The 137438-nt window shown below is 39.1% G+C and overlaps 4 protein-coding genes and 6 non-coding genes across 12 annotated transcripts; 2 read left to right on the top strand and 8 right to left on the bottom strand.

Annotated features, from left to right (window-relative positions):
- Positions 1-62674: 62674 nt before the first annotated feature.
- RPL39L (ribosomal protein L39 like) lies at positions 62675-62828 on the bottom strand. Its single transcript, XM_054585260.1, is given in 2 exon segments — positions 62675-62777; positions 62779-62828. Coding segments are annotated over 2 exon segments (153 nt in total).
- An 11411-nt stretch (positions 62829-74239) lies between these two features.
- On the bottom strand, positions 74240-85727 carry ADIPOQ (adiponectin, C1Q and collagen domain containing). Its single transcript, XM_054585092.1, has 3 exons — positions 85655-85727; positions 77340-77561; positions 74240-76406 (listed from the first exon to the last, which is right to left on the bottom strand). The coding sequence occupies exons 2-3, from the start codon at positions 77551-77553 to the stop codon at positions 75886-75888; spliced, it is 735 nt and encodes a 244-aa protein (XP_054441067.1). The 5' UTR covers positions 77554-77561; positions 85655-85727; the 3' UTR covers positions 74240-75885.
- Positions 81377-81511, top strand: LOC129080059 (small nucleolar RNA SNORA20). The gene has a single exon (XR_008530145.1). It is a non-coding gene; the product is annotated as a small nucleolar RNA SNORA20 (small nucleolar RNA).
- A 15584-nt stretch (positions 85728-101311) lies between the features above and the next one.
- On the top strand, positions 101312-116323 carry RFC4 (replication factor C subunit 4). The gene is made up of 11 exons (XM_054585091.1): positions 101312-101564; positions 102788-102933; positions 104953-105031; positions 109714-109793; positions 111593-111712; positions 113437-113580; positions 113754-113874; positions 114559-114684; positions 115696-115776; positions 115854-115970; positions 116050-116323. Exons 2-11 carry the CDS (start codon positions 102803-102805, stop codon positions 116143-116145), a joined length of 1095 nt encoding a protein of 364 aa, XP_054441066.1. The 5' UTR covers positions 101312-101564; positions 102788-102802; the 3' UTR covers positions 116146-116323.
- An 18-nt stretch (positions 116324-116341) lies between these two features.
- EIF4A2 (eukaryotic translation initiation factor 4A2) lies at positions 116342-122650 on the bottom strand. Of its 3 annotated transcripts, none has more exons than XR_008530112.1 (12): positions 122561-122650; positions 121693-121738; positions 121474-121606; positions 121047-121186; positions 120110-120278; positions 119893-120002; positions 119501-119644; positions 119053-119190; positions 118723-118812; positions 118425-118504; positions 117856-117966; positions 116990-117126 (listed from the first exon to the last, which is right to left on the bottom strand). XR_008530112.1 is itself a non-coding variant. In XM_054585090.1 (11 exons), the coding sequence occupies exons 1-11, from the start codon at positions 122587-122589 to the stop codon at positions 116982-116984; spliced, it is 1224 nt and encodes a 407-aa protein (XP_054441065.1). In that variant the 5' UTR covers positions 122590-122650; the 3' UTR covers positions 116342-116981. The 3 variants fall into 3 exon arrangements, 1 of the variants encoding a protein (XP_054441065.1); XR_008530111.1 differs by having other exon boundaries at positions 117007-117126; positions 117860-117966; XM_054585090.1 differs by lacking the exon at positions 117856-117966 and having other exon boundaries at positions 116342-117126.
- LOC129080057 (small nucleolar RNA SNORA4) lies at positions 118560-118693 on the bottom strand. Its single transcript, XR_008530143.1, has one exon. It is a non-coding gene; the product is annotated as a small nucleolar RNA SNORA4 (small nucleolar RNA).
- On the bottom strand, positions 118875-119006 carry LOC129080053 (small nucleolar RNA SNORA63). Its single transcript, XR_008530139.1, has one exon. It is a non-coding gene; the product is annotated as a small nucleolar RNA SNORA63 (small nucleolar RNA).
- Positions 119279-119456, bottom strand: LOC129080066 (small nucleolar RNA SNORA81). The gene has a single exon (XR_008530151.1). It is a non-coding gene; the product is annotated as a small nucleolar RNA SNORA81 (small nucleolar RNA).
- LOC129080054 (small nucleolar RNA SNORA63) lies at positions 119717-119843 on the bottom strand. The gene has a single exon (XR_008530140.1). It is a non-coding gene; the product is annotated as a small nucleolar RNA SNORA63 (small nucleolar RNA).
- LOC129080067 (small nucleolar RNA SNORD2) lies at positions 121288-121356 on the bottom strand. Its single transcript, XR_008530153.1, has one exon. It is a non-coding gene; the product is annotated as a small nucleolar RNA SNORD2 (small nucleolar RNA).
- Positions 122651-137438: the final 14788 nt, after the last annotated feature.

Raw genomic sequence — 137438 nt, 5'->3', positions numbered from 1 at the left:
GGAGACAGGGGATGCGAGGTGGAGGGAACGGGGGAAGGAGGAGAGAGAAGTGTGGTGGAGGGGCGGGGAAGCAAGCGGTCTCCTCTATGCAAATTGTCGGGAAGATTGAGTGGGCTCCCCGCCACAGGGAGCCCCAAAACCAGTCTGGCCCTGCGGAGGTCGCTAGCAAGCAGGCTCCGGGATTAGGGGTGCCTACTTAAGGTGCCGAGGGACGCTGGGACCCTGCCTCCCCGGAGGAGGGCAGACCTGAACAAGGGGCAGTGACGACGCAACAGGGCAACGACCCCCAAATGCTGGCTCCATCTCCAGGTCCCAGGGTTGAAACCACAAATCTCCCGTTTTTCCTCCTAATAAGGGGGAACTGAGCAGAGCTACCGACTGACTGCGTGAATCTGAGCAAGTGACTAACCTCTCTGAGCCTGTAATTCTTCTTAGGTAGAATATGAAACAACAAAGTCTATTTTTTAGGGTTAAGCAAGAACCTCCCAACATCCGGCGTCGCACGTACTCTGTTCTCAAAAGCGGTAGACAGAGAAAAGAAAGCGTCGACGGACGCCTGTGCGCAGAGAGACTTCCTCCCCTAGGTGACTGCAGGCTGGTGGGCCAGGAGCCTCAGGTAGGGCGGTCAGCGAGGAAGGGAGCGCGTTCCTTCCCTTCGCTGCGGCTGCTTGAAGAAAGCGAAAGGAAACTGCAGGTTGAACAAGCGCAACGGGTCCCATTACGGCTCTCCCCGGTGGACCCGGCGGCCTCCCTAAAACAGAAAACCGCCCTACGGGAGGGACAAAAGCGGCTTAAGCAACCGCTCGGATAGAAAGGGTGTGGCTACCTGAGGCAATAAGCATCTCCCAAATGCTTCTAGGCGGCCCTCTTGGCCCCTGACTGTGAACTTGGAGGGAAGGGGTGTGGCAAGAAGGACAGGAAAGTAAAAGGTAGTGGAGGTCTTCTGGGCATACGAGGTGGGATACACATTCTGCGAGTGCTGGAAGCTCAGGCCCAGTACTCTCCAAATCGAGGTGGCCCTCTCCCCATCGCCAATCTGGGAAAGGGGAGGTAGCATCCTCATCTCATCCCCAATACCCTTCTCCCATACATTGCTTCATCCCCCTCTCCCAGATCCTGACCCCTACATTTGTCTCTGCTGGCCCTCCCCGGCTGCAGGGGAAGCGATATTGCTCGGCACAAAGAGCTCCAGTTGGAGAGGACGCCATGAAGAATGAATTCAAATTTCTGTGACCAACTTAGCTGTGTGTTGCTGTGAGTTCCTCAGCCTCTCTGAGCCTCTCTTTCCTCTTCTGTGTCATGGAGATATTAATGACCGTGCTGTTTCCAGGAGTGTGTGAAATCAGCTCTGTGAAGCACTTAGCTTAGTATCGGGTAAACAGAAGGTACTTAAAACAGTAAAATGTGTGTGACTGAGGGGAAGCAAACAAACTCATAAGACTTTCTGGAAGATTTTAGACTTTATTCTGAGAAAATGGGAAGCTCTTAAAGTATCTTGTGCAGGGACATGACATGCATCGTTGCGTTTTACGCTACGTTCTCCTGCGGCTTAGCAAAAAATAAATGGCAGGAGCAGAGATTGCGAGCATGGAGTGCAGAGACCCCCTTGGAAACTGCTGTCAGTGAAGGTAAAACTGGAGCTATGGCAAGGGGGTATCCAAATAGTACCTACCATTTGGGGAAGCACAAGCACTCTGCTAAATAGTGTATACTGTCTCTCCTCATCATAAGATAGGTGGTGGCCTTAGCCCCCGTGTGTAGTTGAAGAAACCAAAGTCACCTCGGAAATGAGAGGGCGAGAATTCGAACTCTCTTCCACATTCATTGGGAACCTTAATCATTTCCTTTTTGGGTATCACTTTTGTGTCAACACTACTTAGGAACCAAGAACGAGAAACAGGAAAAAAGGAGAGGCTTTTTTTTAGAATATTGTTGAGTCCCCACTCCACAGTCGTCCTTACCAGGACTCTAACCAAGTTATGGGGAAAACAAAGGAAAAGTCTCCCTCTGGATTCTTGACTTGCAGAATTGAGATGATCACAGAGGACATAATAAGCTCAGGAAGTCCCTGGGGTGCTGAGGCAGAAGAGCAGGCAAGTAGGGGTGCCCCTGGCAAGCTTCCAGGATGGGAGCAGCTTTGGAGCCCAGTCCATGCTACTCTCTCAAGGTTGCCGTCTCGTTAGTTGGGCCTGTTTGATCTACAAGTGAGAGGCAGGAAGCTGAACCATTAGCTGGGGGACAGCCCTGTTCTTCTTGGCCTGTTTATGAGACATCCACATCCTTTATCTCTGGGGCCCCTGCCTGGACAGTTTTTTTCCTTAAGAAGTACAGATACCTACTGTCCCCCAGCCCCTCATGACCTCAGTCTTTGCCCATGAATAATATTTTAGATAATGCATTTCTCCATCATCATTTTAGGCGATTTACTGGCTAATACAAGTATTGCCCTACTTTATAATATAAATTTACAACAATCTATTCACAAACATTTTCATGGCACTCTTGTATGGGGTGAGGTATTATTAAAGTCTTGTGAGGAAAAAAGGAAGGTGCAGGCAGTTAAAGTGTCCTCTCAAACTCTTCTTCCTCACTCCACTATAAATGCTCACCAAGGCCCTTAGGTAGCATTTCCAGTTCTCCTCTGCACACTTTCAGCACCTAGGATCTAACATGAGGATATGCTCTGGGTTACAGGAACTGCTCTGTGTCTGTTTGCACCCTACCTTGAGCCTCAGTGCTGCCAGCTTCAAGGTTAAAGATACCTAGAGACAGCTAAGTCTATAGAGCCTAAGTCAAAAAATAGGAATAGAGTAACAGCATTTCTAATGTAAGCCCCCATGACTGCTCCTGCTGTCCCTGCACAGATGGGCCAATGAAGCATGGAATGGGAGCAGAAAGGATGCTAGAAGGCAGAGGCTTAACACCAGACACAGGCCTCATGGGAGGACCACAGTCACAGGTAGGGGAAATGGCAGCAACAGAGCCCCTAGTACAGCAAGCAGTGGCCTGGCGGCTCCAAGACCTCAGAGTAGGGTATGAGCCCAATGTGATAAGGAGAGGTCAGAGAAATGGACAGATTATGTGGACACAGATGTGGTTGGACTGCCCTGACCTAGGAGATACATGGAAAAACCAAGTCACCATTATCAAATCATTTATGTTGTAGCAAAATATCTCCTTATTTACAATAATAATAATCGCCATGTACTGAACATCTACTGTATGCATGGCAGTCTATGTGCATGTTATTCAATCCTCACTCGAGGGAGGAGGTATCATTCTTGAACCTTAGTACACTTAAGTCATCTTGAGCTCTCCTGTCCTTGCCTTAAGGCCAATCTTAGCAGGAGATTAATGCATGGGGGAAAAGGAGTGACTACAAACCTCACTCAAAGAACGTGAAAAAGTAAGAGAAGTCTTTACTGAAGGTTCCTTAAGGAGACAAAATGGTATAACACCAAACATCATGAGCAGGGCTTATAGCATCGCTTTCTGCAAAGTTCTGCTCCTGAGAGTTACCTTCTCAAATTCCTACACCTCCCTCCTCGACATCCCTCAGTTTCCCATCATATTCCTCCAACTCCTGTCCATCGAGATTCTTTCCTCTAGACAGGCTCCTTCATTTTAATGTTAATTAATTTAATTCCAATTAATTTTAACTAGCCTCTCTCAGTGACTCCAAAGGGTGTGAGAAAGTGGGAAGCTACAAATAAATCAACACAATTCACATGACTATAAATCTTTACATTAATGAATCATTTGCATTATTTCATTTGAGTCCTCTTCAGACTTACAATAACCTGCGAGATAGGTAAGGTTCTCTATCATCCTTGTTGACAGATGAGAACCCCTTGAGGCTCACAGGTAAAGTGAGTTGCTCTAAGTCCATTAGTGAGTGTTGGGCTGTGTGTTAACCATTGAGTTGCATTCTTACCAATTAGAATAAATTTGACCCTAAAAATCTAAAAAGGAAGAAATTAGTTTCCTTTGTAACACTGTTTGGCCCCAGTATAAATTAGGAGATGAAGAAATATGGCCTGCAAATGGGAGCAGGAATTGTAATACTATCTTGCAGTTAGATGTGTTCTGCCAGAGGGAAGGAAAATGGTCCGAAATTCCTTACATGCAGGCATTTAAGGCTCTGTACCGAGATCCCTCCTTTTGCCCCAGCCCCACCCTGGCAGAACCTAAGGGCCCAAGAGTTGGTCAATGAGAAGATAGCCTCCTCAGTTCCCAACCTGTCTCTCATGAGAGATGGAGGGGATCCAAGAGTTCAGGACCCTCTGCCCCTACCTTAGAGGGATCAACCTCTCCACCGCCCTATGCTGTGAATAACCTAAAATCCCAGCTGAGGAAAAACTCAGCCCAGCAGGACAGATTAGGAGTGGGCTTCTTATCTCCCTACCATGCCCACACTCTTGACCTTGAGGGAGGTAGCAGGCCCCAAGGGCGCTGTAAGAATACAATCGCCCTTCTCTATCACTGACTTACAACAATGTAAAGACAGCCTAGGGAGTTTTTCAGAGGACCCTTCGCTTTTCTTTCCGAGGACCCTTTGCATTTTACTAGTAATTTCCAGACTCTTACTTTAGCCTTTAGTATGTCATGGAGGGATTTGTACATAATTCTGAGCACCTGCTGCTCCCTACGTGAGAAACAGCAGATCTGGGAGGAGGCCTGTAGACATGCAGATCAGCTGCATACCCAGAACCCTGGCACTAACCAGCCTGTGGCCCAAGCTGTCCCAGACCAGGATCCCGATGGGGATACAATACTCAGGAAGGTATCTGGAGTAGGGACGCAATGATAGATTGCCTACTGGCAGGAATGAGAAACTGCATCAAGAAACCTGTAAATTATGAAGATTAGAGAAATCAGGCAGGGCAAGGAGGAGAACCCAGCTCTCTTCAGAAACAGACTAGCAGAAGCCCTCCAGAAATATACAAACTTGGATCCGTCCTCCATGGAGGGTCGAATCTTGATAGAACAGCATGTTATAAGTCAGTCTGCTCCTGATATTTGCAGGAAGCTTCAGAAGTTACAACTGGGCCCACAGAACCCCCTAGACCAGCTCATGGGTACGGCCTTCTCAGTCTTTAACAATAGGGATTTGGAGGAAAGAAAACAGGGAAAGAAGGAAAGGGAAAAGCAAGCTGAGCTCCTTGCACTAGCCTTTAGCAGTACTATTGGCAGTACCAGCCCCATCAGGAGAGCTCGGGAGGCCTCAAAAGAATCAGGGGTGAAAGGATCAGACCTGTTATAAGTGCAAGCACCCTGGACACTGGACAAAGAACTGCGCTCGAGCATCTCTGGAACCCTGTCTTCTATGCAAGAATATCAGCTCTGACCCCTGGCACTGGAAATGGAAAGGGGTCATCACCCAAGGCCATGGTTTTTCTCTCTGGAGGGGGGCTTTTTTTTTGCATAGTTACAAGTCCTACTCTTGAGGACTGAGGGTGCACGGGGAACATGTTGGCCCCAGGGAATACTCATAGTTCCATCTTTACCGAGGAGCCCCGGATAACTCTAGATGAGGCAGGTAAGAAACTCAACTTTCTTGTTGACACTGGGGCCACTTGCTCTGTCCTTAACTCTTGCTCTGGAGCTCTTTCCTCCAAATCAACTAAGGTAATGGGAGTCGAAGGAAACTTTAAGGCCTATTTCTATACACTCCCTATTACTTGCCAATTTGAGAGTCAAATATTCAAACACTCCTTTTTGATTGTTCCTCAGTGCCCTATCCCTCTGTTAGGCCGGGACCTTTTAGCCCAAATGGGAACCATCTTGTTGTTCCCTGAAGAGCCACTTAAGTTAAGCAAGGTCATGATAAGCAGTAGCAGCCGAAACCAGGAGGAAATCCCAAGTTCAGTTCTGGATGCACTAAACCCACTAGTTTGAAAGTCAGGGATCCCGGGAAGAGCAAAGACTGCATTACCAGTTAAAGTTCAGTTAAAGCCAGGTCAGGTTATCCTGACAGGAAGCAGTATCCTATTAAATGAGAGGTTTTAGAGGGGTGACAGCCTATCATAACTAAATTTATTCAACATGGGCTCATAGTTCCTTGTCAATCTCCTTGCAACACTCCCATCTTACTGGTGATAAAACCCACCAGAGAGTTTAGGCCTAGTGCGAGATCTAAAGTTAGTCAATGAAGCAGTAGTTCCTTTACATCCCATAGTAGCTAACCCTTGCTCTCACAGGTACCTGACAATGCTCAGTGGTATTCAATGTTAGATTTGAAAGATGCCTTCTTCTCTGTCCCTTTGCATCCTGACTCTCAGTATTTGTTTGCTCTTGAGTGGACTGACAATGATACATCAGCAATAACTTGGACTGTCTTGCCGCAAGGGTTCAGGGACAGTCCCCACCTCTTTGCTAGGGTATTAGAAAAGATCTTAGAGAGCTACGGTTACAAGGAGAAAACCCTAAAAGATAAGTAATGTTTGATTACAATATACTGAAATCATCGTTGTTCTGGATGGTTACCTTTCTTGGGACCTTTCTATTAGTACTGGTCTTCTGCGTGAAGGCTTAATTATTTCCTTCTGGGTGGAATCATATCTATAATTGCCCAAAATGAAAATCTCTTTGTTGTTTCTATTAACTCTTCTCTACTCACCTACACCTTGTATTGATGAATGGGATGAAAACTTTTTAGTAAACTCTTCTCACTCCTAAGCAGCAGGAGGAAATCTGGCCCAATGTTGGATATGTCATCATAACCCAGAAACTCCTTCCAGATATAACACTCATAAAAGCCTACCCAATAGTTCATGAATCCTTAATCAATGCTTTGAATTCTTCTGGTAATTATACATGTTTCTCTTTTTCTTTAAGAATCAGATGGAAACGCAACCCTCCTTTGTGTTTCCGTATGACCCCACTAGAATTAAAGCCAATTAATGACCCCAGTACCTCTCATAAATGTGACAGAACTATAGGATGCACCCCATGTTACCATACCAGGGCCATTAACCCATTTGAAGCCCTGCGCTCTTTTTCAAGTTCCAGACTTCTAGGGAATCTTTCTGAGGAAGAAATTTTTTAATCTTTGAATTGGTCGCATATAATATGATTCTAACTGCATTCCTAATAGTACCCATTGCTGCTTTGACAAAAGTTACAATGCAGATACCAGTGATACTTCAAAATGTGTTAGTTGGAAATTGAACCAACCCCTTCAAGGGGTATTAGCAAAATTCCTACCACCCCTGCAGGAGGGGAAGATCAGAGATATAATTTAGGCCCCCTTAAGCATGGCCTTTCCCCCTTGCCATACGTCCTCCTTAACAAATAGAACTCGGCCAAAGCCACAGTCATTGCAGCACCCCCGGGCCTTGTCTGGCTCTGTGGGACTCCCAGTAACTGGCTAACAGATCATTCAGAACTCCAAGAAGCTATTGCTTACACACACCTCAGCAACTCTAAACATGGAGGTGACTGTACCTTAGGCACCCTGGCACCTCAAGAACTTACTGTTATAAACATAACCCAGGGTCCTGGAAGTCTGTCTCTTGGGAGGAAAAAAATAAAACAAGCTTTTGGCTTAGTAGTGGCTGGAGCTGTTGCCACTATAGCTGCTGCAGCTCCCTGGGAAGGCTTTGCCCACCATGAGGCCACCCTAAGGAAACTCACTAAGATTACAGAAGAGTCTCCAAAGATACTGCCGATGGTCTAGCTGAACTATCAAGATCAGTAGACTCACTGGCAAATGTCGTCATGGATAACCACCTCTCCCTTGACTATCTTCTAGCAGAAAAATTTGTGGTATGTGCTGTTATCCATAAAATCTTCTGCACCCATGTAAATAATTCTGGAATGGTTGAAACTAACATAAGGAAAATTTATGAGCAGGCAGAGTAGCTACAGAAATATAATCAACAGGGCCAAGGAATTAGGGACACCCTGACCTCCTGGCTCCCTAGCTTGATGTGGCTACTACCACTCCTAGGTCCCTTAATAACATTGCTGATCTTATTACTTTTAGGACCTTGCTTGTTTAATTTACTTATTAAATTTGTATCTTCTAGACTTAAGCAGTTCCACATCAAATTGATGATGCTGCAGGGTTTCCAACCACTCCCTGAGAATGACGTTGAAGCAGGTCAACGTACAGCATCCATGATGGTCTCAGGAGTTCCTCTTCAACCTATAGATAGAATAGGGCAAGAGTTTCGTGGTTCTCAATAGGCAGGGACTACTGCCCCACATAAACTGGAAGAAGTTATAGAAGAATGACCTTCACCCTTCAACAACCCCAAAAAGATTTTTGAGAACCATGTCTCTCAAGGGGGAAGTTGAGGCAGGAGATAGTTAGGAAGGAGGAAACTCCAGAGGTGCCCCAGGGCTAAGACAAAGAACATGGATAAAGGGCAGAGACCATGTTCTAAGACTGGTAGTTCCTTCTTTCTGGAAAAGCATTGAATCCTAGTGAATCAGGAATGCATCTGTGCAGAAGATGCTACCTGAGCCCTGCTTCATTATAATAACATTATAATAAATTAGCATTGTGGGACCCCCTTCCCAGTAGCCAATCAAGGAAATCATGGGAGACTCACTCTAGAGGAAAAAAAGTCCTAGCCTCTGAGTTCAGGGCGGCTGCTGCTGCTGCTGCTTGCTTCTGTTAGGCTATGCTCTGCTCTTCTCTGCTCCGCTCTGCTCAGAGTTGGCCTGCTCCCATATTCTGTGTGGCTTAATAAATATGCTTTTTCTCGCTTTCTGCTATAAACTCTGTGTGTTTGGTTCAATTTTTTGTCCGTGATCACCAAGAACCTGGTTACCTGTGCCTACCTGTGCCCCCCTGTGTCATAATGGTCAGGCTTTGTGCAAGAGAGGGTATTGATCAATGAAACTTCTTTGAAATTAAAAAATGCTTTTTGAATAAAAACATAACAACCAGTATCTGATACCAGTTGGTGATTTGTCCTAAGCCTACTTCTGTACATTCTCATGTTTTTAAAAATCAGTTTTTAATAGTTTCTCCCTGATTTTACTGATAAAGTTTGCTTTAGGAAATCTAGAAGTCGGACTAGTATAAAGAAGCAAGGTAAAAAAAATTGGCCACAGAGTTCACCTTTGGGTGATTTTCTTTGTTTTCTGTATATTTTTCTAGAAGTTTCCATAGTTGAGATCATAATGTATATATGTGATATCCTGCTTTTCTCCTCCATTTAGAGTATATTCTAAGCATTTTCAATATATATTTATTCATTCATTTCAGCCCTTATTAGATGCAAGGGAAATGCTCTTAGGCAAGTTACTAGTGTGTATAGTACACCATTTGTCTGCTCTCTGGAAGACAGTTTAGTTTAGTGGTTGAGAGAACTGACTGTAAAGTCAAGCTAGGTTTGAATCCTGACTGTGTTGCCTTCTAGCTGCATGACCTTGGATAAATTAACTAATTTCTCTGGCTCTTTTTTCTTACCTACAAAATGAGAATAGTAGCATCTACCTCGTAAGTGGTTCTAAAGATTAAATGAGTTAATTACACAAAAACTGCTTTGAACAATACATGGCATGCTGCGATAGCTATTAGCGATATAGAAGTGCATCATAAATTATTCAATCATTCTCCTGCAGCTAGATGGTAAGGCTGTTTTTGATTTTTCCACTAGTGTAAACAGTCCTTCAACAAACCATCCACTGAACAGGAGGAAAGGAAAAGTTGATTGAAAAATGTGTGAAGGGATCTAAATGCCAAGATAAGGCATTATGAATTAAGAAATTCAGGATGAATGTCCCCAGAGGAAAATGGTCCTTGGGAGAAGGCATCTGATCAACTTGAAAAGATGATCTTTAATTCTATTTGACAAACATTAACTGAACATTGTGGGTCAAGCAAGTATCTATGCTATGTCAGGGAACACCAGCATGAACAGAAGGCAGCACGAGGCACAAGGCAAAGGCTTTATTTACTCTCAAAGAGCTTCAGTAAGATCTCCAAAAATTTCACAGACTTTACCTCCAGGAGGATAATTTCACCATGACATATTTGTACATATCATCTATGTGAGCAGAGGTTACAAAATGCCTAATTTCAAATGACTGATAGAGCAGAAGGTATGAGCTCAGTGAGTCTTCCTTCTCTCCTCATCAGGAAGGCTTGATCAAGAATGCCTGCCTCACAGAAGTGTGTGAACATTAGAGGTGGCATCTATTAAGCTCTTCGGATAGCATCTGGCACATAGTAAATGCTCAATAAATGATAGCTAACAGTTACTGAACACTTGTCTTGTGCCAGGTACTACATGAGACACTTCCTGCATATTTTGTCATTGGTCCCTTGCAATGACTCAATTAGGTAAATACTATTAATTTTATTATTCGTATTTTATAGACAAGGAAACTAAAAGGTAAGTAACTTAACCTGGGTCACACAAGTCACAAATAGTAAGTGGTGAAGCTATATTCTTAATCAAGGCATTTGATTAATTACAGAAAGCTAATAGCCAGTGTTAGATTCTGGTGACTTATATATTCAAAGTATCATGCCACTGTTTCTTGTGCTTCACTCACACGTATTTTACACATCTCTCCCCAAAGAGAGCTGATGTTTTATGAGAGAAGCCACACAATACACAGTGCACTAATCTAGGAATCAATAGGCCTGAATTCTACTCCCAACTTTCATTGTCAAGCTTGCAGACCTCGGCCAAGGCCGTTTCCCCTTTACTACTCCATGACATAAGGTCAGTTGGACTAAATAAATTGTTTCCGAATCTGGCTCACCTTTGGGATCACCTGCAGAAATTATTTAAAATACAAATTCTATTCCCCCACTCCCAGCCCTTATGGTTCCAGGGTCTACCTGGCTACCTTGACTTGTTAACACACTCCCCAGGCAATGTTGATGATCCTCAGGAATTGCAGACAAATCACTAGGTTACCTTTAAGGATAGTCCAGAGAAGTTTCTCTACAGGGTAAAAGTAAAAAATCCACTAACCATGCCTGAACATAGGGTAGTTTACCAGGAGAGCCTTCTCTCCTGGTACTGCCCCTAGTGAGGAACCCTTTGCCAAAGAATATGAGTTGTAGATAGTTAAGACATAGCTGCAGCCTCAGGCACTTTCTTGTTAGCTACCATCACCAATAGTTAATTGACCACAGACAGCAGCTGGGCAATAGCATTTGAAAAAAGCCACCTTTCCCCAACACTGGGGCAGTTTCTGAAGTTCAAATATTTCCTGGGAAGCTACTTCAGTTTTCCAATCCCTCTTTGGATAAGGGACAATGCAAAACCTTGGTTCCCATGAGAAACCTGAATATACAGCTACAGCATTTTCCTATCAGGAGCTGGTGAGCAGATTAGTGATGTGAGTTAACCAGTCACCAGCTCTGCTAAGATCAAAGTACGAGGGCAATCAGACTGGCATTTGGGGAGCACTGACAAGGTTCAGTGCAGTGCATAGGCCCTGAATATTGGGGCATTATCCACTACAGCCTTCCTTGGTAATCATCATAGAGCATTCAAACATCCAGTTTAATTAAGCAAACAAGTGGCTTATAATAACAGCCTGCACCCTCTCTAACCTAAGTGGCTCAGACCACCAAAAGACCTCAGAATGACTCCATCCAGAAGGCAGGAACACCGGAGCAGGCCCACTGAGGCACAAGATTCATGTGAGGGTTAGAGGATGGAGAGTATAGGCACTTATAGGAAATATATGTCATTGAACAGAAAGGGTTGCCTCAAATCACCTTGGGGTCCCATTCCAGGGAGCAACAAATATCATCTATCATATCTCTTTGGCCAGTTCCTCTGAGAGGCCTTTCTCAAACTTACAGGAAGGGTGTATAGTAGGAAACTCATTTCCTTGACAAAAATAGGTACAAAAGTCATATATTCCCATTCAGAGTGAACTTCACAGGAGGGATTTGTTTTTGCAGAACCTGGGACTCGTCAAATGATTGGGTTAAGAAAAGGTCACAGTGTATCTGCTTGACTTTAACCTATCCACTTTAATCTTCTAAATGTCACTCATTTAGAAGATTTCCAAGGCACTTTCCTATGCAACCCTCAACTGATCTTTTTTTAACAGATAAATCAACTGAGGCCTAAAGACTCAAATACTCTGACAAAGATCACCTTGATAATAAGTGGCAGAGTTTGGAGTAGGGCCCACATCTTCTGACTCAGTTGTAAAGCTAATAAAGGGACCACAGAGCAGCCAGAAAATATAAAGAGAGCTGAAGACTTGAGAAAAAAATAGAAACTGCTGTGGACCAGCCTCACGTAATCACCATCTGAGAGGAATTGGGACCTGCTTATTATTTTCTGACTTTTCATAGTGTTCAGAGATTATTAGGCTCAGTTTTCAGCCTGTCTCTTCAAAGGGATGCAGAAAAATATATAAAGCAATAAATGGAGATTGTAGAGAATGACCAGCAGCCTGTGGAATGCTATTGTTGTTGCTGTAAAAAAGGAAGTCACCCGTCTGAGAGGGCTTTGTGTGAAGCAGGACCTCTGATAAGGCATTTCCTTCATCCTAGTGTTTTTGGCACAGAAGGTGAGGTGTAGCCTTACTGCTTCTTAGATCTCACGAGCTAGATGAAATCATAATTCTCAGTTCTTGATTACCATGGTAAAATAGAGCAAGATTAGCATCTGGATGTTCAAGAATGATATCATAGATGACTTCCTCAAATTACGGAACCTGGAACTGAAAACTCTGGGTTAGTTAATCCCCACAGAGACCCTGTGCAGTGTGCACCATTAACCACATTTGGAAATGAGATAACTGAGGCTTAAGAAGTTTAAATAACTGGCCAAAGGCTGGGTGCCTGGTAATTGGCAGAGCTGGGGAGTAAACTAACGCGGGTATGATTTCAAAGCCACTCTTTAACCACTATGTTCATCAGTTTTTCCTTGGAGACAAAGTAACGTATGGATCACCTGACTCATCTCCTCATTATTTCTGCCATTAGAACATGCTTCTACTTTTTTATTCTTCTGCAATGCCCTCCTTCCTCTCACTCTGCCTCCATGAACATACTTCCCCTCTAAGGACTCGTTCAACCCTAAGCTTCTTTGGAAGCCGTAAGTCCAAAATGATCTCTTCCATCTCTGAAGTCTTAAGGACGCTTGCAGAATTTCCTTGGACCTTAATTTTTTTTTTCATTCATTAAATGTATAACTAAATGGGATTTGGTTTTTATAATCTTTCAAGTAAGTATATTGGGTATTTTATAGAAACACTTTTTGTTTTATATCAATAAATCCAGAAATGAGGACAAAGTTGAGAGATGTGAATTGAATCAGTTCAGAATCTTTTCACCTCACTTAGCCATTCCCCAAATTTGGACCCAGGATCACAGGTGAAAGGAAGTGTGGGTCCCCACTGGCTCATTCATGACCTGGAAATAGATTTACTCCTGTTAGTTGATATTTTCCTCTCTGGTCCCTTCCAAGGTCTTTAATAAAACCGCAAGGAGGCCATATCTCTGTGATGGGCCTCTCCATATCCTAAGTGACTAATGTTAACCACACAGTAGCTAATCCTGTGTGGTAGGGGTGCTTCAGCAGGTTTGGGGGCAAAGCAAAACAGAGTTTGATCACAGCCTTCCTTTTTACTAGCCAGGTAGCTTGAGCAAGGCTCTTAACTCCTCTGAGTTTATGAAATGGGGTTACTGTAGTGCTTGAAGGATGTCAGTAAAGATCAGCTATAATTCTATTATGTGCAGTGCCAGGTATCAGATAGGTACTGAAATTGTCACCGAAAAGGGACAGGACCGAGGCAGGCCTGTGCAAGCATGGTTTGGAATGTGCAATTTCTGAACCCATGCAAGAAACATTTCAAGACAGGAATCCAGGTGAAAGTGAGAGTTAGTTTATTAACATTTGGAACAGCGAGGAAAAGGAAGGGCTTAGGAGAGAGGGAGCAAAATCACAGAAACAGCATTGAGCCAAGGCAGAGCTGCTCTGGCTCCGGAGAGTGAGGCAAAAGGAGGGCCCTTGGAGACAGGATTTGGGGGTTAGCCTGGGACTAGCTGCCACTGTTAACTGCTCCCCTGGTTGCAAATCTCCTCAGAATCCTCAGGGCTTAAGGGAAAGAAAGAGAAAGTACACGCCTAAGGAAATGGGGTCATGAGCATGCTCAAGAGAGAGCACGTGCTGGCGTCCTTCATCTTGAGGGTTTTTATGTTTTCTATAAGCAAGAATTTTAGGTGAGGTCCCAACAGGATATTCATCAGCTTTGGAGGTGTGTCTTAATATGCTGATGCATTGAAATCAGTACAGTGGGGTCAGGGATCATTCTCTGGTCAGTTTTACCTCTATCTTGGATTTCCCTGACTCTGAGTTTTTTGTTATCTTGTACTCAGACTTCATCCCTTCTTGGGTTAGTCTGGCACTAATTGGGTCTCTGTTACCTAGTCTCCTGATTAGGGGATATCTTTGGTTGGGTAGGATAGATTTAAACCATCTGTTCCTTGGTGCCCATGGTTAGGGAAGATAAGGTCTTGTGAATTCATTAGCTCGCTGCTAATTGCTCAGTCATTTGTACAACTAGTGTCTCAGTTTTCTCATTACAGTTGTTAGGGAATTTTCCTAGCTTCTTACTAACCTGCCTCAAAACGATGATGGCAATTATAACTATCAGGTGTGAACCTCATCAAAAGTTGATGGACAACTAACATTTCAAACCCTAGGACCAATTCAGAAAAAAAAACACAAATGCTTATGACATTGCTTAAGAAGCCTCCTTCTCTTCCTTCTTGTCCTCTCATTCTTCTTTTAATCCCACTAAAAAGGTAAACATTGTAACTGTGATCACCCACTATTATAGATTAAATTTTTTGTCCCCGTCGCCAGTATTTATATGATGCAAACCTAATGCCGAAGGCAATAGTATTAGGAGGTGGAGTGTTTGGGACGTGACTAGGTCTTGAGAGTAGAGCTAATCACGAGCAGGATTAGTGCTCTTATGAAAGCTGCCTGAGAAAGCTTCCCTGCTCCTTTAAGTACCACATGAGAAAAGAGCGAAAAGACATCCTCCTATGAACCAAGAAGCAGGCCCTCACCAGGCATTGAATTTGTTGGTGCCTTGATTATGGACTTCCCAGCCTCCAGACTGCTATAACTCAATTTCTGTTCTTTATAAGCCACTCAATGTATGGCATTTTGTTATAGCAGCCTGAACTAAGACACCTAATTTATGAAACAGGCACGTATCCATGAGAACATTAGTACTGCTTTTTAGCTTCTAAACGATTTCCTGCTTACATCTGGGCATATTGAAATAAAAAAGGAAAATGAAAACAACTTTCTCATGTTTAATCATGAAATTACAGGCCTTGGACTCACTCAGAGAGCTAGGGGCCACGGGAGGGTCTTGTACTAGTGGTTGCTCATTACCATGTGAGAAAAACCTAAAGTATTACTGGGAGATCTTACTATACTCATAGGATGTCAAAGATTATCTCATTTACCTCATGAGGAAACAAACACCAGGCTGGTAGAGGGACCTCCCCTGTGCTGCACATCGAGAAAGCCCAAAGTAAAACCTGATCTCCAGGTGCTCCGATAGCTCTCTGCTGCCTCCCATCTATCAGTTTAAAGCCATTACGGATTAACCTTGTGCACTAGCTGTGTGCTTTTCGACAGTGCAAGGCAGAATGAGACAGGGCTCCTGACCTGCGGGAGTTCACAGGATGGAGAAGCAAGAGTTGCCCACATACAGCCATGAGGAAACCACTGAAGACCGGTGAGATCCAGGGCTAAGTGGAGCACCCGGGCTCTAAGTAAGCTCCATAGGCCGGGAGGTACACTTGCTTTGTTCAATGATGCGTCTCCAGGCAGTTTAGCTGAAGCAGCATGTATAATTGCTAAGGCAATTAATGGACTCGGGAGCCACAGTGACTACAGTTGAATCTCAGATCACCTAAGGAATAGCTGAGCAACCTTGTGGGCAAGTTACTTAATCTCTCTGTGCCTCAGCTTTCCCATAGGTGAAGCACAGATAGCGTTGTAATGATGAAATGAAATAATCTATGTAAAGTAGTTTAAAAAGTGCCAGCACAGAGTAAGTACTCAATGGACATTAGCCATAATTATTATATAATTAATCACATCATTAGAGAAGAAATTAATATTTGATGAACATATACATAGACATACTTGATAAACCATCAATTGATACTTGATAAACAAATGAATGAACAAACGAATGCAGTTGGAGTCAGAGAAGCAAGAGATTTTTGCAGGCTGATGTGCTCAGGGAAGGTTTTCAAGCAGAGGCTACACCTGAGCCAGGCATTTAAGGAAGCTTAGGATCTGAGTAGGATGAAAGAGGAAGAAGAGAAAAATGTTTACACTTTCATAAGATCTCTTACACAAAGGTTTTTATTTAAAGATGTGTATTGAAGTGTTATTTTTTTCCTGTAAAATATTGGAAATATTTTGCCTAAATAGCTGCTGAAACAATGAAATACAATTTGATGAACCCAGAAAATGAAATACTTTGAATCCATGAAAATGATATTTTCAAACAATACTTAAAGACAGACATGCTCAGATCATAATAAATTACAACCCCCTGCCACATTATAGACAGTGTAATCTCAACTAAGTAAAAAATCCACTTATGTATAAACAGACAGAAAAGAAATACCAAAATTGTTAGGAGAGAATATAGATAATTCTGTTCCTGTAAATCTTTCTTAATATTTCAAATTGCCTACAATGGGCATGTATTACCTTCTTAGTTTTGTTTTTAATTGTGGTAACATTTGCTACTTTAACTATTGTTAGGTGTACAGTTTAATTAATAATGTTTTTAAAAGTCTTCTTGTATTTTCCCAAGCGAAGAAGAGCTCCAGGCCTAGGTCCTGGTCCACACTGCCGTCCTCTCAGCAAGGCTGGCAGGCACTGTGAGCAGAAGTGCAGCCACTGCTGGAGCCTGAACCTCTGACCCTTTGCCCTGGTAAACACCGTTAGGATTTTGGAGCATGTAACTGCATGTTGAGGATCGGCACTTTGGCCCTCTGGTAAAGGAATAATTCCTCCCTAAAGTCAAGGCATTAACATGCTTGTCATGTCTGGACAATGAGGGGCCTCCCCATCTCCAAGCCTCTTCTTTTGACGTCTGATACTGCTCCAAACAAATGCAGTTTTCAGGCATTTCCTCTAATGCTCACAATTCAGGCAAGTTACCCTCAGGCATCAGAATCCCCCAAAATTCCCTGTGCTTCCTGAAAAATGTAAAAACGAGGATGGGGGAACTCTTCACCTGGTTCTGAAGTCCAGGACTCAAGCTGCAGCATGTTTATATAATGAATCACCACACCAGTTAGAGGAACACCTTGTGCAATAGAAGCCTGCCTAGAGGGAAGAGCTGCCTGGCCACAGGCCTGTGTTTTTGCGATGAGCCCAGGTCCAGGGGAACTGCCAACCTTGATGTACCTCCTTGTTTTTCCTGTAATTCCATCATTTTTTACGTCCATTCTCCTCCTGCTCTATTTTCATTCATGTAATTCATTTATTCAACAATCATTATTTACCTCCCACTATATACCAAGCTCTGTGTTAGGAACGAGATACTGACACTAAAGATAATGGTAATAATCCCATTAACTGCCAAGCACTGTGCTAAGTTTTATCTGCACGATCGCATTTAACTCTTACTGAGAACCCCACAAAGGAGGGAGTTCTTTGCCCCGTTTTACAGATTATAAATCTGAGGCTCAAAAAGGATAAGACACTTGCATAAGATAACTTCTCAGTAAAGACGGCAAAATAACACTAGATTTACAGGAAGTCTCTCCACCAACATTTTACACAATGAACAGCAAAAGGAAAAACAACAAAACAGTAAAAAAAAATAATAATTTATCAGCAATTTCCACTTTGGGTACAGACAAATAAGCACCTACCAACTTATCTGCTCTCCCACAGACAGCAGCTATAACTCTAGACAAAAATACAAAAAACAACACCCTGAAGGCACAAGGAAGTAAATAGAAAGAGGGAGACTCTGGAGAGAACCAAATATCGGAAGAATGTAATGGCAAGGGATCAGTTACCTATTTTTCTAGTTTTTTGCCTGGGGACAGGCTGAGATCAGCGCATTGTGAGGAAGCTCAAACTTTGATAAAAAGTTCATAGTCCTCTGGCCTAAAGAACAAGAGGACAGAGTACACTGGAAAATAAGGGGGGAGGAGAAATATTAGAAAAGAATGATCCAAAGAGAGAAAGAGGTTCAAATTCTGTGTATTAACTCTGATCAAGCTTCTGTCAAACCCTGAACCACACAGCATAAAGGCAGACTCAAAGAAGCCAAGCTAAAATAGGAGAACTGAGCTGAGGTTTGAGCTATTCCCCAAAGGGCAGAATTTTGCAGCTGGGATCCACCCAAGTTTATTTGCTTACAAAAACAAAATATTAATACTCTCAGAGGACTATAATAGGACCTAGAATCTCCATGACATCAGATTCATAATGTCTAAAATATAATGCAAAATTACACAACATGCAAAGAACTGGAGAAAATAATCCAGGGTTAAGAGAAAAGACAACCAACTGAGACTGTCCCCAGCATGATCCAGATGTGGGAACCAGAGGATAAAGATTGCCAAGCAGCTATCATAATTATGCTCAATAAAGTCAAGGGAAATATACTTTCAATGAATACAAGGCAGGAAATTTTAAATGAGGAATAGAAACTCTATTTTAGAAGAACCAATGGAAATTCTAGAACTTAAAAATACAATATTTGAAATTTAAATTACTCTGGAAGGCCTTGACCAAAACAGAATCAAAGAACTTAAAAACAGATCAATAGAAATTTTCCAATCTGAAGATTAAAAAAATTAAAAAATATAGTCTCTGCGACCTGTAGAACTATATAAGAATGTCTACATGCATATAATTTGAATTCTTAAAGTGGAAACAAGAGAAAATAAGACCATAAAAATATTTGAAGAAATGATGGCTTAAATTTTCTCAATTTGTTGAAAGACAAAAATGTATTGATTTAAGAAGTTCAGTGAACCCCAAACAGCATAAGCATAAATAAAGACACAAATAGGCTTATCATATTAGAACTATTGGAAACTGTAATAAGTTTTTGAAAGCAGCCAGAAGGAAAAAATGGTCTGTCCTATAGTAAAAGAGCCATTGAAATCATTGCTGAATTCTGATTAGAAACTACAGAGACCAGAAGACAGTGGAACATCTTTAAAGTGCTGCAGGGAAGAGACAGGAAACACCTAGCAATCAAGAATTCTATATTAATTGAAAATATCCTTCTAAAATGAAGACAAACTAAAGGCATTTTTAGAAATCCATTGACAGTAACAAGAAAAGTGGTTTAACTTTATACCATGAATGGTGAAAAGAAGTTGTCTGAGGAAGGGGCAGTGAATTCTGCTCCTTTCATAATCCCATACTTACCTTCCCTAGAAACCGTATGGAGGAAAATGAGGGAGCCGTGAGAGCAGGGTCAAAGCTGAAGATAAGGGAGGAACAAATACCAAGAAAAACGTATCAGGGTGCAGCCCCCATGCAGCTGGGCCAGAGTCGACAAGAATGAGGAGGAGGCATAGGGCAACGGTTGAGCCTTGCCTCAGATAAACATGCTGACCAGAGAAAGACAGAAGAGGGGGTCCCAGTAACAACCTTGAACCCAATCAGCAGAAAAGAAGCTGCCTAAAGTAGCCTATCGCTAACTGCCACTTCTCGCCCTTGTATCCTGCTTGCTTGCTCCGCTTATGTATAAAAACCCTAGTGCCTTAGCAGCGGCGCGCCCTTCGTAGGTGGAGGGTCTGCCCCTGCGCAGGTTCATTTGGCCAACTCATAAAGCGCTTGCGGAAAGTCCTGTGTCCTGGAGTAATTCGAACAGCGGGGAACGTAACAGAAAACAGATGAAATGGAAAAGCCCTGATATTTTAATAAATTGCTCCACCCTTGTTCCAATTTGGAGAGACTATGACTGAGCCAGTGAAAAAGCAGCTTGAAGAAAAATCAAGAGAAAACACTTGGGAGCAGCAGCACCTACCCGCGACCACAAGACCGTGAAGTATTGTTTCCAGATCACTGTGCTAGGTTGAGGCAAGCCCACAGGAGCGGCATTCGCACCCAGCTGGGTGGCATGGGTCCTGGAACTGAACATTTTAATGGGATCTCAGAAAAGCAAAGCTGCCAGGTCTGCCAGCAAGAGCTACTCCACTTCCCATCCCCTGCAAACTACAGAAAAGGAAACTGGAGCAACTCACAGCCCTCACATGATAGCTCCGGTAGGAAGGCAGCCGAATTGTAGATAAGATAGAAAGAGTTTCAAGGGGAAGTCACCACATTCTGCATCAAAACCAACAATCCATGTTAATTACAGGGTAAATAAAAAAAGGAACAGAGTAGAAGCTATGAAAGCACTCTATACAGAAAGAAAAAAAATTCGTCTGGATGAAAACAGACCAAATCAAGGCCTAGAAGAATATTCACTATGAATTCATCACTCTGCAAACATAAAGGATATAATAAAGGATATAACTTTGTTATATCTTAATAAAGGATATAACTTTAATAAATAAGAAAACAAAGGCAAAAGGATAAAAAAACAGCATATAAATTTTTTTAAAGAAAAACGGAGATTAAAGTGCTAAAGAAAAAAGTGCTTAGCAAAGTTTATCTTCAGATTTAACAAATGACTTAGAAAAATAAACAACTAACAACAGATGCAGCTGAACATCAAATTGTTTCTATGGATGGAAGACTTAAAATGATCTTAGTGAATATTGAGGGAAAGGACTTGAAATTTAAAACAATTAAAAAATAGATGACAAAGACACTCTTATAAAAATTATTGATGTCCCAGAAATGAAGAACTACAAAAAGTAGAGAAAATATGTAGAAATGTAAAAGAGGAATATTCCTCCAAAATGTAAGAATTCAAACTTTTAATCAAAACAATGCAGTGTTTTTTCAATAATATCAGTAGTAAAAGGAGATATTTGTATATATGCTCATTAACATAAGTTGAAGGATTAAAAAAATTAAAAATCAGGTTTTCCATTGCACTGTTTAGGGGCAGAGGATGTAGAGTAATGCCTACTAAGTTCTAAGGGAAAGAAAAAGTGTCCCCAAAATATTGCATTCCATTAAAATGTCATTCAAGTATAAAGGCAAAAGACAGACATTCTCAAATATGCAAGAACCCAAGAAATGCAGCCCATATGCATGAGCCCTTCTTGAAAAAACAAGCTCTACCTGACCAAAAGCTGAATCAGAATAAAAAACTCAGAAATGCTGAGGTGGAAGGGAAAACCAGTGGTGCCCATCAGACCAATGTAAATATCTAAGCAAAGTTAAATAACAGGGAAGCAATGGGAGCATAATGGGTTGTAACCACCATAATCTTTACAAAGAAATAATACTGACCAACAACAACTACAAAATGGTAGGAGGGGAGAAGGAACCAGGGAAAAATAATTTTACTTCTGAATGGATTGAAAGCCATTTATTGCTTTCATCCTTGTACTTTTCTGAATAATATCTATCACTTTAGTAAAAAAAAAAAAAAGAAAAAAGAAAAGAAAAAAAGATTTTGGAGAAACGAAAATGAGAAACTTGTTTAAGGTCACATAGAGTGAAGCTGAGATGTAAACTCCTATCTCCTACACTTCCAGAAGTGTACACTTAACCAATTTTTGTCTTACCTACTGCACCCTGGTGTTGAAGAAGGTGAAGTCTTAATGTAAATAATAGAAATTAATGTATGATAGAAATTATGGTGCATTTAATGTACTTGACACCATGTCCAGCAAATAATAAGTAGTAAACAAATGTGGTTTGTGGTTATAATAATGGTAATTATTTTTATTCATTGTTACTATGGTACATTATTAGAAATGCAATGATGGAATAAGTATATGAAAGCATGAGAACATAGAGGAAAAAAACCTGCTAGTCCAAAAAGGTAGTCAAGGAAGGCTTTCTGGAAGAGGTGACAGATGCTGACTTTTAAATAGTCAAACTTAACCAGGTAAGAGGAGAGGATGGCAGGGCATTGCAGGCAGGGGAACAGTGTGATGGATTAAAATAACTGGTGTGGCTGGAAAATGGCATGTGGAAATGTAGCTCAAGAAGAGATGGGAAAAGTAAGTCATTGTTAGATCAAGGATTACCTCCCATGCCATCGCCAAGCCATGCCATGCTCAGGAGTTTGGGCTTTAGACTGAATGGAAAGCCACTGAAGTGTTTAAAGAAGAGGAGTGTCCCAGTGACGCTTGTCTTTCTCCCATCCAAGTACTAACCCTGCTTAGCTTCTGGGACCAGATGAGATTGGGCACATTCAGGGCAGTATGGCTGTAGACGATACATGCCTTTCTGAGAGCTCACTGGCTGCTGTGTGAAAGACTGGTTGGAAGAGATGACTTTATAGACAGAGAACTGGTTATGGTCATTGCATTAAGTTCTCCTAAAACTAGATGGGCCCTAAGGCAAAGGCTTTCCAGGACTGTGGTTCTCAAAGTGTGGTCCACAGACCACCAGGGGTCCCTAAAGCTCTTTCAAGGGGGCTGTGAAGTTAAAACTATTTTCACAATAAAATTAAGTCAGTAATATTAAAGTGACACCAAAACTATTTTCATAATAATATTAAGGTTTTTTCACTGTGATGTACTTGAACTAATAACGCAAAAGTAGTGATGGGTAAAACTGCTGGTATTTTAGCACTACCATCCACTAATAAATAGTCCTGCCTTCACTACCATACACTCATAGAAAAACATACATCAATTTTTCTTTAAAATATTCTTGATAAAGCAATAAAAATTACTATTCTCATTAAATATTGACCTCTGAGTACACTCATTTTTCATGCTCTGTATGATGCAATGAAATCAGTATGGTGGCAGGAGGAGAGGGGAGGGGTCCTAGGAGGAGGTCGCCCAAGGCAACAGTAAAGAAGCTGGCATGGCAGGTGACAGATCTCCCTAGCCCTGGGTGGAGACGTGGCAAGAGGAAACTCCACGGAGCCTACACAAGGATGACCACAGGGATTGACAGAGGGAAAAAACCTCCTACTCCCTTCCAGAACATGGTGGTAGCGGAAGGTACAGAGCTGCCAGTCTAGCCTGAAAAATGATGGATTGGCTGGGAAGCTGGACACTTCAGAAGCACTTGAAATTATGGGCTGGGAGATTTAAACGGAGGGAAAGCAGAGACTGACTTCTCTTCCTTGGGGATTGGCTTAGATGACTGTGCAGTGGCTGCCTGTGGTTTCCCAAAGGAGGGTGTTTTCAAAATGGGAGAAGGAACTCCAGGCACAGCCTTGAACTGGTCTGGCTGAGGGTAGAGGGCTTTTTCTCTGGTTGTTCTAGAGGGGATGGGCTCTGAAGCAGAAGCCTGCCATTTTTCCAAAATTGTGTAGCTTTTGAATAAAAGACCCTTTTTCACCAAACCTCTGCCTCTGGAATTTGCTTATGGGTGGTGGGCAGCAGGACCCCATCTCTGTTCAGTTACAGCAAGAGGAAGGACACATAAAGCACTTTTCTTATACAGAGAAATACAACAGTCTCAAAAAAAAGTACTTTTTTCATGGAACTCCATTTTTACCTAAAAAAAATGACCAATAAACTAAGGTTGTTCATACTTGTATCTTTGGGATATATTTTCTTAAAAATTAACAAAGTGAACCTTCCACTTCAAGGAAAACAATTGTTCTTTGTTTTTGTTATTTATTGCATTTGTTGCCAATGATTAAATTTGAGTTTTCAGGAAAATATTCAAATTTTGGAAACTTGTTTCCCCCACTATGAATGCTAACAGCTTCCCATTTCTTAAATACTTTTCTGAGGAGTTGGTTGCTATGGGTTAAATTGTGTCCCTCCAAAAAAACAAAGTTCTAATTCTTGGTACCAATGAATGTGACCTTATTTTAAAATTGGGACTTTGCAGATATAATCAAGTTAAGAGGAGTTCATACTCCTTACATAAAAAGAAATTTGAGTAAACATACACAGGCACACACATGAAAGGAAGCCATGTGCAGTTAGAGGTAGAGATTGAAGCAATGAAGCTACAAACTAAGAAATGTCAAGGATTGATGGTAACTTCCAAAAGCTGGGAAGCAGGCATGGAACACATTCTCCCTCAGTGCCTCAGGAGGGAATGAACCCTGCCAACACTTTCATTCCAGACATCAAGCCTCCAAAAAGGTGAGAATAAATTTCTGTTTATTTTAAGCCATCTACTTTGTGCTGCTTTGCTACAGCGGCCTATCAAATGTGATTATCTTATTGTGGAAGGAAATGCGTCAACATTTGAAAAGTATGCATAACTCAGTAAACCAATATTTCCAAAAGTCCTGTGTATAATATTGCAAAATAATACAGGGGTAAAAGATCCATTGAAATTGTAAAATAAACTAAAAGATTTTAATAAGAGAGCATAAAATGTTCACTATAAGATTTCAGTTGCCTCTAAACTTTAGGAAACTAATATTTGTGTCCTATGGAGTAGTAGCAAAGAAAACAATATATAATTATATGAAAAGGCTGTCAAAAAAAAAAACCCCTCCCTTATCTATCAGTGTGAAGCTGGATTTTTCCCAAATACTTCAACCAAAATAGCATATTGGAAAAGATTGAATGCAGAGGCAGATATGGTTGTCCAACTGTCTTCTATTAAGCCAGACATTAAAGAGATTTGTGAAATGTAAAACAATGCAATTCTTCTCATTAATTTTTTTGTTTTAAAAAATGGAGTTATTTTCATAAAAATATTTATGTTCATATGTGATGGGCCTACTATTATTTTAAGTAAATATTTCAAAACTGTTTTAATTTCTAATAAGTAAATACTTCTAACTACACATAGCTACAGTAATTGAAGGCCCAGGAAAGAACTGTATTATTCCAAAGGGAGAGAACTGCCGGGAGAAGAGCGCTCAGAATGAAGACCAGGGTTACACCAGCACTAAGGTGTAGCAAGAAAACCAGTTAGAAACCAATCGATGAGTTAGTGTCCAGGAAAAAGAGAAACTTCACAGAGAGGGATGACTCAGAAACAAAGCAAGGCAGAATTATCAAGACGGAAAGTGTCAATAGCAGCAAATACTATAAAGCTATCAACTGAGTCATTACTGACTAGCTGAAAGTAATCTAGAGAAAGAGTGGGCAAGGAGGCAGCACGCATGAGCTACTCCAAAGTAACCAGCCTGTGGTCCGGCAGAAGTGAGAAGAGGCAAACTTACATAATGGGTGGGAAGAAGGCCAGAGAAGAGCGGAAATTCAAAATTCAGAAGGGAGAGGTATAAACAATAGAGCAAGACCCTCCAAGAAGGCCAGAGGATCAGAGGATAGGGTTTTCAAGTGCTCAGGAGACAGTGGGGAGTAAGAAGGCAAGCCCAGAGTGGTTTTGGAACTAAACTATCTGAGTCAAGTTTTGCTGTTACCATTTGGTAAGTGCTTGGGGTTGAAGGTTTGTATCCTCTTAGTATTCATATGTTAAAACTCTAATCCTCTATTATCCCCAGTGTGATCATATTCAGAGGCAGGGCTTTAGGGAGATACCGTATTTTGCTGTCTATAATTCACACCCATGTTTTTGACACAAACTTTCAGAAAAAAATCTTTCATTTTAATTTTTTAATTCCACTTTTTGTTTATTTGTATTTAGATACTTTTTTGTATTATAAAGGAATTCTAGCATTTATTGCAGGGTATTATTTTGTATACCAGTATCATTACTGCTTTCTGTAGTTATACTTTTAATGCATGAGCATTAATAAAAGAATTAAAAACATTTATATAGATACAGAATTAGTACTACCCATGTATAATGTGCATCCTTATTTTTCCCTCAAAAATTTGGGCAAAAAAAGTGCAATTATACAGGGCAAAATACAGGGTAATTAGATTATGAATGAGGGTGGAACCCTAATGGGATTAGCACCCTTTTAAGAGAAAATGAACTTCTCTCCCTCCCAGTCCCCCCTTCCCTGACCCTCCTCCTCCCTCTGTCCCTGTCCCTCTCCCTCCTTTTCTGGTTTATTCAAAGGTAGTTTTAAACTTTAAACTCATATATTCAGCTGGGTTTCTGGTGATGAGCACTTCCAGTGGTGGGGGGGGGCAGGGGGGGCGGGGTGGCCAGGAGGGTGGGAGAGAGGGGAGAATGTCACTCTCCCTACCCAGCCCTTGTGTGATCCTTTCTGCCCTCACTGCTGCCTCTCTGACTAATGTTGGTTGGCCCTCTTGTCCCGTGTGGTAGGTGTCCAGGTGGTGAGCGGGCGGTGGGCTCATCTGAGAACTGTTCTGAGGGCCCCCAGATGAGAGAGACAGCCTGGCGCAGCTCCCGCACCCTGCCACTGCTTGCATCCAGGCAGCCTGCCCCTCTGCTGGGGGAGAGGGCACAGTGCACAGCCTTCAAAAGGGGAGCCTCACTGGCCCGACCTTCTGCTGTTTGCCTTTGACCATCCCCCGTCCAGTCTTGGGAAGGGGAGAGGAGTCGCCGCCGTGGCTGCTGTGGGCAGCAGGGCTGGTTCTACCACTTCTTAGTAAGCCCCAGAATGGCGGCAATACCTAAATTGGCAGCTGTCTTCATAAGGGAAGGGAGCAGTACTACTGCCTGTTGTTTTCAACTGCGGGCACTGGTGTCTAAAGCAACAAAAAGGAAAAGCCCTCCCCAGGCTATTACTCAGCTTGTGGGAAGGAGGCAAGGTGTTGGCTGAGTTCTGAGCTGCAAGAGATGAGATTAGAGAATCATACCTTGCCAGACCTCAAGTCACTGATGAAGTAATTTAGCCTGATCTTGAATTTCTAGTGTTTTTGAGGGTTTTACTTGAAAAGAATAACACTATCAGATAAGGCTTTCAGGAAATCAGTCTGGTGAGAGGTCAGGAGACTAGAAAATGATTCAGGAGAGATAATAAGGGTCTGCACCAGGAGCGACGGTGAAGAGTCCTGCTCTGGATCGGCCTTCTTGGGCTCAAGGCACTGCTGGCACATCTGTGCGCTATTGCTGTGCTCCACCTACCACTTAGAAGAGCCCATACTCAAGCCCTAGAGCAAAATGTGGGCTAACCTTGGTCCCAGGGATCCCTTTCTGTCTGTATCTGCAGCAGGGCCTGCTCCTCATGTCCTGCCCCATTGTCTCAGCTTGGATATTCCAAGAAGCAGACCCTGAAATGGAGTTTGGGGTGCACTATGTTTATTAGGGATGAACATCTTTAAAAGGAAGGGGTGAGAAGCAGGATGAGGCCCAGGAACAGGTTGAACTGTGATGCAGGCCTGACAAATCATGAATCTGACGGGGGGCTCTGGAGCAAGGGCTGTCTGTCAGAGTCTCAGATTGGGCAGAGATCGAGGGCTTTGAACCCCCACTGCACTCTGTTCTAGGATGCAGGCTGTCCCAGAAACATGTGGCCACCTGTGAGGCCACCCTGCAGCTGAGACGGAGCCTGACAGACCTGACCACTGGAGCCTGTCTGCAGACCAGTCCCACAGCTGGGCAGCAAGCTTCCCTCGGAGGGGGCCTAGGCAACACATCTCCAGGGCTGCCATCCTGCGCTGCCCTCCGGCTTCAGGTCTTCATGGTCAGACCGGCTTCTTCCAGCCTGACTCACCCACCTCTGCAGGATCTGACAACCCAGGAAACAGAAGAAACTTTGGACTCCCAGAAATGCTCTTCATCTGTCATTGTAGCCCCAGGCATTATAATTAGAAAGATGAATTTACCTCTAAAGAAATCACATAACAGCATTCCTGGTAAGAGACAGAGGGGGATTTTCCTCTGTGTCTGCATCTGTGTCTGTTATCTGTATCAGACTTTCACCCCCATCTGCAATCACCTAAAACTAAAAGCACTGACCATTAAGAAGATGGGGCCTTCTTGAGCCTTGGTCATCCTCTTTTTCACCCAGATTTGGGGCTAACACTGACCAGTGTGGACGAAAAGGGCCACATACCAAACCTGACAAATTCAGGCGAGGCCTGCACGACAGTCTTACAAACTTAGAGACCTACAGTAACCACATAGGAGGGTATGAAATTGAAAACTTTCTAACTAAAAGCAGGTCATGGCAGGCAGTCATGTCCTAGGCTAGAGTCTTCCTTGACAAAAGTCAATCTTTATCTTCATTGAGCTTTTCTATTGTCTTGTTGCATCTATAATAACATACTTTTGGAATGTCAAATTTCCTTTTTCTGGACCCCTCAAAGCAGAGACACTTTAACACAGGGAGACCACAAATCGCCTCATTGTTATTGTTATTATGTAATTGTTTACTGTTACTTATCCCATACCTACCATTGTAAAAGAAGTATGTCTATCATTTTACTTTTTATCCAATCCCAGAGGTTCCTCCCCTTTGCTTTCTCTCCCTCCCTACTTTATCACCAATGATTTCATATTACCCACTTTCGTCTCTTTTGACTGTAATGTATAAAATAAGGTGCAAAATTGCCATTTCTCAATCCCTCGATGTTTTGCTTCCTGGCAATTGTCAGTTTGGCACAAATAAACTAAAAAAAAAAATTTTGTTTATGTTTTTTATCCTTACTTGAGGACATTCTTCATTGCTTTTAGAGAAAGAAGAAGGGGGAGAGAGAGAGAAAGAGAGAGAAAAACATCAGTGTGAGAGAAACATCGATTGGTTGCCTCCTGTATGCACCTGAACTAAGGATCCTACATGTCTGGACCAGGGATTGAACCCACAATCTAAGTATGTGCTCTGACCAGGAATCAAACCCACAGCCTTTTGGTTATGGGATGATGCTCCAACCAACTGAGCCATATTGGCTAGGGCAACTCATAAATATTCTCACATGTGTGGGTTTCTTATGTGGATACCAGTTTTGCCCTTGCCCAGGTGAACTTGAATTAAATGAGTGGGGTTTGAGGAGTAACCTTTATGCTTATCTATAAATCTCCTGAGGACCTTAAGAATCCAGAGACCAACATATTGCCAGAGGCCCCCCAGAAGCTCCGTAAATATTTGCTGAATGAAACTTCTGCAAGTATGTGAGTTTATGATGAAATTTTTCTGAGATGAGCATAGCTTTCATTTAACCACCCCACTCTTACTTATAGAATTCCTATTCAAAGGCGAAGCAGATTTTATTTTTAGGAAGGTGATGGACAGGTAGTTAGTTACTGAGAAATAAGATGAGGAAAGGACAGAGACACTTTCAGAAAAGTCTCAGTTTATGAGCAAAAAGTCTGTGTAAACCCCTGGGACTCATGCGTAATTGGTAACCCTGAGCTGGCTACTTATTATTTATAAGCTTTACTGGTAAAATGAGCATATTTTTAATACACAAATCACAAGGCATAATAAGGATTAATGAGACAACAGGTCAAGTGCCTAGCAGGAGGCCTGACACTTGAGGTGAGGTTACCCTAGTAGTCGTTCATCATAATAAATACAGGCTTGTGTTTGACTGCAGAGGGGCAGAGCAGGAGAGAAGGGGCCATGAAGCTGACCACACAGAGGTTCTTTTCTCAGGCAGGAAGAAAGGTACACTGTTACACGTTATTTATTCATTCATTCAAGATATTTATTGAGTACCTACTATGTGCCAGGTATGATGTAACTAAGACAGGCAAAAATTCTTGCCTTCAAGGAGCTTACATTCTAGTGGAGAAGACAGACAATAAAAATATACAGTATATAAGAAGGTGATGAATGCTACAGAAAAATAACATAAAATCTGAGCATTAAGAGGAATCAGGACTGAGGGAATAAGTGGGATGGAGAGAGGGAGGCATGTTGCAAATGTAAATAGAATGGCCAAGATTAGATGTCCTTAAGGAAGTGACATGTAGTAAAATCTTAAAGGTAAAGATGCCTGGACATCTAGGGGCCAGTAGTCCCATAGCTACAATAGAGCCTTCAGGCAGGAGCCTCAGGCTGTCTGGGCCAGCGAGCAAGGGGCCAGGCACGCAGGGAGGCCACATTAAACAAGGGGCAGATCACACTGGCTTTGTAGCTTTGTGACTCTGTGGCTTTGTAGCCAGACTTTGCTTTTGCTCTGAGTGAAACAGAAGCTTTTGCAGGGTTTTGAACAGAGAAGTGATATAATGTGACTTTAAAGGGCTTATATTGTCTAACATGGGGGATCCAAAAGAGGAATTTCTACCACCTTTCTATATGGTGGATGTAGAGAAATCTGTTCAAAAATAGATTACACATTTTATGGTGGACAAGTCTCAACAGGTTGTTGCTGGGGACTGCACAAAACAAATGCTTTCTTTGGGTTAGAGGAACAAAAAAGGACACTGTGTCGTGACTGTTCAGGGCGGGACAGGTTCATGGGATTCGTGCATATGGAAGAATATTCACAGAGCTGTTGGGATGCTTGACATGCCTTCATCTGAGGGTGGACGATCCATGCATGCTGCAAGCTGTGTGTCACACTGCATGTTACCTGCTCCCCCTGCATAGCACTCAGGGTGGGCCCTTGCATTCCCCCTGCATGTCTATGTCTGTGCCCCCAGTAAGAAGCCCCTACCTTCTGAGGTACTGCAAGAACAAAGCCAGATACAGGCCAGATTGTTAGGTAACATAGCATGAGCTGCACATGCAAGCCAACTTCATGCTATGGGAACCATTTATTGGACACAGACTCAAGGCTGTGGGACCCAGTCTCAAGACTATGAGAACACTACTTTATCAGACCCCTTCAAGGTTGTGAGAAACTGCTTCCCTTAGTTACCCAGACACCTGGGTGAGGAAGCCAGGCTGCTTCCATTTACCCTACGAATGCAGATCCAGACCTTTCAGGCTCTTTATGCATAAACCATTCATCTTCTGCAAAGAGAAGTAAGAATGTTTAAAATGCACACTAAAAGGAAAGGTCGTGAGACTCCAATTTTTCCCTTGTTTTTACTTAATAAGTTTTTTAAAAGACTAAAAAAAAATTATTTTTAGAGAGAGGGGAAGGGAAGGAGAAAGACAGGGAGAGAAACGTAAACTGGCTGCCTCTCACACACACCCCACCAGAGGGACCAAACCCACCACCCAGGCATACGCCCTGACCAGGAATCAATCAGCAACCCCTCACTTTGCAGAACAACACCCCACCAACTGAGCCACACTGGTCAGGGCCCTAATTAAAATTTTAAATAGGAACTACCTGCATAGGATACTTTAAAAGGTACAAAAGGATGCAAAGTATGTCTTTCCCCTTACCTCTTTCTAGGTCCAGCAGTCCTCACCCCCCAACCCAGGCCCCATAGAAGCAACGATGGTCACTATTGGTTGTATAGCCTTCTAGAGGCATAAAAAATAGTATATTTTAGAATCATATAATAGTATATGTTGTGGACTGAATTGTGTCATCCCTCCCCCCGCCACACAATATTTATATGTTCAAGCCCTAACCCCAAGTATATCAGAATGTGATTGCATTTGGAGATAAGATCTTTCAGGGTAATTAGGTTAAATAGGGTCATTAGGTTGGGCCCTAATCCAATAGGACTGGTGTCCTGATAAAAAGGGGAGTTTGGGATACAGACAGACAGAGGAGAGGCCAGGCGAAGACATTGAGAGAAGTTGGTCATCTGCAAACCAAGAAGAGTGGCCCCAAAATAAACCAACCCTGTGACAGCTTGATCTCAGAATTCCGCTTCCAAAACTGAGAAATAAATTTCTGTTGCTTAAGGCCCTAAGTCTGATACTCTAGTAGGATAGCCCTAGCAAACTAATACACTTTTGTATATCTTTGAGTGAAATATACTTAGATTGAACTGAATTCTGTGTCTCCCCCCAAAATTTACATGTTGAAATCTAATCCACAAGGCGATTATATTGGAAGTGAAGGGTAATTAAGTCATGAATGAGGGTGGAGCCCTCATGAATGACATTAGTGCCCTTACAAAAGAGGCCAGCAAAAGGTGCAAGATGGTGGAGGAGTGAATGGAAGGCACACTAACCTCCTCCCAGGACCAATCTGGAATTACAGCTAAATTCTGGAGAAACTACCTGGAACAAACAACTGAATACTATTGAGAGAGAGGCCTTATAACCTCAGACAGGGAGAAGAATCAGCTTTGGCACAACCTGACTGGTAAACGAGTATGATGGAGACTCAAGAAGCTGGCTGGGTGCCCACAGAGGGCAGCACTGGAGGGATAATTAAGCAACTGGTTGGATCCCCCTGAAAAATGTGGGGTCTAAATCCTGAGCTGGGATCCTCAAAAGTACACAGAGCACCAGAGCCCAAAAGCACACAGATAACAACCAGAGGCAAAAACCAGCAGGGTTGCTCTCTGCCAGAGACAGATGGCTGGAGATGCAATGAGCTGTTTAAAGGGCCAATGCACAAATTTTCATTTGCAGCCACTTACCTTGGGCAGGGGTAGAGTAGGCTAGAGACACCTGAGGAAAGACTGGGGAAGGAGGCTTTGGGGAGAGAACTGAGAGAGTGGCCACCAGGATCCCAGTGTTGCGTCGTCCCCCACAGGGCAGCAGCCATCCTGCTCAGGCAGCCTGAGGGGAAACAACAGTCTCAACCCCAGAAGGGATTCTGCCCCATCCTGTGGTGATTAAGCCTGACTGCTGAGTGCAGAGTGACTAGGTTAACAACTGGAGGAGACAGCCACAACAGTAGATCCCTGGAAGTCTTGAAGAGACTGCCTAAGGTTAGACAAGGCAACATCTGGCATCACCAGAGGTGGATCCTGAAAGAAAACACAGTGGTAAATACTACAGGCTGCCGAGACAAAATCCACTGTGCTCTTTTCCATGATTTTGTTATATGTTATTTCCTGTATAGCTTTTTAACATTCATTTCTTGTCCATCAAGTTTGTGCATATTAAGTCACTAGATTTTATACTATAGTTTATTTCAATTCACATATTTTGCCCCTCCCTTTTCTTACCCCATTTTACCTTCTTCTTTCCTCTCATTATTTTCATTTTAAATTTTGTTTTCACTTTTGCCACAACTTGTTTCCATTCCGCATTCTTACGATTTCTCCCCTGTCCAGCCTCACAAAACCAGTTTTCTTGTCAATGGCCATATCACATTCTTTATCCTGCTCTTAAAATACTCATGTTTTCTCTCCACCTTTAGCAATCTTTGCTATTTGGTTAAGGATAGGGTAGTTGTCGCATACTTTCAATTTTATCTCTAGATCTTCACTAATTTTGTATTTCAAATCTCAAAATTTACCAGTCCCCTCTCCTGTTCTTTTTTTCATATCAAACTTTTTATTTTGCCCTGTCTTAGATTGCTGTTTTCTTTGTTTTTCTTTCTACTTTTTCTCTTTCATCCTGCCCTTTTATTTTTCTTTATTCTCCTTTTTCCTTTTTCTTTTCACCTCAAATTTTAATTTTTCCCTATCTCACCCTGATGTTTGTTCCTCACTCTTAGTATTCCCTCTCCCTCTATCATTTCAAAATCACCTCCCATTTCTCTAAACATCTCTTAAGCTTTCCTTTTGTTATTTTTTCCCACTTATTCCTGTCCCACCTATATTAACTTCAGTTTATTTGTTGTTGATAGTGCTGTGGTGGACCTTTCACTCCAATTTGGCTCCTATGTTTTTATAATTTATTTACTTTTTCCCTTCCTTTTTCCTTCTCACTCTCAATTTATTTTAATTTCTGTTTAAGCCTAAATTATACACTTCCCTTCTCATACTCCATTCCACCTTCTTCATTCACTTTTTTATTTATAATGTAAATTTTACTCTCTCTTTGCATTGCTCCACCTCCCAACTCTTATTAGTGTTCCTCCCTCCACCTTCTCAAAATCATTTTTCTTTCAGTAGATCATCTCATATTCACTCTCCTTTCCTATAATAGTCTTAATCTCTTTGCATCTTTATTAATACTGGTTCATTTGCTGTTGATAGTGGGATCGTGAGCAGGGGGCATTTTTTGCAGGTTTGTTTCCTGGGCTTTGCGGTTTTGTTCTGGCAGTACCTGTACAACAGCATACAAGACATGGTGGGCAGAGAGACTCTCAGTCAACCAGCTGGAGGGAAGGACCCATCAAAGAATGACCCAACAACAATCAAAACCCAATTACATCCAGAGAGCTAACATAAATGGCATAAAGAGCATCCCAAGAGCATCAAGTTCAGGAGATCAAGGAGAATGCATCACTGAATCTCACAGGTCTCCTACCACAGAAGTTCACACCACAAAGTCAGACAGTCAAGACAGATCAATTTAAGAAACAAGAGCAAACAAGAAGAGTCTCACAAATAATGAGAAGGCAAAGAAACAACCCCCAATCAAAAGGAAAGGAAGGTCCCTCAGAAAGAATGCTAAATGAAACAGAGGCAAGTAAACTATCAGATATTCAATTCAAAACAATGGTTATAAGGAAGCTCAATTAGCTCAATGAGAATTGCCAAAAAACTACAGGGAAACTATGAGGAACTTACTGCAAACTGTATCAACATGAAAAAGGATATTGAAACCACCAACAAGAGCCAAGAGGAAATGAAGAATACAATTTCTGAATTGAAGAACATAGTAGAAGGAATCAAAAGCAGGCTAGGTGAAGCAGAGAACTGAATCCATGAGCTGAGGGACAAGGTAGGAAAAAACTCTCAGAAAGAGCAAGGAAATGAAAAAAGAATCAAAAAGAAAGAAAAGGGGTTAAGGCAACTGCAGGACAACATGAAATGTAATATCTATGTGATAGGGATAACAGAAGGAGAAGAGGAGCAACGGATAGAAAACCTGTTTGAAAAAGTAATGATGAAAAACTTCCCTAATTTGAGGAGAGAAAAAGTCACACAAGTCCAGTAAACACAGACGGTCCCAATCAAGAGGAACTCAAAGAGGTCCACTCCAAGACACATCATAATTAAAATGGCAAAATTCAAAGATAAAGAGAGAATCTTAAAAGCAGCAAGGGAGAAACAGGAAGTAACATATAAGGGAGCCCTGATAACGCTAGCAGCTGACTTCTCAACAGAAGCACTACAAGCCAGAAGAGAATGGCAAGAAATATTCCCAGTAATGAAAAGCCAGGGCCTGCAACCAAGACCACTCTGCCCAGCAAGGCTCTCAATTAAAATGAAAGGTGAAATATGGAGTTTCCCAGACAAAAGAAGGCTGAAAGAATACACCTCCACCAAACCAGCACTGCAAGATATGCTAAAGGGACTGCTTTAAGAAGATGAAGGGAAAGATTGAGAGAGAGGAACACAGGTACAAAAGGGGTAAAATGGCAATGGATAAGTGCCTATCAATAATAACCTTAAATTTAAATGGATTAAATGCCCCATCCAAAAGACATAGGGTAGCTGAATGGATAAGAAAATAGAACCTGCACTTATGCTGCCTACAAGAGACCCACCTTATAACAAAAGACCTATACAGACTGAAAGTAAAGGGTTGGAAAAAAACTATTCCAAGCAGACAGAAAGAAAGCCAAGGTAGCAATACTTATTTCAGACAAAATAGACTTCAACACAAAGGCCATAAAGAGAGACACAGAAGGACACTTCATAATACTCAAAGGAAGAATCCATCAAGAAAACATTAATATTATAAACATATATGCACCCAACATAGGAGCACCCAAATATATAAGGAAAATCTTGGAGGGCTTCAAGAAAGATATGGACAGCAACACAATTATAGTAGGGGATTTTTAACACCCCACTGTCAATAGTGGGTAGATCTCCCAAACAAAATATCAACAAGGATATTGTGGAACTGAATGACACATTAGATCAAATGGACTTAACTGATGTATATATAGAACCTTTCCTCCCAAAGAAGCAAAATACACATTCTTTTCAAATGCACATGGAACATTTTCAAAGATAGAACACATGATAGGACACAAAACAAGTCTCAACAAATTTAAGAAAATTGAAATCATATTGAGCATTTTCTCACACCACAAGGGCTTGAAACTAGAAACCACCCTCAAGGGAGAAAACTCAATAACATTCAAACTGAGACTGAATTGCATGCTGCTAAACAATGAATTGGGTTAATAATGAGATCAAGGAAGAAATAAAAGTTTCTGTAAACCAAAATGAACACAGAATAGTCCAGAACCTATGGGACACAATGAAGGCAGTCCTGAGAGGGAAGTTCACAGCAATATAGGTCTACCTAAAAAAGATAGAAACATTTCAAATAAACAACCTATCTCTACATCTACAAAAAGTGGAGGAAAAACAACAAACAAAGCCCGGAGCAAGTAGAAGGAAGTAAATAATCAAGATCAGAGAAGAATTAAATGACATAGAGACTAAAAGAACAATTAAAAGGATCAATAAATCCAGGAGTGATTCTTTGAAAAGATAAACAAAATTGACAAGGCTTTAAGCAGACTCATCAAGAGAAAAAGGGAGAAGACCCAAATAAATAAAATCAGAATTGAAAGAAGAGAAATTACAACTGATACCACAGAAATACAAAAGATTGTAAGAAATTACTATGAACAAGCAGATGTCAAGACATTTGAAAACCTGGGTGAAATGGACAAATTTCTAGAAACATATAATCTTCCAAAACGGAATCAAGATGAAGCAGAAGCCTGAACAGACTGATAACAGCTGGTGAAGTCGAAGCAGTAATCAAAAATACTCCAGGCACACAAAAACCCTGGACTGGACAGTTTCACAGGGAATTTAGAAAACATTTAAGGAAGAGCTAAGCCCTACCCTTCTCAGATTATTCAAAGAAACCCAAGAAGTGGGAAGACTCCCAAACTCTTTTTATGAGGCCAGCATCATCCTGATCCCAAAACTAAATATAGAAATAACAAAGAAAGAAAACTACAAGCCAATATTGCCAATGAACATAGACGCTAAAATCCTCAACAAAATATCAGAAAACCGCATCCAACAATACATTAAAAAGATCACATACCATGATCAAGTGACATTCATTCCAGGGATGCAAGGATGGCTCAATATTCTCGAATCAATAAATGTAATACATCACATAAATAAAAGGAAAAACAAAAATCACATGATCATATCAATAGATGTGGAAAAATCATTTGATAAGTTTCAGCACCCATTTACGATAAAAAACACTCAGCAAAGAGGGAGTAGAGGGAGCACACCTCAACACAATAAAGGCCATATGCAAGAAACCTACAATCAACATCATACTCATTGGGCAAAAATTAAAAGCTTTCCCACTAAGATCAGGAACAAGTCAAGGATGTCCACTTCCACCATTTTTATTCAACATAGTACTAGAAGTCCTAGCCTCAGTGATCAGACAAGAAAAAGAAATAAAAAGCATCCAAATTGGAAAGAAGAAAGTAAAACTGTCACTGTTTGCAAATGACACGATAGTGTACATAGAAAACCCTATAGGCTCCACCAAAAAACTATCTGACCTCATAAGTGACTTTGGCAAAACAGCAGATATAAAGTCAATATTCAGAAATTGAAGGCATTTTTTTTTTTACAGTGACAATAAAATATCAGAATCAGAAATCAGGAAAAAATCCCATTTGCTATAGCAACAAGAAAAATAAAGTACCTAAGAATAAACTTAACCAAGGAGGTAAAAGATCTGTACTCAGAAAACTACACAACACTAAAGAAAGAAATTAAGGAAGACACAAATAAATGGAAGCATATACCATGTTCATCGACTGGAAAAATTAACATCATCAAAATGTGCATACTACCCAAAGCACCCAAAGCAATTTATAGAGTCAACAAAATCCCTATTAAAATAACAATGACATATTTCAGTGATATAGAATAAACATTTCAAAAATTTATATGAAATCATAAATGACCCCAAATATCCACAGCGATTTTGAGAATGAAGAACAAAGAATGAGAGATCACAATACCTGTTATCAAGCTATATTACAAGGCCAATGTAATCAAAACAGCCTGGTATTGGCATAAGAACAGACACATAGATCAATGGAACAGAATAGAGAGCCCAGAAATAAACCCATGTGTCTATGGTCAATTAATGTTTGACAAAGGGGGAAGAAGCATAAAATGGAGTAAAAATAGCCTCTTCAACAAATGGTGTTGGGAGAGCTGGTCAGCAACATGCAAAAAAATAAAATTCGACCATGGCTATCTGCATGACTAAAGAAAACGTCAGCAAAATGAAAAGGGAACCATTATTTTTTTTTCTTTGCCAATGATACCTCAGGCACTGGTTTGATCACCAAAATATGTAAAGAACTCACATGACTCTACACGAGGAAGATAAACAATCCAATTAAGAAATGGTCAAAGGACCTGAACAGACAGACACTTTTCCAAGGAGGACATACACAGGGTCCAGTGACATATGAAAGGATGCTCAGCATCACTAGCCACCAGAGAAATGCAAATTAAAACCACAATGAGATACCACTTCACACCAGTCAGAATGGCCATCATAAAGAAATCAACAAACAACAAGTGCTGGCGAGCTTATGGAGAAAATGGAACCCTAGTACACTATTGCTAAGAATGCAGGCTGGTGCAGCCACTGTGGAAAACAGTATGGATTCCTCAAAAAGCTAAAAATGGAACTTCTTTTTTTTTGACCCAGCAATTCCACTGCTGGGATAATACCCTAAGAATCCTGAAACACCAGTTGAAAAGATCCTATGCACCCCAATATTGATAGCATCTCAATTTACAATAGCCAAGTGCTAGAAACAGCCTAAATGCTTATCAATAAATGAGTGGATCAAAACACTGATACACTTACACAATAGAATACTATCCAGCAGAAAGAAAGAAGGAATGCCTACCTTTCGTGACAGCATGGATGGAGCTGGAGAGCATTATGCTAAGTGAAGGAAGCCAGGCTGTGAAGGACAAATACCATATAATCTCACCTATAAGCGGGACAAAACCAACAAAACAAACAAGCAAACAAAATAGAATCAGAGACATGGAAATAAAGAACAAACTGACAGTGACCAGAGGGGAGGGGAAAGAGGGTAACAGAGGAAAGGTCATCAAGGTACATGTATAAAGGACCCATGGACAAAGACAATGGGACAGGGAAAGGATTGAATGTGGGAGGTCGGGGTGGGTAAGGTGAAGGAAAGTAATGGGGGGATAATGGGGACGAGTGTAATTGAACAACAATAGAAAAAGAAAGGAAAATTGGGAAAAAAATGAAAAAAAAAGAAGAGGCCAGAATAAAAACAGACACATAGATCAATGGAGCAAAATAGAGAACCCAGAAATAAACCCATGCCTATGTGATCAATTAATATATGACAAAGGAGGCAAAATATACAATGGGGTAAACAGTCGATTCAGTCAATTGTGTTGACAAAACTGGATAGATACATACAAAAAAATTAAATTAGACCATCTTCTTATACCATATATAAAAATAAACTCAATATGGGTTAAAGGCCTAGATGTAAGACCTATAACCATAAAAATTCTAGAAGAAAACATAGACAGTAAACTCTCTGACATTGCTCTTTAGTCCTATTTTTTTCTGATATATTGCCTCAGGCAAGGGAAACAAAAGAAAAAATAAATGAATGGGACTACATTAAACTAAAATGTTTTTGCACAACAAAGGAAACCACCAACACAGCCCAAAGACAACCTACCAATTGGGACAAGATATTCGCTAATGATACATCCAGTCATCAGAGAATTGCAAATTAAAACTACAATGAGATATCACCTCACACCTGTCAGAATGGCCATCATCAATAAATTAACAAGAAAAGAGTGCTGGTGAGGATGTAAAGAAAAGGGAACCCTAGTGCACTACTGGTGGGATTGCAAATTGGTGCAGCCACTATGGAAAACAATATGGAGAGTTCTCAAAAAATTAAAAGTAGAATTATGCTATGACCTAGCAATTCCACGTCTGTGTATTTATATGAAGAAATTCAAAACACTAATTTAAAAAGATATATATGCACCTCTATGTTCATTGCAGCATTGTTCATAGTAGTCAAGATATGGAAGCAACTTAAGTACTCATCAATAGACAATTGGATAAAGGAGAAGTGGTACATATATATAATTGAATATTACTTGGCCATAAAAAAGAATGAAATCTTACTATTTGCAAAAACACGGATGGACCTGGAGGGTATTATGGTAAGTGAAATAAGTCAGTCAAAGAAAGACAAATACCCTATGATTTTATTGATATGTGACATCTAAAGGACAAAATAAATGAACAAACAAAACAGAAAGACTTATAGCTACAGAGAACAAACTGAGGGTTGCACAATGGGAGGGGAGTTGCAGGGCTGGCTAAAAAAGGTGACAGGATTAAGAAGTACAAATTGGTAGTTACAAAATAGTCATAGGGATTTAAAGTACAGCATGGGAATATAGTAAATAATATTGTAATAACTATGTATGATGCCAGCTGGGTACTAAACTTATCAGGGGATAGCTTCATAAATTATATAAAAGTATAACCATTATGCTATACACCTGAAACTAATATAAAAAAATATTTAATGTGAAAAAATTTTTAAATGAAAATAAATTATATATATATATATATATATATATATATTTTTTTTTTTTTTTTTTTTTTTAAAGGAAGAGGCCGGAGAGCTAGCTCACTTTTTCTGCCATGTGAGAACACAATGAGAAGTCAGCAGTCTGTAACCTGAAAGAGAGTCTTCAGCAGAACCTAACCATACTGGCACCCTGATCTCAGACTTCCAGCCTCCAGGACTATGAGGAATAAATTTCTGTTGTTGTAGAAGACCAAATTAACTAAGACTATATATAATACATATCTTTTATATTGACTATATACATTTTTATTGACTAAGACTGTATACATATAATCTTTTTATTCACAATTTTAATGGGTTAAATATACTACTATGTACTTTGATTTTTTCATTTTAAATGTAAAACTTAAATCATAAGGGTCTGCTACTCTACGTAACTTGCTGCAGTGTGTATATTGAAGTTGCTGTGTTGTATTGTAGATTTATGTCATTGGAGAAGGTAATACTGAATGTGTCATCTAGTCACCAAGAATGTCAAGTCTTCCATGTTATCAGTACTTAGCATTTTGCTGTGTTCCAAGATTTACCCTGTTAGCTCCTACTACAAGTCCCTGTAAGTCACTACTGCAGTCTGAGCCTCAACATCTTCCTTTGTAAAATAAGGTTAGGCAAGGAGATTTCTGAAGTTTCTACTTCAGTGAAGGGTATAATGGTGAATAGACTAAGCCGAATGAATGAATAAACATATTACTTGAGGACAATCTTCTTATGATTTATTTGAAAATCACAGCTATAAACTGGTGAGACATTCAATAACTTATTACCTCAATAACAGCTCAGAACCACAGTGAGAGTCCCAAAGATATCTTGAGTAATTACAACAATAAGCACAGTCGAAGGCAGTTGTGACAAGATAGACATGGAAGAGGTCGATGGTGGCAAGGGGAGAGAGTCCTCAACCTATTTACAAAGAAGGAATTTTAGCCCTGACTGGTGTGGCTGTTAGTTGGGCGTCATCCCACAAAGTGAAAGTTTATCAGTTCGATTTCCCGTCAGGGCACACGCCTAGGTTGCGGGTTTGGTCCCCAGTCAGCGGTGCGTACAATTGATCAATGTTTCTCTCCTTCCCCCTCCCTTTCCCTCTCTCTAAAAAATAAATAAATAAACAAACAAACAAACATTTTTTAAAAAAGAAGAAATTTTACTCTGAACCCAATCTCTAGTTACATTTGCAAGATTTCAGTTTCCCTAGACTCTTTTCTTCAGTTTTCTGTCACCAGATTATCCTGTCCATATTTAAATTGTCAGTTTCTCTCCACCCTTCCCTATTCAATGCACTGTCCCCCATGATTGGTTCAGAAATCACATTCTTATACCTTGAAGGTATAAATAGAAATATTAACAGTTCCAGAGAGGAACCTGGCAATACCAGTGCCTAAAGGAAGAGGTAAAAGTCTGATAGGGGAGACTGTAGGCACTGGCACAGTCCTGTTGGGGAGACAGCAATGCAGTGGGTGTGTAAATTGATGCTACTGTACTTTGTAGGAAAAAACAAAAATATTGTCAGCAATGAAGGTCAGGAAAAAAAGAGCTTAGGAAGAAAATTAATTACCAAAGGGTATGGAATTCTCATTCACATGACATCTAAATTCTTAAGAATTCTGATCCTCAAGGTTTTATATGTATCATTATTTTCAAAGTGTCAGCCACGTCAACAGATGCTATAAGAGCCAGCCTGAATTACAAGAAACGAAGGTTCATTTCTGCCAGATTTTGATTCCCTGCCCCCCTGACTCTTTCATTCACTTTCACTCCCTGCCTCTCCCATTGGACCTGGTGGTCTCTGTTGGATTTGCACCTAGTCCCACCCTGGAACTGTGGCTGTCACTGTTAGGTTGTATCAAGTCCCTGACAAGACTAAGGTTATTCAAGTTAGCTAATGTTCTATAACACCCCACCCCAAAACTTAGTAACATAAAACTTTTTTTTGTGAGGGTTACATGGGAGTATACCCTTCACTAAACTCGTTCCATTATAACTTACAAAGTGTGCATTTTTGTGTGTAAATTATACCTCAATAAATTTGATTCAAAACAAATGAGGTACATAACACTGTGAATGCATTTAATATTACTTAACTGTATACTTAAAAATGGTTAAAATTGTCCATTTTATGTTATGCCTATTTTACCACAATAAAAAAAATGCAATGAGGTACATTTTCTCCAAAATTGTGATATTTAATTAAAATTTTTAAAAAATAGGCAAAAAATGGAAAGAATATTATAATTACTCTCTCTGTAGCCTCCATGAATTACCTAGATTTAACCATTTACCATATCATTTAACATATTTTATAGTTTCAACATGGAGATTTGAAACAGTTTGATATTACTACACATTATATTTTTAAAATATTGTGATTTAAGTTTTAACTTTCTAGATTACTAACAAGAATAACCATATTTTCATATATTAGTGACCAATTATGTATTTTTTCATACTTTAAATTTTTATAGGACTATTTTGTAGTTCTTCATATTTTCTGAATACTAATTCTTTATCATCAGTAATACGTGGTGCAAATAATTCTTTCAATTTGTGGCTCGTCCCCTTTACTTTCTCTGGGGTTATTTTCTGATTAATAGAAGTCTTAATGTTACTATAATAAGACATTTTTTTCCTTTACTGTTTATGCCTTTTGAGTCTTAAAAAACCTTTTAAAAGTCTTGTAACACTTATTCTTATCATCTCTTCTAAAGTTTTTAAGTTTTCCATCTCATATTTAAATCTTTAACTTTCTTGGAATTAACCTATGTGAATGGTGCAAAGAAAATATTTAATGTCATGGCTTTTTTTCTTTTACTTGCAGTGTTATTTATTTTTATTCTTATTATATTTTATTGATTATGCTATTACAGTTGTCCTGATTTTTTCCCCTTTGCCACCCTTTACCCAGCACCCCCATTCCCTCAGGCATCCCCCCACCATTGTTCATGCCCATGGGTCATGTGTGTAAGTTATTTGGCTACTCCATTTCCTATACTGTATTTTACATCCCCATGGCTATTCTGTAACTACCTATTTGTACTTCTTAATCCCTTCACCTCTTCACCCATTTCCCCACACCTGTCTCCCATCTGGCAACCATCAAAACACTCTCTGTATCCATGATTCTGTCTCTGTTCTTCTTATATGCTTAGTTTGACTTTTAGATTCAATTGTTGGTAGATATGCATTTATTGCCATTTTATTGTTCATAGTTTTGATCTTCTTTTTTCTTAAATAAGTCCCTTTAGCACTTCTTACAATAATGGTTTGGTGATGATGAACTCCTTTAGTTTTTTCTTGTCTGGAAAGCTCTTCATCTGGCCTTCGATTCTAAATGATAGCTTTGCTGGGTAAAACAATCTTGGCTGTAGGTCTTTGCTTTTCATGACTTTGAACATCTTGCCAATCCCTTCTAGCCTGCAAGTTTCTTTTGAGAAATCAGCTGACAGTCTTATGGGTACTCCACTGTAGGTAACTGATTCCATTTCTCTTGCTGCTTTTAAGATCCTCTCTTTATCTTTAACCTTTGGCATTTTGATTATGATGTGTCTGGGAGTGGGCCTCTTTGCATCCATCTTGTTCAGGACTCCCTGTGCTTCCTGAATTTGCACGTCTATTTTCTTCACCAAATCAGGGAAGTTTTCTTTCATTATTCTTTCAATTAGATTTCCAATTTCTTGCTCATTCTCTTCTCCTCCTGGCACTCTCATTATGCAAATATTGGAATGCTTGAAGTTGTCCCAGAAGCTGCTTATACTATCCTCATTTTTTTTATTTCTTTTTTTTCTTATTGTTCTTTTTGGTTGTTTTTCGTTTCCTTATGTTCCAAATCATTGATCTGATTCTTGGCTTCATCCACTCTACTGTCATTCCCCTGTAAATTGTTCTTTATTTCAATTAATGTATCCTTCATTTCTAACTGGATCTTTTCTATGTTGTTGAGGTCCTTACTGAGTTCCTTGAGCATCCTTATAAGCAGTGTTTTGAACTGTGCATCTGATAGATTGCTTACCTCCATTTCATTTAGCTCTTTTCCTGGAATTTTGATGTCTTCTTTCATTTGAGCCATGTTTCTTTGTCTCCTCATTTTGGCAGCCTCTCTGTGTTTGTTTCTATGTATTAGGTAGAGCTGCTTTGACTCCATGTCTTGGTAGTGCAGCCTAATGTAGTATGTGCCCTATAGGTCTCATGGCACAGCCTCTTCAATTACCCAGGTGGGTTCTCAAGGTGTGCCCTTTGTGTGTGCTAAGTATACCCTTCTCCCGTAGTTGAGCCTTGATTGTTGTTGACAGATCACTGGGAGGGATTTACCCGGGCCAGTCAGCTGCAAGGATTGGCTTTAACCACCGATCACACTCTGTTCTTTCTGTGGAGAACTTGCTGTGCAGGGGCAGAGTGATGGTGCTCTGATGTGGTCTGTAGCTGCCTTCTGGGTGTGCAAGCTCTGAGGTTTCCTGGGTGGTGTAGGCCAAGGTCAGCTTGGGCCTGTGTTTTGCGCTGGGCCATTCTGCCTGTGCTGTAAAGCAATCTGAGACAGCTGCTACTTGTGCAGATCTTGGCTATTCCCAGGTGAAACCAAGCTGTGAATCTAGGCTAGCTACTGCTAGTGTCAGGCCTGGAGCTCATTGAGGCCAGCTGTTGAGTGTTTGAGAGGATTTAGGAGGTTCTGAAGCATGAGCTAAGACCAGCCATTCTATGGAAAAGAAGCTTGGGCAGCCAGTAAATTGGGATGGAGTCTCCGGGGATCTCCAGGGCGGGGCAAACAGTATTAGCCAGGTTGATGGATTCTCAGATATGGCACCAGCTTGCTGGCTCTATGGGGGGAGGGTTAAGAAAAGGGACACATTTTCTCTGTTCACATTTATGCCAGACACTTCAGTTCCCTCCCTTTATGCCACTGGTGCCTTTCAAACTGCTTCCCTACTGCTAGAGTTCAGAGGGAGTTAGTCTGGGTAGGTGAGTCCCTGTGTGGGTTCTTCAAGAGGAACTTCTTGGGGCTCCAGAAGTTTCTTCCACTGACTCAATCCCTGCTGGATTTTGCAACCAGAAGTTGTGGGGACTCGTCTTCCTGGCACTGGAATGCTGGGCTTGGGGGTCTGGTGTGGGGCTGGGATTCCTTGCTCCCAAGATATCCTTCTTGAATTTTACCCACCATATGTGGGTGAAGGACCAGCCCATTCCATGTCTGTGCTCCTAGTTGTCAGGCTTTCATTCAACTTGATTTCTGACAGTTCTGAGTGATGGTTTCTATATTTTGTCTGTAATTTTGATGTGGTTATGGGAGGAGGTAAGCCATGTGTGCCTACGCCACCATCTTGACTAGGAGTCTAATGCCATGGCTTTTTAAATCTATATAACCAATTATTACATTATTCATTAAACTATTTATTATTTTCCACTAATCTGTGAGGTAGCTTTCATTGCGAATAAAATGTTCACATATTCATAGGTTCATATACGATTCTACATATTGTTTTGTCTCTTCCTGAACTAAACCACATTGTCTTAATTCTTATTGCTTTATAATAAGTCTCATTATCTGGAAGGATAAATTCTCCTACTATGTTCTTATCCCAGAGAATCTTGGCTCTCTTCAGCCCTTTACTCTTCCATATAGTTGTCCAAATCAGCCTGCCAAGTTCCATGAAAACCTTGTTGGGAATTGCCTGGAATAACATTGACTCTGTAGATCAATTTAGGAAGAACTGACCTAATTAAAACACTGATACTTTCTGTCCATGAACCATGTCTTATTTTCAGTCTCATCTTTTGATCTCCATCAAGCAACCCAATGTCAGACCCAGAGGAAAAACTCAATGTAATCTCTTCAAATTGTGGATTGATTAATTAATGAGTGTGGTAAACCTACTGAAAGTCTTGGGAGCTCATCACCTCTGTATTGCTACCAGGTCATCTTGTTTGCACTGAAACATCTTCAAGATATCCTAACAAAGGGATAGTAATTCAAAAAACTGAAGGAAAGGCAAAGGGAAGAAGGGTTTCCAGATGATGTCCACAGAAGTTTCTTACAACACAGCATCTATGTTGCCTATTCCCTCCTGACTCTTTGTATTACCTGTGTAGCACAATCTGTCTCAACAAGCATACCCAGCTCAGTCATTGTATGTTTAATATAGTAGAGGAAATGATGATTTGAAGGGCTGTCAAAACCAATTTAAACAAAACAAAGGTTTTCCATTGTGTTTAATATTTGGGAAAACTGCCAGAATTACTTTTGTTTATACAGCTATAAGGTGACCAAAGTATCATGTTTATCTTAACCTCATGACAAATTGAGCTTTTAACAGGCTTTAATACAATGTGGCTTTAAGAAACGATTAGTAAACGTGCTATTTAACATTTTACATCAACAAATAGTTTGAATTCATCATGAGTTTTCCTGTTAGACACTGACAAATTACACTAAGATGAACAATGTAACAAAGCATTCAAAAAAAAATCTTACTCTGCATATCAGGAACATAAGCTATCAAATTTATGATCACTTAGGAAAAGGCTCTTCCCCTAATAAAATTGTTAGTGGTACAGGAAAAATTACAATGGTGTCCCAGCTGGTGTGGCTCAGTGGATTGAGTGCCAGCCTGCAAACCAAAGGGTCACTGGTTTGATTCCCAGTCAGGTCACATGCCTGGGTTGTGGGCCAGGTCCCCAGTAGGGGGCGCATGAGAGGCAACCACACATTGATGTTTCTCTCCCTCTTTTTCTCCCTTACTTCCTCTCTATCTAAAAATAAATTTAAAAAATATTTTTAAAAAATTATAGTGGCATAAAGGGGGCAACATAAATGTATTCTTCTGAAGCAATTTTTAGCCTTCAATCTGGAAGACATTCACTATGCTAATTAGAAGCTGCCTGACATTCTTAAATGAGAAATGTTTATTTCTAATTGTAATCCTTTTCTACTTAAGAGAGACTCGAATGCTGTTTTTCTGCAGGGCTATATGTAGAAACTTTCACGGAGCGTTTCTGGTCCCTCAGTGTCTGCCATAAGCACAGACAGTGGAGAGAGAATGAAGAGCAGGCTGAGGGCCCCAGACATTTCTCCTTCTCCTAATTTTTGAACTTCCGGTAACTCAGACATACTCCAGAACTTCAAATTCACTCATCATCACAGTCCTTACTAATTTATCCTGCTTGATTTCATGTTTGAACTCAGGAAGACTTTGCTAAGAAACAGGAAATCATTAGGAAAGTGCTGACTTTCAGGGAAAAGAGGGATAAGAAAAGGATGTTTACCTCTAATGGAAGGGGAAACTAGGCTCAATGCTAAACTATCAAAGGGAACTGGTGCCTCTGGTTAACTAGGTCAACTGACTCTAAGACAAACTCTTCCTGCTCCTTTCTGAGAAGCCATAATTGACTGGAAAATTTACTTGGCTAGAAAGAAAAGTGAATTAGAAATCTCATTATAATTGAGGAACCAGGCTCTTATCAACTGTAATTAACTCCTGAAAGCTCTACATGAACAGGCACTCATCAGCCTTAGAAGACATTTTTAAAGGTTTTTAATAACGTAAATCCCAAATACTTCACCCCTGTAACTGCTCATAACATCATTCCTCAACAAACAGATACCCCTGTGTTAAAGTAACTCAGAGTACACTGGAAGTTTAAGCTGACAAAGTAAATGCATTAAAAGGCAATAACTCGCAATACAGAGGTAACATTGAAAGAGTCCCTTGAATGAAACAGATTTCCTAGAAGGAAGTAACCTTCTTGTAACTTCAAGTGTTCAAATGTTAGGTTGGTTACAGAGGATTTTCCTGAACGAGCTGGTATATACATCACTTTGTCAAGAGTGCTGCCTGCCTCTGTAGGACAGAGGTGGTGCCAGAGATAATGTCAAACCCTATGTCTGTTTATTCTCTGTGTGTAGAGGCTGAGACAAATGCCTGTACCTAATATATACTCATATTTCTTCTTTCACCCGGCTCATAAGAACACTTCAATTAAATTAAACAGAAAAAATTCATCTATCAGTGTATCTTATCTTTCTAATTCCAATATAGAAATATCTCTAGGACTGACCTTCCTCTTCAACTCAGTTACTACTGCTTTTGTCTTCATTTGCTGGGACCCATAAGAAGTACCCTCCAATTTGGTCTTTCAAAATCAATAAAGCCAGCAAATGACCTTAGTACAAAGCCAGTCTGATTGCATCATGCTCCTTCTTTAAAAAAACAAACAAACAAACAACTTTTTTGGCTTTCCATCACCAAAAGATTAAGTTCAAACCCTCTACCCTCCAGTTTCTTCTTTGGCTGCTCTTAACACACTCAACCTCACCTATGGTCTTTTACATATTCCTTCTCTTAGTCACATTAAACTACTTACCTTGCCTTATCAGCCTATTCATGCTTTAAAAAAAATAATTTAATGTAACATTTTTAATTTTTTTAGATTTTTAACTTTGGCTGGTGCGACTCAGTGGATTGAGTGCCAGTCTGCAAACCAAAGGGTCACTGGTTCAATTCCCAGTCTAGGGCACATGCCTAGGGCAAGCCAGGTCCCCAGGAGGCGGCACATGCAAGGTAACCACACATTGATGTTTCTCTCCCTCTCTTTCTTCCTCCCTTCCCCTCTCAAAAAATAAGTAAATAAAATCTTTTAAAAATAAATAATTTTTTTGGATTAAAAAAAAATCCTCACCCAAGGGCATGTTTTACTGATTTTGGAGAGAGAGGAAGGGTGAGAGAGAGAAACATCAGTTGGTTGCCTCCCACATGTGCCCTGACCAGGGATCGAACCTACAACCTAGGTATGCCTCCAGACCAGGGATTGAATCCACAAACCTCAGGTGCAGGGGACATACTCCAACCAACTGAGCCACGCAGCCAGGTCTATTTATGCTTTTTAAATCTTATATCTGCTTTTCACTCTTATCAAAATGTCCTCCCTTGCACCTTAGGTTAGCAAATTCCTTTTTATATTTTAATTCCAAGTTCAAATGTGATCCCCAATACACAGACTTCCTGATCTCTCTGGCAGCCTAAAGCATCTCCCTATCGTAACCATATTTTATTAGTTTTTATGGAAATGATTATTAAGTTATAGGAAAATTATGAGTTTATATGTCAATCTTCCTTCTAAAGTGCAGTTCAGTAGAACTTTCTAGATCATGGTAAATGTTTTTGTGTGTTGTCCAATAAGGTATTTACATGTTGCTATTGAGCACTTGAAATGTGGTTAGTGTAACTAAAGACATGAATTTTTTTATTTACATAAATTTAAAATTTAATTTTAAAAACCACATGTAGCTATCGTCTAGGAAATTGTACAGCCCAGTTTTATTCTGTACCCAGCACAGATCCTGCCTAAATGTGGCCAATGCCTTTTTTGTTTAATAGATAGGTGAATGAATGGAAACAATACCACTATTTCAGCTTTCGAAAACATCTAGTTATTACGTGTGGCTCTAGTGCTAAGAAGAATACAAGGTTTCTCAAATATATCTAGGAGGCACCTGAAAGTCATAATACTCATTTCAAAACACAATTAAATTGATATATTTATTTAATTATATAAATAAAAATGAAAAATGTTATATATTATATTCCCTATATAACACATGAGGTATTTTAAAGACCACTTTTTAGCAGGATAAATCCTCTTACCAATTTTATGAAAATGTTGAAAGTAATAATTTGAACAAAAAACTTGATACCAGTATATTCTTTGACAATTAAATATTTCTCTCCCTACTGTATCCAGGAACTTGCTGTCCATTGTTTTGAGGAATCATGAATGAAGTAGTGAGTTTATGTAAAAGTTCACAGTAGAGATGGGAAGTTGGGTTCTAAAGGAATAAGAAATACTAGCAGCAGTAATAAACGACCCCAACTTTTTTTGTAACACAATAAATTATAACAAAATAAAAGTTTATTTCTTGCTCATGTCATAGTCTGATGTAATTTGGGAAGCTCTCTAAGGAGAGCCTGTATCCCGAGCCAACCTCAAAAAGTTGGCTCGGGATACAGACTCCTTTCACCCAATAACGGTACCATCTTCCATCATTAACATTTAGCCTCTACTGTCACTATGGTAGGACTATACAGTGTGAGAAATCACATCAAACACTTAATTACTTCAGCTTGGAGATGACACCCATTACTATTTACGTCCCATTGACCAGACCTACCTACAGGGCAAGGAAATATAGAGAAACGCAAATATCAGTGAGTTCCAATGCTCAAGGCACTAGCCAAATCCATTAAAATTACCTTTGAAAAATTAGTTTTAAGAATTTTGAGTCTACATAAAGTAGTTGGCTGACATCAGTGGCTATATTAGATGAAAAATATACACCTTTATATAATAGCCAGGTGAGAAGCTCATATCCAAGAAACATAACTAAAGAGCAGTAAAGAAAACAATAGAATCACATCTCAATTCTCATGTTGACTGTGAGAGCTGTAATTCCTTCTACATTTTAAAGACGGCTCTCTCTCAAAATTTATTTTTTATGGGACTGCATCACAAGAAGAAAAGATGGGGTGTAAAGGTAGCTCCTTTTGTTATATCTAGGAAATCATGGCATATTTTATCTCACACTTGATCAGGTTACAGCTTGGAAATATCTTTAATCTGTGTTACACCTGAGTTGCACTCAGCACTCCTGTTTATTCCTGGAGACAGGGAGTATGCTATTGCACGAACTGTGTCACAGTTTCCAGTTTTCAGAGAAAACACTTACTTGTGAAAGGACTTTGGCTTGCAGACACTTAGAGCATTGTATCATTCCTCACAGAATCATCGTCATGAAATCATTCTCTGACAGAAAGTTTTCCAGGGTGGGAAACCAACTCAATAGAACTTCTTCATTTGAATACCAGAATTCATGCTTTCTTTTTTTGTGGCTATAATTTTGTCGTGAGTAAGGAAGTAGTAAGGCCTTTGTCTTTAGGACTCACATTTAATGTATTTATATTTACTAGAATAAATGTGTCTGATGAGTAAGCAAGACTATGAACCAGATAATATCTTGCTCCCAGTAAGTTGTAAGGATGGTATGAATCTGAGAAAGAGCTGCTATTTCAACTCTTTACTGAACACTGGCTCACCCTTTGCCAGACTTCAGCCAGTGAACAGCTGTCTGTGTGCACCAGTGGAATATTAAGGAAGTTTTCTACAAGCTCAGATGACAGAAAACAGTTAAGCTTTCATAAGCCTGGATTTCATAAATTTCACTTTGTTAATAACATTATTCAAAACACATCCATGTGTCTGTGAGACATTTTCCTCATTTCAATTCTTTGGCTATAATTCATAATGAGCCAATTAGCTCAGAGTGGAAATTTCCAAATTTTTTTGGCTCTTAACATTATTCTCCAAAATAATCAGGCAATTTGCCCCATTTATCTACACATCTGCCAACATGTGTCATTTCTAGGTATAAGCATTATCCAGGTAAGTCTCTGTGATATCCTGCTATAGACTGAATATTTGTGTCCCCCCAAAATTCATACACTGAAGCTCAATATGAAGTGTTTGGAGGTGGAGCCTTTGAAAGGTAATTAGGTCATGAGGGTAGAGACCTCATGAGTGGGATTTGTGCCCTTATAAAAAGAGACACAAGAGAGATCTTTTCTCTCTCTCTCTCTCTCTCTCTCTCTCTCTCTCTTCCTCCCTCCTTCCCTCTACAATGTGAGGATCCAGCAAGAAGACAGCCAACTGCAAAAGGACAGCCATTTCAAGAAAATGGCCTTTCTCAGACCTTAACATGATGGCACCCTGATCTCAGATTTCTCAGCCCCCAGAATCTTGAGAAATCAATTTCTATTGTTTTTGTCACCTAGCCTACAGTATTCTGTTACAGCAGCCCAGGCTGACTGAGAAACATCTGTACACAGAACATTATGCATCCCTACAAAAATCACACAAACTAAATTGTATGACATAGAAAAACATTCAAGTTATTTGGAAAGGCAGGGTAAACACTGAATATTCTGTATGGTCCCAATTTTTAACCAAATATATTGTGTAACCAAAGTTTTCTATTCTTCATGTCCCTTTTAAATTGTCTATTTACTCTAGAAAAGTATACTGGGAAAGCAAACGTTGTGTCTTAGGTCACTTCAGGTGGCCCTCTTGTGAGTGGAGTGACTCTTCTGCTTTGCCCAGTTTTGCCACGAACCACATCTTCCCTGTCAAACACTTCTGAACCCAATACCCACAAGTTACTGTTTCCTCTCCACGGACACTAGAGATTAATATAAGACAAGCCTTACTTTATTTGATTGTCCTGTCCCTTTTTGTTCATAATACCACTGCTAAAAACTGTACTAACTGGCTGAGGAAATTTAAGGAAATTAGATGTGGGAAGAACAAAGCGAAAGAAATGCTCAAAATATGTTTTTTGCCAAAGTCCAGAAGAGAGATCCCAAAAAGCTAACCCCAGCATAAGAATCCTCTTGTAAGAATAATCCCATTCTTTTAAATTTTTTTAATTGATTTTAGAGAGAGTAAGGAGGGGTTAGAGAGAGAGAGAAACATCAATTTGTTGTTCTACTTTAAAAAAAAATACATTCATTGGTTGATTCTTATTTGTGCCCAGACCAAAGATCGAACCCACAACCTTACACATTGGGAGGATGCTCTAACCAACTGAGCTAACCAGCCAGGGCAAAATAATTTCATTCTTAATTTGACTCCCGTGTGCTATAAGGTTCTTCCTTCATTCAAACACCTCTTTTCTTGCTGTAAAACTTACACATTTTATAAAATGCCACCCCTAAACATTTCACTCTAAGATCCACTTACTGAAAACTATATGAAAGCAAAGTCATGGAACTCAGATTTCTCAAACTGTAAAACAGAATGAAAAATAGTTAAATAATTAGTATATTAGTTAACAATGCTTTTGTAAAAAATGCATACATATTTAAAAATGCATACTTTTTTTTTAAAAAGAGTGCTTTTATATGTACTGTTAGGCACTGACTTGTTTAGTAAGTCCTTCATGAGTGCTGTCAAAATTTCCAGAATTCAACAGAATGTCATAAATTCAAAAATACTGAGAACCCAAACCTATGTTGTTTTGTTTTTTATTGTAATGCACATTTATTTTCTTGTTAGAGATGGTCACTTTCTATTTATAGGGATGGGATTAGAATAAAAAGAATCACCTATCTTTTCATCACACTTGGTCAGACTTATTAAGAACAAAGAAACTTCACAATCCTTTCAGTTTTTGAGCAAGTAAACCAATGAAGACTCAACTTGTACTGTGACAAGATTTATCAATCCCCATACTACAGCAAAAACTGCATTCATTCTTCTAATACTATTTTTTAATTGAGTTATAATTGACATGACATTATATTAGTTTCAGGTGTACAACACAATGATTTGACATATGCATATATCGTATAGGTTGTTTAAATGCACTGAACTAAATTATTTTATTTACAAATGTGTTCTAAAGCATTCTGACAATTTTTTGTTTAAATTATAGTTTGAGAACCATCCGTGATGCTCTACGTTGTCCCCCACTACTATCGCTTATGATATCACTATCAATTTATATGTACACACAAAAAGAACTAATGGAAATAAACCAAAATGTTCACTATAATAATCCCTAAGAACTGGAATTACGACTGAATTTTTAAAAACTGGCCTGTATTCTCCATTTTTCTGTAGTGAAAATGCATTATCTTTGTAATCAGAAAAAATTGAAAAAATACTGTTAAATGTTTTTGCCACAAATAAATGGCCAACACCTTATACAAAAGCAAGTGCCTTTAGATTTCGTTAACAAAGAAATACCAAATATACAATAACAACACTATTAACCTTTTAAAATCTGCTTATTCATAGAACTGAAGGCAAAAAGAATCAGAAATTTGTAAGCTGTAACTGTAACTGAATAATTCTCCAATATTATTGAAACTCTGTGGTTGCTTTTCCAGCTATGACAGAGTAATGGAGTCTGGAATTATCCTTTCACCATAAGCAACTAGAAAACTGGAGGAAATAGAGGAAACATAATTTTCAGATATCGGACATGTAGTACAGGCTTATGAGCCCTGACAGAAGGGAAACAAATGAGGTGAGCCCTGCAATTGCCCGGGCCTCCTGCTCAGAGGCAATATACAGATTGTGGCACGGGGAGGGGAAACCCAAACTGAGCTGAGGAGACAGAGACTATGCTCAAAAGGGCTGATGGGGCTGAATTTGCAGGGCATAATTCCTGCAACAGGAGAACAATATAGAGAAAGAATTCCAAAAATCCGAATAGGGATTCTTATTAATATTTGACTATTATTGGTATATAGATACCAATCCATACATGGTAAGGGGACATCCCACAACATCTATCAAAAAATGACTTACAAAGGTTCAAGATGATGACAGCATAGGAGGACATTGAACTCAACTCTTCCCATGGCCCTAATAAACACACACACACACACACACACACACACACACACACACACATATATATATATAAAATAAGTACATATATATGTAGCAATTACCCCCGTGAGCAACTGATTGCTGAATAAACAGCTTCTGACAACAAACGAGAGGAGACAATAGAGAAGGCTAGGAAGCCAAGGGAGCCCAGCAGGAGCTACAGAAACTCTACCAGCCAGAGGAGTCAGTACATGCCATTGTTTAGATAGATGGCAGCACTATTTTGGTGCTTTGGCTTACCTGCAAGGTTACCTCAGTGCAGAGTGTTCACAGTTATTACCTGGAGCCTTTTGCCTCCGAAAAAAAGGAATAAGCAAGAACAACAATGCATCCCCACATCCACCTGACCTCCCTGCCCAGAGCTATACTGGCCTGGCAGGCCAGTGACCCAGGTGCCATAAATGCCTGCTGGGCTGCAAGCGGCTTCCAAAAACTACTCAGTACATAAAGCCTACCCACAGGTCTCTTTTACATGGGACCATTTTTGGTACAACAAACAAGAGAGACGCTCTACAAAAAAGATTGGAGAGCTGTATGAGCTCTCCAGGGACTCCAGGAATTCTCTGGAGATAAGAAGAGCTGAAGAGTGCCATTGTTTATGTCTCTCTTCACATTTAGAGAATGGGCAGGGGCTTTATCCAGGTGCTGTGGCCTGCCTGCAAGTTTGCTGCAGTGTGTTCCTAGACATATCACCCACCACATTGTGGCCAAAACACAAGGAGCAAGAGGAGTCAATAGGGCACTACAACACACCTGACACCCCATTCAGCACTGCTCTGGCTTTATAGCCCAGTGCCCTTAATACCTTAGGCGTCTGCTCAGCTTTTACTGGCTTCCCCAAACCACCTGGTACAGACAGTCTACACAGAACACACTTCTAAGTAAATCCACTTTCCCAAGACTCAGAGAGACAACTATTTTGTCCAACTCATATAAACAAACATAGAAAGTCAAGCAAAATATAAACAAACATAGAAAGTTAAGAATAACTTTTCAATGAAGAAACAAGAAAGAGTTCTAGAAAGAAAAAAAAACCCCTAAGGAAATGAAAATAAGTCATTTGCTTGATAAAAAATTCAAAGAAATGGTTATAAAGACACTCACTAAACATGAGAGTGGAATAGAAGAACTTGAGTAAAACTTCAATGAAGAGCTAGAAAGTTTTTAAGAAAGAACCAAGCAGACTTGAAGAATACAGTAACTGAAATGAAAAACAATAACTGAAATGAAAATGAAATGGAGAAGGAATCAATATCAGATTAGCTAACACAGAAGAATGAATCAGTGATCTGGAAAAGAGACTGGTGGAAATCAACCAATCAGGAAAGCAGAAATAAAAAAGAATTTTTAAAAATTGAGGTAGTTTAAGGGACCCCTAGGATAACATCAACACTCAACCATTCACATTATAGGGATCCCAGAAGGAGAAGAAGAAAAACAGCAGAAACTTTATCTAAAGAAATAAAAGCTGAAAACTTTCCTAACCTAGGAAAGGTAACAGACATCCAGGTCCTGGAAGCACAGAGAGCTGTAAACAAGATGAGCCCAAATAGACCCACACCAAGACATATTATAGTTAAAATGGCAAAAGCTAAAGATAAAGGGACAATCTTGAAGGAAGCAAGTGAAAAATGACTTACATACAAAAGCTATCAGCTGATTTCTCATCAGGAACTTTATAATCCAGAAAAAAAAAAAATGGCAGAACATCTTCAAAAGCTAAAGGAAAGACATCTACAACCTAGAATAATTTACCCAGCAAAGTTATCATTCATAATTGAAGAAGAAATAATGAGTTTTCTGGACAAGCAAAAACTAAACGACTTCACCATTCAACCAGCTATACATGAAATATTGAAGGGTCTTCTTTAAGTAGAAAAGGAAAAGCCATAAGCAGCAATAAGAAAATATGAGAGACCTCACAAATAAAACCAAATATTTAATAAATACAACAAAATAGATACTTAAGAAGCTACTATGAAAGTTAAAAAAGAAAAGATATCAAACTCAACTCTAAAGTATAATAAGTAGTTGTGAGACACAACACAAAATATGTAAAATATAGCATCATAATGTAAATCATGGAAGGGGTAGTAAAAATGTAGACCTTATAGAATATAGCTGATCTTGAACATCTATAGCTTAAAATAGACTGCTATAGATAAATAATGATATACATAAACCTAATGGGAACCACAATCAAAAACCTAAAAAAGATACACAAAGAACAAAAAGAAAACACTACACTAAACAAACACATTAAAGAAACTGCCAACCAGAAGGGAAGCCATCAAAAGAAGAAGGGAACAGAGAACAACTATAAAAACCACATAACAACAATTAACAAAATGACAATAAGCACATACTTATCTATAATTAATGTAAGTGGATTAAATGCTCCAATTAAAAGACAAGGGCTGGCTGAAAGGATTAAAAATCAGGACCCATCTCTATGTTGCTTCCAAGAGACTTACTGAATTGAAAGACACATACAGACTGAAAGTGAAGGGATGGAAAAAGATATTCTATGGAAATAGAAATGGAAAAAAAGAGGTAGCTTAGCAACATTCATAGGCATAAAATAGACTTTAAAACAAAAAATGTAAAAAATAAAAATGGGAGATTACATAATTATAAAGAAGTTTATCCAAGAAGAGGATATAACAATTGTACATATTTATGCACCCAACATAGAAGTGCCTAAATATGTAAAGCAATTATTAATGGCCATAAAGGAAGAAATCAGTAATAATACAATAACAGTAGGGGATTTTAATAACCTAGTCACATCAATGGATAAACCATCTCTACAGAAAATTAATAAAATAATGGGCTTAAGTGTCATATCAGATGAGACTGACTTAATAGACAGTTATAGAATATTTTATCTAGAAACTGCAGAATACACATTTTTTTCAAATGCATGTGGAATATTCTCCAGGATAAATCACATATTAGGCCAAATACAAGCCTTAATAAATTCGAGAAAGTTGAACTCATATCAAGCATCTTTTCTAACCACGATGGCATGAAACAAGAAAGCAACTATAGAAAGAAAACAAAACAAAACAAAACACACAAACACACACAAGTACATGAAGACTAAACAACAGGGTACTAAACAACCAATGGTTCAAAGAGGAAATCAAACAGGAGATCAGAAACTATCTTAATACGAATGAAAATGAAAACACAACTTTTCAAAATTTATGGAATGCAGTAGAAGCAGTTTTAAGACTGAAGTTCATGACTGTACAAGCTTATCTCAAGAAACAAGAAAAATCAAAATAAATAATCTAACTCTACATCTATAGAAACTAGAAAAAGAACAACAAACAAAACCAAGGTAAACAGGGGGAATAAAATAGTTAAGATCAGAGTGAAAACAAAATAAAAATTAAAAAAAACAATAGAAATGATCAATAAAACTTTTAGCCAAACTCCTCAAGAGAAAATGAAAAGCTCAAATAAATAAAATTATAAATGAAATAGAATTTGTAACCAACACCACAAAAATACAACCATTAAAGAATACTATGAACAATAATATGCGAACAAATTGAACAATAGAAAAGAAATGGATAAAGTTCTAAAAGTATATAATCTTCCAAGACTGCACCAGGAAGAAATGCAAAAGCTAACCAGATGAATTACTAGCAATGAAATTGAAGTAGTAATAAAAAAACTCCCCAAAAATAAAAGTCTAGGACCAGATAGCTTCACAGGTAAATTCTACCAAGTATTTGAAGAAGAATTAATACTTATTTTTCTTAAACTATTTCAAAAAATTAAAGAGAAAGGATGGTTCCAAACTCACTTTATGAAGCCAGCATTACACTGATGCCAAAACCAGATAACAATATTACAAAAAACATTATAGGCCAACATCCTTGATGAACATAAATGCAAAATTTCTCAAAACAAAAACATTAAGATTAATATAAAATTAAAATTTATATTAGGATATAAAATATTAATATTAATGTAAGATTGAACAATAATACATTAAAAAGGATTAGCACCATAAGCAAGTGACATTCATCCCAGGGATGCAAAAAATGGTTCAACATCTATAAATCAATCAATGTGGTGCATCACATTAGCAAAAAAGTATAAAAAATATATAATAATCTCAATAGATACAGAGAAAGCATTTGACAAAATTCAACATTCTTTTATGATAAAGACTCTCCACAAAATTGGTGTAGAAGGAGCTTACCTCAACATAATAAAGGCCATATCTGACAAACTCACAACTAATATATTCAAAGGTGAAAAGCTGAAAGCCTTTTCTCTAAGATCAGGAAAAAGACAAAAATGCCCACTATTACCACTTCTATTCAACATAGCATTAGAAGTCTTAGACACAGAAATCAGAAAAGATAAAGAAATAAACATCATTCAAATTGTAAAGGCAAAAATTAATTATTTGCAAAAATGACATGATACTATATAGAGAAAACCCTAAAAACTTCACACACAAAAAAAAACTATGAGAACTAATAAACAACTTAAGTAAAGTTGCAGGATATAGAATCAATATGTAGAAATCTCTTGCATTTCTATACACCAATAATGAGTGATCAGAAGAAAATAATAATCCCATTATGATTGCATCAGAAAGTATGAAATTTCTAGAAAAAAAAATTAACCAAAGAAGTAAAAGGCCTGTACTCTAAAAGATCTGTGCAATGAAGAAAGAAATTGAACAAGATACAAGTAAATAAGAAGATATACTTTATTCATGGATTGGAAGGACTAATATCATTGAAATGCCTTTACTACCTATAGTAATATCCAGATTCAATGCAATCCCTGTTAAAATTTTGGCTTGGCCAAAAAGTCTATTTAGGTCTTTTCATAAAATAAAACACATTTTTCATTTTCACCAATAACTTTATTGATTTGGATACTTGGAGTATCTCAGCTATTTCTTACATGGTAGAATGTTAATTGTTTTCAATTAATGTCTCAATTTGATCGCTATCAACTTCAGCTGGTCTACCCAACCATGGAGCATTGTCCAGTGAGAACCCTTCAGCCAAAACTTCACAAACCACTTTTGACATGTTCAATCAGTCACAACTCCTTTTCCATACTCTGTACAAATCTTTTTTTGCATTTCAGTTGCATTTTTACCTTTCTTGAAATTATAAAGCATAATATTCTGAAAATGTGTATTTATTTCCTTCTTCAATATTAAAATGGCTACACAAAAATTCATCAATTTTGATTTTTTTAAATGCATCCTGATATGACAGCTGTCACAATACAGTCTAACAAAATTGTTTCAAATGAAGTTAAAGACAACTAAGTGCTACTAGAGCTATCTTATGAAAAAAACAAAACAAAAAAAACAAAAAAACTTTTTAGCCAACCCATTACCAATGGTATTCTTCTTGAAATTAAAACAACTAATCCTTTTCAAGCATTTCTTTCTTTCTTTATTTTTTTAAATACATTTGTCTCTGCCATTTTATTATTTATAAAATTTTATTTTTATAAACATTTATAAAAATGTTTATAAAAAATAACATTTTATTATGTATTAAAAAATAAAGAAAGAAATGCTTGAAAAGGAAAAAAACAAAAAAAAGAAACATACATCAAAACCAAAAAAACAAAAACAAACAAAAAAACAACTAATCCTAAAATTTATATGGTACCATGAAAGACCCTGAATAGCCAAAGAAATCTTTGAAAAGAACACAATGAGATATCATACACCCTGTCATCAAACTACACTACAAAGCTACAATGAATCAAAAGAGTATAGTACTGGCATAAAAGCAAGTACACAGATCAATGGAATAGAATAGAGAGCCCATTAACAAATCCTCACTTATGTGGTCAATTAATCTAAGGAAAAAATGGCAACAATATACAGTAGAGGAAAGACAGCTTCTTCAATAAATGGTGTTGGCAAAATTGGAAAGACACATGTAAAAAAATTGGACCACTTTCTTATACCATATACAAAAATAAATTCAAAATGGATTGAAGTCTTAAATATTAGATATAAAACTATAAAACTCCTAAGCAAAAAACTCTTTTGCATTGCTCTTAGCAATACATTTTTGGACATATCTCCTTGAACAAGAGAGATATGTCCAAAAGCCAAAATAAACAAATGGGACTACATCAAACTAAAAAGTTTTACACAGCAAAGAAAACCACCAACAAAACATAAAGACAATCTACTGAATAGAAGAAGATATTTGCCCATGATACATCTGGTAAGGACTTAATATCAAAAATAATTAAAGAACCCATAAAACTTAACATAAAAAAAATACAATCTAATTTAAAATGGGCAGAGAACCTGAATCGACATTTCTCCGAAGAGAACATACATTTTTAAATTTAACAGTCTAAGGGAAAATAAGCCAGTGTCCCTGACTAAGTAGTAGGATATTGCATGTCTTAAAAATTCGTGCTGCATACCAGTGTGCCTCCTGTGCTTGGTGGCTTAGCGCATTGATTATTAGACATTTTTAGTTTCTGTTGTAAAGATTTAATGGTATAAATTTTCCTCTAATCTAAGTATGACTTTTTTAAAAATCGATATATGAGAGAAACATTGCTCTGTTATGGCTCACACACCCCCAGCTGGGGACTTGGCCTGTAACCCAGGCATGTGCCCTGACAGTGAATCAAACCAGCAACATTTCGACTCATATGCCGGTGCTAAATCCACTGAACCACACCAGCCACTGTCCTCTAAGCGTGACTTTAACTGTATCTTACAAATCTGGATATAAAAGTTTTAGTTTAGTTTTAGTCAATTCAAATTATTATCTAATTTATCTATAGTCTCCTTTTTAATTTATAGTTAATTTAGAAGTATACTACTTAATTTCCAAACATTTGGGTTGCTTCCAAATCTTGCTACTGTAAATAATGTTGCAAAGAACATAGGGGTGCATATAGTCTTACAAATTAGTGTTTTAGGTTTCTTTGGATAAATTCCTGGAAGTGGAATTGCTGGGTTTTAAAGCAGTTCCATTTTTAGTTCTTTGAGGTAGCTCCATACTGCTTTCTATAGTGGCTGCACCAATCTACATTCCCACCAACAGTGCAGAAGGGTTCCCCTTTCTCCTTAGCCTCACCAACATTTGTTGTTTGTTGATTTATTGATGATAGCCATTCTGACAGGTGTAAGGTGATACATCATTGTGATTTTAATTTGCATTTCTCTGATGATTAGTGACATTGAGCATTTTTCTGCATGTCAGCCATCTGTGTGTCCTCTTTGAAGAAGTGTTTATTGAAGTCCTTTGTCCATTTTTTTAAACTCAGCACCAAAACAAACAAACAAACAAAAACAACAATTAATCCAATTATATTTCTTTTTTTTAAGGTCAAAGAATCTGTAGTGTTATCAATTGTAATACTGGCAATTTGTGTGTGTGTGCTTTTCTGTGGGTCTTTTTTTTTTCTTTTGGTTGTTGCTGATCAGTCTGGCTATAGGTTTGTCAGTTTTATTTATTTATTTTTAACAAAGGCACTTTTGGTCTAATTCATTTTTCTATATTGTTTATCCATTTTCTATTTTGTTAATAATTCACTGTTATTTTTATTATTTCCTTCCTCATAATGACTTTGTATCCAACTTGCCTTTTTGTTCTATCTTCTTTTATTTAAAAAAAAAGTCTCACATATTTATTACTGAACCAATCTACTAGTGCAGAAAAAATGGCAAAGAGAAAAATCATTCTAATAATTTCTCAATCAAAATGCCCAACTGCCAGACAGTAGTGAATATTTCAGTGATTTCATAGCATGGGGGTAACCTGGATACAGCATAAATGTGAGCCATCTCTTATGTGCAATTCTTTATAGACCCACTTTGGTTCTTTTCCAATGTCTCCTCTTAGAGTCATATTTTATTTTATTGCCAGCTTTCACCCAAATCCATTGGGGAATGGGCCAATTCTGCCTGTTTCTTGGCCAGGAAGCTTTTGATCTTGAAAGTGTTGTGAGAAGACATGGTGAAGAAGAGTCAACTTCTTCAGGAGGCACCATGATGGCAAAGAAAGCAAGCTTGTCCTATTTTCTTAAAGAAAAAGCTTAGATCAGGATCTCCAACCTTTTTCATCTCATGGCACTCATAAACTAATTACTAAAATTCTGAACCACACTAAAAAAAATCTTATATTCTAAAATTAGATTGTGGTGATGGTTGCACAACCCTGTGAATACTAAAATATTATTGAATTGTAAATGATAAATCAGTGAATTGTGTTGTATGTAAATCATATCTCAATTAGGCTATTAAAAATAGAAAACAGGAGAGTTTTTTCAACATGGGTGTAAGCAAAGATTTCTTAAAATAATAAAAAATGTATACATAAACTGTGAAACTATAAACATAAAAGAAAAAATAATAAATTGAATTCTGTCAAAATTTAAAGTTTTTCTCTTCAAAGGACACCACTGAGGAAACAAAATGGGAAACTAGAGATCAGGAGAAAATACTCATGATGCATATATCTGATAAATGACTTGCATTTGTAATACATAAAGAACTCTTACAACTCAATAATAAGACAAAAGTCCTAATTTTTAAAAAGTCAGCCAAAACACACAGATGTTCATAGCAGCTTTATTTATTTATTTTCTAAAACTTGGAAGCAATCAAGATGTCCTTTAGTAAGTGGACAAACAAATAAACTGTGTTGCATCCAGACAGTGGAAAATTATACAGCAATAAAAAGAAATTAACCCCAGAAATAAACCCATGTATCTATGGTAAATTAATATCAAACAAAGTGGGCAGAAGCATAAAATGGAGTAAAAATCGTCTCTTCACAAATGGTATTGGGAGATCTGGACAGCTTCATGCAAAAAAATGAAACTCGACCACCAAATTACACCACACAAAAAAATAAACTCAAGATGGATAAAAGACTTAAATATAAGCTGCAACACCATCAAAGTCCTAGAGGAGAAGATAGGTAGGAAACTCAGATATTCCCCACAGCAATGTTTTCATTGATATGTCCCCTAGAGCAAGGGATGTAAAGAACAGAATAAACAAATGGACTTCATCAAAATAAGAATCTTCTGCATGGCTAAAGAAAACATCAGCAAAATGAAAAGGGAACAAACTGTATGGAAAAATATATTTGCCAATGATACCTCAGACAATCGTTTGATCTCCAAAATATATAAAGAATTCACATGACTCCACACCAGGAAGACAAACAATCCAATTAAGAAATGGGCAAAGGACCTGAACAGACACTTCTTCACAGAGGACATACAGAGGCCCCAGAGACATATGAAAGGATGCTCAACATCACTAACCATCAGGTGCAGATTAAAACCACAATGAGATACCACTTGTTACTAGTCAGAATGGCTATCATAAACAAATCAATAAACAAGTGCTGTTGAGGTTATGGAGAAAAGGGAACCCTTGTACACTGTTGGTGAGAATGCAGGCTGGTACAGCCACTGTGGAAAACAGTATGGAATTTCCTCGAAAAACTAAAAATGGAACTACCTTTTGACCCAGCAATTCCCACTGCTGGGATTATATCCTAAGAACACCAAAACACCAACACAAAAGATCCTATGCACCCCAATGTTCATAGCAGCACAATATACAATAGCCAAGTGTTGGCAGGAACCTACATGCCCATCAGTAAATGAATGGATCAAAAAATTATGGTATATGTACACAATGGAATACTACACAGCAGAAAGAAAGAGCTATTACCCTTCAGGACAGCATGGATGGAACTAGAGGGCATTATGCTAAGTGAAATAAGCCAGGTGGTGAAAGGCAAATACCACATGATCTCACCTATAAGTAGAACCTAATCAACAAAGTAAACAAGCAAGGAAAATATAACCAGCAACATTGAAATAAAGAACAAACTGACAGTAACTAGAGGGGAGGGGAATAATGGGGCAGAGAAGGGGAAGGGTCATCATGGAACATGTTTAAAGGACACATGGACAAAGCCAAAGCAGGGAACGATTGAGGATGGGAGGTGGATGTGGGTGGGCCGGGGAAAGTGGTGGTGGGAAAATGGAGGCAACTGTGCTTCAACAATATAAATACATACATACATACATTCATACATACATATATAAATAGTTGAGGGAAAAAAGAAATTAGCTAGCAGGTCATGAGAAGACATGGAGGAATCATAAATGCATATTACTAACTAAAACAAGCCAATATAAGAAAGGTTATATACTGTACGATTCCACCTACATGACATTCTGGAAAAGACAAAATTATAAAGACAGTAAAATGATCAATGGTCTCCAGGGGTTGGGCTGAGGGGAGAATAAGTGGAGTGCAGAGATTTCTAGGGAAGTAAAAATACTGTATATGATATTGTAATAAAGGATACACATCTCTAGCATTTGTCCAAATCCACAGAGTGTATAACACATAGCAACAGAAATAAAAACAAAACTAACACCTCTAAAAACTCACCACAAGGAACAGAATAAGAAAAGTAGTATAACTACAAGTTACAAATTTCAAAACATGGCTATTGAGGAAAGAAACAAGCGATTCTGGCAGATCAAATGATTGTTTCTCTTCCCACTACAGCCTCCTAGCTCAGTACCAAGGGAGTTGGGAAAATTCCTGAGATTTCTTATGACTGTACCAAGGAAAGAAGGGCGTTGGACAAATTCCTTAGAGTTCTTGTTACCAAACCAAAGTGAGGTTTGGCTGACCACTGTCACCAAAAGGCAAACTAGAGGCAGGGGCTGGTAAGAGAGGAAAAGGGGTTTTATCTGAATGCTGAACATGTGGGAGAGTGGGGAACTCCCCGTCTCAAAGCTCTACAAAACCCAGATGAAACACAACGGTCCTTAGCAAGACCAAAACAAAATTTTCTGCTCTACTTTAAAGTACTATCCTTCAGAGCCCAAAGCAACTACTGAGTGGTCACCTGGTTAGTATATCTTGTCCCCAGCAGTTGTCTAACTTCAGGTTCCCCGCTGGAAGCTCTGTGTAGAACTGGCACCACTCTTGGCCATGTGGCTTCTAGGACTGTAAGGTCCCATGCTCTCAGGCCAGAGAGCAGACAAAGGCACTGGCGAATACTTCACCAGGTCAATAGGAGAGAGAGAGACTCCCTCCTGGAGGCCATGGGCCATGTGACTGCAGTGTACCATCCAAGTTGCAGCACCAAGCAGTAAGCCATGAACTAGAGAGAGTTCTTTGTCTCCTAGGTTTATAGTAGTTTTGGGTGTGGGACAGACCAGGTGCTTTCCACAGAACCAGCAACCAATTTCCCAAACCCTCGTGTACTTTGGGTGGGTCCGCCTCCCACCCAATCTGATCTTTCCCTGGCTAGACTGACAAGCCTCTTTGGTCCAGTACCTCCCCCTGCTGCCATTTTAACTTCTGTTGCATATGTGCCTCCCTTCCCCTAGTTGCACCCCCAATCTGGTACCAGAAAGGGACAGGAGGGCTTTTTCCTAGCAGGCACTCATTTACCTCAGGCAACAAGGCCCCAGCTCACAGGACCTGGTGCTGTCTAGCCATGTCCCTGGGCAGTTCATGATCTCCCAGGAGCCCCTCCTGTTTCCCACCTTCAGTCTGCTCCCAGTGGTCTGGATAGACGGTCTATCAGTATCATTTTCACAAATACTTCCCAACCTGAGAAAAACAGACTCAGCAGGTAAGTAAGCAGCCTAAGGAAATACTTATCAGGCCTCAATTTCAAGATCAGTAGAGACAGGAATGCCCCAGGGAACTACCAGGAATCTGGAGGTATTCCACCATGAAAGCAGGATGCATGGCCAACATGATGAATTAATTCCTGGTACTGGATATTTACTATTATTTCAGAAGAGGAAGTAAGATTCAAGTGATGCAACACAGTCTGCTCCTACCTTTTCTTCCCTCAGGCTCAGAAGAATGGATAGAAGCAGAATGTTAGCTCTACCCTGTCATCTGGAAGTGAAGCGTGCAATATCAGGGGTGGAAGTCAGAGAGAATTCATCCTCACAGTCTCAGAGAGAACTGAAGGTTTAAGAAGAGCTGGTCACATTCAACACAAGCCAGCTAGAATCGGTCTGGTGTGCTAAAGAAAAACAAAAAAAGAAACAGATACAATATGCTAAAGAGGAGCCAGGAACTCAGCCTAAGTGAAAAATATAAACCAGGCAAAAATTTTTTTAAAAACTTTTCCATGAATGCCTGCTGTATGGAAGACTGTGATAATGAACATGAATAAAATAGAGTGAGCTCAAAGATTAGAGGGTAAAGCAACAGAACTCCCAAAGCATTAAGTAAGAATTGTGAAAGTAATTGCAGTTATTTCATACTCATTTTTAATAAGGACATGTTTTGTGTTTCACTATACAGTATGACCCTCAACATTGTTTAGAATTTGTCAATCTTTCAAATGTTAAGAAAATAACATTCCATTTCTTTTTGTTGTTGTTCTGATTTTTTTTATGTTATTTTATTTTTCAATTACAGTTTACACTCAATATTATTTTGCGTTAGTTTCAGGTATGCATAGTGATTAGACAATCACATACTTTACAAAGTGTTTCCCCCAATATTTCCTGTACCTACCTGACACCATACTTAGTTATTATATGCTGTGCTTTACATCCCTATGACTATATTCTAACTACCTTCCTATTTCTAATTCATAAAATAATTTAATAACAAATGGTTGCACATTGATTCAACATATTTCAGCGGGCATGAACAAGCTATTTCGCAACTTCCTTTTATTTCTTACATTACACTTCCAAAGAACCTCAGTGCATTCCTCAGAACTTACCCACATGAATGATGAGTGAGACATTCATCATATTTTCTTTTGAGAACCAGACTTTCCCTCATGTAGAAAATTTAATGACTCATTTTACAAAGGCAAGTTTTACCACTAATAGTATTTACAGGATTGCATTAGGGCTATAGGTTGTATAAATATCCTATCCCCCAAATGTCTTGAAAGTAGGAAGAAGAAAAAGCCAGTGGGATTGCAGTTAATTCTTTATACAAGCATGAGCTTCAGAGTCAGGCACATCTGAGTATGAATCCTTGCTCTACAATTTATTAGCGTGGCTTTGGACCACAGCTTAGCTTCTCTAAGCACCAGTTTCTTATCTGACAATAGGATCTATGATATTTAATTTAGAGGGTGCCATATGGATTAAATAAAAGAATATATTCTAAGCAAGAACTTCAAAATGATGATTTATATTATGGGTGCTATTATTATTTTCTTAATCCTTGCCTGAGAATATGTTTACTGATTTTAGAGACCGAGAAAAGGGGGAGAGAGAGAGAGAGAGAAACACCAATGTGAGAGAGAAACATCTATCAGTTGCCTCCCGTATATGCTCTGAACAAGGATTGAACCAGCAACCTAGGTATGTGTCCTGATTGGGAATCTAACCCACATACTTTTGCTGTATTGTATGATACTCAAACTAACTGAGCCATGTGGCCAGGGCATTTTTTTAAAAAATTATTATATACCTGGAACATAATAGATACTCAGTAAATACTGAATGAATGAATGCTCTCTATAAAGAATTCAAAACTGAAAAAGTTATGCCCACAAGAAATTTCCAAGCTAGGAGGTTAGTTGCTAATAAAATACTAGAGTTCTAGGTTTGATTTCATGGGGCCTAATAACTTAATTTCATTACCCCATTACCAAGTATTCTCTATAACTAGACCTCATCCTGGTGTCTGGGTTCAGTGGCAGACTAATTCCTGACCCTTTGTGTTCTTTAGATGTGAGTAATAAAAATCAACTCACGGTTACTTAAATTGAAAGTGGAAATGCTATTATTTTGTGAAATGAGGAGGATATTCTTTGTCAAGTTACTCTTACCAAAAGGCCCACGGCCAGATTGAAATTGGGAGACAGGAAACAGTAGGCAAAAAGAGAAAAATAAATGCTTGATGATGAGGCAGAACTTTATTTATTAAAGTTTTTACTTTGGAAAATTTGAGAGAGTAAAGTTCAGCATTTTCTTGAACTGAAGCAAATAGCACTTTCTAAATGAAAACAAATGAAGCAGTCACCTCACCACTGAGTGAGTCAATGTTTGCTCATTATGGTGACCAGGAAAATCTAGTTTTGTTTTTTAATTCTGATGGTATGAAATTTTATAAATATTTACTAAAGGTTTAACAAACATAGTTCAATCTTCAGTAAAAAATTGGAAAGGACTTCCCAACAGGAGAAGAGGTTTGTTTTTATACACGAACTCCAGTTTCGGAATGAAAAGTGTCATTGTTTTAAATGTCTTTGTCAAAGATGATGGAATATCTAGATATTGAGAAGTGGGAAAGAAACAGTCCAATGGGAAGTGCCAAGTGCTGGGATCTGTACTGGGAAAAGAAGCTCTGAGGGTGTTGGCTGGGCTCGAACTGTATTAAGAGCTTTCATCCTTGACAGTTGCTCTCAGAGGGCACAAACGTTTAGTCCTTATGACATTTGGAAATTCCTACATGCATTATTAACATTTAATCATGAGATTTCACATAAAAATCCACAGTTCCGAATTCTGTTGAAATCTGACAGCGTTCCACCATAACAGCTATCACTGAGTGGAATGATGAGCGACTGCTCATTTGGGACAGGGCGGGCTCCCCATTGTCCCTCTCCTTTGCACACCTCCACTTTCTTCAGACATGAAGGCTGAATGCTGACTACAAAGAGAAAAAAAGGGAAAACAGTACAAAAACCTAGGAACTGATGTCTCATGAGACTCAGGGGCAGGAATACAGTGTTAAGGACTGGAACAAAAAAGTGGGAAACTTTTGTGAACCAAAGTTCATTCTCTCTCTCTCTCTCTCTCTCTCACTCTCTTTCTCTCTCTCCCCCTCTCCCCCCTTCTCCCCCCTGCCCCATCTCCTCCCTCCCTCCCCACCCCATCTCTCTAAACTTGGAGATAAATATTTCTGCTTTGATCCCTGTGGGTGCAGCCATGCCTACTGCTTTTGTCTTTGCACAGCATGTGACGTGTTTTTATCATTTCTTCCAGGCACAAGAAAAATCAGAGCTAAAGTAACAAGTAAGACCTTACTTGGCCCCAGCCTCCCTCCCTTGGTCAAGGAGTTTGGGGTACCCTTCAGATTCTGTCTCCAAGTGGGACAATGGTTTATCCCATTTATGGACTTATTTTCTTTGACTCCCACCAGTTTCAGGGTACATTTTATGCCTTCTTGTGACTCCTGCTCTTCCTTAATCCCTCCCCACTTTTTCCTCCTCTGGGAGTATTATGGGATATTGGCTACTCAGTACCAACTAAGATAAAGTAAGTCAACTACAGTCTACCTTTTCCACTTGTTACTACCAAAAACTAGATAAAATGCAAAAAAACCTACCTCAAATACATAAAACTTCTGAAAAGTAAACAATAGCAGGCAGATTGAGGACTAAGGTCAAAACTTGAATAACAACATAGCCTGAGTGAGTTTTATGGGTTTTTTTTTTCTTTTTAACCTCATAGATCTGACCTGAAGGTAGGTCAAGTCTTGAAATCATCTATAAGGCACTGTTGAAAAAATGCTGGAAGAAATCACCTGCTGGTGACCAGAATATCAGGAAAAGCAACCCCTGCATGACAGAGAGTGTAAGAGAAACCACAAATATTATTTTACATGCTCTATTTTTTATTTTCCCTCCTTGCTCTGTCCTGAGACCAGCCCCAGCCACTAGGCTGCATTGTCATAGCAGCAGAGGCAACATGGTATCTAAAATTCTCAAAAAAAATACATCTCTCTATGTAAAGCAGGCTATGCTGATCAAAGAATGTGAGCTACTCTTTGTTACTTTTTTTCTTTCTTTTTTCTTGCTGCTTTAGTCCCAAAGGCAACCTCTTTCACACAGAACAAAAGAACAGAGCAGGAAACTAGAACTTGGAGAAAATCCTAGCTTTTTAGCCACAAGAACCAGGAAATGGAGGCTCTCTAGGGCATGGAGAATACAAGGAAATGAAAGAGAAGAAAGAATGTTTTTTAACTCTAATTGGGACTCTACATAAAGTTCCATACTGAACTCCCAGAGGTACACATGCATAGCAAAGGCTTCAAGCACTGAGCAACCAAAGTCCCAGACTGAACTCTGAGTGATACATGTAACAAATAAACCCAAATAGCATAACAAATGCTTAAAAACTGAATCAACATTGGAATCACAGAAGGTAAGATACAACTTGTACTCTAAACCTAAGCCAATTAATACCTGCTAACACAAGCAAACAAGAAATTCAACATTCTCTAGAGTATTTTAAGAGAACCTGGAATCTCATAACATAATGTTCAAAATATTTTGGGTACAATCCAAAATTACTTAATGACAAAGAACCAGAAAAGTCTGACCAATACTCAGGAGAAGAGAAAATTTACAGATGCCAACCTCAATATTACTCCAATTGGAATGTCCAGACACAGAATTTAAAACGTCTATTATAACCATGAGGTAATGATGAATATTCTTGAAATGAATGGAAAGATAAAGTTCTCAGGAGAGAAAAAAAAATTTAAGATTTTATTTATTTATTTATTTACTTACTTATTTATTATTTTAGAGAGATAGGAAAGGAGGGAGGAGAGGGAGAGAAACATCAAAGTGTGGCTGACCCTCATGTGCCCCTTACTGGGGACCTGGCCTGCAACCCAGGCATATGCCCCAACTGGGAATCCAACTGGTGACCCTTTGGTTCACAGGCCAGCACTCAATCCACTGAGCCACACCAGCCAGGGTGAGAAAAATAATTTTTAAAGTATAAGTTAAGTTGCAATTTTTAAACTGTAAGATAAAATATCTGAAATTAACAACTCACCAGATGAGCTCCACAGCAGAATGGAGATGACAGAGGAAAGAGAATTTCAAGGTAAATCAATAGAAATTAGATCAGAAAAAGAACAGAAAGAAAAGATCCAGAAAAATTAACAAAATCTTAGGGGCTTGTCAATTTAACATTCATACATTAATACCATTGGAATCTCCAGAGAAGAAAAGAAAGAGATTGATTCAGAAATATATTTGAAGAAATGTCAGAAAACTTTCTAAATTTGGTGGAAGACATCTGTTTACAGATTCAAGAAACTCAATAAATCCCAATCAGGTTAAGCTTAAAATAAATTATACCTGGACAGATCATAATCAAACTGTTGAAAAACAAAAGGCAAAGAAAACATCTTAAAGCAGCTGAAAGAAAAATAAATTACAAATAAAGGAAAGTATGACTGCAGATTTCTTATCAGAAACTACAGAGCCCAGAAGACAGTGAGACAATATCTTCAAAGTTCAGGAAAATAAACAAACAAACAAATAAACAAATAACTGTAAGGAAAGAACTGCCAGAATTCTACATCCAGGAAAAATATCCTTCAGAAATACAGGCAAAATAAAGGCATTCTCAGATGAAAGGAAACAAAGAGAATGTATTACCAGCAAATTTTTTTTAAAGAGAAATACTAAATGAAGTTTTCCAGGATGAGGGGAAATTATACCAGAGGAAGATACAGAACTTAAGGAATGAAGAAAGAACAAGAAAAAATGAATATATAGATAAACAGAGTGTTTTTTTCTTCTTAAATTCTTTATGTATGACTGTTGAAAATTATAACATTGTAATATTTCAATGTATCTAGGTGCAATATATATGACAACTATAACATAAAAAGAGCAGGATAAAAAAACCTATGTGGTTATAAGCATCTATATTTCACTCGAAGTGGTAAAATGTTAGTTCTATGGAAACTGTGAAAAGTTAGGTATAGATTTTGTTATCCTTAGAGCAACTACTAAAAAATACATTGAAGACATGCAGTCAAAAACCTAACAAATAAATCCAGATGAAATACTGTGAAATATTCAAATAATCTAAAAGAAGCCAGTAAAAAGAATGAAACATATGGGGATAAATAGAAAACAGAAGAAAAAATAGGTTTAAATCCAACCATAACAACAATTCTATTAAATATAAACTGTCTAAACACCAATTAAAAGAAAAAGACTTCTAGGCTGGGTAAAAAACAAGACTCAATCACCTGCAATCTATAAGAAAACATGTTTTAAATTATAATATAGATAGATTAAAAGTAAGATGATTAAAAGTAAGTAGATTAAAAGTGGATATGGACAACAGTGTGGTGATTGCTGGGGGGAGGGGGCATAAGGGGACTAATTGGTAATGGGAAAAAATACAATAAAGATTAAAATTTTTTTTAAAAAGTAACATGATGGAAAAACACACACCATGCAAACAATAACCAAGAAAGCTAGACCGCCTATACTAATTTCAGACAAAGTAGACTTCAGAATAGGGAAAACTGCCAAAGATAAAGACAGTTTATAACGACAAAGGATAAACTCACCAAGAAGATGCAACACTAAATGTGTACGTACCTAACAAGACAGTTCCAAAATACATGAAACAAAAGGTGACAGAAATGAAGAGACATAGAAAAATCCACAATTACACAACATCAGGATTCCATTAATTCAAAAATCTTGGCTACAATTTCTCAGGAGATGTTATGAAAATTGACCCTTTCTTTTTCCACAAAGAAATGATCCTCCTCCAGAGAGTTCAAAGTGAGTGTGACATTGTGTTCAGTGTTGTGAGGATCCCGCCCTAGACAGATGCAGAACTGTGAGCATGGTCAGATGTTGGCTATTTGATGAAATTTTAGAGAAAATAGATGTAATATATATGACAACCAATATATATATTTTCCAGCAATATCTCTCTGAGAAACATGAGAAAACTAAAACATAACATTGACAGTTTGTTGTGAACAAATGTTGTTTTTACATTCATCTTCTTTTCTCCCACTTCTGGTAATTGTATCCAGATTTTGCTTTAGGAAAAATACGCCTTCCCCAGATTGAACCATGATCAATTTAAATCAATAAGTACAGCTTATCCTCCTGACTGCAGTGATTGGTCAGAGATGGGTGTAAAACCCAGCCAGAGCCAATACAATGCAAGGACATAATTTCTGGGGCTTCCAGTAGAGAAAACTTCCCTCCTCTTGGGAACTGCCAGAAAACAGAATGTCCCTTTGGCTAGATGATGTGGGAAGAGGGTATGACAGCTGGCAGGATACAGTCTTTTTGACATCATGAAGAACAGCCTGGAACTATACTGTGTAGAGCCTGAGTGCGAAGCCTACATTGTTGATGACAGAGTGGAAAGAAAGACAGAAAAAGCCCTTTAATGATATCATTTGAGCCTCTGGTTGACAGAGCAGCTCTGGTATTTCTATTTTGAAAGGAAACTTGGTGTTTTGTTTGTTAGTTTGAGTTGGGTTTTCTCTCATTCACAAGACAGAGTCCTGGCTAGCACAAGGTTTACCCTTCATCTTTCTCTGTACCCCATGTCTTTCTCCAAAAATGAAAACAAAAGCCATGTGATGCAAATGTTTCTGCTTTTAATGCTGGACAGTATCTTTACTTGTAGAAAATAACAATACAAAATCATTTTAAAAGAAAAAATTTTATATGTAGAAATAATAATCAATGAATAGCAATGCATATATAAAAGGGGATCGTTCAGAATTTAAAACTGTGAGCAAAAAAATAGGTTTCCATTTCTATATTAATACAGAATGCTATTAACTCTGCTTTTGCTAAAACATCGGAAGAGCATTAGTTAAGTTCTTGTCTCCTGAGAGGATGTTTACCGCTATCAACTATTTGTAATCCCTTTTTTCTTTTCAAGGAATATTTTGCAGTTAAATTGTATATATTTTACATTTAAGGTATATAATTTTATTTATTTGATATAGATGTACGTTGTGAAATAATCACCACAATCAGGCTAATTATCATATCACATCAAGCAGTTATTATTTTAAATTCCTTCATGGGTTTTACATTGCAGGCTCAAGTTACCTCCTTGAGGAAGAATTCTTGAAGTGTTCTGGAAAGCAAAATCATTCCTAAGCTCAGTGAAAATTATTCAAACTGTACAGTAGAACAAGGATTAAGTGCTTAACTCAGGGAGTTTCTAAAATAACAATGTTTTTGTAGCTAAAGATTAGTTATACAACAAGAAAAGACTGAAATGGAGTTAATTCTAGGTAGATGTGAGATTCAGGAGATTGGTTTTCATAAGGCATTGATCGAGGACCTGCAAAGGGACTCAGATATGGAGGAAATATGGTCTTTCTGGATGTTGTCTTTGGCCTTGGGGAAGATGTCTCCCATGCCCAGGGCTCTCATTCAGAATAATACCTAAAGAAGCACAGGAGCATAGTATGTGAGGAAGGTTTGCAGAACTTTCAGAGAAGCTTCCTGACCAGGCAGCTTTGAGGAACAGGGAGGATTTCAACATATGAAAATGGAGGTAGCTTTTTGTGTTAGAAAGAAGAGCATGAAGAAAGAAAAGTGCAGGGGCCATTGAGTGGTCCAGCTAAAATGGGACATGGTCATAGAACCACCTGCTCTGAGGGAGCCCTATTGGGAAAAGATTTAACTCATGATAAAGACCAATTCAGTGGCCCTCAGGTGAGAAGGACAAGAGATGCCATGCCCAAACAACATCCCAAAGAGACCAAGCACTCCTAAAAAAGGACACATTAAAATAGAAAAGTTCCATGGGCCTGAGTGTGACTTCTAACTCCACCACTTAGTAGAGACCATAGGCATTGACTTAACTCTCTAAGCCTCAGGACCCCAATTGCAAAAAGGTGAGAGTAAGATCTTTTCTGATACCTCACAGGATTGACATGAACACGAAGAGAAACAGTGGGCGTAGAATAACACTGTTAAATACTTTCTTGTAGTCAGTTATCTTGTCATGTATGTGAAGCTCTCCAGTAAATGCTATTATCCCTTTATTGCCACAATATACCACATCTTTGAGGCAAGGGAACATATCATCTTTAGGACTAAGAACATAGTGTATGATATTTTTAAAAAAGTACTTGATGAATGAATGAGTAAATAAATGAATAATGTTCAGAACTCTCTGGCTAAATAATAACATCAGTCTCCTAACCAAACTGAAAACCTGTGGACCTTTCTTTGATTTCTGGGTTGTTTGGCCCTGGGGAGTCTCTGGGTGAGTGGTCATCAGTTGGTGTCATGGTAAAGAAGGAAGCCTGTGAAGGTAGAGTCATTGACATTATCTGCATAAAGCCCATTATGTTCCCCAGTCCCATACACCTGGAGCCAGACTTGGTCACCTGTCTTCAGGTACAGGAGCACAGAGCCAGAGGCTTGGTCCAGATCCTTGTCCTGGTATTGGTCAAAGGTGAAGAGCACAGCTTTGTCGTTCATGTAGAGGCTGACCTTCACATCCTTCAGATAGACTGTAATGTGGTAGGAGAAGTAGTAGAGCCCAGGAATGTTGCAGTGGAATTTGCCAGTGGTGTCATCATAGTGGTTTTGCTGATTGTAGAAGATTTTGGTAAAGCGAATGGGAACACTGGGGACAGTGACTCGAGTCTCCAATCCCACACTGAATGCCGAGCGGTATACATAGGCACTTTCTCCAGGTTCTCCTTTCCTGCCTTGGGCTCCTGGAAAGCCTCGGGGACCTTCAACACCAGTCACTCCAGTTTCACCAGTGTCACCCTTAGGACCAGCAAGACCTAAGAAATGAGAAGACCTCAGTGACCACAAGAAAGAGAACTCCTACCTAAGTTGATTCCAACTAAAGCACTGTCCTGATAACACCTACACACAACCTGCTTCACTTGCAGAGCAAGAACCATTGGGAGTTCACAATGGGGAGAGTTCATTATGCCCCTTATTTCTACATCACCCCAGCAGATTCCCATAAATTCTTTCCACCCTATGTCTTATAAGCCTGCATCATCGACCCTCTACCTGTCAACTCCTTATATGCTAGCTCAATCAATTATACCTTTGCTCCTCTATCCCATTTGTGTACGATGCCCTCCCTCCTTTATTCTGTCTGCTCATCTTCCAAGATCTAGTTTAAGCCTTTCCTCCTTCCTAAAGCCTTCATTGTTAATCCAAGTGTGCACCGAGGGCATTTTTTTTCTCTGTTTTATACTTTGGCACTTGTCCACATTCGATATGGCATATTTTGAGTAAGCTTCCTTATAGTAATTTCTCACAGAGTCTTGTGCATTAGACTTATCTTCTTTAAAAGACCAAGAGTTTCCCAGGAGCAGGACTGTGACTTGCAGGAGGTGTACATTAAGTGTGGTTGAATGCCACTGGATGAAATGGGAATTAAGGAGAAATGAATAGAAATAAGAATATGAACTAGTTTGGAATAGAGATGGATGGATGAAGACGGGGATGGAAAAGGGGACAGGGAAGGAGGTATGGATAGAGCACAGTCAAGGATACCTGATTTTACAGGTGTCACCTATTCTCACCACTGGAAGGCTATCCCAAAATCCACTTTAGGTTGCTTATGAGTCACATATAGAAAACTTCGCTTCATCTTTGAATCTAGACCTTAGTAAATAACTAAAACACTTGTATCATTCTAAAAACCCTCCTCTACCCAGGAGAAGTCTGAGAGAGAAGGCCAAAAAACTTGTTCTTACCTGCATCTCCTTTCTCACCCTTCTCGCCAGGGGTGCCATCTCTGCCATCGCGGCCTGGGATCCCGTTGTGTCCAGGATGCCCTGGGATGCCTGCCATCCAACCAGAGCAGACCCCCTTGGGTAGGGCAGGCAGGACTCCAGGCTTTTCGGTCGTGATGTCCTGACCATGACTGGGCAGGACTAACAGCAGTAGAACAGCGTGTAGCAACAGCATCCTGAGCCCTGGAATTAGGTCAGTCATGAAAAAACACACCCCACACAGCACACACATTAGGACCTAAGCCAGACTCTCACCATCTCAGCTGAGTTCACTTCTGAGACCTGCTCTTCCAATACTCACATCTTCCAGGAAGATTTTTCTATTTCACTTCAGCTCAATCTCTTTCTGCCCTGCCATTTGCAATATTTAGGATATTCCTTGTGTGCAATCTCCTTTCCTCAATAGGATTGTGAGTTCAGTGATAACACAACACCACCCCACCAATTTACTCATATGTGAGCACAGGACCATACACAGGGAAAGCTCTAAGAATCAATTTGTCAAGAATCTTTTCCTTGAGTTTTCCAAGAACGTTGAGTCAGGTCATTCCTTTCAATTCTAACCACCTCTTCTCTCTCAGCTCCTTTCATTTTCTTCTTCACTTCTCTTTCCTTTTTTTTTTTTTTAATGTCTGTTCCTCTTCCTTTTTCTCCTATTCTCTTTTTTCCTCTCCCCTTTTCCCTGGGTGATGTTAGGCCATTTGATATACTACTCATTTGCTCCTACACATGCATGGATGCATGTGCATATACCCACATACATGTATCCACATGCACAATGCATGCACACACAGCCTTGTCTTGGGTTAGACAACCAGAGACACATTGTCCTGGGAGAATATCCACTGACCATTTGCCTGAGCCACCCTTAGCTGCACCTCTTCACATGGCTGATCTCATGTACAGCCTTCAGGGCACAGTCAAGGCGTTGCCTCTCAGGAACACCTCCCAGTTCTCTGTTCCTCACCTGGGTTGGTTGTTTCTCCTCTGTGGTCCCCAGTGCCCTCACCTATCTCCAGCACTTCTCTTCTTGCCCCGTACTGTAATTCCTAATTAGTTAACCCATTTCCCCCATTAAACCACAAGTGTGGGGGAAGGGAAGGAGGAAGAAAAGGAAGGAGAAAAAAGAAGAGGAAAAGAGGGAGAGAGGGTAGAGTATATTTGAAATATGTGAGGGGAGCCCAAGCAAAAAGCTCAAGTGGCACAGGTGGCCAAGGGTGTCCTTGTTTCAGAATTGTCCCACCATGGTCCCCTCCCAGAAGGCTGTCCTTTGCATACCTAGGGACTGTGGTACCCACCTAGTTTCTGCCTCTGATATTAGGGTGATCTCAGCCCCCACATCTGATTGCCAGAATCTTAATCTCTCCATCCCTAAAGTGTACCAGATCATTGAAAGCACCGAAGACAGGGGAAAAAGTCCTAAGTCTCTGGATCACAAGCATCAATAAGACCCTCTGTTGAGTTTGAAATATGGTTAATCCCAAGAACCTGATTCTAAACAAAACATAGTCTATATGTATTTTGTTTACTGTAAATGCTCACTCTTTTTCACCAGTTTGCTTATCTCTTATAGATAATGTGAATTCTCCAGAATTGGGTTTGGCTCCAGGAGACAGCTCTTCTCTGAGGGTGCAGGAAAGATCCTGATTGGCAATCTTACTTCCAAAGATGTGCATATACTGTCTGGAATCCACTCGTATGCTCCATTACCTAGGGCTCTATGTGACAAAACCACCTAATCTTTCACATATATATACATATACATTACGTATACATACACATACACACACACGTGTATTTATTAAAACTAGTAATATAAACATATGTGGAAGCTACAGAAAACAAAACAATCCTCAATCCCAAGAATTCTTTTGTTTATTTTTAAACATAGTGGAAACATTCTTTACATATATTTTATTCCCTACTTTTGCCTTGTCTTTTTCTAGTTTTCACAATCATCATTTTAAATGTGTTTGCACATCAAATGGATACAGCCAAATTATATGTAACCATTTCCATTTTGTTGAACTTTTGGCTCATTTCCATTTTAAAATATTATTTTAAAACCTGTAAAAAATATCTTCAGGCATATAGCTTTTTCCCAAAATTATTTTTCTGCTATTACACATTTCTAGAAGTAAAATTAGTAGGCCGAAACATAGGAACATTTTCAAGGTTCTTGAGGCATTTTCCCAAACTCTAGTTTGTTATACTGTTACCCAGTATTATGCCAGGGTATGTATAAAAGAGCTTATTTTAACTACTGTCACCACCTTTGGATATTATCATTAAAAACATTTTTTGTTGTTGTTAGTTGAGTGAACAAAAGACATGTTCCTCACCGCTTTGATCATTAGTGAACCGTACATTCTCTGAAAGGTCTGTTTTGTAATTTATTTTTCTATCTAATTGAATTTCTTTTTTCATGATGCCTCTGTTAACATTGTTTATCACTTATGTAATTAGAGGCACAATGTGATTTTTTAATTAATTATTGTGAGTTCTTTATACAAACACTTTGTCACATATGCTATGATTATTCCCAAAGATGTTTATTGATTTTAGAGAGAGAGGAAGGGAGGGAGAGAAAGAGAGAAGCATTGATGTGAGGAGACATCAGTCACCTCCCATACATGTCCTGACCAGGAATAGAACCCACAACCTTTTGGTGGCTCCAACCAACTGAACCACCCAACCAGGGCTAAAGGCATGTTTAAATTAATCCTTTCTAGCGATCTGATGCATCACTTATCAAATATCAAGTTCAAATATAATCTTATAAGTAGAGTGAGAATTGAGAATGAGATGGGCGGACGGAGAGGAAGACAGAGAGAAAGAGAGACAACACAGCAACAGGTGCTGACTGGCACAGATGCTGCCCATTGGTGGTCATGAGTCTCTAGTCAAGCTTCACTCTTACCCTCTACATGTACCTTTGTCGCCCTCTACTGGATGCGGAGGGCTCAGTACGGTGTTCTCAGCTCGGTGTTCTCAGTAGCGCTGGGAATAAAATTAGATGGTTTAGGCTTGGCTTGCCCCAAAATAAGAAAGAAGAGTGTTGAATGAGAAGCCAAGAAGAGACCAACAAAGCCCCATTTGTATTTAGGAAGAATAATTGTTCTGAGGCTTTGAAGACTTCATATGTCTTTAAACTTCCCTTCCTGGTAAGACCTCCGAGAGGTTCTGTGCTTATTTTCTCCAGAAATGAGAAGGGCAGAATCTATGAGGCTGTGTTTTTTCCCCTACGGACAAACATGAGGAGAGAATCCAGAATATGAGACCTGGGGGAGGAAGCTATGGTGGGCCCCGAAGATCACAGGCAATGCAGGGCTTACTCCAAAATTGCTGAGGGCAAGTGCGTTCTCACAGCTGAAGAGATGACATTCTGTCTCAACACCTCAGTGTGATAGACAGATTTTTCTACTAAGCGGGACAACGTGGTTCTATGACAGTGGCATGGGCTGGAGGCACTGAAAGAAGGGTGGAGGGAAAATGGGTACATGATCCTGGGAACAAGCTAAGAACAGATTCTGATTGAAGAGCAAGATTGTCTTCTAACCTAGTTCTGGGTGGAAAAATCAGTAATTGATAACAATTGACAGTCCATGCAGAGGTCCCTAAGTGTCAAAAATTGTTCTAAAATTATCTGTACTCTTTGTCTAGATATAGTAAATGTTACACTTAGATTTTGAAAAACTTTTATTTCAATAGGAGAAAAATTATTAAATGAAACTCTGTGATGTAAGACTAAATTGTGCGTATAAAGAAACTTTTAAAAAAATCTTTTTTGTTTTATTGATTCTAGAGAGAGGAGAAGGAAGGGAGAAAGAGGGGGAGAGAAACATTATTGTGAGAGAGAAACACCAATTGGTTGCTTCTTGCATTCACCTGGAACCAGGCATGTGTCCTGGTGGGGAGTGGGGCTGGCTACCTTTTGTTTTGTGGAATGACATCTAACCAGCTGAGCCACATCAGCAAGGACATAACAAAACCTTTTACTTTTCACTTATTTTCTGCTATAGTCTTTTCAATGATGGGAGCAGTTATATGGATGGTATAAAGTAACATTGGGCCATTGTAAATGGAGATGAAATAACCATTTCATCTCTTTTGCATGCACAGTCCAGACATGGCTTCCATGTCCAAATGTCCTTATTTAAGCAGGATTTAATCAGAGTGCTTACAGCGAATTTCTATGTAGACTTATTTTATAAAAGTATTGATTTAAGAATATTATTTATTTAATAGCACTAAAGCTCATTACATCTGCATCAATTACCTTCTGTGGGGCAAGTGATTTCATGTGTGATAAGGTGGGGTGCTTTTTATATGATGCTTTTTGTGTGACGAGAGTTTTGAAGTCAAAATCTGTGGTTCCGGGTGGGGGTGCTGTAGAAGCAGCCCTTTCCGTATACCTCAAAAACTATACAACCAGCATGGGGTCTCAGGAGCAGCTTGCTATTGCAGAGTTTGCACAATCTCTTCTTGTTAGTTCTATTATGCTGGCAGTTACTGCTGCCCAACACTCTACTGATCTGGTTGCAAAGTTAAGAGCTTTTCATAATGAGGCTCAAGTTAACTCAAAACAAAAATCTAAAATAGATTGGTCTTGATCTGATCCATGCTAAACCTCAAAACAACAAACAAGCAAGGGTGTTTGAACCAACCATAATTGAAAGTTAAGAGCTTGAAATTTGCAACAAAAGCTGCAATTACCATTCTTAGAATTGATGATTTTATTGAATTACATACAGAGAGCCAAAATTATAAGCATGGAGGTTATGAAGATGCTGTTCACTCAGGAGCCCTTCATGAGTGATCTCTCTCTTATTTACAATGCTGTAAGATGAAGTTGTCTTATACCTGTGTATTACATATTAAAGTACAATAAGCTGTCAAAAGAAAAGAGAGACCTTTTACATGGATCATGAAGCTCAATGCCAAGTTCCACTTATAATTTTTTGTTGTATAGAAAGTTCTTACCTTAATACCTCATTTAATTCTCACACCCATTCTGAGAAACAGCATGAGGCAGAAATAGGAAACATATGTTCCATGGTCTCAGTGTTTGGGTGAAAATAATTTGTTCTTACCTGTAACATGTTTCAGCCATATAGTAAGTAATTGGAGGTTTATGTGATATCATCCATATAATGTACTTAGAACAGTGCCTGGCACATGTCAGTGTTTAATAAATGTTAGCTCTGATTATATCCACTTTAGAGATGAGGAAAGTGAGCTTCAAGGAGATTAAGTGACTTGTCCAAGATCCCAGAACTACACATGGAGGAGCTGCCAGTCAAATTCTGGTCTTCCAAAGCCCAATAGTGGACTCCTAGGCATAGCCCAGAAGCAGAAAACAGCATCAGGGCCGTGCATCTCCCTTTTTCTATTTCACTCCATAGGATGGGGACACAGACAATAGCATGAAAAAACCTCCAGGTCATAACACAAGTGACCTGGCGTCTGAGTCTAGGCTCCACCATTAACTCACTGGGTAACTTACCCACCTCCACCCCACATCTTGGACATCATGCTCTTTGCCTGCAGATGTGATCATTAATAATACTAATCTTTATCTAGTTTATTTCACATTATTATTGTACAAACCAATTGACTAAAAATATTAAAGAGTATTTTGTAAATTTATAGTGTCCCATATATATAAATGAAGAGCAGGGAAGCAAATACATACACATATTTATGGACCACTTGTATGGATCACCTCTTTAATCTCATTTCATCCCCACAACCCCAGAAGGTAGGACTCAATTCCCACAAGAGAAATCTGTGAACCAGAGAAGTTTGGTAACTTCTCCCCAAGGATAAGAAGTGAAAGTGTTCAGAGGTGCCATTTGAAATTCAAAGGCTGAGTTCTTTTTACTGCAGTGGATTCATGGCACACCATGCAGAGGGTCTGTTTGCTTTTCAAGTTATACAAGGGGGTGATCATGATGTCCTTTGGCTCCTTAACAGCCATAGTATGAGCTGTTATTTTCATACATTAAAATGTATGAGAAATGCTCCCTTGACCTGCTGGAATTTCAGTAACAACGGCAGAATCTTGTGAAATACAACGATGAGGTCTCCTTTGGGACTGGCAGGGGACAGAGCAGTATGGGGAAAAGTCGCCCGATGCCAACTCTTCCAGCAGGAAAGGGCATTAAAGCACAGTTCACCAAGTCCCTGGGAGACAAAAGGGACCCCAGAATCCATTTCGCCTCTGCCCTGCTTTTACAAATGGGAAGCGAAGGGGAAGGAGAGAGATTCATTTCTTAGATCTTCCTAGAACCTAGCTTCCACACGAAGATCTCTTACACATTATTGTATTATTTATTTTAACCTTCACAAGAATTCCATGAAGCAATGAAAATAACCCCAACTTTAGAAATAAGGAAATTGAGAGATTAAAAAAATGATCCCTGTGAGATTCCAGTCGGGCTTTCGAACCAGTGCGCTTTCTATCACAGTACACTGCCTCTAAAGAGGCTTCTCAGACTCAGCTTCTTAATCGGCTAAATGAGGTCATGTAAGATGAGGACCATGAGAACACATTCAAATTGGAAAGAGTACTTTGCAGTAGAAATTGCATGAGGCACTTTCAAATCTTATTTCATTTACTCCTCCCCATAGCTCAGCTTTTGATTCCACTATATAGAAGAATCTGAGACTCGAAGAGCCCTACATGCTGGCTTAAAATCACGCAACTCGTTTGGAATTATGTGAACTTGCCACTTTTAAAGGTCAAAAATGGTAGAATACCAGCAATTTCAATGGCAGAGGAATCAACTCAGCTCCCAGGAGGATTACCTGAAAGCTTTAACTCAGCCCTGGGAGAGCTGTCAGCATCCATGCGCCCAAATCTCTCTCTCTCTCTCTCTCTCTCTCTCTCTCTCTCTCACACACACACACACACACACACACACACACACACACAACCATGCTCTCAAAGAAGTGGTAGAGCAGAGCATCCCTCCACCACATTTTTAGGATCAGTCTCTCTGCACATGAAGGAATTCCTAACTGAAAGCTTCTTGCCTGCAGAGCATCTACCTTGTGAACTTAGCCAAGTGTCTGAGGCTGCAGGTCTCCTGGCTTGACAGGAGTAAATGAAAATTTTATCCCTGCAGCCACCATAGAAAGGACAAGATGCAAGTCCTGTGTCTTTCTTTACAACTCCTCAAGAATTAAAGGAGGGCAGCGACAAGGACTGCCAATTAAGCTGCAGAGCTCTCTTTCTGCTGTTCTGTTTCAACAACAAAGCAGATACCTTCATGCTCCTTTGGGCACATTCTGCCAGTATGAAGGGCTCCCCTGCTCCCCAGCCTTGTCAGGAGGAGCCAGCCTTACTCCTAATAAAGGAGTCACCAGGATTGAGGTGGCTGCACCCCTTGCAAGGCTGGATCTGAAAGCGAGAAACTTTCCAGACCAGGGACCCACATGCCCTGACACACGAGGCCTGGCCTGATCTCTAAAACGCTTCCCACTCTGACCTCTGCATCTACAGCTGAAAACAACCAGGATGCCTCAAACACTGTGCTCACTGGGGCAAGCAGAACTGAGCTTGGCAAAGGCCAGGCAGATCCAACAGTTTCTGTCAGAAAGGCGTCTTCTAAAAGTAAGACTTTTCATAAGCTCCCAGTATACACCAGGCCCTTTGCTCACTTTGTCTCATTTGAACCTCTCGATTACCCTGTGAGATATCCCTACCTCTCCGCAGATATTCCCATGTCCACAGATTCCCCCAAATCTATAGGCAGCGACCATGTTTCATTCATCTTTGTATCTCATGAGCCTCACCCAGTGTCTGGCCCATAGAATCTGCTCAATAGTATTTGCTAAGTAGAATCACGTGGTAGGTAGAACTGGATTTCAAACTCAGTCTGATGTGGGAGCTCGGGCTTTTCACAAGCTTCCTCTTCCTGTGCTTCTTTCTGTGAGAAGAGGTTGATCCCCGTTCTCCTCTTATCTAATTGGACTTTATCACTGGACTACCCCCTGCCACTTCACTGACCTTAACTTTCTCTCTGAGTAGGCATCTTGCCACAGGGTGAACTGTGCAAAATTCAAGATGGTCCCAAGTATTTTGACCCAATGAACAGTCCCTTTGCTCTTGGAACTGTGAGAGAATTGAGGAAGCTGCGCCGGCTAGAGTTTTGCTGTATCTATCACCATCCTGTTGCAACAGGAGAGTGTGGGCACATTCCAGCCAGAGTCCCCACTGCATGGTAGTCACCCCTACCCTCACCCTCGAACTTTAATCAAATTGCTCTTACCTTCAGGTGTGGGATCAGACCCACAGACTGCAGTCAGTATGGAAGTGAGGAGATGAGCCAGCCTCAGCAGCCTGGTACTCGTGGGGGTAGGCAGTCCCCACCTCAGAGTTGTCCCTTCCCATTGGCCAACCTGGTGAGGGCCAGAGACCAATGGGCAGGCACCTTGCCCCTGGAAGCTCTCCCAGGTCTCTGCTCTGGGGAACTGGAGCAACCCAGCTTGGGCTGGGGAGGCCAAGTGGAGCTTCAGTCAAACACTCATGTTCCCAGGCCTTGGCCCTTACTTTTGCTTCCTAAAACAGCAATAGAAGATGGGGTAAAAGTCAAGACCAGAAGTAGAAAAACAATATATTTCTGCATTGTAGGGAAAGCTCCCTCATGTTTTAAAAAAAAAAAAAAATCACCCAGTGGTCCAGGGGACCTCTCTGTCCCCACAGATTTGCCCTAAAAATCAGAGGCACCTATTGTTACCATCGCGCTCCTGGTCATTGTGCATGATGAGGTATGAAACTGTGTGGTTCAGTCATTGGCACTACAGAAGGGAAAATAGTCAGAGAGAGCTGCCATAGAGTAAGAAATAGATCACATTTTCTACTCTCTGGTCTGGACCCCAGATTAGTGAGAAACTTTGTGTGTTAATTTGAGAACTGAGGTGAGGGGAAGTTTCTGGGTGTTATGAGGCAGGGCCAGATTATAAACTTAGAGACCCTGAATTCCAAAAGATTATGGAGCTCACCCCCCCTCTGTAACTCACATTCAACATAACAGAAAACTTACATAAAACATGATATTAGAATACAACCTTCCAAGATTTTTCTGGTTCCAAAATTCTAAATAAGGCTTTGAAAGCTAATTTTTCATATGTATGCAAGTTCTTTTTTACCAGTACCTTAAGCATGTGCCTAATCCACCTATCATCATGGAACCCAGCTCTGGGCCAGAGCAGCCTGGAGGACCAGAGGCTGACACCCACACTTGCGTTCCTAGGAAGCTTAGGCTTGAAATAGCAACATTCATCACCTTGGGCTCTTTCTTGGGAAACCCATGTTATATTTTTGAAGGGCAGGATCAAAGCTGGTTCCTGCAAGCCACAAATTCCACTTCATTAAGTCATGATCCCAGCAACAACTTTTACAAGACATTCAGAAATAGAATGTTCTCAGGCAGAGGCTGGGCAAGTAAGTGTCTACTTGTCCCCAAATACCACCTCCACTGGCCACATAGAGCCTAAAAGTCCACCAGTAAAGTGAAGTAAAAGAAGGACCTAAGGCCTTGGCCTTCTGCTAATACAATAAGTCCTCACTTAATATCATCAATAGTTTCTGCAACTTTAAGTGAAGTGACATAAAACAAAACCAATTTTACCATTGTCTAACTGATACAAACAAGAGTTAAGTGCCTACAGCATCTCATCAACATTATAACAAAACGTTGAATGAAATGACATTATTTCATGATATGTAGTATATGCAAACATTTCCAGAGGAGTCACATTAGGCTGTTACATTTTAAAAAAATTTTATTGAATTTATTAGGGTATCACTGTTTAATAAAATAATAGAGTTTTCAGGTATACAGTTCTATAATGCGTCATCTGTATAATGTATTGTATGTTCACCACCCAAAGTCAAGTCTCTTTCCATCATCACTGGGCCATTAAAATTAGTCATGAGACACTTTCCCAAGGGCCTGCTGGCTTAGATAATGGGCCTGTGAAAAAAATGAGGTTCTATACAGTTTGCCAATTAGGTTGAACCAACGAGAGAACACAGAGAAACTGTAGCAACTCTCTGTTTCATCTCTTTTGTGGCATTTTCTTACTTATTTTTTGATCTGTGTTACTATCTTTCTCTTCGTACTAGAATATAAACTTCACAGAGCTGGCACATTGCCTGTTCAGTATTGTGTCCCCTAGGACCCAGAATAAGATCTGGTATAAGGTGGGCAATTATAAATGTTGAGTCAATGAAAAAGTGACTGGTTATAATCTTCTTTTGGAGATAGCTATGATTGTTTCCCATTTTACAAATAAAGTAGCTGGAGTGCAATGAGTTGCAATTGAGTGCAAGTGATTTGTCCAGGCACTGATCTAAGATCTGAACTCAGATCCATCCGATTACAAAATCCATTTGCTTTGTAATACCTCATGTTCTTTACCTCTCCAGATGGACTCTGGGACCCTAAGATTCATGCATGTATTTTAGGGTAGCTTTGAGGTTGGCGTAAAAAGTGTTTTTGACCAACGTTAGAGACTGCAGCTGTTTATTATAGGCTTTGACTATTGCACAAGGTAGAATGACTTTAGCCCTCAAATCACACCAAGACTGGCTGGGTCTGACTGTCAGCCAGTGACATTTTGGAAACCTGCCATTTTGAGGCCTCAGGGAAATCTGCCATCTACCACAAAGGCCATCATGTAGAAAGAAGCAATTCTGCTGCCTACTAGTTTAGAGACTGTAACTGATAAACATTCAGCCAGAAATGCCTTGAGGCTAGTCTTTTTCCCAGCACAGAACTGTTACTAAACAATCAAAAAATGTGATCATTTCCTCCAGGATATCATGGCTCCTCTTCAATCCCCTTGAGCATGTGAGTTGGAGCATAGAAGGAGCAGGCCACATTCCTAAGTTTCCATTAAGTATGGTTAAATATTGCCATATATTTTCCTTACTGTGATTTTTAAAACATAATCTTAATTGAATAATAAGCACAATCACTGTTTTTGAAAAATAATACAGAAGATTGGAGCAAGATGGCAGAGTGAGCATATCTGGTAGCCTTCCACTTTATCCCCAAATCCCTAGAAATGTCAAGAAAGGAAATATTCCTTTATCTCTTCCAAAGACTTGGCTACAATTGCACTTTGTTCAAAGAAACCTTTGCTACTAATTTAAATATCTGTTTTGTCACGCATGCTTTAGACTAATTGTAACTCTCAAAACTAAACAGTAAAAAAAAAAATTCAATTAGAAAATGGACAACAGACATGAAAGATATTTCATGAAATATGATATACAAGAGGCAAATAAGCACATGAAAAGATGCTAAACATCATTAGCCATTAGGGAAATGTGAATTAAAACCAGAAATGAGATGTCACTACACACCTACTAGAATGGCTAAAATTAAAAATAGTAGGAAAATATATAATGGTGAATATCTGCCATTATATATTTGTTAAAACTCATAGAATATACATCACTAACAGTGAACCCTAACATAAACTATGGGCTTTGATTTTCTTTTTTCTGGGTTTTGTTTTGTTTTCTTTTGTTTTTACTTTTTCAAAAAATTTTATTTTAAAATCATGTTTATTCTATTACAATTGTCTCAGTTTTCCCCCTTTGCCCTCCTCCACCCATCACACCCTCCCCCCTCGTCTCCCACAGTCAATTCCCACTCTGTTGTCCATGCCCATGGGTCGTTCATCCATGTTCTTTGTTTAGTTCCTTCTCTTTCTTTCCACCATTGTCCTCCTTCCCCATCCCCTCTGGTCACTTTCAGTCTGCTCCATGTTTCCTTGCCTGTGATTTATTTTCATCATTAGTTTATTTTGTTGAATAGATTTCACTGATAGGTGAGATCATATGTTATTTGTCTTTCACCAGCTAGCTTATTTCACTTAGTATAATATTCTCCAGTTCCATTATGTTGTTTCAAAAGGAGGGAGTTCCTTCTTTCTTTTTTTTTTATGCAGATTTTATTTATTTATTTTTTTATTTAAATGTCAAGATCCATTATAAAATATTAAAAAATTTAAATCTATTATAAATTCTCAGCAATCATGACACTTTGAAGTAAAATATTCAAGCCCAGAAGCAGTTAGGTTGTGCTAAAACTGATTCTTCTGTCTGTCTGAGGTTAAAATGCTCCTTTCTTGCTATTGTTCAGTTGTTCGTTCCAGGTGATTTCTCCATAATTTAGTTGTAATTCCAGGTTGGTCCTGGGAGGAGGTCAGTGTGACTTCCACTCACTCCTCTGCCTTCTTGATTCTTTCCTGAATTTTTTTTTAAGGTAGGGAGAATAGCACAATATTTTTAGGATCAAAAAATCATTCAGAATACTAAATCTGGGAAATGATACAATGAAAATAGATCACTGATGATTTGCCAGTAGGGATGAAAAATGGTATAGCTACTCTGGAAAATAGTTAAGCAGTTTCTTTAAAAAGTAAATAGCTGTCACACTGCTGAGCATTTATTCCCCCAAAATGAAAACTATGAAATATCCCTGTTCATATATACCTTTGCTCATAAAATAAATTCCTAAAAGTAGAATAGCAAGATCAAGGCATATGTACATCTTAAATGTTGATAGTTGTGGTAAATTAATTTTCAAAAATTCAATAGTGATGTATCTTGCTCCCAATATGGTATGAGAGTACCACTTCCCTTATACCCTTACCAATATTGCATACTGTCAAACATTTAAATATTTGACATTCTGATAGATGTTTGTCATGTTTTAATTTGTAACTCTTTGATTATGTGTGAAGATAAACTTCTTTTCATATGTTTATTAATTATTTGCATTTATTTTCCTGTGAATTGTGTTCATTTCCTTTACCCATTTTCTTTGAGCTATTTTCATTGATTTTTAAAAGTTTTTTTATATATCAAGGAAATCAATCCCTTGTTATATGTTTGAAAAATTTATCTTTTGCATTTAAAAATGTTTAATACAAAAATATTTTGTTTCCTGTTTAATCTAATTTTTTACTATTTTCCTTTTGGCTTCTGGATTTTGTGTTTTACCTGTAGAATTCCTCATATTCCAAAGTTATTCTTTAAACTATGTTTTCTTCTAGAATGTTCATGATTCTTTTTTCTTTCAATTCACTATTTGATCAACTTGTAATTATTTTATCGAAAGGACAAAGACCACCTAATAGAGTTAATCAAAGGCTATTTATTCAAAGCCATCACTTTTATTCCAGTAGAGACTGGAAGGTGGTTAAAAGGAGAATGAGTTTTACAGGCTAGAAAGAAGAAATCTTTCAACAGTCTTTGGTGAGTATTCTTTTCTAATTCTAATTCTAGTAGGATGGAATTTTTGGAAGAGAGAGAAGCTTTCTAATTGACTTTCAAGTACCTTTGGCAGTCCTTGATTGGTCCGCTATCTGCTGGTATCTAAGTGGCAGACTTCCTGGCTGGGTAAGGTCAGGTGGGGTTTTTTTGCTTCAACTGAAGGGAAATCTGGAATTAAATTCAACCGCTCTAGGAAATATTCTGCAGCTTCAGTGTGTTGCAATGCTGCCCCCTCTGCCAGCAGGACGTGGGCTCAAGGAAGCTGGAGGAAGCGCCTGTTGGCATCTCCAACCCATTTACCAATGGGCATCAAGAAAAATGTTCATACCTCCTCAGACCAACACAAGGGACGTTTCTCCAGGAGTATGAAGGGAGGTCTGATCTCCATGTTGGAATAACCAAGACAAATGGAGTTTTGTATAATTACACCATACACGGCATCCAGCAAAGTGAAGCAGGCTGGGACCAGATTATAAGTATCCTATTATTGCATCCTGGCATGTCTAGACTGATGGGCCAGTAGGACAAGCACCTGGAAGACTTCCACCATGGGGGCCCAGTTGCCTCACATGAAAAAGACTGGTCTTCTATGAAAAAAGATTGCCGTGACTACTACAGTTATATCCTCCCATTCATTAGCTGCATTCTGACCACAGAAGGCAAGGAGCAACTGGACAGGAATGAGTTCGCTGAGAAATGTGTGGTCCCAGGGATCAGGAAGACTTCCAGGGATCAGAAGGCTTCCAAGAACATCATGCTCTACCAGGCTATAGAAGAGTGTGGCTTCTATGTGATTGACCATCTTGACCAAGAACCAAGCCCTTCTCTGAGAAGATGTTTGTGCTGAGTGCACTGTGTAAGAGCAGTGGGACAGGGCATTTGTGGGTTACTACCTTCCATAGGTATAGAGACTTCTAAATACATTAAATGGTGGTTAATTTTGAAAAGTGTTATGGCTTCCCTTTAAGCATATTTCAGCTTATTGCAGTATAAGAATTTACAAGATAAATAGAATTTGCCCTGGGTTTCCCAAAGAAAGGAAGAAAAAGGAGAGGGGAGGGGAAGGCAGGGGAGTAGGGAGGAGGGGTGGGGAGAAGAGAGGAAAGAAACCGGTCCTCTTCTTTGGAGTCTTGCATGAGCAATTCCTCATGTCTTAAAAAAATGAAATAAAGTCCAGCTTTACTTTTTCCTGTATATTTAGTGAACCCAACACCTATTTTCATGCATATTTATTTTCTGTTTCAATTTTAAATGTCTTTTTCATACACTTTTCAAATGTATTGGGGCTTATTTCAGGATCCTCTACTCTGTCCATTGTATGTGTTGATTCCTCTTCAGAAGAATCCATCTTCTCAACCAGTAAAAGCAATATGATGCACACTTAGACTATTAAAGTCATATCTGAAAGTTTATCCACTTATAAAGCTTCATACTAGAGTAAATATGTAATTAGGAGACTGTGTTTTATAAAACTTTCTCCATCCTCATACTCTGATACAGAGCCTGGCATACAGGAGAACTCCCTGTATGTTGGCTGAGTACAGAAATGTTAGTGTAGCAATGGGAACTCTGGACCAGGAGCTGGAAGACCTGGGTTCTGGTCCTTGTTTTACTGCAAGCTAGTTGGTGACTACGATACATGTTAATGGACTGATGGATGGGAAATGGCCTTCATTATTAAGGTCTATAATTGCTACATCTTCTTGAAGCTAGGAGTTACCATACGATAAAGTTTTCACCAGTAGAATTTGGCAGAAGGTGATGTGTGCTATTTCCATACTGAGTCTTAAAATATTGCACATGTGATCTTTCAATTTCTTCTCTATCTGTGAACTGGAATGCATGTATGTCTGTGACACTGTTTAGGGAGCTTTTTTTTTTGGTAGAACTACAGATTTTTTTCAAAGTTTATTAAAGAATGATTGCCAAATATAATTGTATATACTTAAAGTATAAAATACAATTATTTGATATGCATATATATTGTGAACTGATTATTAAGATTAAGATAAATAGCACCTCTGCCCTGGCTAGTATGGCTGAGTAGGTTGAGCATTGCCCTGCCAAATGAAAGGTCATCAGGTTTGTTTCCCTTTCAGGGCACATGCCTGGGTTGTGGGTGAGGTCTCCAGATGGAGACATGCAAGAGGCAACTGATCAATGTTTCTCTCCCTCTCTTTCCCCCTTCCTTCTCTTCTCTCTAAAAATAAATAAATAAAATCTTTTTTTAAGAAAAAGGTAAATGACACTTCCATCACCTGACATAGTTAACTCTGTGTTGTGTGTGTGTGTGTGTGTGTGTGTGGTGAGAACACAGTCTACTCTCAGCAACTCTCAAGTATACAATACATACGATTACCTCTAGGCTTGTGACCCAGTTTTTAATATATAGACAGAGATGATGTTCTAGGAGTGGTGGAAAAAACAGACAGAAGTGGGAATCCTGACTAGCTAAGGACAGAGCAATCTTTTTACTTGTCCTGAACTGTTATTTGAGGTAAAAATAAACTTAAATCATTATATTGTTAGGCCTCTTTGTTGCAGCAGCTGACTAATACACATGGCATGTGGCATTTCACAAAGAAAAGAATTCTGCAGTCAAAGAGTTTGAGAAATAAAGCGGTTAATAAAAGAATGCAGGTTTTCCTCCTATAAAACTTCTTTGAGCCACGATAAATGTTTTCTTTTCTCCCATACTGCAACTTGAGTGAGAAAATTGCTCATTTCTTGTACTCTCTTACTTTTTCTGAAACACACATCTGGAACATGCTGATTTAGATGATTTCTATATTCTCTAAATTGCATATTTCACAGCTAGTATTTAGAATGCTTTCAGAATACCACAAAATTTTAGAGAATCAAAACTGGATTTACTCCAACCACTTTGGCTGGAGCATGTTATTTCCAGGGACAATGAGAATATTTTAAAACTGTCGAGAGTACAAATAATTATTCCAAAAGTTTTAGATTTTGATATCATTGTTCTGTGTTCTTTCTCATCAAACAAATGGAAAGATGACAAAAATTTTACTCACAAAAAAGTCATCTTTCATTTATTTATTTTATTTTCAAAAGGCTTTACAAATGTACTGCAACCACAATTTATTCAGCAACTATTTCCGGGGTGGCAACTGTGTGTAAAGCCCTGGAGAAGACACAAGGTCCACTGGGCAGAACATAAGTTCAGACTGACTCATTCTGGAACATCTGGGACAGGACTTGAGAACATCAGCCATGATGACTAGTGTTGAACTGGCTCCTCTGGCTGTCTAGCTGTGATGTGACATTTGTGGAGAAGGTCTTCCTGTGAGGCCAGGAGGTTCAGGTACTTTGCACTCTGCCAGCACCATCAAGTGTGGCCATTTTCAATGATTCAGAAAAATGACTGAGATCCAAAGAATTGAGAAAACTCTGAGCTGTGTTTCCACATAAGTGGCTGGCTAATCAGCGGAAAATGTGTTTCAGAGGATCCAAGTGATGTGTGTCCTGCCTATTCTAACAGTCAGAACCCTGAAGATTCTTCTGTCCAGCTCTATTTCTTCCATATCTTCATTGAGAAATGCCTATATTGTGACTGATAATTGGAGAAACCAAAGCAGAGAAGTCTGCTAAGAAACCTGTATAAAGACTGACTGCATAAATGTGTATTATAAAAAGTGTGAAAATATGCCACCATAGATTATACTCTCTTTGACTTGGTTGACATGGCCAGTGCTGTACATGCAGCAAAGGGCTCTTTGTGTTTTAAAAAATCCCAGTCTGTTGATTCACAAGCTTGGGTTGGATCTAAAGCAGGTTCAACCTGGGAAAGACATCCACACCACCTTTCACCAGTTGCTGAGTGGAGGAGGTCATGAGTGGTTATGCCAGGAGCCTAACGAAGCTGCTCTGCAGAGCTTCCATGAGACCCTGCAGCAGCTCCCAGATGCCTCCTTTACAGCTGATGTCACCTGTATGTCACAGCTGGCTGGTCTCAACCCTCCTCATTCCCTACAGATGTTTAAGAAACAGGAATCAAATGGTAGAGGAAGAGTAAGTGAAAAGGAGGAGCGAGACTAATGAGAAAGCCAGAAATGAACTAAAGAATTTCAGAAACACACACTTGGCCAATTGACAGCATTATTTCAGGGTCATCTGAGCCATTCCCCACCTCTAGGTAAAGATTTGCCTGAGCCTGGAAAGAGAAGGGATCCTCTCAGCACTGCCAAGGCTCGAATGTCCTTGCTGGGGACTATCAGTGCACCTGGTCTCCTCAGCTCACAGTGCTGCAGGTGAGGGTGGGGAAGCAGGGCTTTCTTACTGCCTTAAAATGCATCTTGTCCCAGTGCACACACCCATGCACGCACACATTAAAACAAGTTTTACACAATATTGCCCTCACTACGAGTGATGCCCTTTAGTATTTTGCATTGTGTTATTTCATTTTCTCAATGCTGGTCCAGATCCAGTAAATTCAGTTTCTGGCCTACTAATGGGTTAAAACTCATAGTTGGAAAAGCACCCTTCAAGGACAGAGCAGGGGGAGAAAGAGAAAAAAGAGAATCAGAAGGAGAATTGGGAGGATACGGGAAAGGAAGAACGAGAAAGAAGGTGAGGACAAGTGGAGAAAGACGTTTGGTGGGAGGTGGTGGGAAGTCACACAGAGGCCTGCCTGATGTCTCTTCAAGAGCATCTGCTCTGTAATAGCTACATCCCACTCTGTGTTCCCTCAGCACTGCCTTTTCCATTGTACCCTGGGCTGCTTGGCAGCAGGAACAAACTTTTTGCCCCTCTATAAACCCCACTGCTCCTAGCAGAGGAGTTCTTAGAATTAGGGAACACCTTAAAGTACATTTATTAGTCAAAGCGTTTCATTTCCCAGGGGAGAAAACCAACTCAAAAGGGTCAACCAGCCAGTCAGACTAAAGTTATTCATCTTAGTCAGGTGGTCCTGGACATAGTCAGGATTTGCTCATGATGGGTCACAAGCATCAGTTTTTCACTTAAAAGTGAAAATCACAATAGCTATATAAGACATTTACTGGGAGAGTTAGTATTATGTGTACCTGGCACATGATAGCAGATCAAAATGTAACACCTGCTATTATTATTGTTAGTAGTAGCAAGAGTGAAAAATAGTCTCAGAACAGCACTGGCCACTTCAGATATGCTGCTATCATTAACTTTATGGGGAGATTTGGCTGCCAATGTCTTCATCCTAGACAAAATGAATATCTTCATAGACATGTGACAAAATGACCTCAGAAATAAAAACAGGAAAGACATGCATGCATGTGTATAACAAAAAAAATTCTTACACAGGCCTTATAAAATATTTATCTCGGATATACCAACAACTTTGTATACATTTTTGGAAAATGAATGGAATGATTTTATTTCCCTACTCATTTCACCCAGTATTTGGGGGAAAACATGACCCTTAGAGGCTCAAGGCTACTCCTAGTCTACGTACCAAAATAAATGCAAAAGTGATACATAGAGATAGATAATATAAATGGAGGAGGTAGGCCAGAAAAAGTCATGGTGATAAGAACTCAAGAGCATTCTCTCTTCTTTCCAGAGACCATCTTCGAAGTTCATAGTTTGTCAATATAAATGTTTTAGGGATCTTAGTTTCAGTGCTTAATAGTTATATTGTGTTGTAATTTGTCATTACAAAAGTTAAATGACTCTATTTATAGGTGAACTCAGTAAGGAGTTTAAAACACTAGTCAGAAAACACTTGTTCAACAACAAAATCCTGAGATCATTTATTTTTCTGTAAATTTCTTTTCCCTTCTTGTCCACTAGATGGTGGAATGGAGCCACTCTAGATCCTGCTGGTACAGAGGCAGCTCTTCCTACACAGATTGTAAATGGCTGAACTCTATTTTGTTTTGGTTCCCTTCAGATTTTTCTCTCATCTAATGGAAGAGAAAGGTAAATATTATATACGCAAATTTCAGGGCAATTTCTAGTATATTAATAGGGTCATTCTAACTTGGGAGCTGGAGCTCCCTTAAAGAAACCTCCTGTTCGCTGCTGAAGGGCTTGAGCCTGGGTGGGGCTTTCTCCTCTTCCTTTGGAGGAACAGTGGACAGTACCATTGTGCTAACATGAATGAAAAGCATGTGAGCCAGGCACTGTGCTAGGAGCTCCAACTCATTCAATCTTCACAGGGAGACATGTAAAAGGTGTCACCTCCATTTTGTAAAATACCAGATTATGAATTTAAGGCACATTGAGGGTAGATAATTTGTCCAAAGAGAAAGAGCTGGGCTTGGGCCTGGATCTTAAGAACCTCAAGCACTTGCTTAACAACTGTGCCACTGCCACCTAAATGACTGCTCTCTGGTGGGCATGAAACTGCAGGGCTAATTTCTGGCTAATCTGCCCCACTGAAGATCTAGGTCTCAGGAAAGGAATCCGTAAGGAGCTGGGTTCTGACTCTAACCACAGTGAATCTGGCCCCAGCTGATCCTCACATATGATATCGTATCCCCCACTGATGCCTTGATTGTAGCTTTGTGAAAACCTGAAGAAGCTTCAGATGGGAAAATTTGGACAATTGGTCACTTAATGTCCTATGGTTAGGTGCTCAATCTCTACCAGAGCCCAGTAGCACGTGAGGCTATCTTTTCTGAATGATTCTCTGCTGCAGGTGGCATAGATGTGTGTCATTACTAGAGGGGTTTGTGTTGTGATTCTGCTTTTCTCCACATGACATCCTTTCCCACGGCAGACAACTCTGATACCATAGAGTCCCTCTGGTTGTATAGCTCACTGATGCTCGTACCTCAGCCTGGATCAGCTACAGAACCCTTTTCTGCTGGCAGTTTTTCTTGTCACTAAGTAAACAAGTGAGAACAGTATTTCTAAATATGGAATATGCTTCCCCCACAATCCAAAGGCCTGCCAATGTAATATGTGAAATAATACTTTGTCTTAATTTAGTGGGAATGGGAGGATATGCCTCAGCTTGCTCCAAACCACCGAACCCCTAAAAACTTCATTGATGTGGTAATTCCCTGAATCTTCATTTAGCCTTTTTTTCTGCCCTCTGGAATGCATGCATTTTTACCTAGTCCTCCAATGCATTTGCCACTTCTTTCTCCTCTCATCATTAATATAGTAGACCATGTGGTCTTCTGCAGAATGTCCCGATGATCCAGGTCTTTAAGTCTATATTCTAGCAGAGAGCAGATTTAACATAGTTCAGGGACACCACAGAATGTATACTGTGTCCTGTCCTATGAGAATGTGAACTACTTTGGCCCTCCTTCCTAAGGAAGATGGAAAAAAATAAGTTTATCAGATTGATTGCCAGATACTATGTATCCAGGGCCATTTTAATCTGATCTAGCAAAAATACTGTATCTGGTTCACACTTACAATGGGGAGGCTATTACTTAGTTGAGTTTATGATAACCCAGTTATTCTGAAGAGTACATCTAGTTTTTGTTCAGGTCATACTGATGAATGAAATGGGCATCTATGGTGGGGACCACCATTCCTGCCTACTTTAGCTATTTAAGGGTGACACTAATATTTGCCATATCCCTTCATATAGTATTATCTTTGATCTGTCATCTTGGCTGTGCATGATAGGGTAGTTTTAAATGTTTCTACTTAGCTTTCTCCATTATGATAGCCCTAGCCCTATATACCAAAGAACCAATGTAGGTTCTATAACTAAGTACGGCCATTCCAATTATTCTTTTGGGAACCAGGGAAATAACCAGCAGGTGACCTGTGAACCTAGTTCATCTGCCATGAGCCAGACCTGGATCAGAACTCCATTTATTGCCTGACATTTTATCTGCCCACTCCAACAGGGGGAGTGCTTTGGATCCCTGGATATCCCAACTAAGACCTTGTATCCAATAGACCTTGAAAGATTTTGTATTTCTCTTTCCCTCAATGAGTAAATGGCTTTTGGTAAAGACTGAGGAAATCATTACCTTATACTTTGCCATGGTTTTTGCAGGGTCATTTTTCATGAAAACCTAAGCTTCTTCATCACCCAATGAGATTTGTGTTGAACTGGCTTAGGTCTGGAAACTTAGAAACTGCTTATGACTTTTTATTACTGTGGCTGCGATAAGCCTCCTGATCATCCATCTTTGATTTATTTTGGTTGCATAAATTGAGCAATACACTTGTTTGGTGCCTATCTGCCATATCCCTTGGGATACTGTGCTGTATTAACCACTTTCCTAGATCTCTGTCAGACCTCCCTGACTACCTCTCACCTTGCCACTAATGATGACAATTGTACCTACCTTGCTTTTGAGAGTTTAGCACTGCCATCTGGCCTCTAATATTTTGAAATTCTATTGTCCCCACTGTGCTCAGAAAACTCTGCTCTGTCCTAGCATCTCCTACGAGCAGCCTTGGCCTACAAAGGCTAATCCCACACTGAGTTTCTTAACAATGCTGGAGACCCCTCAACACACTCATTCTCACTTTGGACAAGACTGTATTCTAAGAACAGAGTGGGCTAATAGTTTTGGGGCCTTACATGGTATATCCCACTTACCTGAGTCTTTTGATTTCCTCCTCCAGTGTTTGTCACCATAGTTTTGGCATTTCTACCTTACTTAACATGGGCTATTGCTTTTTCCAAGCTCCCAGGGGTCAACCAAATACTCTCACCTGGGGTCTTTGCCAAGATATTAAATCTGGTGTCATAGGTCTATTCTCCATTTTCCAATTTTATATTCTTTCCCCCGTCATCCAGAACAGTCCCACATATGCTCTCTTACTTTACCAGTTCATGTATCCCAGTCCTGCACGTATAATCCTTTTCCATCTTTAGCTGGCCAGGCATTTCTTCAGCTGGACTGCACTGTGACTTAATTCTGGCTATTGCTTCGGTGATCAGAAGTGGAAAGTGAGGGATAAGGGGAGAGATGTATTGTCTTGGAAGGCAAAAACCTCTGTATCATCAAGCTCATGCACATCCCCAAGAGACAATCAGCAGCCTTTAACAGAAAAGTTTACTTATATGGATCAACAGGATTCAGGAAAATATGGAAATTTAAGATTTTTAAATTCATCAACTCAGATGGCTCCATTTTAAGTATCAGCACCCTTTTTACTCCCCGCCCGCCCCTAAGTCAGGGCCTTAACCTTGGTGTAGCAGACTTGGTAGGGTTGAGAAATTAACCTTCTCTGGAACACTGCTACTCCTATAACTTAGTTTTTAGGTCTGGCCCAAAGATTTCTTTCCCTCCTCTGGCTACAGGATATGTGAATTATCTTATATGCTGCCAAAGAGACCCTCTGGCTTCCACACTTGGTCTGATGCTGGCAATTAATCACCATCAATCTTTCATTGTCTTTCTTTAATAATATTTATCTCTCATTCTGAATTAATGAGCTCCCTGCCCCAAAATGGCCAACCAGTTCCAAAGTTCTTACAATTACTATTTCCTAGAAGCCTTGAGATATTGTACGTGTTGGTGCACTCCCTTCCACAGGTATCCCATTCTAGTTTGCCACTGGTGAAAACTGGAACAATTGCCATAGGTCCCAGGGGCTATCAGTGCTCCACAACCTTCAGTGACAGGGTTCTCATTGCCAGCAGGCTGGTAAGTGACCCAACTTCAAAATTTCGTTAGTCTTTTTCTAGGACCACTTCATATGCCAAGCATTATTAGCTGAATTCCTTAGGAAACATATTCTGAGATTTTCACGTAGGGTTTTTATCGAGTGGTACTTTTGGAACCAAGACCTGAGAGGGGCCAGATGGGCAAGATTGGGCAGAAGTTGTTGTATTGTGATGCAAGTGTTACAGTAATCAAGAGCCCGCAGTACTTGGGCCCTGGTGGGATTAAACATTATCAATCCTTTTTCATTGAGCATCTGCACCACCAAGATTTCTGGGTAGGGCTCTGGGATTTGACGACCGCAGCTGCACGGCAAGGTCCTCCCTCTCGCCAACCAGCAGACACTAATAGAGGTATAAGCCATATGCACTCAAACAGGGAAGGAAAAGCATTTCTTCAGACGTTTCTGCCCTTAAAACGCGCTCGGTTGATTCCGTGACAACGAAGCCAAAGGGAGGATAGGGATCCTCCGGGTATTCTCTTCCGGCGAAAGATCTACTCCACCCTCCCCAATCACTGTCCTTGGGACGAAGCAGGTCGAAAACCGAGCCGCGTCGCCTCAGAAATGCCCGCGAGACGCTCCATTGGTATGAAGTTCACAGTGAGGAACACAGGTTATACAGATTCGATCCCCAGAAAGGAGTGGGCCTTTGGAGACCTTCGGTGGACCGCGGGGTTCCCGAAGACCACACACCCCTCCCAGACAGCCACCGCGGGCGACGGGCCGCCGATCCCTCCCCGCTCACGTCCGCCGAGCAGGCCGAACCCGCGGTGCCCGCGTCTCCTCAGGACGGTCGCGATCAGATGCCCTTGCCCTGCAGTCTCCAGTGGGAGAAATGCACCAGGACTGGGTGGAATTATCTTTCCCCCTGCCTAGTCACCCTCGTCCCAATACATACATCCCTAAATCCCTGTGTATCTTCTCGTGTCTTTCCGTAAAACCGTACAGGAAGTACAGGAATACAAGTCTCCCTGAAACTTGGGCGGGAGCGCGCGGCGGACCGGATGTGACGCTTACGCCCGCGTATTCCCGCCCTGCCCTTCGCCGGCCGTTCCTTGGCGGGAACTGAGGGGATGTGCTGACTGCCGCGCCTCTGTCACTGTGTCAGGCCACTCGGGGTTCCCTGAGCCTGATATTTTCAGATTGGGGGACGGAACTAAGACTTCGATACCGCCTCGCCCTTTCACCGTCCCGGAAGCCCCAGGAACGAGCCGGCGGCGTGCTCGCTCCGGAGGCGAGCGGCTGAAAGGCCTAGGCAGAGCCCGGGAACACGCGCGGGGAACTGGGGATAACAGGTGATCAGCCGTAGAACTTGCGAAAGTTGCCTTCGCCTTCCTTTACTTATGCGCCGGTGATGCCCCTGTGATGTCTTCCACCTAGGTCGTAGCGCGCACAGGGCTGGACCGGCGTTCCGGCCTAGCTATCGCCTACCGCTTTGGGAAACGGTGACACAACACAGCATCTTTCGGAGCCCGGTTCTGGGCTGTATTCTAGTTAGCAGCCTTGGCAGGGACGGAGTAATCCAACACGTAAAAACCTTGTCTGTTCACAGATATTAACAGTTTATTTTGTTTATTGAGTATATACCTGTATGCCAAGCACAGAACTATGTGTTTGCACAATTCTTTTATTTAACTCAGTTGCCTTATGGAATAGGCCTTAGCTTTTTTTTACAGAAGGGGGATCTGTGTCTCATAACTGGTAATTCAGTTGCCAGATATTGTGGAACATCTGTCATGTACCAGTCAGTGCAGTAGGCCTTGGGGACATCGCAGTGACAAAAAGAATTGCTGCTAAAGCTGGGAATTTTCAGATAAGCTAATGATGCTTTTTCCATCCTTGAAAACAGGCTTCTGTTTACCTGAACGTTAATAGTGGTTATCGTCTGGGTGAGATTTTGTGTGAATTTTTTAAACTCAGCGTCTTCTGCAATGTTTCGATTTCTTCAAGTGAACAAAAACAGCTCTTTCCATTTTAGCAACCAATTTCTCGGACCATACTGGCTCTCTCCAGAAAATAGCCTCTCAAGGCAATAGTCGGCTCTGCCAGTAAAATGGGCCCTTGAATGGAGCTCTGGTCCCTCTCTCACTCCCCAGAACTGGAGGTTCTCATTTGTGGTCCCAGCACTCCAAATGGCTGAGTCCATTCCAGGGTCTGAGCTAGAGCTAAGCCCATGACTAAAGTGGAAGAGACTGTATAGAGGCCAGTGTAGAGATCGGCCATTAATAACATATTTATCGAAAAGTTTGGAACTTTTAAAAAAATTCTCTGACTGAAGATTTGTATTTATTCTGTAACTGCCTCATTGTGAATAGATGCTAAGTTCCTTAAGCACTTTGGCCTTTTTTATGTCCTTGAAGCCTTCAGTACAATGCATGGAGAGGGTGCTAGATTCATCATGGGGTGATGCTCTTTATTTAATAGTTATTGAATATCTTTGCACAAGGCTAAGTGTGCTTTCTGGCTGTACTTCCTCATAACAGTTTCAAAAGAGCTTTTTTTCTGTCTTGCACCAAAGCAGGGTGAAGTAATCATGCAGGCATTTCTGAAGGGCACATCTATCAGTACTAAACCACCATTGACCAAGGATCGAGGAACAGGTGCTGCTGCTGGAAGCAGTGGAGAGAACAAGAAAGCCAAACCTGTTCCGTGGGTGGAAAAATAGTAAGAACGCTTGTGTTTTTGTTGAAATTGTTAATAAATTACATCTCTAACCAGTTTTGATTACTTTTTGTCTTTTTAACGTAAGGGAGGATGATTTGCTTTGTTTAGGTGTTATCCTTGAAAATCACAGTTATGTATGTCATAGAACCTTGGAACTTAAAGGTACCTTAGAGTGATCTAGTTTAATTCCATTATTTTATAGATGAACTAAGGTTTTTTCTGTAACTCTGGTCTAGCCCTGACCAGCATGGCTCAGTTGGTTGGGCATTGTCGCACAAAGCAGAAGGTCGTCAGTTCAGTTCCTTGTCAGGGCACATGCCTGGTTGCTGGCCCCATGCACTGATGCGGGGCACATAGGAAAGAAAACTGATGGATTTATGATTCTCTCATATATCAATGTTTCTCACCCTCTCTTTCCCCCTCCCACCCCCTCTCTAAAAAATAAATAAACACAATCTCAAAAAATATATTTAACTCAGGTCTATGGTTTTAGTGGCTGGGATACAGCATTGAAGAAAACAAAATTTGTATAAGCTTGCTTTTGGTCAGGAATTCTACTTAAGTCCAAATAATCTGTTCCCCTTTCATTATTGATAGGTATAAATTGTTGAGCTTTTGTTTTTTATACATTTTTTGTAAAAACACACTTGAGCCCTGGCTCATGTGGCTCAGAGGATTGAGTGCCAGCCTGTAAACCGAAGGGTCACTGGTCAATTCCCAGTAATGGCATGTGCCTGAGTTGTGGACCAGGTCCCCGGGTGGGGGTTTATGAGAAGCAGTCGATTAGTGTATCTCCTTTTCTTTCTCTCGCCGTTGCTCTCTCTCTAAAAATAAATAAAATCTAAAACAAAAACAAAGAAAAAATACCGAACACTTGAAGTGGCATTTAAAATTCAATCAGCTAAGTGGTATTATGACAAATAGTAGTTGTAACCCCTGGGTAGCTTCAGTTATCACCAAGGATTTGCAGATTACTTACAAGCCAATAAAGCCCTCGTGTTTTGTGTGGCACCAACAATTCTTTTAAAAATGGCAAGTTTCACGTAAAAATCTAGATTTTTTTAAAATTAAAAATATATACACGGGGGAAAAATCTGTATCTTCAGCTTGTTAGGAGATTAGGCAACATTAAATGCAAATTCTCACCTGACTTGAATACTGCTTCTTGTTTTGGAAAGGTCACATGTTTCTCGATTCACCATGGTCCCTGTTTTCTCTTGCCTTACACTCTGCCTTCTTCACTCTTGTTATCTGCCTGGCCTGTGCAGGTATTTGAATGTGAAACTGGTTTATAACATAACACTGATTTTACTAGAAAACATGTGACATGAAATTCTTTCCTGGCACTGACCCAATTAATTAGAAAAATCTGACTCAGAAAAGAGTCTTTGATTATTTAAGCACAAAGCCTAATTTTAGGATTGGGAGTATAACTGTTCTAGCTTCTCTTAAAATTACTAGTTAATGATTTAAGATGAAAATTGTATATTTCATATTGGTTAAACTTATTTTGTTAGCCCTCAATGAAGTGAATAGATAACACATTTTTTGTGCAGTTGAGTAATGAAAGTAATTGGTATTAACCAGTTGACAACGTTAATAACTATTTATGTAACTGTATTAATCAAAATAGTTGCCTATCCTCACGTTACTAAATAGTTCTCCCTTTTCAGCTTAGGTGCATGATCTCGTCAAAAATATTACTTTCTAGGCAAGTGTTCACTTTAAATTTTTAACCAGTTAGCGTTTATGGTGTAATAAAATTCTTTTGCTTAATTTTTGTAAGCATAACAGATGCAAACTGCGTGTCTGGGAAAGTGACATATTACTTCTTTAGTATGTATTTGCTTAAGGTAAATATAAATGGGGTTTTCACCTACTTCCAGTTATGAAAGTTTCATATTTTATTACCAACATATGAAAATTATCATCAGTATTTAGTAAAAAGAATACTTGGAGACTTTTCTGTGGCTACTATAATAGACTAAATAACCTCTTTTGTTTGTTTGTTTTTTCCAGTCGCCCAAAATGTGTGGATGAAGTTGCTTTCCAGGAAGAAGTGGTTGCAGTACTGAAAAAGTCTTTAGAAGGAGCCGATGTGAGTAGCAAGCAATATTTAATGTCATTGGGAGAGTTAAGATTTAATTTATTCACCCTTTTCCTTTCTTTATAACTTCCTATCCCCTTTAAATACTATGGTATGTATGCAGTAGGCCCTTGATGACTATTTGTACAATGGATGATTAGTTTAACAAGTATTTTTTGAGTATCTCCTATTCTATCCTATGGCATTGTCATATAGTACTCAGGTATAGAACACTGAGTGAGAGACAGACTGGGTCCCTTCACTTACGCACTTTTATTTTGGTGGGGGAATGACAGTATAAACATATATGCTAAATAAATAAGAGAATTCTAGATAATGGTAAGTGCTATAAAGAAAAGTCAGATTCTTTGAAAAAATAATTTCTCTGGTAGTTACAAAATTGTCACAGAAATGTAAAGTACAGTATAGGGAATAGAGTCAATATTGTATGGTGCCAGATAGGTACTAGACTTACAGGGGGAGGATCACTTCAGAAATTATATAAATGTCTAACCACTGTGCAGTACGCCTGAAACTAATATAAAATATTATTGAATGTCAACCATAATTAAAAAATTAAAAAAATAAATAAAAAAGAAAGTATAAATTCTCACCTAATTTTAGGATCTGGCTTCAACTACAATAGAAAATAATTGAGCATTTAATTCTGGTTATAGCACTGGTTTGATGAGCAGGATGAAATGTCCTTGAGTGACTTGCACTTCCGAATATTCAGAGACAAAGTAAGCCCATATAAAGAATTAGCAGTTTAAAATTGTATATGATAAAGTGCTTTAAGAACTCAGTGAAGGAAGAGAAAAAGTTGCAGATGAAAGTGGTATTTGGCCCTGGCTCTGTGGGGTGAGGGCCAGCCTGTGAACTGAAAGGTCGCCAGATCAGTTCCCTCTTAGGGCACATGCTTGGGTTGTTGGCCAGGTCCCCAGTAGGTGGCATGTGAGAGGCAACCAGTTGATGTTTCTCACACACATTGGTGTTTCTCTCCCTCTTTCTCTCTCCATTCCCCTCTCTCTGAAAATAAATAAATAAAATATAAACAAACAAAAAAAGAAAGTGGTATTTGGTTTTTGCTTTATTCCCAAGATTTCCTTCCTTCCTCTTAACTTCACTGCTTTGAATTAGAGATTTTTTTTGGTTTTTGCTATCATTGTTTTCTTCTTGGAATTATAGTACAACATTTTGAAAGAAGTTATATATCTAAAACTATTTAAAATCTTTTTCTTTACCAGTATTTGTTTGATTTGATCCAAGTATTTACCTTTTAATTATTTAATAGTATACAATTCTAGTGTTTGCCATAATGAAGTAACTGCTTGAGCAAAAGCCTACCCGTAATAGTGTATAATTCTAATTGCTTGGTAATATTTACCCAGATTGCAGGACAAGGTATATTTTAATTGCTAGTATTCTCAGCTCTAAGCAAATCTAGTGGGATTACAATTCAATTCTTAACTTTATACCATCTAATTTACAAGGCTGAATTAATAACTTTAACCACTTGTTTAATATTTTGTGTTTCCTTTTAAACTAAATTTGGTAAAACTTAAAGATGAAGTAATTTTTTTTTAATTCTAAAGCATAAAGGAAAATAATTCTTTCATTTACTTCAAAAGGTTTTAAGGTAGAATTTATAATTTTTTTTCAAAAATCAATTTTAAGAACTGATACTTTGCTTAGAATTCTTTTCTTCCCCCCAGGTTTATTGAAATATAATTAACATATCATTCTGTAAGTTTAAGGTATACAGCATAATGACTTGACATATATATATCGTGAAATGATTTAATTTTGGTTAATATCCATCATTTCATGTAGATAAAAGAAAAAGAGTTCACCCTTAGGAGAGCTCTCTTAATAACCTTCATGCATATCATACAGTGGTGCTAACTAGTCATCATGTTGTTCTTTACGTCTTTAGTGCTTATTTATTTTATAACTGGAAGTTTGTACCTTCTGACCACCTTCCTTTAGTTTCTTCTTTCCCAATCCCCTGTCTCTTTTGTTAATAGTATTTTTTTGATTCCACATATAAGTGAGATCATTCAGTATTTGTCTTTCTCTGTCTGAATTATTTCACATAGCACTATGCCCTCAAGTTTCATCCCGGTTGTCAAATGGCAGGACTTCTAGTACTTTATGGCTGAATAAAATTCCATTATGTGTGTGTTAATTAAATTTTAATTAAATTTATTGAGGTAACATTGTTTAATAACATCATAGAAATTTCAAGTGTACAACATTATGATTCAATGTTTATATACTCTATTGTGTAGCTACCACTCAGTCCAGTTTCCATTATCACATTTTTGACACCTTTTACCCAGTTTGTCATCCCTGCCAAAACCTATCCCATCTGGTAATCAGCATTCTGTTGTCTGTATCTGTGAGTTTGTTATTTTTTATTTTGTACTCCACATGAGTGAAGGCATATGTTTTTGTCCTTTTCCATCTGGCTTATTTCACTTAGCGTAATACTTTCAAGACCCATCCCTGTTATTGTAAATGGCAGTATTTCTTTTTTTTTTTTTATGGCTGAAATATTCCATTGTACATATATACCACATCTTTATTCAGTCATCCATTAATGGACACTTAATTTGTTTTCATGTCTTAGCTATTGTAAATAATACTGCAGTGGACATAGATACAGGGTACATGTATCTTTACAAATTAGTGTTTTCATATTTTTTTGGTTAAATACCCAGTAGAGGAATTGCTGGATTATATGGTAGTTCAATTCTTAATTTTGTAGTTAATACTTAACTACAAAAGAACTCAGACAGACACTCCTAGTGTTTTTCATAGTGGCTGCACCAATTTACATTTCCACCAGCAGTATACAAAGGTCCCTTTTCTCTACATCCTCTCCCAACACTTGCTATTTCTTGTCTTTTTGATAATAGCCATTCTAACAGGTGTAAGGGGACCTCTCATTGTGATTTTGTATTTGTATTTCCTAATAGCTAGTGATCCACATACAGTTCTTGAATGCACCAGATATATCAGATTGTTATATAATGTAAAGGTTAATAATTTTTCCATGTTTATCTTTTTTGTTTTTTTTTCTATTTTTTTCTTTGTTTCTTTTTTTCTATTAATTTTAGCATGTTTTAAAGAATTTAAATTAGTAAATATGATAGCTTCCTAGATGGAGCATTTTAAACATTGAAGTATGCACACATCAAAGTAATAGTTAATAACCTTAAGGACAAAGGAGCCTAGGAATGTGTTTTTGGATTTTGTTTTTAGTGACTCATAGTTTGTATCTTAAGCTATTTGTTACCAATGTAACAGTAACAGTCTTCTAATTAGTATATTTATCTAAAGTTTATTTATTTGGTATATATTGAGTACTGCACGAGATGCTGAGAATACAGATGTGAAAGAACAAATATGGTCTTGACCTTCTTAAGCTTATAACCTAATAAGGTAGACAGATATTTTGCAATTAAACCCAACAGTTAAATAAATAAGTAATAATTGCCAATTGCCTCCAGGGCAACAAAGACTGATGAGGAGATCCACTTTTGATTGGGGGGTCAGGGAAGGCTTCTGATTTGTAATGCACTAGGAGTTGGCCAGGCAGGAAAAGGAGTTAGACCCTCGCTTATGGGGGACAGCATATGTGCAAGCCATAACATGCTTAGCTATTGGAGGTCATTGTAAATTGGAGCCTAGAAAGTAAGAGAAATGGTGAAATGGAAAATCCTTGTAGGTTATGGTAAGTAGGTTGATTTGTTTGTCTTTTTGTTTTTCTACATGAAGTATGAAGCTAGTGAATAGTTTTAAGTAGCAAGCAGAGTAACACTGATTTGGGTGAAGAATGAATGGATGGGTAGGGGTAGAAGTTGGGGATTAGGGAGGAGTGGAAGCAAATAAACTACTGCCTAGTTTCCTATGTGCAGTTATTTCTGTACATGAAAGGACATACTGAAGAATGTACAGTTTTGTAAGTGAGCTCATTAGAATTTAGTACATTTATTAATCTAACACAGATCAGTTGTCTGGCTGATAAGAAGACAAGCTAGCTAGACTTAAGATATAAAAGATAACCAGTATTTAATTTAATCCTTCCTTTCTCTAATGAACTCTCCCTGATACATGCACGCATTCTACAGGGTACATGATCACAATTGAGTACTGCCTGGCATTTAGTAAATGCTTAGTTCTTTAAATGTTTCCAATCTTGCAACTTCAGCTCATCCAAAGCTCTGCTGTGTATTTTCACTCCTTTTTCCTCAGTATTGGCCAAATCCAATTACTCCTTTGTTCTGTTTCCTCTTGAAACAACTGACATCTTTACAAAATGTAAAATCTTGCCCAATCCTGAGCAAAGGGGTATGGTAAGGAACTGACAGAAGCCTGGGATTCCATTCAGAAATAAGAAATTTCTGCTTTGAAAATTATACCTAAGTAGATTAGGTATAGAGCAATCATAAATATGATTCAGCCTAAGATATTAGAAAGACATGTTGGGGCAAAAGTTGTAGTATTATGTGAAAAAGCAGGATTGAGAACTGTTAATACTATATTACCAGTTATATTAAGAAATCTGTGTGTTAAGATATATGTGCCCTCTATTGGAGTAATTATTGCACTATTCCAGACAATTTCACTCATCATTTTCATGTATTTGTGCTAGTGTACAGTTTTTTTTAAAAATTTAACTTTTACAGCTTCCTAATCTCTTGTTTTATGGACCTCCTGGAACTGGAAAAACATCCACTATTTTAGCAGCAGCTAGGGAACTCTTTGGGTAAGTTGAAATCTCTCTTATTTTAGACTTGACACCAAAAAATCTCTGGTACTGCTTTTCTTTCTCCAAAAATTTGCTTTTGGTTTGTCTGTGAAATTGTTGGGGGTTTTTTTTCCTGAATTTTTTATTAATCCACTGTGCCCACTTCCACTTCCTCCCTTCCAATAAATTAGCTTGTCTACATCTTTTGTAACCTTTGTTCTGAACCTTATTCAAATGCTTGAATGTACTACATACAGGGAGCCTCGTGATTTTTTTTTTTAATCACTTTCTTTTCCATTAGGAGCTTGGGCCTAGAGAACTGAACCTATCAATCATGTTGATAGTTTCATCACACTCTTAATGATTGGGTTCACATCTGTGTTATGTGATCAAATCTGTTGTGTCTGATGGTACTGACCTACACCTCCCCTTCTTGAGTTCCTTCTTGCTCTGGCTTTTCTAGGCCCTGTTTCTGAAGTGGCTAGGCCAGCTCCTTGCCCTCAGGCATCCTAAGTGTAAGCAGTGTGTATAGTAGCTGATGCAGTATGACTCCAAGTACAGCCGAAAATATCTGTAGGCCATTCTGTCTTGGCTTAGCCAACGATTGTCTAGGAGCCCTTAACCTAGAAAAGATATCAGCCCAGGTCTGTTACACGTGCAACATGCTCTAGTATAGCAAAAGTATCTTGAATTTATCCAGCATTTTTATATCAGGCTATATGACCACAGGGTACATCTGAAATCGTACATAAGAAATAATTAGATGCCTCTGCTACCACCAAATGTGAAGACAGAAGGTAAAGCTGCTGTGAACCTAATACTGTATTTATTTGACAGTTTTTGTTTCCTAAGGAAATTATAAAAGTTTTTCTGATTATTCCATAACTCCTCAGTTAGACCCACACTGAACCAGTCTTAGCAATGTAGTCATAATGAAATTTTTAAGTAGTTTATTATTAGTTATTCTAGAGTAAGTCCGTCTAAATTATGTAATTTTAAGTATCCTTTTAGAACTAAAAAAATGTATTTTAAGTATAAATTTCACATTTAATAGTATACATCATTTTAAAATAGAAAATGTATGCAAAGAGTTTCCTAAACGTTTATGCCCATAGAAAAAATAGTTGGGATACCATGCTATTCAGGAAAAATAAAACAAATCTAAATCATTTTTTTATTATTTAAAAGATATATAAATATGTAGGAAAATGACTGGAAGTTTTCAAAATAGTGCTTTGGGTGGGCCAGTTTTAATTATGTTTTGATTTTTCAGACTTCCCTATAGTGGGTCACTTATAATAATTTTCTTAAAAATTCACTTTAAAAAACTATTCAGGTTTTTAATCTAGTAATTTTCCTTATAGCAAGCTACCCTGTGGAAATAATTCAAAATATGCTAGATTGCAGCATTATTTAAAATTGTAACATAATTGAAACTATCTAAATTTCTAAAAATAGAAGGATGTTAAATAAATGATGGTACAGTCATAGAATGGAATGTCACATAACTACTAAAATGGTATTTCTGGAGGTTCTGATGACATGGCAAGATGGTTTTGCTGCAATACTAAGTGGAAAATCGATTTAACACTTTAAACATTATGTGATATCATATACCTATTTTTTTTAAAGCATGTAAGAAAGCAAAATGTTAACTGCTTATCTCTGCAAAAGAGAAAATACGGAAGTCACTGTACCTTATATTGTTTAGTAAGTGGGTTTTAAACTACAGCAGGGCATGCAAGTATTAAAATGTGGTTAAATCTCAGTGATTTATATGCTCTATGATACTTCATACTTCCTTCATTTTGACACAGGCATGAACTTTTTCGATTAAGAGTTCTTGAGTTAAATGCATCTGATGAACGTGGAATACAAGTAATTAGAGAAAAAGTGAAGACTTTTGCTCAATTAACTGTTTCAGGAAGTCGTTCAGAGTAAGTACGCTCACCTTCCCTTTTCCATATCATGTCATTGTATGAGGGAGATCCCCTAAAAATGGAATTTATTTATAAAAAATTGTGTATTCTTACATATTTAAACTTAAGTGACCTTCAAAATACTTTTCATTGATGCAATACATCTATTGAGACTTTTTTTTTCCTCTGCTCAAAACAGTTTTTGAACTCATCAATTTTGATGCCTCTTAGTGCTTCTGGCATTTTTTGTTTCACCTGTTCCACATCAGCAAAATGTTTCCCTTCGAGGATATTTTTATCCGGGGAAACAAACAAAAAAAAAGGAACTTGGGGCGAGATATGGTGAATAAGGAGGGTGAGACACAGGGGTCATACCATTTTTGGTCAAAAACTGCTGAACACTTAGCACATTGTGGGCAAATTAGCTCAGAAGTCACCCATTGTGAAATGGGCAAAGGCATTGAAAGAGTCTTCAAAAAAAAATTCATTGAACCCTAACACAGCCTCTCACAACTCCAGCTGGTGCACTGATACAGATGGATTCCTAGAACATTAACCTAGCGGGGAAAGTCTGTACTACAAGGGACCTGCCCTCCAGAAGATGATACTTTCTTTGGGATTCCCCCCTCATATTTACTTAAAATGCGTATTTCTGCCAAATCTACAACTCCTTTTTCATGGTAGATCATATTTTTTTCTATATTAATTTAAACCAGAAATGACCTATTATATTAGTTTTGTTTAGCTGTCAAGGGTTTTCCACTGATATTTTGACTAAGAAATATTTATTAGTCAAATTTGACAGTTTGGTAGTACATGTATAATAAAAACCCTGACTTTTGCTATTGTGTTATTAAGGGAAAAAGCCAGATGTGTTAAGCTTCAGTATATATTTCATAATTAGGGTAACCATGTAATTTATTGTTCCAACTGGGAAGCTTTTAGAGTGAAAGAGGAATTATTATTAATAATTAAATAGGAATGCCCTGAGGTAGACAGGGACATTTAGTCAACTACTTAATACTCCTTAGTTGGCAAAGTTCCAATATTAAGTTTTTGGTACCTAGAATATATTTGTTTGTATCAGAGCACACACTAAGAATGTGTAGAAAATGAATGACTAATTTTTGATAATGTGCCCTGAATTAACAATGCATATAATTGATATCTGATAAGGCACTTAGATCAAGAATATATAAAGAACTCTTACAATTCAATAATAAAAAGACAAATAACCCAATTTTAAAATGGGCAAAGTATTAGTCCAAAGAAGATACCCAAAGGGCTAATTAACACATGAAACATACTCATCCACAACATTAGCCATTAGAGAAATGCAAATCAAAATGATGATGAGATACTTTACACTATGATAGCTATAATTAAAAAATACAGAATATAATAATTATTAGCAAGGAGGTGGAGAAATTGGAACCTTTATACATTGCTCATTGAACATAAAATGATGCAGCCACATTGAAAAGTTTAGCTAAAGTTAAAACACAGTTACCACATGACCCAGCAATTCTAGCCCTTATCATATACCCACATGAAATGAAAACATGATTGTTCAAAACATATACACAGATGTCCATAACATTATTCATAAGGGTAAAAACATGGGAGAGTTGGGGGAGGAGTGACAATGGGCATGGGGTTTCTTTTTGGGATGATGAGTATGTTCTAAAATTAGATTGTTAACGATATGTGAATTATAACTAATATGTGTTTCCCTGAATCAGTGGGAAACCATGTCCACCTTTTAAGATTGTGATTCTGGATGAAGCAGATTCTATGACCTCAGCTGCTCAGGCAGCTTTAAGACGTACCATGGAGAAAGAGTCTAAAACCACCCGATTCTGTCTCATCTGTAACTATGTCAGTCGGTATGTATATTGCCCTGAAGATAGATGCTAGGCAGCCTTATTTTGATAACCCATAGTAGGGGAGAGAAAAAAAATGTTTCAAGGTTATACTGTGTTCTCCATCAAATCTTGACAAAAATGAGTTCTTTGAATCCTTCTTTAGATACTGATTTGCTTTTTCCAATATTTTACAGAATAATTGAACCTCTGACATCTAGATGTTCTAAATTCCGCTTCAAACCTCTGTCAGATAAAATTCAACAGCAGCGATTACTAGACATTGCTGATAAAGAACATGTCAAAATTAGCAATGAGGTAATTACTAATTATTAGTTATTGTAACTACTGATTTCTTTGATGAATGCCTATGAAGAGGCCCTGAAAGGAGTCTGATGTGCGTTGCTTCAATTTCTGATGCCAATTCTTCAGGCAAAGTTAAACTAAATGAACAACGGTTGGAGTGTCTAGAAATTACAGGTTGTCTTTTTTATTGCCATTAGAAGTTTATTATCTGTCAGCATTTTAGAGACGAAAACTAGGGCAGATTTCATACATATAAAGCAAATTCTGCAACAACAAATCTCTGCGTGACAAGATTCTAGTCTCCTAGCTAGTAACTCCACTTCAAAAACTGGTTTGGTATGATGAAATTCTGATAGTGATAAAATATACAGGCTTCTTACTCATTATAACAGAATTGAACCATAATTTGAATTTTCTTTGTTTTGTTTTAGTGAAGGAAATTGGATTACAAGTATGGTACATCTCTGTAAATTTCTTTCATAGGCAAGAGGTCTCTATCCTTTCACTGGACTGAGGCTGTCTCCATGAATTCTGCTGCTATAGGACTGATAATATTCCCTCAAAAAATGGAAATGTTTTATTTTTCTCCACTAACTCTAGGATAAAATATAGTGTTTTCACCTGATTAAAATCAGAAAGCCTTAATTGGTCACCATAGGTTAAAAAAACACAAACAAAAAAACTTTTTTCCTTTAGGGAGTGTCTTGTCTTGTTAAAATATCAGAAGGAGACTTGAGAAAGGCCATTACATTTCTTCAAAGTGCTACTCGATTAACAGGTGGGAAGGAGGTCACAGAGAAGGTGATCACAGACATCGCTGGGGTAAGAGCACTATTGATTTTGAAACTCTTTTTGGTGGTTTTGTGACTTTTAGGAAATTTTCATCCAACAAGTATGTATATACAGAGTGAGTGTTTATGTGCTTAGTCCATTCAGGCTGCTATAACAAAATATCAGGCTGTGTGGCTTACAAATTCAGTTAATAGTTCTGGAGGCTGGGAAGTCCAAGATCAAGGCACCCAGCTTCAGTGTCTAAGGACCCACTTTCTAGTTAATGGACCCCTAATTCATAAATAGCCTGCATCTTCCTGTGGCAGAAGGGAGCTCTCTGGGCCCTTCCTTTTATAAGGACACTAATTCCATTCATGAGGGCTCAACCCTTATGACCCAATCACCTCCCAAAGGCCCCCTCCAAATATCATCACTTTAGGGATTTTCTAGCATAAATCAAGGTCACAGTGAGTCCATAGCATGTGCCAAGTACTGTGCTAGGTAAGTGAATACCTGGGAGTATCACAATGCTTTAGGCATGTGGCAGGTCATGATTTAAGATAGCCCTATTCTGTTAAAACAAAATGGAGTGTCATACCTCTCTTTAGATACTCCAGCGTCAGACCTTATCTCAGCATTTTCACACTGTAATAAAACAGCATTAATCCCTTTTCTGGGCATTAGGGCCATATTAAACCTATCATTGTTAGTGCCATCTTTCTTGGAGAAAGGGCAAGCCCCTCTGAGACTACTTTTCAAATTACTCGATTTTGACAACAGCTCTGAAGAATGATAGCCAGAGGGCCTATACTTAAAAAATGCATCACCTTTACTGCATAGTAGTAACTGGACTCTGGATCACCCCTCTGAAAGGCTTACATTACAGCTGGCCCTTTTTTCCAGTTCCTTGCCCTCTCAATGCTTAGATTCAGTATCAGGATAGCAGCTTTATGCGCTATATAATAGGACCCAATGAACTAACCAAGCATGAACAGGAGGGAGTGGGCATAGTTTGGCAGAGGAATACACCAAACTGTCTTCACCTTGAAAATATCTTTTTAGGTGATACCAGCCAAGACAATTGATGGAGTATTTGCTGCTTGTCAGAGTGGCTCTTTTGACAAACTAGAAGCTGTGGTAAAGGTAAAGGTAAAGGTACTTTTACCAACTTTGGGGAGAGAAAATTCAATGTTGACACCAAATGTCTTTTGTTGTTACAGGACTTAATAAATGAGGGTCATGCAGCAACTCAGCTTGTAAATCAACTTCATGATGTAGTTGTAGAAAATGACGACCTTTCTGATAAACAGAAGTCCATTATTACAGAAAAGCTTGCTGTAAGTAGGCATTTTTGCACATTTCAGCAAAACATTTATACCTGGAAAGGAAATTACTACCCTTTTCTTTTTCTTCTAGGAAGTAGATAAATGCTTAGCAGATGGTGCTGACGAACATCTGCAACTGATTAGCCTCTGTGCTACTGTGATGCAGCAGTTAACTCAGAATTGTTAACACCATGTTTAAATAAAATGAAGGCCCTGGCTGGTGTGGCTCAGTGGACTCGGCCTGCGAACCAAAACATCACTGGTTCAATTCCTAGTTGGGGCATGAGAGGCAACCACACATTGATGTTTCTCTCCCTCTTCCTCCCTCCCTTCCCCTGACTATAAATAAAATCTGTAGGAAAAAAAAAAATGACCAAAGCACCTTTAAAGTGAATATACAATTTATTTAACATTCAAACTTCATTAAGACATGTGCAATATGGCAATTTTACTGGGGGTTTAACCCTATCTAGGATATGATTGCTTGCTGGGGCTTAGCAACAGGGTCCAGTTCACACTTAGCACTAATTAAATACTTTATTGAATAAATACCAACAAAATGCATTCAAATGCTTTCTAAAAAAAAAAAAATCAATTGTAAAGGCCTTCTATTCAGGCTAATGACAAAATACAATAAAGGCAGATAAGCTAGTTTAACATAATTGGCTGATTTTATACAGCACTTATATCTTTTAGTCCACAAGTATATTATTAAATGATAGAGAACATCTAATACAACCATTTCTACAGAACTAGGAAATAAATTTCTAAGAAAGAAAGATTTTACAGACCCCATCTTTTATACCCAACCCCAACAGTCTAACTCTAAAGAGGATAAAGCCAATGACTTTCCTCACAAGAGCTCACGACTTAAGTCGCTTTGCTATCAAAATCTGTATTTCTGATCCGTTATGAGCATTGAGACAAGATTCAAATATTCCCAAAGAAAGAAGCACAATGCACGTTGTGATCGCCTATTCAGCAACAGCGAGCACTGCATTCAAAACTATCTCATCCCAGGAATTAAATAAGGTCAGCCACATTCATTGGCATTTCCTCCACTGTAGTATTGTAGAAAGTCTCAATGTCACGAAGAATCCTCTTGTCTTCTTCAGTAACAAAGTTTATAGCCACACCTTTCCTCCCAAATCGACCCCCTCTGCCAATTCTGTGTAAGAAAAGAAATCAGCAATTAGAATGTTACTTCTAACAGAATGCTTGAACTACTGAACATGATGATCCACTTGTTAACCATCAGCTGCTGTTTACTTAATCAAGGTTACAGTTCGTGCTTCTAATTGGAGCACTATGTGCTAATCAATATCTAGAGAAAAAAAACTTTCCTTTGCAGTTAGTGCCAAAAGGATTCAAGGCTTTTCTGGCTGCAAAATGAGATTTTATCCGGTGTCTTGAGCATTACTATGTTTAAAGCAGATGACAGTATTGTGTTTGGGGTAGTGTAATTAAAAAGCCCATACCAAAGTGGGCCAGCCAAGAGCAGAAGTCAGCCTGGGACAGATGTAAACACACCAGGGATAAAACAAGAAGAACAGTTATGTAATCCATATCGACGCACTTCTGGAACTGTAAACTGTAAACACAAATGCTGCAAGGTTAACTACTGTCTAAAACAACTTTTTCCAGTGGGAAAACAAGTATTTGGTATGGTAACCCAAACTCATCACTGCTTTTTTGCTCAGTTTCACACGTTATAACTCAAATTACTCAAACGTGTTTACCTCCGAAACGACTTTCTACCTTCCTGATAGAAACCAGACAACACAAACCACCTAACAAGCTAATATACAAAAAAAATAAAAAAAATATAGAAAAAAAAAGCCTTGGCTGGAGCAACTTAAAATATCAAATAATCATGACAAAAGAAAAATATAAATACCGACTCGCTCTTTATTCAAACAGTGTGCTGTTTCGCTTATGATTCCACGTCCTAAATTACGTCAACGCCGTTTCTGAGTGCCATCTCGTCATCAACTGCTGCTATCGACTCCTGTATTTTTTAAAAAGTCTTTTTTTACATCATATAACAAAGTACAATTCAATTTATTTAGGGATAAAGCCACTAAAACTAAACCAGGGACTGCTCAAAATTCTACCAGATGACACCAAGAAAATCCCAACTACAGAGTGATCACCAAGAAAGCACATGGACACACAAGAGCATCACTAAAAATAAAGCTCAAAAATAAACTAAGACCAACAGATCTAAAACACTAATTCATGTATGTACGAAAGCCCACAATTTGGGCAACATTTACAACTGTTTTCCCACTGTGCGTGACCAATCTTCCCAGATACAATTTTAATTACATCTTACCAAGTTACTATGTCTACTGACTGAATCAATTTCCTGATTTGAGATTACCTTTCAGACAAATCAGTCAGTAGAAACACAATGCATGAATTCGTTTTACCAGTACAGTAACAGTCAAGGTGCTATCTACTCACCTGTGAATGTAGTTTTCACGATTGGTAGGTAGATCATAGTTTATAACCAATGACACTTGTTGCACATCAATCCCACGAGCCTGAAATACAATGGTATGATGTTCAAATGCTAATTAAAAAACTAGACACATATGCAATGTAGGCCACAAAATAGTAGTGAACTATACGTTTAGTGATATAGCCCACTGTGGAGTGTGGTCTTTATTCTCCCAAACAGCCCAAACTGGTAAAGGTTATTAAAAAACCTTCCCCTAAAAAACTTTTGGTAAATGGAAAACAGTAAGACTGACTGACTTACCAACAAGTCAGTAGTGATCAGAACACGGCTTGACCCTGATCGGAACTCCCTCATGATAACATCTCTTTCCTTCTGGTCCATGTCACCATGCTGCAAATTAACAGACCTTAATTCAAGAATCACCAGTCAAATCACTATTTAATTTTAACGGTATGTATGAGACCAAGCGTCCCTGGCTGCTAGAGAAGTATGGCAGACAGGTATAGTTAAGAAACAACTTTATTTTGAGCAGGGGGAACGACAACACAGCACTTAACAGCTATATTGTAGTTTGAATCCTGCTTTAATGAAATAATGTAAATTACCATTATTAGATTAAACTCTTCTTACCAGAGCAGAAACTGTGAAGTCCCTGGCATGCATTTTCTCAGTGAGCCAGTCCACCTTGCGCCTTGTATTGAGAAAAATGACAGCCTGTGTAATTGTCAGTGTCTCATACAAGTCACAAAGTGTATCCAACTTCCATTCCTACAGTATTTCAAAAAGAAAGCTAAGTCACTAAAACAACTTAGTTTCAACTTACAATCATTAGAAACTCAGTTAGGCTACTCTAAAGATATGTTGCACCAAATCTTAAGACAAAGGACACTGGACATTAAGAAAGAGGTCCACCCCAGCCTTTACAGTCTGGTGCAGTTACTTTTCTTCTTGTGTGTACTCTGCTAGCATTATTACAAAAACCAAGATGTAATCCTAGTTTCTGCAATTTTAGCACAGTGCTTATACAAGAAGGTCAGAAACCTAGCTACATTATTTGTTTAATAATCAGACAAATTACCTCTCTTTCAACATTAATATAAAACTGCTTAATTCCTTCAAGAGTCAATTCCTCCTTTTTCACCAGAATTCGAATTGGATCTCTCATGAATTTTTTGGTCACTTCCAACACATCAGTTGGCATCGTGGCAGAAAGCAACACAACCTTTAAAAAAGATGGTGACGTTGTCATACAAATAATTAGCACAACTTTCATAATACTCAAAAACAAAACCACATGTTTGAGACCAAGCGTCTCTGTCTTGCTATGGAATTGTGCTAGACAGAGATAGTTATGCATCAATTGTTTTAAGCAGGGGGAACGACAATAAAACACTTCAGTTGTATTGTAACAGTACCTGCATTAAACCTAATCTCCAGCTATTGGGGGTGTGTGTGTCAAACAAAGCTCACCTGAATACTTGTGTTTAATTTTTGGAAAATCTCATAGATTTGATCCTTAAATCCCCGGCTCAACATTTCATCTGCTTCATCCAAAACAAACATTTTGATCCATTTCGGAGCTGTTAAGAAATAAGTTATACTATCATCTCTAAATTCTCAGGAATACTATTTGATTTTTAAATTTATAATAGTAAAAAAATTGTACTCAATTGACACCAATACTTACAAAGATATCTTCTGTTTAACATATCAAACACTCTCCCCGGTGTACCAACAACAATATGTGGTGCTTCAGCCTGCAGTTTTTGCATTTCGTTGCGAACATTGGTTCCACCAATGCAGGCATGACAGGTTGCTCCCATGTAGTCTCCAAGTGCCAGAATTACCTTTTGGATCTAAAAGACAATAGCTTCAATTATTGTCCAACAAAATTACAGGCTTTGACTAAACTTCCAAAGCATAATGGCAAATATCTGGTCTGCAAACAGCTTTTATGCATGCATAGCACTTAAATACTTCCAAGCTTAAAATGCAGACTGATTTAACTACTTCACGATAAAATTCCCTTTAAATGTCTTCTTATGCCTTATCAAACTTGGGATCCTACTGCCCCAGGTACCAACTAGATCAAGAACTAAAAACACATCCTTTATTCTTCATTGTGTAGGAAGATATAAAAGTGGGTCAAGCACTGCAATTACAGCTAAGACAAGCTGTTGATACTTTTCATTTTTCACACAGGGCAGTGACATATGATCTTGACCTCAATAAAGCCTATAGTTTTATTAGCAATGTGTATGTCAAAGCCTGTATTAGCAGTGAGCTTTTAAAATATCATGCAAACAGATGCATCACTAACTAGTAACACGTCACTGCAGTTTTCATGTTGCACAACTGCATTTAAACTTAAAAATGAGACCGATCTAATCCAGTCCACCTTGAACAGAAAGCTTTGGTTTCTCCATCTCTTACATGACCCTGCAAACCAAACTTGCATGCCCAGGTCCTATTTAACTTCAAACAAAAACTCCCTGCATGCACGACAGTTAAAAGGAGGGCTCTAACAGGATCAATTTATACTAAGTTTTAAATTCTTCCATTGTGAAACCTGAAACCTATGCAACACGCAAGCATTTTTTTTTTTTGAACTACACTATCAATACCTGTTGTGCCAGTTCTCTGGTGGGGGCCAATACTAGTGCTTGGGTCTCCTTGAACTCAATCTCCAACTGTTGCAGGATGGAAATAGCAAATGTGGCTGTCTTGCCAGTACCTGACTGAGCTTGAGCAATCACATCATACCCTAAAAAAAGTAGGATACATATTTACTGATCCCACATCAAACCGTCACTTCTAGTTTACACTATGTATTCCATTTGGAACATGAATTATGCCCAAATAATCAAGTGATCAGCAATGAGTATTCTCTTCATTTCAGGTCAGTCCCGAAAGATGATTGCCATCATTTCACTTTAAGGAATACAAGTAGGTACTACTACTAGTTCCCCAGAAGTTATTTTCCCTTTTATGGTCCAGCCTATGTAAAACCAGTAATTTCATTTTTTTATTAGTGTCAACTAGTTCTTTTACCTTTAATACAAGGAATAATAGCTCTCTGCTGAATAGCTGAAGGCTTCTCAAAACCATAAGCATAGATGCCCCGAAGAAGAGACTCCTTTAAATTCATATCGTCAAAGTTATCAACAATCTCATTCCAGTTGCTCTGTAAGTTTAAAAAAAAACGGGGGGTATAAATAGGATGTACAAACTCACCTCTTCAGAGTTTCAAAATCCACACCCATTTCTTACCTCGATGACACCATCGGGCTCCATTCCCTCTGGGCCGCCATGTTCTCTGCAGACAAGAACACTGCAGTTACAGACCATCCCTTCTCCAAGCCTCAAACCATTAAGAGGACGGAACTTTACAACCCGTCACCTCAGATTACCCTCCCCTGCACGTGTACACTTCCTCCGAAAAGAGGAAAGCAAGCTGGTGAAGCAGGACTCATAATGTAGCTTCTGTGCGCCTACCAAAAGGATGAGAACTCGGTATGCACGGAAAAGCGCCACGGCCGCCGACCCTTCCCCCCAAGCCCCGCGCTCGTCTAGGTGGCGGGCCCTCTCGCGAGAACTCCACTTGCTGAGCTCCGCCCCTTACAATGCGCAAGCTGGGTGATTGACGCGGGCAGAGGCCTGGCGAGGGCTATGCCAACGGTTAGCCGAGGCCACTCGGCGGGGCCTGTCCGGTGCACCTCACGGCCGGGCCGAGAGGGCGCCGCTGCCACCCTCCCCCACCCCACCTAAAGATTATGACTCCAACGCGCGCCGTTGGCCACAAATAAAGCTTCGGGCCTAGTTACACTGTATTGAATGCGGACTGCGCCACTGCTTAAACTGAATGTCAGCTCCGTATGGCTGGGCATGGGACACGGCCGAGACTTGAAAGCGTCTTCGGGAGAAAACACCACACCACTCCATTTCTGTACCCTTCTCTTGTCTCCCCGCAGTCCGGGGCCCTACCCATCATGGAAGCTTCTCGAAGGACACAGGGGTACTGTATCCCAAGGAAACGCCTATGAACCCAGAGTTCCCTGCCTCCACGCCAGCTCCTACAATCTCCAATGGCTTCACACGACCTTCACCACAAACAAGCACTACGAAAGAACCGCCGTACCTGTTATAATCCGCGGAGCCACCAGACATGTTCCGAAAAAACCACTCAGCGCCCGACTGAAAAGGCAGCAGGACCGCACCACCCGTTATTTATAGGCTCGCGGCCGGAACCCGTTTTCTGCGGAGGAATTTTCTCGTCACTTTTTCGGTTAGCCACAAAATTGTCATCCTGGGGTCCTTACCTCAGAAAATATCCTAAGAAAGTCGGTGGGAAATCCATCTGGTTATTTCAAAAAGATACTACAGGGTCGTCGGAAATCCCAGGACGCTGGAGAGAGACTGGGACTCTTTGCTTGGCGGCGGAAGAATATTGCAGCAAGCGGTGGCCAAACCGTGTTCTCCTCCCACCCTGCTCCTACGGGGTTTCCGCGTCCCTGAAGCAGAGGCGACCCCGGGGAGTCGGGCCGGACCGGGAGGCGGAAGCCTAAGGCGCGCTGCCTGCGGGTGGTCCGGGCTGGTTTTGCGGCAAGTGTGCAGACACCGTCGTTCGCCACGGGCGCTCGGTGTCGAAGAGGCAGGCACCTCTACATTGTGCACTAGAGGGGGATCGGGTTATTCCGCTCGATTAAATAGCGGTGGGAAAAGGCTATTTAATTTAACGGTAAAAAGCCGCCTAACCTTTAGCTTGGGCGTTTAGCAACCGTTCAGTTCTTAAAAGTGTGAAAACTCTTGCTAGAGAAAAATACAGGCCACTCAGCACGTTCAGAAAACCCGATTTACCCTACATTGAGCAGGGCGAGAAAAAACGTGTAGTGGCACTTGCAAATGGCTCTGGAGTAGCCAGCCAACTCTATTTTTCCCATGTTGCCTCTGATCTTTATCTCCCTTTAAAATAATGCTATAATTTTAACAGGTGTTAGGGTTGCCTGATAAAATCGTTGCAAACGTGTAATAGCTAAGAAAGAGTAATTTTCCTTGTAATGCAGGAATGTAAATGGATGCTTCTGACAAATTCAGTTTCGTGTTATTTTGGGACTAGATGGGTTTTGATTTTGGTCTATATTGGTCATTTAACAAGAGAAAGAACCGTGGCTAGTGTGGATTGGGTGCCGGCATGCAAACTGAAATGACCTTAGTTGGATTCCCAGTCAGGGCACATGCCTGGGTTGCAGGCCAGGTCCCCGCTTGGGGGCGTGCGAGGGGCACCTGATTGACGTATCTATCGCACAGGGAGATTTCTCTCCCACTTTTCCCTCCCTTCCCCTCTCTCTAAAAATAAATTTAAAAAATCTTTTTAGAAACACAAGAAAAAAATAAAGACTATTTTAATTGTTTATATATAATGAATGTTGATTTATTGAAACAGAGCAATACAACACTCAGTGTTTGAATAAACTGCATGATTGTAGAGGTTTTCATCTGTAGCCTTAACCCAGGCCCATTGGTGAAAACAACAAAAAAATGCATTGATATTTACTCATTTACCTTTAAAATACAATCCTACCCATGCTGCAAGATATCACAAATACTCAGGAAAACATTTTCTCACTAATTCAGAAGACCAAACCTAAAGTCTGAGAATTGGAAAAACTGATTCTCAATCTTCTGTATTTGTATATCATATTTGATATGATATTTGGTTCTAAACATCACACATATTTTTAACTCATTTATTTATTTGAAAATTATTGTGCCAGTAGCTGTAACAAAAACTAATACTAAAATAAAAAAAGTGGACTTGGCCCTCAGTCTAGTAATGTTGTTCCTATCTATCTACTTGTAATGTTCGAATTCAGATTTGAGGTAATGTCAGACATTTTCTGAGAATGGAAGTCAGAGCTCCTTATTATCTGATCTTAAACCTACTAAAAATCTCTTGGGAATCTAAGAAACTAAAGAAAATACTAAATCAGAAAAGTGATCATTTAGTTACACTTGAGTCTTTAGGGTGAAATCAGTCAATCACGGGGTGAAATCTCAATCACCAATTAATACATAATTTTTTAGTGTTTTCTTTATTTTTTAAAAGATTTTAAAAAAATCTCTAAAAATCTTTTTAGAGAGAGGGAAAAGGGAGGGACAGAAACATTGATCAGTTACCTCTCATACCCTCCTCAACCTGGGACTGAACCCGCAACCCAATATGTGCACTGATGAGGAATTAAACTGGTGACCTTTTGCTTTTGTGAACCAATGCCCAACCAACTGAGCCACACTGGTCAGGGCAGGTGTTTTCTTTAGGCGTAGCACTATTGCTACATGCTATGCAGGACTTCCAATCTCTTATAAAGAAATAATCAAAGGCTAAACTCTGGTTTATATCATAATAACTGAAGTTATGCTATTTTAAGGTAAGAAAAGCTCCATAATCCAAAATTAAGTAAAAATCTGGACTCTCATTACCTGCCACCCTACAGTGTATTTTTCTTTCTAATAAAAAAAATTTTATTTATTTTCAGAGAGAGAAGAGGGAGAAAGGGAGGGAGAGAAACATTGATGTGAGAGAAACATCTATCAGTTGCCTTTCATGTGCATCCCATCTGCAGGTCCATCCTGCAATCCAGGCACATGCCCTGACCAGGAATTGAACTGGCAACCTTTTGCTTTGTGGGATGATGCCCAACCAATTGAGCCACACCAATCAGGGCCCCTGCAATGTATTTCTAACGAATGCTGTGCTCACCACATTTGCATGTGCTTACTAAATAGCATTAATAAGTAATAAGTTAAAGATCTAAAAATACACAAGTTGTGCGTGTCAAGGTAGAAACACACTCTTATGGTTGAGAAAAAAATTTCTACTTATTTGAGATCTAAAATTAGATAACCTTCTCCAAGTCAACAGCAAATGCTTCTTTACTAACCTGAAGCACGTGAGGCCATTTATTCTACAAATGATGCTAAATATCAGAATCTTTCCCCTGTGACCCACCTAGTCTATTTTTGCTCTTTAGTAGCCTCAGCTGACAATTCTAAATCCATCTAGCAACTGTAAGCCAATGTTCACCAGAAGAATGAAGGAATTAGTACAAATTTGTCAGTACGACATGGAAAGACAGTAGCAAAACCTTAAAAGAATATGCTTTCTGTTGGTAGTGACATCTTCCTATAGGAAACACTGTGTATTCTCATTATTAAGGAGTATTGTGTGCCACCTTAAGGTTCTCACATTATTTTAAGTCCATCAGTTTATTTCTTGATAGTTAAGCATTTAAAGCAGTGTTTTGATAAGCTATTGATATGCAAAAGTTGTTAAGGTATGTGTTTTGGATCTTTAACTCATTTATTACTGAATCATTTATTACTTAGCAATCACATAATAATAATACATGCTGTCCCTCCATATATAATTTAAGAGTTTAAAAGAATTGCCTCGAGCTGGATATTAATTTCTTTATCGTTCAGTTGGTAGAGGAAATTGGAAGCTAGATTGTGCTTCAATGTAGGCACCATCCACAAAGCAATTTGGAGGGTAACATTCACTGCCACATTTTTTAAAAATATTTTATTTATTTATTTTTAGAGAGGAGAAGGGAGGGAGAAAGAGAGAGAAACATCTATCAGTTGCCTCTTGCACGCCCCCAGCTGGGAACCTGGTCCCACAGCCCAGGCATGTGTCTTGATCGAGTATCAAAAAGGTGACCTTTCAGTGCACAGGCCGGTGCTCAGTCCACTGAGCCACACGATCCAGGGTTCACTGCCACATTTTTACAATAACTTTTAAAACCATTTACATGAAGATAGGTAAATATATTAATAGAGATGAAGTAAAGGAAGAAAATTAAGAAACATGGAAGGGTCTGTTGAGCTATGTAAGGATTGGGTTTAAATCCATTAATCCAATCTTATTAAACTCTATTGTGTGATTCAGATATGGAGACTATGTCTAGCTCTACCCTTATAAAGACTAAAATAAAAATGCATTATCGTACTTCAATTCAGTACATCTATGACTGGTATGTATAAAAGACAGTGGGAAGATCTAGTTGAAATGCAGGTACATGTGGACTCTGTCCTCCTACCCAGATTCAGTGGCTCTGATCTGAGGTGGGGCCACCTTTTTATGTTGAAAAATTCTAAACTTAAAGAAAAATTGCAGGAATAAAGCGATGAACACCAAATGTTTGTCACACTTACCAACTGTTAACAGTTTACTATACTCGTTCTCTCTCATACTTATCTATGACTTTTCCCTGAACTTTCTGAAAGTCACAGACATAGTAGTGTCACTTCACTCCTAATAGTCAGAGCTATGCTCTGGAAACATAGATATTCTTCTTCCATAAAACCTTACAATCGTATTAGAACATGAGCGAATACATGAAAACATTTCACATAAGAGCATATACAGATGGCAAATAAGCATGTGAAAGATGTTTAACATCATTAGCCATTTGAGAAATGCAAATAAAAACCACCACAAGATACCATTATACATCTGTTAGAATGGCTTAAATAAAAAAATAGTGACAACACCAAATTCTGGCAAGGATGGGGAGAAACTACATCACTCATACATTAGTGGTGGGAATGTAAAATGGTACAGCCACTCTAGAAAACAGTGTGGCAGTTTCTTAAAAACTAAACGTGCAACTACCATATGATGCAGCAGTTTTACTCCTGGGCATTTATCTGAGAAATGAAGACTTATCTTCACACAAAGACTTGTGCGTGAATCGTTATAGCAGCTTTATTTACAATAACCAAAAGCTGGGAAAAATTCTGATGTCTTTCAGTGTGTGAATGGTTAAGCTGTACTATATCTACACCATGGATTCCTACTCAATAAAAAGGAAGGGTCTGCTTATTGATACACACACAACCTGGTTGTATCACTAGACTATTATGCTGAGTGAAAAAAAGTATCCAATTTCAAAAGGTTACATACTGTATGATTCCATTTACATCACATTCTTGAAAAGACAAAATTCGTAATGGAGAACGGGTTAGTGGTTGCCAGGAGTTAAGGAGGGGGTAGGACAGGAGAGAAGTGAGGGTGGCTTTAAAGGGCACAAGAGAAATCTTTGTGGTGATGGAAGTGGTCCTATCTTGACTGCCACTGTCAATAACCAGGTTGTGATGTACTGCAGTTTTTCAAGGTGTTACCTACCATTGAGGGAAACTGGAGAAAGAGTACATGTATGACCTTACAACTGCCTGTGAATCTACAATCACCTCAAAATACAAATTAAAAGCGTAATTAAAAAATAAAGAGAAGAATTGCTCTAACCCCAGCATGACTGTATTTGGAGACAGGACCTTTAAAGAGGCAATTAAAGTTAAATGAGGTCATAAAGGTAGGGTTCTAATACAGTGGAACTTGTGCCCTTAAGAGTAAGAGAACCCTAGGGCTGTGCAAGCACAGAGGAATGGCCATGTGAGAACACAGCAAGAAGGCATTTGTCTACAAGCATAGGAGTGAGACCTTAGGAGAAACCAAACCTGTAACACATTGATCTTGCACTTCCAGCCTCTTGAACTGTGAGGAAATAAAAGTCTATTGTTTAAGACACCCAGTGTGTGATATGCTGTCATGGCAGCTTTAGAAGACTAATGATGTCATTCTTCAGGTTTAAGCAAATCTAACCCTGTCTTGCAAAATATAAAAAATACGTTAAGGCATGGCTATTTTTTTTTATTATAGGAATCTTCTCTTATCAAAAAACTAATAAGTTTATTTTTAAAATGTACTATGTGATTTAATTTGTAAAGGTTATGCCCCTTCCTCCATTCTTTTATTTCTTAAAATTTGCTTATTTTCTTAGGATAAGCTCAGAAGTTTGTCTTTCACTATGTCCTTCCTAATTACCTTAAAAATGAGGTGAATTCTTTCCTTGGATTCTCACAGCTATTCTGTCATACCTTTCTTAGAATAGCCATTATGTTCTAGCTTATAGTTTAGTATATGTGTTTCATTTCTTTGAAATTATAAACATCTCGAGAGGAGGGATTGTGTTTTATTCATATTTGTATCTCCCACAACATGAAATCTAATGCTTTCATGTTTATATTAGTTTCTATTGTTGCTGTAACTAATGGCCACATACTTAATGGCTTAAAACAAAACAAATTTATTATCTTACAGTTCTGGAGAGCAAACCAAAGTGGGTCTTGCAAGGCTAAAATCAAGGGGTCAGTAGAGTTGTGTTCCTCCTGGAGGCTCTAGAGAAGAATTTATCTGTCCCTTGGTTTTCCCAGCTTCTAAAGGCTGCCTGTATTCCTTGGCTTCTGACTCTTTTACTCTGCTTCCATTACAGTCACATTTCTCTCACTCTGACCCTCCTCCTTTCCTTTTATAAGATCTCTGTGGTTACAGCTGGGCCCTCCTGGATAACCTAGATAATCTCTCCACCCTAGATCTTGAACTTAATCACATTTGCAAAATCCCTTTTGCATGTTAGATAACTTATTTACAGGTTTGGGGGATTGGAATGTGGACTTTGGGGCAGGGGCATTATTCTGCCTGCCACAATGCCCGATCAATTTTGTTAAATAGAATATAAAATAATAAGATAATAAGAAAGACTGAGGGGACACAGTAAAAAAGTTATTAGAATAGAATAGAGTTGATCCATATAAGCATGTGAGCTGTGAATTTTGATCCAAAAATGGTAAAATGATTTTTTGTGTTGTTTTTATCCTTAGGTCACATGAACTGATGAGAAGTTTTTCCCACTGCTGGTGGCAATTCTTTACACACATAATAAGCACTCAAATATTTTTGAATGAGTGAACGACTAGAAGAATGAAGGGATATTATGTATTTCCTACAGTGATTTATAATGTTGATACTCTGTTTTAATTTCTTTACAAGAGTCTATTATTCCTTGCTATTCATAGCCAAAAGGACACATCCTGATGTTCCCTACAGTGCATATGACCACTTGTATTCCCTGGACTTGTGGACCTCCATTTAATTACTAAAATGGTGATGAATCATATAAAGATGCTTTTAACAAGGAGCTATTTTAAACTATCTGAACTGTAAAACAAATTGCAGTTCTACTTGTAAATTTTTATCTTATTTTTAATTGTACAAGCAATACTTTAAAAACAATAGAGGACATTTAAAAAATAAAATTTCAGCCCTGGCTGGTGTGGCTCAGTGGATTGAGTGCCAGCCTGCGAACTGAAAGGTCACTAGTTCAATTCCCAGTCAGGGTATTTGCCTGTGTTTTAGGCCAGGACCCCAGTTGGAGACATATGAGAGGCAACTGATTGATATATGACACTGATGTTTCTTTCCCTTTCTTTCTCCCTCCTTTCCCCTTTCTCTAAAACTAAATAAATAAAATCTTAAAAAGTAAAAAAAAAAATTTCTCCTGTCCCCACTACATTAAGGAACAAAGCTTAGTGTAGCAGGACATTTCCCCCTGTTCACTGCCCCATTAGTTGCTATGGTATTGTTACTTCTGCTGATGTTACGTGTGAATTTTGTACAGTGAATTTTCCCACATTTAAAGCTAGGCCTGGAACGTGGGCTGGGTGGTGGTGGTGGTCCTTAAATCCAGTCCTTGCGTTTGAAGCTGCAGTACAGTAGACAGAAGTAAAGTAAAAACTACATCCTTATTTCCTTGGTATAAAGTCCAGCCATCCTTCAATTATCGAGGCTTCATAATTTTTGCCACACTTGAATGCCATCTGAGTTATTTACCTAATTTTCTTACAAGTCAATTTACATTTACTTTGCTTAAGTGAAATCAAGTTTAATTTGTTGTATTTTTCTAATACTGATTAAAACAATTACTTAACTATCAAAACAAATACTGTGTGTCAATTATGCCACCTGAAATTTCTGACTGTTTGGGATATGCTGGTACAGACATATTGTAAGCCTACCAAAATCTGTAATCGGTAGCCAGACCATGACAGCAGCAAATTAGGTCTTGTTTTCAGTTTCAGATTCTGAATGATAGGCCACAAGTCTGTGACTAGCTAGGTGAATATTGCCAGTTGCTCCTGGTGAAAATTATTTCTGATTATATAAACAAGACTTTAATAACAAAATACCTCCTAGAACTGCCACTCTGCTATCTGTTTGAAAGCCTGAGACAGTGTACAGCTAGCTGGTGCTCTTCTGGACTAGCAGGTCTCTGGGAAGGTCTTTGAGTCTTCCCCGAAGGGAGAAGACAGTCAAGGGGTAATGTCCCCTTGCTGAAGGCTTTTATTTTATTTTCCTTTAAGCTCCTTTTAAAAACTAACTATAAAATTTGACACTTACATTTGATCTAAATAAAAGAAATTATATCTGTTACAATGTCATTTAATAGGTTTTGGGGGGCAAGAAACCTACATGTCAAGAACTTGAAAATTTCAAAGTATTGGGCAGGTCATTGTCCTCCACAGTAGGTTAGGGAAAATCTGGTGATACTAGGAATAAGGAAACCAGACTGGTGGAGAAGAGATCTTATTTAACTGTAGCTTATAAGGCTCTGTCTCTGGTTAGGTTCAATAAGAAACACCAAAAATTTTCCTGAGGTGTTCAATAACACATAATTTTCCTGGGCTATTCATTCATGTTTACTAATCGCCCTTCTATTGCAAAGCAAATATAATTTTGCAGTCTTTCTTCAATCTACAGAATACATTTGTACAAGAAAATGGAATTTGTTCACTTAAGTTGTTGTATCAATCTGATTCTTTTATTCTTGATGTGATTCATCTTTCTGTATAATCTAATTTCTCTCTGTTACTTGATTAGAAAACTTCAGACCTTGCCCTGGCTGAGTGGATCAGTTGGTTGGGGCGTCATCCCATTCACCAAAAGACAGTGGATTCAATTCCCCAGTCAGGGCACATACCTTGGTTGCAGGTTTGGTCACTGGTCAGGACATGTACGAGTGGCAACTGATGGTTGTATCTCTCTCACATCCATGTTTATCTCTCTCTCTCCCCCTCTTTCTCTAAAATCAATAAACCTATCCTCGAGTGAGAATTAAAACAAAAAACAAACAAACAAACAAAAAACCTTTGGATCCTTTGCCTAGCTATGTTTTTGCCAGCTAAACAAGTAAAATAAAATGGTGATTCTAATAGATTTAATTCTAAATATACTTCAAAAAAAATTCTAATACTTCAAGACCTGGTTCTTGGACAAGATGGCGCTGTGGTAAATTCAGTTGTCAAACTCCTCCCAGATGCTCTGGACTGATCTCCCTAACAAGCCAAAAGAAGCACAGGACAGGATCCTTTGGGGCCTTCGATGGGAAGCTTCCTGTCTTTCCTCCCTATCTATAATTGGGATTAGCTGCTAGATTTCTCAAAGTAAATAATGAAAAGAAAGATCTGTCACATGAATTAATGACATTCCCAGGATAAAATGTAGTATCACTATATTCATTTTTATATTAATTAATAAGATAGAGGTATGTATACTCATGCACAGTGGGAATCACTAAGGGAGAGACATCAAAAGAGTACAGATTGCGGCATAATTACTAAATTTTGGGGGGAGGCATGTATTTTCTAACTTTGATCACCCTCCTTTTTTGCATTGTCTAAAGGAAAAAAAAAATCATAGAGGGATTGTATAGAGATTAAATGATTTATTGCAAGATGCTTGCTTTTGAGTGCTTTGATGGAACAAACAGAGATGAGAATTCCTCTGGGCAATCCCTTAGGCTAACATGTGGGAACTGAGGTTTCAAAACTTCCCAGGGGCCTCTAGGTAGGTTCTTTAGGCTCCTGGGGACACTAATGATCCTCCCTTCACTCCACCCTGTCCCCTCTTCAAATGAGGATTTATGCCCCTTTATATTAAAGTCTTGGTTTTTGGTTAAAGTCAGAAGATTGATCTTTAACCTCTACCCTCTCTTAAAAACTCACTAAAAGAATGATAAAAAGTCTTTTTTAAAAAGGCTTCAGCACTGAAGAAAATTGGAAAACAGAAAATAGCTCACGAAGCTTCCTAAATTAGAAAGCAAATGGGGAAATGACAACATTAGATGAAAGAAAGCTTAATCCTAAACTGGGAGTGGGTAAAACTGATAAACAACATCGTTTATGCTGTAGAACAAAGACTTAGGAATTGACAGCACCATGTTCCTTTGGACATGGTGTGTAAGAATAAAACAGAAACACTGGTAGAAAATCTGTGGAAAAAGCAATTAGAACTTGCCAGAGCAGAGAAGAGCAAACACATTTTTATACTTGGGCATTTCTAGACCCTGCTGAGTTCCAGAGGGGCAGAGTAATAGCCAGCTCTCTGCTCACCCAGGATTGGAATCCTGCAGCTGCAGAGAAAACTCAGGTATTAAAAAGGAGAAAGTGATATTGCAGGTTGAAATTATTAGCAACCTCCCAGGAAGTAAAGGAGAAAAAAATAAACCCAAGGGTGAGAAAACCACATAGGCCAATTAATTAAGCCTTAGAGTGACCAGAAAACGCAGTGATCTATGCAAGAATGGGAATTCCTTGACTGTGAAGAGGTGAGTAAGAATTGTTACTGAAAACAGCTCAGGACTGAGGTGGTCCTGCCCCAGCATGGTCTGGAATGTGTGGGTTCTTACCTTTGTGCAGGAAAGGTTTCACGATATGAGTCCAGGTGATTTTGAGAGTAGGTTCATTAAAGCTTGGGACCATGAAACAAAGGAAGGGCTTAAGATAGAAGAGGCAACAGCAACAGGAGTGAGCCTATGTAAAGCTGCCTTGGCCCTTTGGAAATGTGAGGAAGAGTTGAGCCTAGGTGCAGCTGCTGTGGCCCTTTAGAAAGAAAATCACAGAGACAGAAGAAGTGAGCCATCTGGGCTGTGTGGACTCAGGAAACAAGTTACTGAGGCAAAAGGAGGACCCTTAGAGACAGGTTCAGGGGGTTAGCCTGGGATGAGCTGCTGCTGCCCACTGCTCTCCTGGTTGCGAGTCTCATGGGAACACTTACTGCTTAGGAGAAAGAGAGCAAAGATACACTCCTGGGGAAAGAAGGGAGGGAGGTGTGGGTATGCTCCAGGGAGAACATACACTGGTTCCTTTTTCGTAGGGTTTTTATCTCCTTTCTAAAGGTGGGAATTTTAGGGGAGGTCTTAAGGAAAGGTCTTAATAGAATATTCCTCAGCTTTCCCGGTGTGTCCTTTAATATGCTGAGTCATTAAAATGAATGTATGGGGTCAGCATCCTCCTCTGATCAGTTTCTCATCAAAGAATGTCACCAAAGAGGAACTGGGACCAAGGCAGGTCAGCCCTGGCACCGTCTGGAATATATAAACCATTTGCTCCTAAATGTCCTTGGTTACGGAAGATAAGACCTTGCAATTTATTATCTATCTCAGTTTCCCCATTCCACTTGTCAAGGAATTTTCTTAGCTTCTTACTAATCTGCCTCAGAATCATGTATGGCAAAAAGCAATTGCCCTGGATCTCAAACACAGAGGAATAAAGAAGAGTGGCAACAATGTCTACAGATGCTCATAAATTTTAGGGTTTATATCCTCCTATTACAGAGGCCAAAGAGAGGCCAAGGAGCCAACCCTGGCCCTGTTTTTATGGAGAGGCCCTTCACAGGATCCTAGAATATTGATGAGAGGACAGTGTCTATTCAGGTCCTCCCTGTGCACATGCAGTCAACCTCCTACCTCCTAATACCAGCCCCAGGCTTATGCCAATCACATTTCCCCTGGGAAACCGCTGTGCCCTTTCTCTCTCTACACACACATAATCTACATGGTGAATCCTTAGGTACCTGGATGGGAGCTCTGGAAAATGAGCCCTAGAAGGTCAAGTACATTCTGTTTTCTGCCTTTTTTCCTAGCAGCCTCCAGCTCCCAGCAGCAGATGACCACCTCTAATTCTGATTCAGATCCTCAACTGAAAGAAAATTAGAATCTGGCCCTGGCTGGTGTGGCTCCATGGATTGAGTGCTGGCATGTGAACCAAAGGGTCACTGGTTTGATTCCCAGTCAGGGCACATGCCTGGGTTGCGGGCCAGGCCCCTAGTGGGAGAGCACGCGAGAGGCAACCACACGATGATGTTTCTCTCCTTCTTTCTTACTCTCTTCCCCTCTCTCTAAAAATAAATAACAAAAAAATCCTTTTTAAAAAAGTAACAAATAAAAAATAAAAAAGAGAAAATTAGAATCTGGATGTCAAACCTGTCTGAAAGACAATGGAATAGTGCAGTTCTATACACTCATGACCCTTTTCTTTCCCAGGCAAATATAATGAGAATAAATGTGAAATTAAATGAGAAAAAAAGAAAAAGCAGACTTTAGGAATTCCTTCCCTTCTCCATGTAGCCAAGCATCTTTCCCTCCTTCAATCTGTCTAGTCTCAGGATTTTTTTCTCCAAGGATAGTAAAATAGTAGGTTTCTGCATTGAGGTCCCTCATGAAGCTGTACTTAAAATCTGGTGGTCAACATCGAGAACTATGTTTTTACCATCTTGTACTGTTAGACTTGGGAAAGGGCCATATTCATGCTCAAAGCTCTGCCTAAAGAAGATTTTGCTATTCCATAGTGATTTACTTTTCTATTCTATTTGCTACTACGTCACTATGTCGGGCCAAGGTCTACCATAGGCATATACTGGACAATCTATTCTTTTTTTTTTTTTTAAAGATTTTATTTACTTATTTTTAGAGAGAGGGGAAGGGAGGGAGAAAGAGAGGGAGAGAACCATCACTGTGTGATTGCCTCTTGCGTGCCCCCCACTGGCAACAAGGCCCATAACCCAGGCATGTGCCCTGCACTCAGTCCACTGAGCCACACCAGCCAGGGCCCTGGACAATCTATTCTGTTACTGTTGGCACCAAATGAAGAGTTCCATTTGGGTCATATTAAGTTTGACATTCAAGTAGGTATGTTGAGTAGGCAGTTGTATACGTGAGTCTGTGGTCCCGGGGTGGGGGCAGGGGGAAGAAATCAGGTAGTAAGATCTCAATTTAAGAATCATTGGTATACGTGGACACTTAAAATCATTGAACTTAATGGTATCACCTAGGGAGTGAGTGTAGAATTATAAGAGCCTGGTGGCAAACTGAGTCCAGAGGCATTTAACATTTAAAGCAAAGGAGTGAGTCCACAAAGAAGTCTGAGAAGAGGCTAATGAAACAAGAGAAAAAAGAGGAGCCTATGACAAACCAAGAGAATAAAGGAGTTCAAGGAAGGTGTGCTCAACTGTTCAAATGCTAATGAAAGGCTGAGTATGTGACTACCAAGAACTGACCACTGGGTTTGCAAGATGAATGTTATTGGTAAGGTTGGTTGGAGCAGTTTCAGTTGTAGAGATGAAAGCTTGATTTGTGTGGATTAAAGAGAAAATGGGGAATTAAGTTTCCATGTGTAGTGGACTGATAAGGTCTGGAAGTCCATCTGTAGTTAACTCCCAGGAATGCTAGATAAGTCATAACAAAAATTATTTTAAGTTCCTAGCTGACCTTACAAGAAAAAAAAATATGTTTCAGATACCGAAATGAAGACAGAAATAAAAACAGAACCAGTAAGCATACAAGTTGACTCTATGACTACCTAAGGGTTTAATTGGCTTCAGTAAGCCAGGGACTTCATTTTTTTAAATCAATTTTTTATTTTGGAATAATTTTAGGTTTGCAGAAAAGTTGCAAAGATTGCACACAGAATTCCTGTATACCTCCCTCACCCAGTTTCCCTGCATTGTTAACATCTTAGAGTCCAGTCCTTCATATAAGTTGAGGTTTGGATTTATTTTACAATGAAGTTCCTTGAACGCCAAGCTTAGAACTTAACATATAAATGTGTCCAAGCACATGATACCCAGAGACTCTCAGCAGAAGTCAATGGAGAATGGATCTACCAGTGTAAATGAAACCAAGCTTCAGCTGCCTATTGCAATAAAAGCCAAACTCGTGAGAGAGGTGCTGGTGAAAAAGAAGGAGGTTTTATTCAGGTGCTAGCAACCTGGATGATGGGTGATTCTAATCTCAAAGCCCATCTTAACATCTCAGCTGCAGGCAGGGGTTTTTATGAGGAGAGAAAGGGAAAGCAGTACAAAGAGATCAGAGGGAGAGGCTGTGGATGTGCAGTGTCCTTACTGGTCTCAATATGGATCTCTAATGTCAGCCTCTTGGAACTGATCAGTGCCAGCCAAATTCCTGCAGTTGGGTGATCTGTGTCACCCAAAGACATGGTCACAGCCATTTTTTGTACAAGCAGGAACTAGAACTGCTGGCTCCTGCGATACACTTACAAGGAAACTGTCAGTATGTGAGTTCTTTTTTCAGTTTGTTACTACATTTTATTCTAATTCTATTTCATGGTAAGTCAGAGTGGTATGAAGTTTTTATTCCCTGTTAAACCAGGAGGACTCTTTATCACCCAGGGCACAATCGTTCTCTCAGGAAAAAAGCAGACCCTGCTACAGACGAGCTCATAATCAAAACCTCCATGGAAACAATTCACCATGCATGAGAGTCAGCACTTATAACAAGCAGCAGGGCTCAAGGGCCATGAGCTTCAGATAATAGAAAGACTATCTGAAAGAGAACATGTAATAAGAACATTTAAAATAACAAAGACATAGAAGAGTTGAATCCCTAAGAAAAGAATAAGACACTATACAAAAGACAATTTGGAGGGGGGAGGGGTGGGCGGGTGAACAGAGCTCCTCCTCCCCCCTCCAGTCTTTGTTCTCTGTATCCCCTTCACTCCCTTCCCTCCCCCTCTTTCTCTGCTCCCCTTCATTCCTTTTAACCACTATAAACACGGGAGAAGAGCCAGAAATCCTCTTCTAGCTTAATTAGAAAAAGCACATATGCATTTTTATCTTTCAGGAAAAAAGAGACAATAATTTAAATATTATTACCAGATCAGTAACTTACCAAGCATGACAACCAACAAAAAAATTAAACTTTAGAGGATAAAGGTAACTTATGCAAAATACAACTACAATCTCTGAACGAACATTTTGAACTCATTATACAATTTTTTCAGGACCTAATTCCCTGAAGGTCTAGCAATTGACTCATATAATG

The sequence above is a fragment of the Pteronotus mesoamericanus genome, unplaced genomic scaffold (assembly GCF_021234165.1).
Source record: "Pteronotus mesoamericanus isolate MK-2021 breed Mesoamerican mustached bat unplaced genomic scaffold, CSHL_Meso_final contig_82, whole genome shotgun sequence".
NCBI classification, from domain to species: domain Eukaryota; kingdom Metazoa; phylum Chordata; class Mammalia; order Chiroptera; family Mormoopidae; genus Pteronotus; species Pteronotus mesoamericanus.
Note: the sequence above shows the minus strand (reverse complement) of the source record. Positions and strands in the feature narration are given on the sequence as shown.

What these genes read in the sequence shown, in the direction of transcription:
- EIF4A2 (XM_054585090.1), bottom strand. Translation starts at nt 122,589, where the DNA reads ATGTCTGGTGGCTCCGCGGATTATAACAG. An exon ending in GGCTCCGCGGATTATAACAG is followed by an intron (nt 121,739 to 122,560) that starts GTACGGCGGTTC and finishes TCTTGTCTGCAG; the next exon opens with AGAACATGGCGGCCCAGAGG. An exon ending in TATTATTCCTTGTATTAAAG is followed by an intron (nt 121,187 to 121,473) that starts GTAAAAGAACTA and finishes TACTTTTTTTAG; the next exon opens with GGTATGATGTGATTGCTCAA.
- ADIPOQ (XM_054585092.1), bottom strand. Translation starts at nt 77,553, where the DNA reads ATGCTGTTGCTACACGCTGTTCTACTGCTGTTAGTCCTGCCCAGTCAT. An exon ending in GGGTGAGAAAGGAGATGCAG is followed by an intron (nt 76,407 to 77,339) that starts GTAAGAACAAGT and finishes CTCATTTCTTAG; the next exon opens with GTCTTGCTGGTCCTAAGGGT.
- RFC4 (XM_054585091.1), top strand. Translation starts at nt 102,803, where the DNA reads ATGCAGGCATTTCTGAAGGGCACATCTATCAGTACTAAACCACCATTG. An exon ending in GTTCCGTGGGTGGAAAAATA is followed by an intron (nt 102,934 to 104,952) that starts GTAAGAACGCTT and finishes TGTTTTTTCCAG; the next exon opens with TCGCCCAAAATGTGTGGATG. An exon ending in ATCTGTAACTATGTCAGTCG is followed by an intron (nt 113,581 to 113,753) that starts GTATGTATATTG and finishes AATATTTTACAG; the next exon opens with AATAATTGAACCTCTGACAT.